Source organism: Dipodomys merriami, unplaced genomic scaffold (assembly GCF_024711535.1).
Source record: "Dipodomys merriami isolate MVZ:Mamm:240054 unplaced genomic scaffold, mDipMer1.0.p SCAF_7, whole genome shotgun sequence".
Taxonomy (NCBI): domain Eukaryota; kingdom Metazoa; phylum Chordata; class Mammalia; order Rodentia; family Heteromyidae; genus Dipodomys; species Dipodomys merriami.
Genome location: NW_027206290.1, coordinates 45,997,186 through 46,140,435, shown reverse-complemented (window position 1 = coordinate 46,140,435; position 143,250 = coordinate 45,997,186). Strand labels below are relative to the sequence as shown.

At 45.9% G+C, this 143,250-nt stretch overlaps 2 protein-coding genes across 3 annotated transcripts; both read right to left on the bottom strand.

Annotated features, from left to right (window-relative positions):
• Positions 1 to 1,517: 1,517 nt before the first annotated feature.
• On the bottom strand, positions 1,518 to 42,156 carry Cmtm7 (CKLF like MARVEL transmembrane domain containing 7). Of its 2 annotated transcripts, none has more exons than XM_070006490.1 (5): positions 41,956 to 42,156; positions 19,331 to 19,504; positions 13,348 to 13,446; positions 6,940 to 7,021; positions 1,518 to 2,063 (listed from the first exon to the last, which is right to left on the bottom strand). In XM_070006490.1, exons 1-5 carry the CDS (start codon positions 42,091 to 42,093, stop codon positions 2,050 to 2,052), a joined length of 507 nt encoding a protein of 168 aa, XP_069862591.1. In that variant the 5' UTR covers positions 42,094 to 42,156; the 3' UTR covers positions 1,518 to 2,049. The 2 variants fall into 2 exon arrangements, with proteins under 2 accessions (XP_069862591.1, XP_069862590.1); XM_070006489.1 differs by having other exon boundaries at positions 1,518 to 1,893.
• A 12,946-nt stretch (positions 42,157 to 55,102) lies between these two features.
• On the bottom strand, positions 55,103 to 128,619 carry Cmtm8 (CKLF like MARVEL transmembrane domain containing 8). The gene is made up of 4 exons (XM_070007540.1): positions 128,200 to 128,619; positions 58,006 to 58,179; positions 57,010 to 57,126; positions 55,103 to 55,638 (listed from the first exon to the last, which is right to left on the bottom strand). Exons 1-4 carry the CDS (start codon positions 128,344 to 128,346, stop codon positions 55,555 to 55,557), a joined length of 522 nt encoding a protein of 173 aa, XP_069863641.1. The 5' UTR covers positions 128,347 to 128,619; the 3' UTR covers positions 55,103 to 55,554.
• Positions 128,620 to 143,250: the final 14,631 nt, after the last annotated feature.

Here is a 143,250-nt window from a genome sequence, read left to right as displayed (position 1 = left end):
GACAGGGCCCTCTCTTAGCTTTTTTGCTCAAGTCTACCACTTGAGCCATGGTTCCGCTTGTGGCCTTTTGTTGGTTAATTGGAGATAAGAGTCTCTAGGGTTTGTCTGCTTGGGCCACTTTTGAACCTTGATCCTCAGATCTCTGCATCCTGAGTAGCTAAGATTATAGGCATGAGTCACCAGAGCCTGGCTTTGTGCTTTCTGTGTGTGTGTGTGTATGTGTGTGTGTGTGTGTGTGTGTGTGACCTGAATGGTCAAACCAGGCTCCTCATCCCTTGGTCAAACCTAGCCCCTTTGTGCATGGTTCCTAAGAGCCAACCAAGCTGGGGCTGCCCAACCAGCTCCTGTTCCAGAGCCACGGTGCCCTCGTGGGTGCCCTGTGGTCATCATAACACTGGACACAGCAGGGCGCTGCTTCCCCAGCTACCGCACATGTATCTCTGCCCCATGACCGGCACCAAAGAGAGCAGCCAGAGGCCAGGGCTGCATGAAGCAGCCCTGGGCACAGGAAAGGATGGCAGGGTGGGGGTGGGGGGTGGGAGCTAATCTCCCCCTCTGTAGAAGAGGGTGCTTCAGCCAGCCCAGAGGCACAGTCTCCATTGCTTTTACCTTCCTCATTCTAGCCAACAGAACAGCCCAAGTCTAAGGAAGGTGCAAATTTAGGACAAGATGAGATGCCACTGCGTGACCACAGCCCTGAGCTTCTCCTTTCAAGATGAGCAAGTCCATACTACAGAAGAATAAGGGTGTAAACACCGTCTACAGGCTCATGCCTATAATCCTAACCCCTCAGGAGGGCTGACACCTGAGGATGGAGGTTTGAAACCAGTCTGGAAAGAAAAGTCCATGAAACTCTTTAACTAACCAGCAAACATTAGAAGTGAAGTTGTGGTTCAAGCGATAGAGCACTAGCTTTGAGTGAAAAAGCGAAGAGACAGTGCCCAGTGCTCTAAATACAAGTCCCAGTGCTGGCACAAATATAAATTAAAAAACAAGCAAACCAACCACAAGCTGGATGCAGGTGGCTCACGCCTATAATCCTAGCTACTCAGAGGCTGAAATCTGAGGATCGTGGTTCAAAGCCAGCCCAGGCAAGAAAGTCCGTGAGACTCTTATCTCCCAGAAACCACTAGAAAACCAGAGGTGGCACTGTGGCTCAAGTGGTAGAGCACGTGCCTTGAGCTGAAGAGCTCAGGGACAGTGCCCAAGCTGAGTTCAAGCCTCACAATCGACAAAACAAAAACAAAAAACCCACAAAAACCTGTACATGGTTACCTTAAACACATCCTATTGCCATCTCCCCCCACCCCCAACACAAAAGAAAAAACAGAACAGAGAACAGAAGTCTCGCCGGTAAGGCACAGGCGCAGCATGGAGTTGAGGGCATATCTGGATACAAAGTTCTTCCAGTGGAATAAGAGAGCTCTCCAATGGAAGCAGAGCTGCGGCTCAAGTGGGAGAATCTTAGCCTTGAGCAAAAAAGCCCAGGGACAGGCACAACAAAAGAAAACAAGAGCTTTCTGCAATTGGACAATGTTTTATTAAAAACCACACACACACACACACACACACACACACACACACACACAGTGACAAAGGTGGACAGGGAAGGAGGGGACAACAGGCTGATCACATGGGGTTTCTGTATGTACCCTGGCCAGAAGACCAGATGACGAGTTGGGGGAATCAGCGAGGCTGCTTCTGGGAGCACTTGGGAGCACGGAGGAGCCGAGGTCCTGTCTGCAGAGCGCAGAAACGCCTTGGTTGTGCTTAGTACGGTCATCAGTACCTGAGGCGCCACTAAGAGCAGGAAGTGGGGAGGTCCCCAAAAGGGAAGTGTTCTTCAAGGAAGATGCAAAAACAATCTCTTGCAGACTCAGGAGCTCCGCAGACCTGCATGTTGGTAAAGTAGGTGGTTAGAGGTCTTCTTGGCACCCACCAGCCTGTGCAGGACTTGGCGTAGGACTTTTCCAGAAGTCATGCTTGGTGTGCTTCAGTGTGGCAGGTCCTGCACCCACAGGTTGTCTTCAGAGGCCTGGGGGCCACCCCTCAGGCAGATGCATCTTGGGAAGGAAATGGCCACATCAGGTCAGCTTACCAGGAACAGAGACCATCCAGAAGGCACAGGCTGGACCCCAAGTCCCAATCCATGCTCTCCTCAACCTGGCAATAACTTGTTAGAATATTTCATGCTTTTTTTTTTTTTTTTTTGGGTGCCAGTCCTGGAGCTTGAACTCAGGGCCTGGCCATGGGCCCTGACTTTCTTTTGCTCAAGGCTAGTGCTCTACCACTTGAGCCACAGTGCCATTTCTGGCTTTTTCTGTGTATATGATACTGAGGAATGGCCTAGGGCTTCAAGCATGCTAGGCAAGCACTCTACCACTAAGCCACCTTCCCAGCCCTATTTTATGCTTCTTAAATACATCTCTACAAAAGGTAAGTAGTGAAGAGGGGCTTCCTGTCCCTCCCCTGCCCTGCTGGAAACCATTCCCTGAGGTTGGTAACCCTCTAACTCCATTAGCTGCTATTCTCTCTTTTTTGTTCCCTTCCTCCCTTCCTCCCTCCCTTCCTCCCTCCCTCCCTCCCTCCCTCCCTCCCTCCCTCCCTTCCTTCCTTCCTTCCTTCCTTCCTTCCTTCCTTCTGGAGCCACTGGCCTAATTTTATTTTATAATTTTTGTGGTTTTTTTTTTTGCCAGTCCTGGGGCTTGAACTCAGGGCTTGGGCACGGTCCCTGAGCCTCTCTGTGCTCAAGACTAGTGCTCTACTACTTGGGCCACAGAGCCACTTCTGGCTTTTTCTGAGTAGTTTATTGGAGATTAAGAGTTGCACAGACTTTCCAGTCCAGGCTGGCTTCCAATCGTGATCCTCAGATCTCAGCCACCTGAATAGCTAGGATTTTGGGTGTGAACCGCCAGTGCCTGGCTTTTCTTTTTTTCCTTCTGTTATTGGCACTTGAACTCCAGGTGCTGTTCCTTGGCTTTTTTTTTTTTTTTCACTTAAGGCTGGTACTCTACCATTTGACTCTAACTTTTAGGAAGTTATTTAGAGATAAGTGTCTCACAAGATTTTTCTGTCTGGGCTGGTTTCTAATGCAATCCTCAGACCCCAGCCTCCTGAGCTACTGCACCTGGCTTCTCCATCTTTTTTTTTTTTTTTTTTTTTTGGTCGGTCATGGGCCTTGAATTCAGGGCCTGGGCACTGTCCCTCAGCTCTTCAGCTTAAGGCTAGTGCTCTACCATTTGAGCCACAGTGCCACTTCCGGCTTTTTTCTGCTTATGTGGTGCTGAGGAATTGAACCCAGGGCCTCATGCATGTGAGGCAAGCACTCAACCACTGAACCATCTTCCCAGTCCCATCATATATATTTTTTTTTGGTGGGTCGTGGGCTTGAACTCTGGGCTTGGGCACTGTCCCTGAGCTCTTCAGCTCAAGGCAAGTACTCTACCGCTTGAGCCACAGCGCCACTTCCAGTTTTCTAGTGGCTTATTGGAGATAAGAGTCTCCAGACTTTCCTGCCTGGGCTGGCTTTGAACCGCAATCCTCAGATCTCAGCCTACTGAGTAGCTAGGATTACAGGCGTGAGCCACTGGCACCCGGCTAGCCTCATGGTTTTTACATTGAGTCCTTGCATGACCATGTAACAGTTTATACAATTAGTCTCCTTTTATAAGGGCATGAAGGTTGAGGTTGTTTTCTTGTTCTTTATTTATTTTTGGCAAGTCCTGGGGCTTAAACTCAGAGCCTGGGCACTGTCCCTGAGCTTCTTTTGCTCAAGGGTAGCACTCTACCACTTGAGCCACAGTGCCACTTCCAGCTTTTTCTGTTTATGTGGTACTGAGGAATGGAACCCACAGCTTCATGCATGCTAGGTAAGCACTCTACCACTAAGCCACATTCCAGCCCATCTTTTTCTTTTTTAAATTACTATTATTATTAATGTGACTTTAGCTAAGTATCACCATTCCACAATACTGTGAAATTTATGTAATCACTCTCAATAAAGGAATAAAAATAAAAAAATAAGTTACTAAACAATGCTGTAATGAACACTCTTGAAAATAGACTTTTACATACATTTCTACGGGTTTCTATCTCTTTTTTTGCCAGTCCTGGTGCTTGAACTCAGGGCCTGGGCACTGTCTCTGAGCTTCTTTTTGCTCAAAGCTTGCACTCTACCACTTGAGCCACAGCACCACTTCTGGTCTTTTCTGTTTATGTGGTACTGAGGAATCGGACCCGGGGCTTCATGCATGTTAGGCAAGCGCTCTACCATGGAGCCACATTCTCAGCCCTGGTTTATATCTTTAAAATGAGTTCTTAGAAGTAGACTGTTAGGAGAGCTTGAGTCAACTGTTCTAATTTGTATCTTTCTTTGAGCCAGAACTTTTTTTCTTTGTTCTTTTTTAAAAACCACATTAGAAACACCAAAGTCTAGCTGGGGGGCTAGAAAGGTGGCTCAGCGGTAGAGTGCTTGCCTTGCCTTGCCCTGTGTTCCATTCCGCAGCACCACATAAGCAGAAAAAGCCGGAAGCTGTGCTGTGGCTCAAGTGGTAGAGCGCTAACCTTGAGCTGAAGAACTGAGGGACAGTGCCCAGGCCCAGAGTTCAAGCCCCACGACCGGCAAAAAGAAAAAAAAAAAAAAAGAAAAGAAAAGAAAAAAAGAAGAAAGTCAAAGTCTAGCTGGATGCCGGTGGCTCACACCTGTAATCCTAGCTACTCAGGAGGCTGAGCTCATCTGAGAATCATGGTTCAAGCCAGCCAGGGCAGGAAAGTCCATGAAATTCTTATCTCTAATTAACCATCAAAAAGATTGGGAGTGTAGCTGTGGCTCAAGTGGTAAAGTGCTAGCCTTGAGCAAAAGAACTCAGAAACAATGCCCAGGCCCTGAGTTCAAGCCTGGCACATATACATACACAGATCATCACCACCACCACCACCACCAGAAATATAAAAGCCCGTGTGTTGTGATGAGTTGCTACAGAAGGTAGCCCAGGACAACTGACTCCTCCCAGCCCTCACCTCAAAACTCCTTCTGGTGGAAGTGGCGCTGTAGCTCAAGCAGCAGAGCACTTGCCTTATGCTGAAGAGCTCAGGGACAGCACCCAAGCCCAGAGTTCAAGCCCCACTACGACAAAAAAAAAAAAAAATCTCCTTCTGGCTACAGGAAGCCCCAAGCCCACACAGTATGGACTGTACTCAAAAATATCCAGAGCAGGCGATTCCACAAGGCAGAGCACAGACCAGTGTTCGCCCAGAATTGCAGCAGGTTGGTTTTGGATGAGTATTAATGGATACAGGGTTTCTTTCTGAGGTGATGAAAATGTTTTAAAATTGTAGTGATGTTTGCAAAATTCTGTAAATATCCTGAAAACCACTAACTTGTACACTTTAGGTGAGTGAACCGTGTGTGATATGTGATTTATTTCCCAGTAAAGCTAGTTTAGAGAAAAGAAACATGAATGAAGCAGGACACTGGTAGCTCATGCCTGGAATCCTAACTAATCAGGAGGCTGAGAGCTGGGTATGGCGGTTCAAAGCTAGCTCTGGCAGAAAAGTCTATGAGAATCTTTTCTATAGCTAACTGGCAAAAAGCCAGAAGTGGAAGTATGGCTCAAGTGGTAGAATGCTAGCCTTAAGCAAAAAAATTAAGGGACAGCACCCAGGCCTTGAGTTCAAGCCTGCTATTGACACAATTATAGGGGGCGGGGGGGATGCTGGGAAGGTGGTTCAATGGTAGAGCACTTGCCTTGCATGCGCGAGGCCCTGGGCTCGATTCTTCAGCACCACATAGGCAGAAAAAGCCAGAAGTGGTGCTGTGGCTCAAGTGGTAGAACGCTAGCCTTAAATAAAATGAAACTCAGAGAGAGAGAGTGCCCAAGCACTGAGTTCAAGCCCCAGGACCAGCACCAGAAAGAAAAGAAAGAAAGAAGCTGGGTGCTGGTGGCTCACACCTGCAATCCTAGCTACCCAGGAGGCTGAGATCTGAGGATCACGGTTCAAATCCAGCCCAGGCAAGAATGTCTGTGAAACTCTTATCTCCAATCAACCCCCAGAAAAAAACTGCAAGTGGTGCTGTGGCTCAAGTGGTGGAGTGCTAGCCTTGAGCTGAAGAGCTGAGGGACAGCGCCCAGGCCCAGAGTTTAAGCCCCATGACCGACCAAAAAAAAAAAAAAAGGGGGGGGGAGGGAGGGAGGGAGAAGGGAGAAAGGAAGGATAAAAGGAAAGAAGGGAAAAGAAAAATGGGATGAAAATGTACAATGTATGTCTCTGTGCCAGTTGCTCATACCTGTGATCCTAGCTATTCAGGAGGCTGAGATCTAGAGGATCACAGTTGGAAGCTAGCCTGGACAAAGAAGTTCCAGCTCCAAAATAACTAGCAAAAACCATCTGGAAGTGTAGCTCATGTGGTAGAGGGCCTAGTAAACACAAGGCCAAGAGTTCAAACCCCAGTACCACCAAAACAACAAAAAAAGAGCATGTAGAAGGGTTCATTAATATATAATGTCTAAAAATCGTAAGTCTGTGTTTGTATAAATGCATTGGTTAAAGTTGTGGAGGAGTTACCAAAAGAAGCAGCTAGGGGCTGGGAAGGTGGCTCAGTGGTAGAGGGCTTGCCTTGCATGCCTGAGGCCCTGGGTTTGATTCCTCAGCACCACATAAGCAAAAAGAAAAAAGCCAGAAGTGGCGCTGTGGTTCAAGTGGTAGAGCGCTAGCCTTGAGCTGAAGAGCTGAGGGACAGCGCCCAGGCCCAGAGTTCAGAATTCAGGCCCCATGACCGGACCCAAAAAAAAAGCAAAACAAAACCAAAAGAAGCAGCTATCCTTTCTTGCTCTACCTTGCTCTGAGCTGTCCGTGGGCCTGCTTCCTGGGGCAAAGGCCTACTTTTGAGTTGCTCCTGCTCCTTGCAGGAGGTGCTGGAGTACAGATGACAGAACTCACCTGCTGACTGCATTCCGCATGAGATCTTATAGGACAGCCACAAGCTTGCCAGGCACAGAAAAGTGGCCAGGAACCCAAAGATCTGCAAAGACAGACAGGAGAGGAAGGTCACGGGCCTCGAGTGTATCACCACATCCTATCTGATGCTCATCTGTGTTGTGCTTCCCGTTCTTTCTGTGGCTGGAAGAAGACTTGGGAGTCATCTGACACAACCACCTCCTCCCAGCTCAGCTGAAGCCCACAGAGGCCCGATTACCAGCTTCGTGTCCTCCCGTGCCCTGGTCAGGCCTGGAAGCTATGTCTCTGTTTCCACTCTAGGCAACCACTGGGTCTGGGCTCACATTTAGATTTATAACTGAATTGGACTTTATTCTGGACCAAGAACTAAGGAAAAAGTAGAACTGGATATTTTAATGTAGAATTAAAGTTTGTAGTGCTCCACTGGGGTTTCGTGATGTGGTGGCAGTGTTAACATTTCTCTGGCTCTGCAGCCACGCACAAGGCAAAGGTGGAGGCCTGGGCATCTACTTTCATATTTGTACTTTACTGTGACACATTCAAAACTTTATTCCTAAGCTGCTTTTAGAACAAAGTTACATATCATTAGTCTTTTAATTATAGCGTATAAGCACACCATGAGTTATAAAGAAGACATGTTTGAGACAGGGCGCTTGTGGCTCATGCCTGCAATCCTAGTGACTCAGGAGGCTGAGATCGAGGATCATGGTTCAAAGCCAGCCTGGGCAAGAAAAGTCCGTGAGACTCTTATCTCCAATAAACCACTCAGAAAACTGGAAGTGGTGCTGTGGCTCAAGTGGTAGAGCACTAACCTTGAGCTGAAGAGCTCAGGGACAGCACCCAGACCCCCCCCCCCAAATACATATTTATAAAATAAAAAGCCAGCTGCATTCTGGTAGCTCATGCCTGTAATCCTAGCTACTCAAGGAGGTGGAGATTTGAAGATCATAGTTCAAAGCCAGCCCAGGCAGGAAAAGTTTGTGAGATTCTTATCTCCAATTAACCTCCAGAAAACCGGAAGTGGCACTGTGGCTCAAAGTGGTAGAGCGCTAGCCTTGAGCAAAAGAGCTTAGGGATGAGGGTGAAGGGGTGTGTGTGTGGGGTGAGATGGGAAGGAATGGTAAAGGGAAACAAAGGAGGCCACAATGCTTGATAAGAAATGCACTCATTACCTTGCCCGTGTAATTGTAACCCCTCTCTATGGTATTTTCACAATTTAAAAAAAAAAAAAAAAGAGCTTAGAGACAGTGCCCAGGCCCTCAGTTTAAGCCCCATGACTGACGAGAGAGAGAGAGAGAGAGAGAGAGAGAGAGAGAGAGAGAGAGAGAGAGAGAGAGAGAGAGAGAGAGAGAGAGAGAGAGAGAGAGAGAGAAAGAGAAAGAGAAAGAACGAACAATGAGGACAGTTTAATAAGGTATCAAACCCAGTGTTAATTCTTGGGATGGAACACTGCTCCACATTCTATATCTTGTTCCTACCCTGATTTTAGAATAGCAGTTATATGCTCCTCCCCCCCCCCCCCCTTCTTCTTCTCCTTTTCATGCTGATACTAAGAATTGAATTCAGGGCCTGAACACTGTCCCTTCGCTTTTTTGCTTATGTCTGGCACTCTGCCACTTGAGGTACACCTCCACTTACAACTTTTTGTTGGTTAACTGGAGATGAGTCTTGAGTATTTGTCTGCCTGGGCTGGCTTTGAACTGGAATCCTCAGTTCTCAGCCTCCTCAGTAGCTAGGAATCACAGGCGTGAGCCCCCCAGCGCCCAGCTGCATGCTCTTTAATTGCAGCATGGAAGCTTGTGTCACAGTGCAGCAAGATGGCGCTGTCTTCTCTTCTCCAGGCCCACCCAGGGCCTGAGCATGAGGAGGCCAGGCTGGGGCTCTTCATTCAGGGTGGGCCTGGGGCCTGGGAGAGGGCTCAGTGGATGGCCAAGGGCAGGTGGGGTGGGGGGTGGGGGTGGGTGGAGGACTGGAACCACATTTCTTACATGGGACCACCACTGGCAGTAGGGCAGACATTAAGCACCTGCCAGGATCTAAGCCTTCAGGTGAATGGACTCCTTGGCCCTCACAGCTCTGTGTGTGGGAAGCTAGTGTTACTCTTAGCCCCTTTTTATGTCCAAGCTAAACAAATGGAGACACAGGAAGTCAACTATTTAGCCTAAAGCCACAGAGCCAGCCAGGGCTGGGTGCAGGGTTCCCAGACCCACACAGAGACCTCAGGGTCTCCATGCCACCACAGCGCAGAGCAAGTCTCCAGACTTATGGAAACAGTTCAGGGAGCTGCCAGAAAGGCTGCCTTTTCAACAAGAGTTGCTTTCCTTTTTCAGGCTGACTGCTGGTTAACATTGCTCTCCCTGTCGCACCCCACCCTAGCCTGCACCCCCCTCCTCCCCAGAGCCTTTTCCCCTCAGCTCCCAATTGTACCAATTGTCTAGAGCACATAATTAGCCCATTAGAGCCTGGCCTGGCTGGGCTGACATTGTCTCTTTTGCACAATTAGCACATTACATACCATCCCGGGCTCCAACTGTCTGCACTACATAATTAAACAGTTTATTATATCGGTAGAGAATGCTATTCTAGAAGACAAAGCCTTTTGTGCTAATTGTCATTCATGTGTGCCCTGTCCTCATGTCCTAAGTCAAATGAACATTTCTTTTTGTTTATTTGCTTGCTTTATTTCTTCTGACTGTCGTGCCCAGGTTTGGCCTTAGGTCCAAAGCTGGTAGATGACAAATGTTAGCTGTTCGTTGAGCCAGGCATCAGTGGCACTAAAAAAAACAAGTTAATGGGCACTTGGGGGCCTCACTGTAAACCTAGCTGCTCAGGAGTCTGAGATCTGATGATCATGGTTCAACATCGACTCAGGCAGACAACTCGAAGAGATTCTTATCTCCAAGTAACCAGCAAAAAATCAGAAGTAGGGGTATGGTGCAAGTGGTAAAGTGCCACCATGAGCAAAAAAAGCCAAGTGAGACTGCACCTTGAGTTCAAGCCCCAGTAGTGGCATGCACCTGCGCACACGTTAGCTGTTAAGGACTCTAGGACTGACCATTATGTGAAACCTGATTCCCACTGGGAATCTCTTCGTGTCTGCATGCAGCACACTGGGCAGGAGTCCAGCTGTGCCCTTTCACCTTGCACAGTTCCTCACCTGCAGCTGCCCCTCACCCTGCTCAGAGACTGCAGAGTAGGCGTCAGCTATGGGATTATGGGATGATCATTTAGGGGGTGTTAGGATTGAGGCGAGGTTGGCCATCTCTCAGAGTGATATTCATTTCCTATGTGACCTTCAAAGAAACACTCTATCTCTTAGCGAAATTTCAGGAGCACACCCATCCCCAGGCCTGGAGAATTTTGAAGTATAACAATAAAACCATCACAGATTTGAGCTTTTCTTTCTTTCTTTCTTTTTTGTAGGTCATGGGGCTTGAACTCTGGGCCTGGGTGCTGTCCCTGCACTCTTCAGCTCAAGGCAAGCACTCTACTGCTTGAGCCACAGCACTACTTCTGGTTTTCTAGTGGTTAATTGAAGATAAGAGTCTCCTGGGCTTTTCTGCACAGGCTGGCTTTGAACTATGATCCTCAGATCTCAGCCTCCTCTGTAGCTAGGATTACAGGCGTGAGCCATGGGCACCAGGCTTGAGCTTTTCTTTTCTTTTTTTTTTTTTTTGTTGGTCGTGGGGCTTGAACTCTGGGCCTGGGCGTTGTCCCTCAGCTCTTCAGCTCAAGGCGAGCGCTCTACCACTTGAGCCACAGCGCCACTTCCAGTTTTCTGGTGGTTTATTGGAGACAGGAGTCTCACGGTCTCTCCTGCCCGGGCTGGCTTTGAACCGCGATTCTCAGATCTCAGCCTCCTGAGTAGCTAGGATTACAGGCGTGAGCCACCAGCGCCCGGCAGGCTTGAGGTTTTCTTTTCTCTTCTGTCTGGTATTGGGGCTTGAACTCAGGGCCTGGCCCACTGTCCTTTAGCTTTTTTTTTTTTTTTTGGTTTGTTTGTTGGTTGGTTGTGGGGCTTGAACTCTGGGCCTGGGCGCTGTCCCTCAGCTCCTCAGCTCAAGGCTAGTGCTCTACCAGTTGAGCCACAGTGACACTTCCGGTTTTCTGGTGGTTTATTGGAGATAAGAGTCTCATGGAATTTCCTGCTCGGGCTGGCTTTGAACCATGCTGATCTCAGCTTCCTGAGTAGCTAGGACTACAGGTGTGAGCCACTAAAGCCTGCCCTCCTTTAGCTTTTTTTGCTCAAGGTTAATGCTGTACCACTTAAGTCACAGCTCCATTTCTGGCTTTTTGGTAGTTAATTGGAAATAAGAGTTATCACTGGGCTTTCCTGCCAGGGCTGACTTTGAACCATGATCCTCAGATCTCAGTAGCTGGGATCATAAGGATGAGCTACTAGTGCTTAGCAGAGCTTTTCTTTTCTTTTTTTTTTTTTGGGCAGGAGGCCTTCTTATTCTATATGAATATATGTGGCGGGGGTGGGGGGGGTTGGCAGTACTGGGTTTGAACTGAGGACTTTGTGCTTGTGCGGCAGTCTCAGTACTGCTGAGCCGCGCTGTAAGCTTCCTCCCTGGTTATTTTTAGAACCAGATGCCCTCCAGGGCACAGGCCTGAAGATCATCTGTCTACTTTTTCGAGGTGCTATGGTTTGAACTCAGGGCCTCGTAGCAAGCACTCTGCCACAGCCCTTTTCACTTTAGATTATTTTTTAGATTCAGTCTTGCTTTTTTTTTTTCCTGCTACTGGGGCTTGAACTTACTCTCGTAGCTAATGCTCCACCACTTGAGCCACGCCTCCACCGCTGGTTACTTAGAAATAAGAGTCTCATGGATTTTTTTATTTTTGGTGGGAGGGGTTGGTCCTGGGACTTGAACTCTGGGCCTGGGCACTGTCCCTGAGCTCTTCAGCTCAAGGTGAGCCACAGTGCCACTTCCTTGTGGATTTTTTTTTTAATCCAGAGCTAGCTTTGAACCACAATGCTCAGATCTCAGCCTCTGGCATAGCTAGGATTACAAACTCCAGCCACTGGTGCCTAGTATTTCTTGTCACACTTGTGTGTCAGTGAACATAAAATAACAGCTGGTGGTGTAGACTTTTCCTTTGTGCTGTTATTATTACAAAAGACAATCATCATACACAAAGGCCCCAAAGCAAATAAAACTAGGCTTAAGGATGCTTTTATTTGTGTGTGTGTGTGTGTGTGTGTGTGTGTGTGTGTGTGTGTGTGTGTTCACACATCTGTCCAGGGCTTGAATTCAGGGCCTGTTTTTGCTGAGGGCTAGCAGCAGAGCTTTTCTTAAAACTTTACAATTCTCAGTTGGGTGCAGGTGGCTCATACCTGTAATCCTAGTGATTCAGGAGACTGAGATCTGAGGATCGGATTCAAAACTAGCCTGGGCAATAAAGTCCTGTGAGACTCCAATAAACTACTCAAAAAGAAAATTGCGGAAGTGGCGCTGTAGCTCAAGTGGTAGAGTGCTCGCTTTGAGCTGAAGAGATGAGGGACAGCGCCCAGGCCCAGAGTTCAAGCCCCACCACCGACAAAAAAAAAAAAAAAAAAAAAAAAAAAAAAAAAAAAAAAAAAAAAAAAGATGCCTTGATTATTGGGCTGGGAAGGTGGCTCAGTGGTAGAGCGCTTGCCTTGCATGCTCGAGGCCCTGGGTTCGATTCCTCAGCACCACATAAGCAAAAAGAAAAAAGCCGGAAGTGGTGCTGTGGCTCAAGTGGTAGAGCGTTAGCCTTGAGCTGAAGAGCTGAGGGACAGCGCCCAGGCCCAGAGTTCAGGCCCCACGACCGGACCCAAAAAAAAAAAAAAAAAAAAAAATTGCTGGAAGGGCTTGGGACAACATCCAGATCCTGAGTTCAAGCCCAAGACCATCCAAAAAAAAAAAGAAGGAAGGAAGGAAAGAAGGAAGGAAGGAAGGAAGGAAGGAAGGAAGGAAGGAAGGAAGGGAAAAGAAAAGAAAAGAAAAGAAAGGCTTAGGCTTGGCGGCAGGGGCTCATGCCGGTAATTCTAGCTACTCAGGAGGCTGAGATCTAAGGATCAGGACTTGAAGCAAGCCCAGGCAGAAAAGTCCATAAGACTCTTTATCTTCAGTTAACCACCAAAAAGGCTGTAAAAGGAGCTGAGACTCAAGTGGTAGAATTCTAGCACTGAGCACAAAAGCTTAAGGACAGTGCCCAGGCCCTGAGTTCAAGTCCTAGTACTGGCGTGCACACGCTCGTGTGCGCGCGCGCACACACACACACACACACACACACACACGTGTAAAAAAGGTCCCCAAACTACCACTGTGTTCCAGATGTCACCCCCTTTTCTTCCCCCTCCAGGAGGAAAGTGAGCACAAAGTCAAGAACTTGTTCCTAAGGGCTCAAGGACATCCTCACCGCTCCAGCTATCAGTCCGCTCTGGTTGTAACTCTTGGAGGCTGCCACGATGGAGGCGATGAGGAGAAGCAGGGTACCGATCACATAGTGCAGAAATTCCTGAGGGAAAACAAAGCCAAGAAATGGGTTGTGTGGTTACTCCTGGTTCTAGGGAACAACTGGGCATCAGAAAAGATAGTAAGTTGGGTGCCAGTGGTCCCACACCTGTAATCCTAGCTACTCAGGAAGCTGAGATCTGAGGATCGCTGTTCAAAGCCAACTTGAGCAGAAAAGCCCATGAGATTCTTTTTTTTTCTGGGTCCGGTCGTGGGGCCTGAACTCTGGGCCTAGGCACTGTCCCTCAGCTCTTCAGCTCAAGGCTAGCGCTCTACCACTTGAGTTACAGCACCACTTCCGGCTTTTTTCTTATGTGGTGCTGAGGAATTGAACCCAGGGCCTCATGCATGCAAGGCAAATGCTCTACCACTGAGCCACCTTCCCAGCCCCGCCCATGAGATTCTTATCTCCAGTTAACCACCAGAAAGCTAGAAGTGATGCTCAAGTGGCAGAGCAGGAGCCTTGAGTGAAAAAGCTAAGATATAGTGCCCAGGCTCTGAGTTCAAGCTCCAGGACTGGAATAATAATAATAATAATAATAATAATAATAATAATAATAATAATAATAATAATAATAATGGCATCCAGGTCCTGGTGGCTCATGTTGTAATCCTAGCTACTCAGGTACTCAGGAGGATGAAATCTGAGGATCATGGTTCAAATCCAGCCTGGATAGAAAATTCATGAGACTCTTTTTTTTTTTTTTTTGTCGGTCATGGGGCTTGAACTCTGGGCCTGGGCGCTGTCCCTCAGCTCTTCAGCTCAAGGCTAGTGCTCTACCACTTGAACCACTTCCGGTTTTCTGGTGGTTTATTGGAGATAGGAGTCTCACAGTCTTTCCTGTCTGGGCTGGCTTTGAACTGCGATCCTCAGATCTCAGCCTCCTGAGCAGCTAGGATTACAGGCATGAGTCACCAGCGCCCGGCTTCATAAGACTCTTATTTCCAATAAACTACTCAGAAAAAGCTGGAAATGACACTGTGGCTCAAGTAATAGAATGCTAGCCTTGAGCACAAAGATATCACCCAGGCCCCATGTTCAACCCCAGCACTAGGAAAAAAAATGGCTAAAAGGGAATAGATGTAGTCTCCTCTTCTCCCTGCAGTTTAGCTGTGGGAGCTGCACAGCCGGCAGGTAACCAGTACAGAAAGTAGACTATGAAGAAGCTATGAACTATAAAGAATGATGCCAGGGGCTGGGAAGGTGGCTCAGTGGTAGAGCGCTTGCATTGCATGCCTGAGGCCCTGGGTTCAATTCCTCAGCACCACATAAGCAAAAAGAAAAAAGCCAGAAGTGGCGCTGTGGCTCAAGTGGTAGAGTGCTAGCCTTGAGCTGAAAAGCTGAGTGACAGTGCCCAGGCCCAGAGTTCAGGCCCCATGACCGGACCCAAAAAGAAAAAAAAAAAAAAAAAAAGAATGATGCCAAAGCCAGACACTGGTCACAGCTATAATCCTAGCTACCCAGGAATCTGGTATCTGAGGATTAAGATTGTTAGTCTGTGACACTCATCTCCAATTTAATCACCAAAAAGTGGGAAGTAGAATTGTGGCTCAAATAGTAGAATTCTAGCCTTTAACACAAAAGCTCAGGGATAGCATCCAGACCCTGAGTTCAAGCCCTAGGATCAGCACTTAAAAAACAAAAAACAAAACAACAACAACAACAAAAAACAGAGGCTGGGAAGGTGGCTCAGTGGTAGAGTGTTTGCCTTGCATTCATGAGGCCCTGGGTTCCATTCCTCAACACCATATACGCAGAAAAATCCAGAAGTGGCACTGTGGCTCAAGTAGTAGAGTGCTAGCCTTGAGCTGAAGAGCTGAGGGACAGCGCCCAGGCCCAGAGTTCAGGCCCCATGACCGGACCAAAAAAAAGAAGAAGGCAGGCTTGCAGGTAGATTCACCAGCTGAGTGGTATACCAACAGATCTCAGCAATAGAGCAGTTTTTAATGGGTCTCTTTTTTCCTCAGGGTCCCCGTCACCTTCTGCCTGCTCAACAACATTAAGTTCAAAGCCTGGGCTGGCTTTGAACTATGATCCTCAGGTCTCAGCCTCCTGAGTATCCAGGAGTGCCAATGCCCTCTAGCTACTTTTTGTTTATGTATGCTGGTTCTGGGGCTTCACCTCAGGGCCTGGGCCTTGTCCCTGAGCTTTGGTACTCCAGGCTAGAGCTCTACCACTTGAGCCATATCTCCACTTCCAGCTTTTTGGTGGTTAACTGGAGATAAGAATCTCATGGGAGCCGGGCGCTGGTGGCTCACGCCTGTAATCCTAGCTACTCAGGAGGCTGAGATCTGAGGATCTCGGTTCAAAGCCAGCCCGGGCAGGAGAGACCATGAGACTCCTATCTCCAATAAACCACCAGAAAACCGGAAGTGGCGCTGTAGCTCAAGTGGTAGAGCGCTCGCCTTGAGCTGAAGAGCTGAGGGACAGCGCCCAGGCCCAGAGTTCAAGCCCCATGACCGACAAAAAAAAAACAAAAAAAAGAATCTCATGGGTTTTTCTGTCTGGGTTTTTTTTTTTTTTTTTAATTGATCTTGGGGCTTGAACTCTGGGCCTGGGCGGTGTCCCTCAGCTCTTCAGCTCAAGGCAGGCACTCCACTACTTAAGCCACAGTGCCACTTCTGATTTTCTGGTAGTTTATCAGAGATAAGAGATTCATGGATTTTCCTGCCTGGGCTGGCTTTGAACCACAATCCTCAGATCTCAGCCTGCTAAGTAGCTAGGATTACAGGCATGAGCCATCAGTGTGTAGGCTGGGTTGGCTTCTAAAAGTGATCCTCAGATCTCAACCTCCTGAGTAACTAGGATTATAGGTGTGAGCCACTTGGGCCTGGCTTTCTTTTTGTCTTTCAGTGTTGGGGACTGAGCCCAGGGCTTTGAAATACTAGGAGCTGCCACTGAGCTATATCCCTTGCTGTGAAGGGCCTTAGAATACACTGACAAAACAAACACAATCACTAATCCCAGTCTTTAATGGCTGACATCTGTAATCCTAAACTACTTTGGGGGATGAGATGTGAGGATCATGAAGCCAGCCCAGGCAGGAAAATCCATGAGACTGTTATTTCCAGTTAATCAGCAAAAAGTTGAAAGAAGGTGTGGCTCAAGTGGGAGAGCACCAGCCTTAAGTGAAAAAGCTAAGGGACAATGCTGCCCAGGCTCTAAATTCAAACCCTAGTACTGGCGCGCGCGCGCGCGCGCGCGCGCGCGCGCGCGCGCACACACACACACACACACACACACACACACACACACACACGAAGCAGCAGCAGCAGTAGCCTTAGCAAGCAGATGAGACATTGCAACTCTTAGAAAACAGCTAAGAAGACAGGACTACTTTGGCATGCAACCTGGCAGTTCCTCAAACAATTAAACATACAGTTTAATTCCACTCTTAGATATATCCCCAAGAAAAATGAAGCCAGGAGCTGGTGGCTCACGCCTGTAATCTCAGCTACTTAGGAGGCTGAGATCTGAAGATCATGGTTCAAAGCCAGTCCCGACAGGAAAGTCTCTGAGACTTTTATCTTTAATTAGCCACCTGAAAACTGAAGTGACTCTGTGGCTTAAAGTGGCAGAGTACTAGTGAGCAGAAAAATTCCGGGACAGTTCAAGCCCATGACTGGAAAAAAAAAAATGAGAATACAACTCAACATAGTGGTGCATACCTGAAATACCAGCACTCGGGAGGCTAAAGCAAGGAGGATCCTAAAGTTAAGGTCTAACAAGACTGTTTCAAAACACAAAACTTGCTACGTGCTGGTGGCTCATGCCTGTAATCCTAGCTACTCAGGAGGCTGAGAAATAAGGATCATGGTTCAAAGCCAGCTTGGATCGGTAAGTCCTTGAGACTCTTCAAGTAACCACCAAAAAGCCAGAAGTGAAGCTGTGACTCAAGTGGTAGAGTGCTAGCCTTGAACAAAAAAGCTTAGGGACAGTGCTCAGGCCCTGAGTTCAAGCCCCAGGACTGACATTAAAAAACTTTTAAAAAACATGCCCGCAAACTAAAAATAAAAATAATAAATAAATAATAAAACCTCAAAACTCAAAAAAGGAAAAGAAAATGAAAACAAGTCCACACATAAACCTTGTACATGAATGTTTTCTGTCACATTATTCGTTGTAGCCAAATGGTGAAAACAACCCAACGATACTCATGATAAAAATACAAGAGCCGTGCTTGGGGGCCCAAGCCTGAATCACAGCTACTTAGGAGACAGAGATAAGGGGATCAAAGTTTAAGGCCAGCCAAGGCAAGAAGTCTAGGAGACCTTATCTAAAACACAAGCTGGGCAGAGTGACTGCTAATTTGTCTGTGATCAGCTAGGCTGGAGGGATAGGTAGGAAGATCAAGGTGGACTACCCCAGCAAAATCTGGAAAGCCCTTCTGAAAAAGAACTAAAACAAAGGGTTAGGGGTATGACTGAAGGAGATGGAGTGCCTGCCTAAATTCAAACCCCAGTACCAGTGAAAACAAGAAAAACAAAAGAGGAGCCGGGTGCTGGTGGCTCAGGAGGCTGAGATCTGAGGCTCATGGTTCAAAACCAGCCCACGAAGGAAAGTCTGTGAGACTCTTATCTCCAATTAACCACCAGAAAACCAGAAGTGGAGCTGTGGCTCAAAGTCGTAGAGCACTAGCCTTGAGCAAAAAGATCTCAGGGACAAAGTGAGAAAAGCCAGAGAACAAGATTACACACATATGATTTCATTTACACAAAATGTCCAGAATGGGAAACTTGTTAAGACAGGAAGTAGATTGGAGGCTGCTTAGGGCTGGGGATGAAAGGTAGGGAGATAACAGCCAAAGGGGATAGAAGTTCTTTCTTTCTCCTTTCTTTTTCTTTTTCTTGTTCTTTTCCTTCCTTCCTTCCTTCCTTCCTTCCTTCCTTCCTTCCTTCCTTCCTTCCTTCTTTCCTTCCTTTTTCTTTCCTTTTTGTTGTTGTTGATTGTGGAGTTTGAACTCAGAGCCTGGGCGCTGTCCCTGAGCTTTTTCACTCAAGGCTAGCACTCAACCACTTTGAGCCACAGCTCCACTTCTGGTTTTCTGGTGGTTAATTGGAGATAAGAGTCTCACAGACTTTCCTTCGTGGGCTGGTTTTGAACCATGAGCCTCAGATCTCAGCCTCCTGAGCCACCAGCACCCGGCTCCTCTTTTGTTTTTCTTGTTTTCACTGGTACTGGGGTTTGAATTTAGGCAGGCACTCCATCTCCTTCAGTTATACCCCTAACCCTTTGTTTTAGTTCTTTTTCAGAAGGGCTTTCCAGATTTTGCTGGGGTAGTCCACCTTGATCTTCCTACCTATCCCTCCAGCCTAGCTGAGATCAAAGACAAATTAGCAGTCACTCTACCCAGCTTATGTTTTAGATAAGGTCTCCTAGACTTCTTGCCTTGGCTGGCCTTAAACTTTGATCTCATGGACTTTCATGCTTTGACCCTTGATCTTAGATCCCAGCCTCCTGAGTAGCTAGGATTACAGTCATGAGCCACCAGTGCCTGGCTAAAATTTCTTTTTGAGATGATTAAATATTTTAACATTGACTCTAGTGATGATTGCACAACCCTGGACTTCTAAGCCACCCTTTGAATTATGTACTTTAAATGAGTGGTTGGGCCAGGTGCTGGTTCTCATTCTTGTTAATCATGGATACTTCTGTGTTCCTCCTCTAACTTACATTGCTACTCTCTGTCACCTGAGAAAAATTGATATTGAAGTGAGAGCCATGAACTTCTTGCCACTAAAATATGTTTTAGAAATTGGTAAGACATCAGGTAGAATCCCAAACTCAGAGCTGAAGTAGAAAAGGATGTTCTGAAAGAAGGAATGAGTGGACAGGAAGAATTTGAGCCAATGTGGAGACACACTGAGAACACGGCCGGTTCTCTTACCGACAGGGGCCAGCTGATGCAAGTGAGCACGCGGTAGAAACGGAAGAGGTGCACCAGGTAGAAGGCGAGGATCATGATCAAGTCACATATGGTAACAACTTCAAAGTAGCTGTAGGCACTGTAGTCAGTCCATGGAGAGCTCCGCACGCAGATGAAGGCAATCAGCAGAGTGACCTGAGACAAATAGACAGAGGCATTAGCTGGGGCCAGGGACTCAAGCCTGTAATCCTACGCATTCAGGCTATCTGAGGATCACAGTTCAAAACCAGCCCAGCAGAAAATGCCATTAGACTTCAATTAGCCAGCAAGAGATTAACCAGCAAAAAGACAGTAGAGATGTGTTTCAAATGGTAGAGCACCAGCCTTGAGCAGAAAAAACTAAGGGAAAGCACAAGGACCTGAGTTCAAGTCCCAGTATCAGCACAAACAAACAAACAAACAAATAAATAAATACAGTGACATCAGAGAAAAGCCTAAGACAAGCACCAGGGAACAAACAATAGAGAAACAACCAAGTGTCTCCTGCAGGTTGGAACTGATACATTGTCTCAGGTCAGGTTATTTCCAAATAAGATGGATCAGAAGGGTGACAGAATTTCATTTCATATAGGACAAGTTTTTCAACCACATACTAGTGAACACTGACTGCCACAACCACAAACTTCGCTTCTAAAGTTTATTACATTGTACCAGCAGGATGGCTTCTCAGAAGGGAGCAAGGATGCCAGAAATTACAACGGTCATTTATTTGCAAGACTTCCACAGAGCAAAGAACAGAGGACAAGCCAGGCGGGCACTGATGGCTCTTGCCTGGCATCCAAGCTACTCTTAGGAGGCTGAAATTTAGAGGATCGAGGTTGGAAGTCTACTTAACAGAAAAGTCCTCAAGATTCTAGCTCCAAAATAACCAGCAAAGGCTGGAAGGTGGCTCAGTGGTGGAGTGCTTGCCTTGCATGCATGAGGCTCTGGATTCAATAACAGCACCAAATACACAGAAAAGGCCATTAGTGGCGCTGTGGCTCAAGTGGTAGAGCACTAGCCTTGAGCTGAAGAGCTGAGGGACAGCGCCCAGGCCCATATTCAAGACCCATGACCGGAAAAAAAAAATAGCCAGCAAAAAGGTAGGCCTGAGGTGTGGCTCAAGTAATAGAACACCAGACAGAAGCAAGAAATCATAGCAAAGCTGGTTGCTGGTGATTCTTGCCTGTCATCCTAGCTACTCCAAGGCTGAGATCTGAGGATCACAGGTCAAAAACCAGCATGGCAATTAAATCCATGGGACTCTAATCTCTTATTAATCATGAAAAAGCTAGAAGTAGAGCTGTGGCTCTACTGGTAGAGCAAAAAAGCTCAGGGATAGCATCCAGGTCCTGAGGTCAAGACCAGTATCATCTGGAGGAGGGAGAGAGACAGATAAGACAGACAGAGAGACAGAGATAGAGACACAGAGAAAGGGAAAGGAGGGAGAGAGGGAAGAAAGGAAGGAAGGAAGGAAGGAAGGAAGGAAGGAAGGAAGGAAGGAAGGAATTTGAGTGAGAGAGTGAGACCCTAAGTTAAAGCAACCGTATCATGAAAAATACTGGACAGTGAATATCCAAGTGTGTGTGTGTGTGTGTGTGTGTGTGTGTGTGTGTGTGTGTGTGTGTGTGTGTGTGTGTGTGTGTGTGTGTGTGTGTGTGTGTGTGTGTTGGCTCTTCAGCTCAAGGCTAATTAAAGCAACCGTATCATGAAAAATACTGGACAGTGAATATCCAAGTGTGTGTGTGTGTGTGTGTATGTGTGTGTGTGTGTGTGTGTGTGTGTCGGCTCTTCAGCTCAAGGCTAGTGTATACAAAGCAATTTCACATGAGATGCACTATACAAATGAATATATTTAAGAGCAAATAAAAGCCCACCCCATACTGACAGCGAGGGACATATCTTCTGAAGTCAAGTCAGTCTGTAAGGCCTCCCTAATCTAACAGAGTCTACTCAATTCTTCAGAACTAAAGCATTTCTTTTTTGTAATTGCCAGTTTAAAATGTGTTTTATCTTTAGGTAATATTTAAGGACACAGAAAATCAACTAAGCAATGACAAATTCACACTTTTCCACAACAACAAGCAGGAAAAACAACTTTAAAAAGGAAAAATATGAAGCACAAGTTATTCTCTAACTTTGACTAATAAACCCAAACAAATGAACGTTAGCCAGAGGCTCAGTACCCTCACTTGCCAGCTCATTCGAGCTGTGACCCATGTGTGCAGAACCTAGTCACAATGTAAAATACATTTCATAGTATTTATTTGTTGTCATCTAGAATCCTTCTTCGATTAAAAAAAAATAAACTTACAAGGACACTTACAAGTGTTCATTTGGGTGAATTACGCTCCATTAGTTGGGTAAGTTTTAGGGGTTGAAAATCTGTATGATGGCCTATAAAACAGCTAGGATTGTTCCCATACATTTGTTTGTTTGTTTTGCCAGTTGAGGGACTTGAACTCTGGGCCTGGGCGCTGTCCCTCAGCTCTTCAGCTCAAGGCCACTCCCACTTTTCTGAGTGGTTTATTGGAGATAAAAGTCTCAGGGACTTTCCTGCCCGGGCTGGTTTTGAACCGAGCTCTTCAGATCTCAGACTCCTGAGTAGCTAGGATTATAGGCGTGAGCCACTGGAACCAGGCTCCACATTATTAAAGGTGAAAAATATATATGAATTGAAGAGAAACCAGATTTGTTTTGTTTTGTTGGTGGTACTAAGGGCAGGCAAGTGCTCAACCACTTGAGCCTCTCTCCAGCCCTTCTTCACCTTCCATATTTTAATGCTGAGGTGGGGATGTAACTGACAACAGATGGGCTCTTCCTCCAATACCTGGATTATATAGTCAGTGTACCAGCACTTGTGTATGGGCACGCGCACACGCACGCACACACACACACACACACACGCACACACACACACACACACACACATACAGTTGGCAGGAAACTGAGAGGAAATACAGCATACAAGTAGGGCAAACACAGACAATCTATTAAACGTGCTCTTTTTCTCTCAAGTCATGATTCTAAAACCTAGAAAACTGAAGGAACTCAGATAAGTCCTTTATTTGCAAGTAGGGTGTTACTGGGATCAGGAGCTAATTAATGGTCTAAAGGTTCCCTAATGAGGTGATTAAATCATGACTGTGATTCCAGCAGAGGTTCCAGCTAAAAGGGAGGCAGAGAGGAAGGATCACAGTATGAGGCCATTCTAGGGGAAAACTCCAGACCTTCACTAATGCAAAAAATAAGGCTAGAGGTGTTACTCAAATAGTAGAGCACCTGCTTAGCAAGTACAAGATTCTGAATTCAATGCTCAGTACTGCACCCCCAAAACAGCATCGACAACTCCTAAAACAGCAATGGACATAATAGCTCAAGCCTGTAATCTTAACTACTTAGGGGGCTAAGATCTGGAGGACTGTGGCTCAAGACCAGCCTGGGCAAAACGTTTTTGAGACTCAGCCAATTAGTTGCGTGTGGTGGTATGTGCTGTGATGCAGGGAAACAGAAATAGGAGGATTGCAGTCCAGACTGGCCTGGGCATACTGCAAAATGCTATCTGGAAAAATAACCAAAGCAAAAAGATCTGGAGGCATAGCTCAAGTGGTAAAGCCTTTGCCTAGCAAGGGCAAGGCCCTGAGTTCAAACTCCAGTACTAAGAAAACAAACAAAAGACAAAAACAAAAAATGTGATGGTTCCCCAATGAATGACCCACAGTACATGCTGTGATATGAGCTTTTTTACTAGCTGCTTGAAATTATACTGACAACCATCAGTAATTATTTCCAGGAATGGTTAATATTTGGTAGGCCCTTTCCATGTGCCAGGTGTAAGGTTGTTGAATGATTCTACCTCTGCAGCACTATTCTGCCCTTCATTCTATAGATGGTGAGACTGAGGCAGCGAGGGATGGTCCAAGGCCCCAGGGCTACACACCACACACCGGCCCGGTCTGCTTCTTACCCCCGTACCTTGTGCACTGCTTCCTGTCTCATTTGTAGTCAAGGCATGGGATATGGGCAGATCAGCTAGAATTAGAAAACTTCTGGGAGCTCAAACCAACTTCCTGCAGCCATAAATGCAGGTTCCCTGGGCCTCAGTAAGAAGCCCCCACCCCTGCTGATGGCACTGTGGTACACTTTCCAAAATCTCTCTCTCTTGTTGGTAATAGGGATTGAAGTAAGGCCTCATGTTCTTGCTTAGCTTTTTCCTCTCAATGCTGAGGCTCCTGAGCCACAGCTCTACTCCCGGCTTCTTGCTGGTTAATGGAGATAAAAGCCTTATGGAGTTTCCTGCCTGGGATGGCTTTGAACTGCTACCCTCAGATCTCAGCCTCCTGAGCTGCTAGTATTAGAGGCCTGCGCCACTGGCACCTGGACATTCATAGTTTTCTAGGCTCTTGCAGAACTGTGTGATTCCCCATGGGGAAGCAGAATTGATTTCATCTCTCTTTGAACCTGAACAGACTGTGGTTGGAATATGCTAAAGTGACAAGGGGTGACTTGCAAAGCTGGGTCAAAGGTGGAGATACAAGTTCCTTCTGGTCCTCTCTCAGGTCACTTCCCCTGGGACCCATGCCAGAATGTGGAGAGAAGGGTTTGCCACCGGTAGAGGCTGACCAAGGGTTCCAGCACAGCTCTGGCTACAGCCTAGTCAACATCACTAACATAGGTAATGGTGAAAGGCAGAGGATGCTGGTCTCTGCTGTCACAGCTGTGACCGCTAGGTTTTATGATATCTGTTATGCAGCAAAAGCTAACTGCTACATCTGTTTTCAGAATTTTCTTGGCTTCCTGGCCAAGGAAAACCAACCTTCCTTCCTTCCTTCCTTCCTTCCTTCCTTCCTTCCTTCCTTCCTTCCTTCCTTCCTTTCTTTCCTTCTTTCTTTTCTTCCTTCCTTCCCTTCTTTAATCCCTCCCTTCCTCCTTCCTTCTCTTCTCTCTCTCTTTCTTTTCTTTTTTTCTTTCATTCTTTCTTCAGCAGTACTGGGACCGAATTCAGGGTTTCAAGTAATCTACTTCCTGAGATGCCCTCCTAGCTCTATTGCCTTTAGTTAGCTTTTTTCTTTTCTTTTTTTTTTTTAATGACAGACTCCTGAACTTCTGCCTGACTGGCCTTGGACTACAATCCTCCTACCTCTGTCTCCTAAGTAACTGACATTATAGGCATGAACCACATGCCAGACCACAACTCTAATTTTGAAAAAGGAAACAAGAATACAGTTATTTATCTGATAATTATTTATCAAGTGCCAGCCGCACATGCTAGCCTTTTGCCTGTTACCAGGGTTACCAATGAGACACGGAGCACACTTTCCCTGCCCAGTCCCTTTGGCTGCTATCCTGGGACAATAATGACAGTACTTGGAGGCCAGTCGGTTGCTGCAAGAGGCCTGGCATCCAGCCCTGGGCACAGGCCAGAAGCAAGTGATGGCTGAGTTCTACAATGTGGCTGCAGGATGTTTTGATTAAAAACTAAAACAGCTAGTGCCAAACAAGAACTAGCCGGGAGAAGAGATGAAAAAGACAAAAACAACAACTCCAGTGCACAAAAACCATGTGTGAGGGGGAAGGGTGGCAGCAAGTGTCATCATGGAAAGTCACTACTATTCAGGAAGTGCGTTCACCAGAGGGGACCCTGAGAAGGACTGGGTGAGGAGCCTGAGTACCACCAAAGGCCATCAGAACATGTAGAGCCAAGGGGAGCCACGAAGCTGCCACGTCCAACATCCAAAAGTCCTTTAACAAACATAATTACCTAAGGGATCTCAATTTCATAATTACCGAGGGCCTCAGTTTCCCCACTTTTGCATAGGGTCAATAATAAAACCACATGTGCTAGGCACCAGTGATTCAGGCCTATAATTCTAGCTACTCAGGAGGCTAAGGATCTGAGGATCACAGTTTGAAACCAGTCCAGGCAGGAAAGTTCAAGAGACATTTATTTCTAATGAACCAGCAAAAAGAGCTGAAAAATGGAGCTGTGGCTCATGTGGTAGAACACTTGCCTTAAGCAAAAAACTTCAAGGATAGCACTCAGACCCTGAGGTCAAGTCCCAGGACCAGCACACACACACACAAAAAGGAACAAATAAATAAAACCGTGTGTTAAGGTAAGGGAGCTGATGCAGGTAGGCCTGGTACTGCTGTAGGAAACTGATAAATGCCACTCATCAGAGCTCCACCAGGGCGCATGTAGATGATGCTTCCTCTATGTGCAGCGCATTATCTCATCTGTCTGAATGTTCCCAATGGCCTCATTCCTGCAGGCCCTTAGCATGCTGTCCCCTCTCTCCTACAGTCTAGCTTTTTTTTTTTTTTTTTTTCAGTTATGGGGCTTAAACTCTGGGCCTGGGTGCTGTCCCCCAGTTCTTCGGCTCAAGGCAAGGCTCTACTATTTGAGCCACAACACCACCTCTGATTTTCTTGTGGTTAATTGGAGATGAGTCTCATGGGGCTGGGTGCTGTGCCCAGGCTCAGAGTTCAAGCCACAAGACCGACAGGGGCAGGGGAAGGGGCTGCGGGAGGGAGTTGGAGGGGAGAATCTCACGGAATTTTTCTGCCCAGGCTGGCTTTGAACCGCGATCCTCAGATCTCAGCCTCCGGAATAGTTAGGATTATAGGTGTGAGCCATCAGCTAGCCCTGCTAGTCTCCCCCTCCCCCCCCACAATCAGTCCTAGGGCCTGGGCGCTGTCTCTGAGCTCTTTTGCTTGAGGCTAGCACTCTACCACTTTGAGCCACAGAGCCACTTCCAGTTTTCTGGTGAGTAACAGGAAATAAGAGTCTCACAGCCTTCCCAGCTTCCAGCATCCAGCTCTTGTAGTCTAGCTATGGAGAGGTAGCTCCCAAGGGCCCTTACTGGGGAGCAGGAAGCCTGCATTTGACCTCTTCAGGTAGGGGAGAGGAGGGCTGGGCCTGGACATTTTATCCGTCTTCTTTCTTTTCCAGACCACAGGCTGTGTTGTCACCTGTGGCTCTGGTGACCAGAAGCATCTGGGAAGGCAGGCATTATGTGTGTGTTTGGGGAGGAGGGTTCCTCCCTCCCTCTGTTACGGTGAGTCATCTAGAAACAAAAGCCTTCCTTCAGAAAGTTCCCCATTCCCTTGGCCTCACCTATTAAAAATAACCTGAGACGGCAGAACCAGATCTGACAACTCCCCCACATGCCCCCCCCCTCCACCACACCCCAGCCTTGCAGGGTCACTCTGGGGCCTCCTTGCCATAGTCAAACTAGCAGGGAGACAAAGAAGGTCATTTAGTCCCCTTGGGCTGGCCTGGCCCTGGCCTGGCCTGGGTGGCAGTGAAGGAAGCAGGGAGGCCACAAAAGAGCCTAAACAAATGTCTGTTCAATAGTGCCTCCACTCATTTACCTGCCACAGAAGACCTGGGCCACTCAGATGAGCCAAACAAACAGCCCTCTGAGGGCCACAGGGTAGCTGGGCAGTCCCTTGGCCCCCAGTGATACCAGGAATAGGAGATTGTCTTGGGTCTGGCTACTGGATGTAAATGTGTCTTCCTAAATCCTGATTCAAAGCTGAGTACTTGTGGCTCAAGCCTGTAATCCTTGCTACTCAGGAGGCTGAGAGCGGAAGATCACAGTTTGCAGCCAGACCTGGCAGGAAAGTCTATGAGACTCTTATGTCCAATTGACCACCAAAAAGCTGGAAGTGGAGGTGTGGCTCGTGTGGCAGGTGCCAGCCTTGAGTGAAAAAGCTAAGGGACAGTGCCCAGGCCCTGAGTTTGAGCCTCAGTACCAGCACACACACAGACACACACAGACACACAGACACACACACACACACACACACACACACACACACGCAAAATCTCTCTCATCTCTCTCTGTCTCTTTATCTCAGTCTCTTTCTTTCTTTTCTTTTTGATCGGTTGGGGGCTTGAACTCTGGGCCTGGGCGCTGTCCCTGTACTCTTCAGAAGGCAAGCGTTCTACCGCTTGAGCCACAGCACCACTTCTGGTTTTCTAGTGGCTTATTGGAGATAAGAGTCTCACGGACTTTCCTACCTGGGCTGGTTTTGAACCAAGATCCTCAGATCTCAGCCTCCTGAGTAGCTAAGATTACAGGCGTGAGCCACCAGCGCCCAGCTGTATCTCAGTCTCTTTCTCTGTCTCTCTAATAAAGGGACTTGGGCTAGATGCTGGTGATTAATGCTGAGAACCCTAGCTATTCAGGAGGCAGATATTTGAGGATTATGGTTCAAAGCCAGCCTAGACAGATAAATCCACACTTCAATTAGCCAGCAAAGAGCTAGAGGTGGAAATGTGGCTGTAGCAATAGAGCATCAGCCACGAGAAAAAAAACAAACCATAATGGAATAAAGATGTTAGTGAGTTTAAGACTGTTAGATAAGATACTGTAAGCACTAGTATCATTAATTCCTTATCTGGGTAACCATATACAGTCACATGGGAGAGCCCCCAGAGTTGGACACCTATAATCCTAGCTACTCAAGAGGGTGAGATTAGAGGATTGCAGTTTGAAGCCAGCCCAGGCAGGACAGGCCATGAGACTCTTATTTCCAATTAATCATCAAAAAAAGCTGGAAGTGGCACTCTTTCAAGTGGTAGAGTGCTAGTTCTTTTTTTTTTTTCTTCTTCTTCTTCTTCTTCTTCTTGCCAATCCTGGGGCTTGAACTCAGGGCCTGGGCACTGTCCCTGAGCCTCTCTGTGCTCAAGGCTAGCACTCTATCACTTGAGCCACAGCACCACTTCTGGCTTTTTCTGTGTGGTACTGAGAAATTGAATCCGGGGCTTTATGCATGTTAAGCAAGCACTCTACCACTAAACCACATTCCTAGCCCAAGAGTGCTAGTCTTAAGCAAAAAGCCCAGGCCCTGTGTTCAGCTTCTAGTGGATGCCCTGGCACATCTGAGCACATGACCACAATACTCCCCTTCATATCAACATCACACCCTCCTCTTCTGAATCTGTCTCATTCGGACATTTGTCACTGGATTTGGGGCTTACTGAATTAATGCAAGATGATCCCTACATTTCCAGATTCATAACTCAGGAGTGGCAGTGAATGCCTGTAGTCCCACCTATGTAGAAAACAGAAGGATCTCAGTTTGAGGCCAGTCTAGACAAAAATGCTAGGCAGACCCTATCTCAAAAACCAAGCCAAGCCAGGTGCTGCGGTTGGCTTGTGCCTGTAATCTTAGCTAATCAGGAGACCTGAGACCTGAGGATCACATTTCAAAGCTAGCCCTGGCAGGAAAGGCCGTGAGACTCTTATCTCCAACTAACCACCAGAAAACCAGAAGTGGTGCTGTGGCTTTAGTGGTAGAATGCTAGCCTTGAGCTGAAATGCTGCAGGACAGCACCCAAGCCCAGAGTTCAAGTCCCATGACTGACAAACAAACTAACTGACAAAAAACAAGCCAAGCTGGGTGCTGGTGGCTCATACCTGTAATCCTAGCTACTTAGAGGCTGAGATCTGAGGATCACGATTTGAAAGCCACTTTCCTGGGCAGGAATGTCCATGAGCTCCTATCTCCAATTAACCACTAGAAAACTGGAAGTGGCGCTGTGGCTCAAAATGGTTGAGCAACTAACCTTGACTCAAAAAGCTCAGGGGGCTGGGAAGGTGGCTCAGTGGTAGAGCGCTTACCTTGCATGCCTGAGGCCCTGGGTTCGATTCCTCAGCACCACATAAGCAAAAAAAAAAGCTCAGGGACAGTGCCCAGGCCCCAGGTTCAAGTCCCAGGACTGACAAAACAACAGCAATAACAAGACAAGTGTGGTGGTGCACTTCTTTAACTAGTATTTGCGCGGCAGAAGAACTCAATCGGAAGCCAGTGGTGGAATAACTTAAGACTCCATCTGAGAAATTAAAGCAGAAAGGTCTAGAGCATGGTTCCAGTGGTGGATGTTTGTTCGGCAAGCATAAGGCCCTGAGTTTAAAAAATCCAAGTGTTTAAAAACAAAACAAAAAAACCCTTCACTTAATTACATGAGAAGACCTTGTTTCCCAATGAGGTAGCATTACAGGGTCTGATTGGGACATGGATATATATTTTTGGGGGGAAGCCACCGTGCAATCCACCATATTTGGAAAGTAACTTTCATTGTTTAGCACAGTAAGACAATGTTATGCTAAACAGCAATCATTGCTGGGTGCTGGTGGCTCACACCTGTAATCCTAGCTACTCAGAAGGCTGAGATCTGAGGATCGCGGTTCAAAGCTAGCCCAGGCAGGAAACTCCTTGAGACTCTTATCTCCAATAAATCACTAGAAAACCAGAAGTGGCACTGTCGCTCAAGTGGTAGAGTGCTTGCCTTGAGCTTAAGAGCTGAGGAACAGCCCAGGCCCAGAGTTCAAGCCCCATAACTGACACACACACACACACACACACACACACACACACACACACACACACAAAAGAGGCTGCAGTAATCATTTTGCTGCCTATTGCTTTTTTTTGTTTGTTTGTTTTTGTTTTGCCAGTCCTAGGGCTTGCACTCTGGGTCTGGGCACTGTCCCTGAGCTTCTTTTGCTCACTGCAAGCACTCTACAACTTAAGTCACAGCATCATTTCTAGCTTTTTCTGTTTATGTAGTACTGAGGAATCGAACCTAGGGCTTCATGAATGCTAGGCAAGCACTCTACCACCGAGCCACATTCCCAGTCCCTGCCTATTGATTTTTACTTTTCACTCAGTAAACATTGATTTTTTTTTCCTTTCCTTCAGCTCATTTCAAATTAGAGTTAAAAAACAAAACAAAACAAAACACAGCACAACTCTTTAAGGGGACAGCAGGAGGTAACAAGGATAATCCTGTGAAGAGGATTGCCAATGCCTTGGCTGCAGAGGCACACCCAGCAGGAAGATGGAGGAAAACTGGGACTGAGGTGGGAGGAACAGGATACATAATTACCTTTGTCCACAAAAAGCATCAGCTTAGAGCCTCAGCAGAGATCAGAAACGGAGGGCAAACATGGCAGGCTAGGTGCAGTGGCACATGCTGCTTATAATCCCAGACAAGTGTAAGGCTTGGAAAAACTAAAAACCAAAGGACTAGGAGTGTGGATCAAGTGGTAGAGCTACTCAGGTCCCCTGAGTGCTCCCTCTCCCTCTTTCTCTCTTTTTTTAGGGTCAAGGCAACCCTACCCAGCTCCTAGGGTGCTGTTGCTAACTCCTCTAACTTCTGCTAGTAACTTCCTTTGGACCACCGGAGGAAATGGCTCAGACGTCTTTGGGAGTCCATTACCCAATTCTGATTTGTACCCAGACAGGAGCCAGTGGAAGCCCACTTCCTTGCTTCAAAGGACAATAGTTGTGGTGCTGCTTGTCTAGAACTCCTTCTAGAGTCAGGTTGATGACAGGCTTGACCCTCACCTTTGTCTAGCTAGGCCTACCTTGATACAGATTGGATAAGCTGATAAGCCAAAACCTACAAGACTTCAAAAAAGGGGCAAGGGCTACAAAAGGGAAGGACGGAGATAGATACACTGGAGGAGCTAGGCCGGCAGAACGGAAAAGTGATAAGAATGTGGTCAGGGAATTTATGGCCTAGGGCATGTTGAGCAAACTTTTCCAGCAACAACAAAGTAGGTACAGAGTGAAAATAAAAGCTTGTAGTCGAAACCTACCTGGTACCAAATGGGGGCAGGGATTATAGAAGAAAGACTGAGCACTGAACTTTACAGGAAACAGAAAGGAGACCCAGCTATCTGAAAGCCCACCTAATTCTCAAGCTGTATAGCTAATTCTAAGGCTTCAATTTGGGGCCTGACCCTGTCCCTTAGATTTTTTGCTCAAGGCTGGCACTTGAACCACAGCTGCACCTCTGGCTTTTTGCTGGTAAGAGATAAGAGACTTATGGACTTTCCTATCTGGGCTAGCTTTGAACTGTGATCCTCAGATCTCAGCTTCCTGAGTGTCTAGGATTACAGGTATGAGCCACCAGCACCTGGCAGTATGTCTTTTTCTAACTTGGACTCATTGACTGGTTGGTCACATTTTGATCAACTGAGTAAAGCAGCTTCCTAGGAATCCCACTGGGCTGGCTACAAGACAAGCTAGCTTCAGCTCACGGGTGAAGTTCTAAGGCAAATGAAAGCCCCTCAAGTCTCCTTGCTTCCTGAATCACTTATCTGGGTCCTAATAACTCAAAGCAAGTGGCATCCTGGGCAGTGGACCTTTGTCAGTGATGGTGCATGGAAATTCCCTGGACCCTCTGGGGCAGATCACAAGGGGATGGGCTGGATCAGGAAGCAGAGAACATGTGGCCCCAAAACTAAAGGTCAGAGAATGTCCATCAGACATTCACAAGCTGTGAGCCAAGAAAGCAGCAACTTGATTCCTTCTAGAAGCAGGGCAAGAATCACTGGTAGGCCTTGTTTCTAAGCAGCCATGTCCTCATCCCTGCAGGGGTCATGGACTCTGTGGCTCTGTGGGGACAGGGAGGAGGGAGGGGCCTCTGGCACTGGGGGGGGGAGGGGAGGGCACGGGAGGGCTCTGGTCTCTTCTCTGGCATCCTAGGATTGCAGCTGCTGTAATGCCTTGGAAGGTGGATGCCCTGGAGCTGAGCTTTGCACTGGGGGGGGGGGAGCCCCTGGAGGAAGGTGGGGTGGTGAGGAGCAGGAAAGTCTGAGAAGCCCTTGCTTGAGCTAACAAGCCTGCTTTGGGAGAAAATCCTGAAAGGAAACAGTCCTGGAAACACAAGCCTGTAACTTCCTCCACCCTAGGGAGGCTGAAGCAGGAGGGTCAGAAGTCCAGGCTCAGCTTGGGCTGCAGAAGCAAGAGACCTGGCAGGCCTAGGGAATTTTCCAGAAGAGCAGCTGTGACAACCAGCCCTCCCACTTTGTGGGACTGTCCACCTGGCCATGATGCCCACCCGAGCCCATCTCTAAGACACCAACTGTAAGGGAGGAAGCTGCAGGCTGTGGGGACCTTGGCTGAGTGGCTTCTGAGCCTGTGTGCCAACACAGAGCCACGGTGGACAGTGCAGGGTCCAGGGAGAGAGCTGGGACACGTGCGAGGTGGCCACAGAGTGCCTTTACATAATAGATGAAAACAGTGCAAACCCAGGAACCTAGCAACAAGCTGTGAACCCGCGGAGCCGGAGGGCACTTGATTATTTGAGACTGGACCTTGAGGGGCGGGGGGAGGGGGGGGGCAAAATGGAGAGGAGAGGAAGGGAAGAGGAGAAGGGGAGGGGGGAGAGGGGAAGGAAAAAGGGGAGAAGGTGATTGGGAGTTTAGAGGAAGGGAAGAGAGAAGAGGAAGGGAGTAGAGTGGAGAGGGAAGGGATGGGAGGGTAGGAGGAGGGAAAAGAGGGAAGGAGCAGAAAGGCCAGGGGGTAGGGAAAGGAGGGGGAGGGGAAGGGGAAGGAAAGGAAGGCGCAAGGAGACCGTAGAGGAGGGGAGGGGGAGGGGGGTGTGGTGCAGGGGAGGGCAGAAGGGGGGAAGGGGAGCCCCTGCTCAGAACTCACCCCTGCCTGGCTGAACACCGCGATCTCCAGCCCTGGTCTCCCCAGGTTCTGCCCTGGAGCTGGGGAGGGGCGCAGGCTAGGGGCCCAGCCGGCACGGGGCGGGGCGGGGCGGAGGGGCGCTGCCACCGATCGGCGAGGCCCGGGCTGCGGCCCGCACTGCCCCGGGCCGGAAACAGATGAGCGCTGGCGAGGAAGCCGGGAGGGAGGCGAGGAGGGCAACCGCCACCGCTCCTCGCTGAATGTGCAGAAACCCACCGTCCCCCGTAAGGTCTCTGGGCGCCATAGAATCTGTGCAGCCTCTCCAGAGACCTCCCCTGCCCTGCCCTCAAGAATCGATCCCCTCACCCCGGGGGGGGGGGGTACTTAGCTGGGCCAGGCCTCCCCAGTGCACACACCGGCCCACATCTAATGACCAGAGCAGCTAAAGGCCATCCGTCACTGACTTTTCTCAAAATACTGTTACCCTTAGTGCCTGGAACTCCTGCGTGAGTAAAGGACACCCCTTAATGTCCATACATTAGACTTCTAGAAAGTTGCTCCATGCCAACCACACCTTAAAAGAGCTGAAAATCTCCTCTGCAAAAAGTTCAGGCCATTTTTAAAAATTTTATTTTACTTTTATTCAATTTAAATTTGTTCCAGCACTACGGCTTGAGCCACACTTAGGGCTTTTTGGTGGTTAATTGAAGAGTTTTGGGGGGACTTCTTTCTTGTCATTATCCCTTCCCTAAACAATACAGTAAAACAACTACTTATGTAACATTTACATTGTACCAGGTATAATAATAAACCCAGAAAGTTGGGGCACCGGTGGCTTATGCCTGTAATCCTAGCTACTCAGGAGGCTGAGACCTGAGGATCAGATTCCAAGCCAGCCCACACAGGAAAGTCCACGAGATTCCTATCTCCAGAAAACCAGAAGTAGAGCTGTGGCTCAAAGTGGTAGAGCACTAGCCTTGAGCAAAAGACGTGTAGGGACTGGGCTCAGATCCTGAGTTCAAGCGCCACAAGAAACAAAACAAAGAACCTGGAGATAACTTTAGGTATACCGGAGGAAGTGGGTAAGTGTGGTGCAAACACTAGGGTTTTTAACATCCAAGATATCAAATATTTACTGACCCCAGTGTGTGTTGACACCACTGGGGTCTTGGTCCTTTCTCTACTGGAACAGAAGGAAAGGACTGGTGAGTCCTGTTCAGCCCTCTTTCTACAGGGCTCTAGCACCCAGAAGGTATGCAACAAACATTTGTCAAATCAATGAACTTCCTGAGATGCACTTAGGTGTTCATCTTTGCTACTTTTGAACTACATTCTGAATCTTCTTTGTATCTCAGCTTTGCAAAGGCCACCCAGAAAGGGTGGCCCATTGATTCTACCTTGCACCAGCCTATAACACACCTAGGAGCATATGATGAAATGCACTGGATCATACCTGATATAATGTAAATACCGCACACACGAAGATGCTCAATCAGTGAGGTGAAGCCAATTTCTAAATGTCTGAGGTGAGACTATAAATTGTGTTCTACAAAGAAATGACAAACATCCAAGATGATAGAACATTGCTTCTGATCATTATGCATTTTTTTTGGGGGGGGGTCTGGTTGTGGGCCCGAACTCTGGGCCTGGGTGCTGTCCCTCAGCTCTTCAGCTCAAGGCTAGTGCTCTACCACTTGAGACACAGCGCCATTTCTGGCTTTTTTCTTTTTGCTTATATGGTGCTGAGGAATGGAACCCAGGGCCTCAGGCATGCAAGGCAAGCGCTCTACCACTGAGCCACCTTCCCAGCCTATTATGCATTGTTTGCATGTACTGAATTATCACTTTTTTTGGGGTCAGTTGTGGGACTTGAATTCAGGGCCTGGACGTTGTCCCTGAGCCTTTTTTTTTTTTTTAACTCAAGACTAGCACCTCACCCCTTTGAGCCACAGTACCACTTCTGTTTTCTGTGGTAAATTGGAGATAAGACTCTCACAGACTTTTCTGCCTGGGCTGGCTTTGAACCTTGATGCTCAGATCTCAGCCTCCTGAGAAGCTGAGACTATAGGCATGTGCCACTGGCACCTGGCCAATTATCAGATTTTTTTTTTTTTTAATGGAAGTAGCTCAAGTAGTAGAGGACCAGCCTTGAGTGAAAAAGCCAAAGGAGAACACAAGGCCCTGAGTTCATTCTTTAAATGCACAAAAATATCCAGGTAGCTTATGTCTATAATCCTAGCTACTCAGAAAGCTGAGATCTGAGGATCAAGATTTGAAGACAGCCTGAGCTGGCTTAGAGCTGTGGCTTAAGTGGTAGAGGGCTTGTCTTAAGGAAAAAAAGCTCAGAGACAGTGAACAGGCCAGGCCCTGAGTGCAAACTCCAGATAGAAAAAAAAAAAACAAAAAACAACCTTTTTTTACCCCAATCTCGGCAACAATGACTCACAACTATAATCCTAGTTACTCAGGAGGCTGAGACCTGAGGATTGCAGTTGGAAGCCAGCCTAGCAGAAGAGTCCTTGAGACTCTTATCTCCAGTTAGTCAGCAAAAAGCCAGAATTGGTGGTATGGCTGACGTGGTAGAGTTCCAGCCAGTGTGAAAAATCCAGGCCATGAGTCCAAGCCCCAATACCTGAACAAAAAGAACAACATTTCCCTAATACTGCCTTGTCTCTTGCTTCATTTTCTTCCTTCCCATCATCTCTAAATACATCCAAATTAAACATACAGAACAAAGGCAGTGAAAAGATGACCAGGGGAACTCAACCTGATAAAGTCATGCCAAAACTTACCTCTCCTACTCTCCTCTAGCATGGCCAACTCTCAGGTCTTGATCTTCCTGCTCAAGGAAAGTGTGGTTGTGGTCAACCGTTTCTGCAGAAGCTGAGATGATTCACAAGTGTCTGCTCAATAAGCAAGTGGGTGAAGAGCATGTGGAGACCACAAGCCACATCCTGTTACTCCTTGCCACCGGGCACTTGGGCCTTTGGGCACCCAGGTGATGCCAGATGGGTCCTATGGTCCACACTCTGAGGCCTTCAGGGGTATGGAAGGCACACTAAAGTGTAGCTGTGCTCCCCCATAGCCTGTGCTACATGCATAGCACCTTGCCCTGCAAACTCTTCTCTAAAACTATTTTTAGAGCTACTACCTCTTTTTTTTTTTGGTCAGTCTGGGCTGAACTCAGGGCCTGCGCACTGTTGCTGAACTCTTTCGCTCAAGGCTAGTGCTCCATCATTTTGAGCCACAGCTCCACTCTCGGTTTTCTAGTGGTAATTGGAGATGAGTCTCATGGACTTCCCTGCTTGGGCTGGCTTTTTTTTTTTTGACTGGCTGTTTTCACTGAGCACAATATATTTTTTAATGTATTTTTATTGTGAAAATACTGTACAGAGGGGTTACATGGGTAAGATAATGAGCACATTTCTTATCAAGCATTGTAGCCTCCTGCTTTGTTTCCCCTTCCCAACCCTTTGTATCCTCTCCCCCCCACCCCTGTCTCCCCCCACCAAAGTTGTAAAGTTCATTTTTCGACATAACAACTTGTACATCTCATAGTTGCAATGGGTCCTCCTGTATCCCTGTTTTAACAATTTGTTTTTTCCCTTCCCCTCCACATATACCAACATCATATATAGTGAAAGCAGGGGTTATACCATGGGGGAGGGACATACAAGGCAACAAAGACATAATCTTATAAATATGTTAGAAACAATTGCATGAAAGATCTCTCTCTCTCTTTTTTTGTCAGTCGTGAGCACAACATTTTTAAAGTTCATCCATAAAATGCATATATCTGACCATTCCCTACCTTTCTTTGGCTATGTAATAATATTCCACTGAACATACCACCTTCTGTAGTCATGTATTCATGATCATTTGGCAGATATTGGTGCTGTTCTCACTTTCTGATTATACTATGCATATGTATGAACATACAAGGTTTTCTGTGGACATGTCTCACTTCTGCAGAGGATAGTTCAGGGTAGAAGTGCAGGGTAATGTAACTGTTGAATTACCACCAAATACATACCCAAAGTGACTGCACCAGTCTACAGTTCCAGCATCAGTGTCCTAGACTTGCGATTTCTTCACATCTTCCATATCCTTATCACCGGAACTATTGTCTTTGTGGTTTGGAGTTATCTCATTAGGGTTTCAATTCCCTGTTTCTGTTAACAAGGCCCTTAGTTCAAGTCCAAGTACCATCTTTCTTACCCCCCCCGCCCGTCTCTCTCTCTCTCACACACACACACACACACACACACACACACACACATTAAACACAAAGACAGTGGGATGACACATACATAACATATACAATTCCTTGAGCATTACTGAAAGTAACTGTAGAGCTCAAACAATAGAGTTTTTTGTTGTTTTAAGGTGGTGTTCCAGTGGCTTGAACTCAGGACCCGGGCACTGTCCCTGAGGTTTTTTTGCTCAAGGCTAACATTCTATCACTTCTGGTTTTTAGGTAGTTAATTAGATAAACGTATCACATTTTTTTTTGTTTGTTTGTTTGTTGCTGGTCCTGGGGCCTGGACTCTGGGTCTGGGGGCTTTCCCTAAGCTCTTCAGCTAAAGGCTAGCGCTCTACCACCTGAGCCACAGCGCCATTTCCACCCTTTTCTGCTTATGTGGTGCTGAGGAATCGAACCCAAGGCCTTATGCATGCAAGGCAAGCGCTCTACCACTGAGCCACCTTCCCAGCCCACATTTTTGTCATGCTTCCTGTCTCCTGACTCTCCTCAGGTCACCATAGTGTCCCTCTTTAGCTCTCCATTAGAGTTGATCTGGTTTGTTGAGGTGGTTTTTCTGCTCTTTCTTTACTACCTTCATGGCTCAATTTATCAGTATTAAGCATATTCGAGGCTATTCATTTTGGGGGACATGTGTCCACTTGCAGTTACCAGCTTTCTAATAAAGACTACAGATTCAACCTCTCAAAAAAAAAAAAAGCAAAAAAAAAAAGCCAGGTGCCAGTGGTTCACGCCTGTAATCCTAGCCACTCAGGAGGCTGAGATCTGAGAATCGAGGTCCAAAGCCAGCCCGGGCAGGAAAAGTCTGTGGGACTCTTATCTCCAATAAACCGCTAGAAAACTGGAAGTGACGCTATGGCTTTAAGCGGTAGAGCACTCTCCTTGAGCAGAAAAGCACAGGGACAGCGGCCAGGCTCAGAGTTCAAGCTCCATGACTGACCAAAAAGAAAAAAAAAAAAAGTCTCACAGACTTTTTTTGCCTGGGGTTGGCTTTGAATGGAGATCCTCAAATTTCAGCCTCCCGAGTAGCTAGGATTACCGGTGTGAGCCACTGTGCCTGGCTAGAGCAACTTTTTTTCCTCTGGTTGGTCAAGGGCACGAACTCAGGGCCTGGACGCTGTTCCTGAGCTTTTGCTCAAGGCTAGCACTCTACCAGTTTGAGTCACAGCTCCACTTCCTGTTTTTGAGTGGTTAATTGGAGATAAGAGTCTTCTAGACTTTCCTCCAGGGACTGGCTTTGAACTATGATCCTCAGATCTCAGCCTTCTGAGTAGCTAGAATTACAGGCATGAACCACTGACACTTGGCTTAGAGCTCCTTTATCTAAAATTTAAAAAAAAAATTGAGTGATGGAAAGGGTGACATTTTCCAAAAAGAAATGTACTCTTTACCTGACATGTAAATGTTACCCTTCTGTACATCACCTTTTTAATAACAATAAATTTTTAATTTTTTTTTCAAGGTCTCTAGTCTCCAGTCTGTGTAGTCTAATAAAGATGAAGGAAACCAAGGCCTTGCAGCCACAGGATTATAAGAATTCCAGGTGGAGAAATGACATGCCGAGTTCCAGAACTCAGTCTTCCTATTTTCTCCCCTTTTCATTTTTGGGATACCCAGAGAAGGCCCAAGGTAAAGAACCTATACCCCCAATAAAAAGCATCTTCAATAATAGTAACAACAATAATAATAGGGTTTTTGGCTAGGGGTGGTACTGAGTTGTGACCCTTGTGTTCTACTACTTGAGTCACACCTATTCCAGTCCTTTTTGCTCTGGTTATTTTTTAAAATTGTTATTATAAAGATGATCTACAGATGGGTTACAGTTACATATGTCAGGTAAAGAGTACATATCTTGGGCTGGGAAGGTGGCTCAGTGGTAGAGCGCTTGCCTTGCATGCATGAGGCCCTGGGTTCGATCCCTCAGCACCACATAAGCAAAAAGAAAAAAGCCTGAAGTGGCGCTGTGGCTCAACTGGTAGAGCACTAGCCTTGAGCTGAAGAGCTGAGGGACCCCCCCCCCCAAAAAAGAGTACATATCTTTTTGGACAATGTTACCACTTCCCTCTAGCTCTCTCTCCCCCTGAGCTGGTTATTTTTGAGACAGGGTCTTGCTTTCTGTCCAGAGCTGGCCTGGATTTGATCCTCCTATTTCAGTTTGCCCACCATAACTGAGATAACAGGTATGTATCACCATGCTCCATTTCTTCGGTTAAGATATGGATTCATAAACCCTTTTTCCCTGGGCTGGTTGGGAATTGTAATCCTCCTGATTTCAGTTCTCCAAGTAGCTGAACTATGGAAGAGAATCCCCAAGAAGCAGCTGTTATTTCTTAAGGTCTGATGATCCGATCATGGTGAAAACACATGATAGGAAGTCCTGGACAGAAGGGCCTAAATGCAGCGGTGACACCCACAGTCAAAATGAGAGAGCAGCAGAGCCACCTTCCAAAGGGTGGAATCACTTCCTTCCCCGAAGCTAAAACTAGGCTAAACAAGTGTTTTCTAGCAGCAAAGAGCAGACGCTGGAGAACAGGGAGGAGGCAGACCAGAGTTGCCGAAAGGCAGCTGTAAATGGTGGCTCTGTTAGGTTAAGAACTCTAGGCCCCGGGAACTTCAGTCCCTGAGGGGCTGGTCACACTAGCTGGCAGCTGCTAGGTGTCCTGCAGAGAACACAGAAAAAAAAATCCCTGTGTGGTTTTCTTTTTCTTTATTTTTCTTATTGGCTGATGCTCTATCACTGAAGCCACGCCCCCAACCTGCTCCCTAAAGTGGTTTTAAGAGGAGCACACTGGGGTGATAAGAGTAACTGTTCAAGTTTTCCTTCTCTTCTTTTTAATGTCACACCTCTTCCCTGGCACCTGCAGCTGGCACAGGGACCACAGTCAAGAAACCATATGAGAAGGTTAAAGTAAGAGGAGGTGGAAGAGGATGGTGGAGTGGGTTGGGAAGGTGGGGTTGGTGGCTCATGCCTGTAATCCTAGCTACTCAGAAGGCTGAGATCTGAGGGTCCAGGTTCAAAGCCAGCCTAAGGAGGGAACTCTTTGTTTTTTGTGTTTTTTGGGGGGTCTGGTCGTGGGGCCTGAACTCTGGGCCTGGGCACTATCCCTCAGCTCTTCAGCTCAAGGCTAGCGCTCTACCACCTGAGCCACAGCGCCACTTCCGGCCTTTTTTCTTTTTGCTTATGTGGTGCTGAGGAATCGAACCCAGGGCCTCAGGCATGCAAGGCAAGCGCTCTACCACTGAGCCACCTTCCCAGCCCAAGGAGGGAACTCTTTGAGCCTTCTCTCCAATGAACCACCAAAAAGCTGGAACTGGCACAAGTGGTAGAGCACCAACTTTGAGTGGAAAAAGCCAAGCAGGAGTGTGAGGCCTTGAGTTCAATCCCCAGGGCCAGCACAAAACAAAAACACAGAAACAAAGTGAGAGGTGGAGGGTTTTCACCCCCAAATATCTTTGTTCCTCATACGCTTAAACCAGCACACCATGACCTTTGACTTCCAAACCACAGACCAAAGACACTTTTCTTTCCCTAGCATTTGTCCACCAAAAGACTGGATCAAGATGGTGGCATCTTATGCCAATCTCTGTTTAGCAGTTTCCGGGCTTCCATTGCTGGGGGGAGTCTCTTTCACCCCAGCGTGTGTGTGTGTGTGTGTGTGTGTGTGTGTGTGTGTGTGTGTGTGTGTGTGTGTGTGTGTGTACCTATCCACTCTTCCATTCATCAACTCAGGCTGAGTCTCTTTCACCCCAGCCCGTGTGTGTGTGTGTGTGTGTGTGTGTGTGTGTGTGTGTGTGTGTGTGTGTAACTATCCACTCTTCCATTCAACTCAGGCTGAGTCCCAAACCCGCCCAGCTCAACCCTCTGTGTGTGTGTGTGTGTGTGAGTGTGTGTGTGTCTGTGTAACTACCCACTCTATTCCATTCATCAACTCAGGCTGAGTCCCAAACCCGCCCAGCTCAAACCCTCTGCGGCCGCGCACCAGACTCCTTTGTTCCTGCCTAAAATGCTTCTTCTGCAACACTTCCTCAACTCCCGGCGCCCTCCTTCCCGAGAAGGACCCTGCGTGCCCCGCTCCAGGGGCACCAGGAACGGCAGCGTGCGTGCTGGGCGCTGGCCGGGGCCCGTCCCCCCCCCCCGCCCCCGGCGCCCACCTGACCCTCGGCTCCCGGGCGCGCGGCGCTGCCCCTCCCGCCCCACCCGCGGCGGCCACCGACGAGCCACGGAGCGGAGCGGCACAAAGAGCCCAAGTTTCAAAACAGCGGCGGAAAGCCGGCTCGGAGCCCAGCACTGTCAGAGAAGTCACACAAACAGAGCTCCGCGCGGAGGGGCCGAGGCGCGTGGAGAGGCGCGCACAGGCCGGGCCCGGGAGCTGCGGCCGTGGGGACCCCGCGCGGGGCGTGTGTGTGTGTGTGTGTGTGTGTGTGTGTGTGCGTGTGTGTGTGTGTGTGTGTGTGTGTGTGTGCGCGCGCCTGCGGGCTGCCCCCCCCCAGCCCAGCCTCGCCTTCCGGGGAGATGTCCCGGGGAGTCCCCGCCTCCCCCCTCGGGGAGCCTCCCGGCGGCCCGGGGAGCACCGCAAGCCGCGCACGGAGCCGGGAGCCCCGCAGGGGGACCTCGGGGCTCTGATCTCTCCGGCCCGAGCGCCCCGAGCCGAGCGGCTGTCCCGGCCCCAGCTCGGGGTCGGAGGAAGAGGAAGGAAGAGGGAGAGGGAGCTGGTGCCTCCGCTCTCCGTCAGGACGCGGGCCAGGCCCCGCAAGGGCGGCGTCTGGGAAGACGCGGGACCCTGGGGTACCCCCTCCACCCCTCCCCGCCCCGCCCCCCGAATCCCGCGGCTCTCGGGACGGCGCTGGCTCGCCCGGCCCCGGCCGGTGGCTGCTTCCCCTCCCTCCTCGCAGGGCCCCGCGCCCTTACCATCTGCGCCACCTTCAGCGTGGCCCCCTGCGTGCGGGGGTACGCGGGGTCCAGCAGCCCCTCCGAGCTCTGCGGCCCGGGCGCGCCGCCGCCGCCGCTGCTGCACGTGGTGCGGACGAGCCCCGCTCCGTGCGACATCCTGCGGCCCAGCCCGCCGGCCGCCTCGGCCCTGGGACCAAGGGGCCAGAGGAGCCGGGGGGAAGGGGGCTGGGCCGACGGGGCGGGGCGGGGCGGGGCCCAGACAGCTGCGGGCGCACGGGGCCGAGAGGCGGCCGCTGCGCCTGCCCTCGAGACCAGATGCGCGGAAGTAGGGCTGGCAGGAGAAGGGAACCGGCCGCCTGGGGCCCTGGTCTCTCCTAAGTGGGCACGGCCGAGCCAGCTGGGCCAGGCCTCCTGGGACTGAGTGGGGTGCGGCTAGGAAGGCGTCCCAGAGCCCTCAAATGCAACCGAGGGACGCGTCCACGCGGCACCCCGCCACCCCTGCGCACTCGCACCTGCACCTGCGCTGCCACCGCCCAGCAACCCGCTGTGGTGCCACCAGCGTGTCGGGAGCCCCTGGCGCCGTCCCCCCTGTCCCCCCAACCTCTGGGAGCCTTGGGGAGACGGTGCTGAGTGTTTCTGCGTGGCGTGGCCCGCTGGCCAGCCCACTCCGATGGGGAAGCCTCTCGGGAGCCGGTTATTGCGTGCATGCATCACTTCATCATCACGTGCATCAGCAAGACGCTGGCTGTGCAAGGACACGTGCTAGCCTGGTGTACCGGAAAAGGCTGCAGGGATCAGACCTTACCGGGCCACGCATGTGCTGCCTGCTGGGTGAATGGATGGCTGCCCCTGTCGGGGAGCAAGGATTGAGGTGAAGAACCTCACAGCTCTTTAATGATTTCACACCTAGCCTGGGGTCGGTGGTGCACGCCTGTAATCCTAGCTATTCCGGAGGCTGAGATCTGAGGATTGCGGTTCAAAGCCAGCCTGGGCAAGAAAGTCTGTGGAGACTCTTAGCTCCAAGAACTACCAAAGAAGTCAGAAATGGAACTGTGGGCTGAAGTGGTAGAGCACTAGCATTGAGCACCAAAGTTCAGGGACAATGCCCAGGCTCTTAAGTTCAAACCCCAGGACCCGCACAAAATAAGTAAATAAATAAAACTTTTCGCACCTGTCATTCCAGCTACTCAGGAGGCGAAGGGAGAAAAATCACTGTCTGAGACCAGCCTGGGTAAAAATCATATCTAACAGCATAAACAAAGCAAAAGGGCTGGCTCAGGTGGTAGAATGCTTGAGGCAAGTGTAAGGCCCTGAGTTCAAACCCTACTACCACCAAAGTAACAACAAAAATTTCACTTTACAAGGGAGTCAGGACGAGAATTCACGAATTTGCTGGATCCTCTCATTCCCTCTTCTCTGAGAAATGCAGGTGTTTACTCAACAGTTTCAAAGTTTCAGTTGGTATGTCATTGGCCAAAGCCTTTTTTTTTTTTTTTTTGCCTGTCCTGGGGCTTGAACTCAGGGCCTGGGTACTGTTCCTGAGCTTCTTTTGCTCAAGGTTACCACTTGAGCCACAGCACCACTTCCCACCTTTTCTGTGTATGTGGTACTGAGGAATCAAACCCAGGGCTTCGTGCAGCTAGGCAAGCACCCTGCCACTAAGCCACATTCCCAGCCAGTTGTTTTTTTTTTTTTGTTTTTTTTGTTTTTGTTTTTGTTTTTTGTTTTTTTTTTGGTGCTTGACTTTCGGGCTGGGCTCTGTCTTTGACCTTTTGTGCTTAAGGCTAGCCCTCTATCACTGGAGCAACAGCTTTACTTCCGGTTTTCTGGTGGTTAATTAGAGATAAGAGTCTCACAGACTTTCTTGCCACGGCTGGCTTTGAATCAAGATTCTCAGATCTCAGCCTCCTGAGTAGCTAGGATTACAGGCAGCAGCCACTGGCACCCAGCCTAGGCCATAATTCTTTTTTTTTGGGGGGGGTCTGGTCTTGGGGCCTGAACTCTGGGCCTGGGCACTGTCCCCCAGCTCTTCAGCTCAAGGCTAGTGCTCTACCACTTGAGCCACAGCACCACTTCTGGCTTTTTTCTTTTTGTTTATGTGGTGCTGAGGAATCGAACCCAGGGCCTCATGCAAGCTCTACCACTGAGCCACCTTCCCAGCCTGGCCATAATTCTTTTACACCAATGTAAGGATATGTCTGATTAGATAATAAGGAAAATAATGAAAGGACTAATGGTTACTCTGCATTCATCACAGTGCTTTTGTTGCAGTGACAGAAACTGAAGTTGAGCCAGAAGGAGACTCCATTAGCACGGGTAGCTGTGACAGGCAGAGGCGAGACTGTGTTTCAGGCACGGCTGCATTTGGATGCTCTCAAATCAGGCGTGGGTTGGCCTGTCTCTTGGCAGTTCTCTCCTCTGTGTTGGCATTGCTGTCCCACAGGCTCTGTCAGGACCACTGGAAGCTCAGGCTTACATAATAAGCCTGCCTCTCGGTAACTTCACCTCTTCAGTTCTGGTCCTGTATTCATCAACTGTATGGTGCTATGAGCTGTAGTAACACCACTGACTAGGTGGCCCAAGCAAACAGGAATTTTAGTGCTGGAAGTTTATGATCAAGGGGTTCCTTGGGCTGGTGTCTGGTAAGGCTTACCTTTCTGGCTTACACATAGCATTCTTTCCTGTTGTGTCATCTCTTTCTGTATGTGCAAAGAAAATGAGAGAGAGAGAGAGAGAGAGAGAGAGAGAGAGAGAGAGAGAGAGAGAGAGAGAGAGAGAGAGAGAGAGAGAGGTATTTGGCATCACTTGTTTTTCTAAGGATACCAGGCTTGGGGCTGTGCAGGTAGTTCAGTGGTAGAGTGCTTGCCTCACATGTATGAGGCCCTGGGTTCGATTCCTCAGTACCACATAAACAGAAAAAGCTGGAAGTGGGCACTGTGGCTCAAATGGTAGAGCGCTAGCCTTGAGCTAAAGAGCTGAGAGACAGCACCTAGGCCCAGAGTTCAAGCTCCACAACCAAAAAAAAAAGATACAAGGCCTCCTCAAAAATAAATAAATAAACATAGATTTTCCCCACAACCCAACCCAGCCATACCACTCCTATGCTTCTATCCAGAGCATCATGAGCCTGGATACCTTAAAGACACTTGTACGTCCATGTTCATTGCTGCACTACTCACAATACCCAAGTAGTGGAAAAGACCCAGATGCCCTACAATGGATAAGTGGATCCAAAAACTGTGGAACCTATACACAATGGAATTGTGTATAGGAAATGGCTGGACATAGAACAAATCATGTTTAGTGAGGTAAGCCAAACTCAGAGACACAAAAGGTACTTGTTTCTCTCATATGCAGAAGCTAGATCTAAAATACCAGGACATGATAAGTATATAGGACTCCAGGCATGCATACATAGTGAGACCAAAGGAAGATACTCTTAGGAGAGAAATACAAGGCACAATGCCTATATGCATCTGATCATACAAAATAATATTTATTGGAATGAACTCTAGGAAATGAAAACAAGGTTTTTTGTCTTTGTTGCTGTTTTGGTTTTCTTTCCTTTTTGTTCTGTTTGTTCATTTATATGTCTTTGGGGGGTAAGGGGAGGCATAGAAATGGTGAACAAATGCAGTAATATTATTCACTGGATACATGTTGAAAATGAATTATACAGCTTGTGGGTGGGGATAGGAGGGAAAAACTAGGAGAGCAGTAGGAAAGGGGTGACATTGTCCAAAAAGAAATGTACTGTTGGGGCTGGGAAGGTGGCTCAGTGGTAGAGTGCTTGCCTTGCCATGCCTGAGGCCCTGGGTTCGATTCCTCAGCACCACATAAGAAAAAAGCTGGAAGTGGCGCTGTGGCTCAAGTGGTAGAGCACTAGCCTTGAGCTGAACAGCTGAGGGACAGCTCCCAGGCCCAGAGTTCAGGCCCCATGACCGGACCCAAAAAAAAAAAAAAAAAAAAGAAATGTACTGTTTACCTGACTTATGTTACTGTAACCTCTCTGTAAATCACCTTTATAATAACAATTTTAGAAATTAAAGAATAGGCTGGGCACTGGTGGCTCATGCCTGTAATACTAGCTAGTCAGGAGGCTGAGATCTGAGGATCTCGGGTTCAAAGCCAGCCTAGGCAGGAAATTCCATGAGACTTTTTTTTTGGTGGGGGGGATCTGGTCGTGGGGCCTGAACTCTGGGCCCTCAGCTCTTCAGCTCAAGGCTAGCGCGCTACCACTTGAGCCACAGCACCACTTCCGGCTTTTTTCTTTTTGCTTATGTGCTGCTGGGGAATCGAATCCAGGGCCTCATTCATGCCAGGCAAGCTCTCTACCACTGAGCCACCTTCCCAGCCCCATCTGTGAGACTTTTATCTCCAATAAACCTCTAGAAAACTGGAAGTGGTGCTGTGGCTCAAGTGGTAGAGTGCTCGTCTTGAGTTGAAGAGCGCAGGGACAGCGCCCAAGCCAAGTTCAAGCTCCACAACAGACAAAAAATAACAACAAAAAACCTGGCCTAAAAGAGTAGAACCAATGTTATGACCTCATCCAACCTTAATTATCTACCTAAAGGGCTTATCTTGAAATACAGTCACATTGATTTGTACATTAGAATGACCTTTGAAACCTATGAAAAATACACCTGTTTCACTTTAGCCTTGGAGATTCTGATTCGGGGTGTGCAGATGGTACCTGGACATCTATGTTGGGAAGTTCACCAGTGATTTTAATGCATTAGGGATCCCTGCCAACAACTGCTGATCTGGCAAGTTCTCTTCAATCCAATAAAGTCTTGCTGATGTATCACAGCCTCGGTGAGGCCTTCAACCCCATCCTCCCTCACCTGCCCCCCTTTCCTGCCCCTCCCCCCCCCTGCCCCAGCCATGTCATTGGTTTTGGCATAGGTATGAAGTGTCCCCAAATACTCATCAGTGTTCAGAGGTGACTAAATCATGAGCTGATGAATTCCCATCAATGAATCCATCCATCGGTGGATTCACAATTAGACAGCACTGTTGGAGGTGGTGGAATCTGGGAGGTGTGGTCTAGTTGGAATTAGGTTCTAGCAGTGCATGTCTTCTTTACCTGGAGCCTTTCTCTCTCCCTCTCCTCTCTGCCCTACTGTCTCTTTCCTGGCCTCCCAGAAGTGAGTCTGTTTGCTTCCCCATGCTCTCTGCTGATGTTCTGTCTTATTCAGGCCTAGAAATCAACGGAGCCAAGTGTGAATGGACTGAAACTTTTGAAGCCACAAGCCAAGAGTCTTTCTCCTTTTATTTTTCCTTGGGTATTTTTTTTCTTTTTGTGTCTGTTCTGCATTTGAACTCAGGACCCCTCATGGTCTTACTTAGCTTTTTCCACTCAAGGCTGGCACTCTACTACTTTAGCCACGCCACTGCTTTCAGCTTTTGGGAGATTTAGGAGTGTCTCAGCTTTGATTGCCTGGACTGGCTTTGTGTTTCAGTCCTCAGATCTCAGCCTCCTGAGATTGCAGGCATGAGTGCCCAGGTTAAATTCATTATCTTCTATTGAATGTCAAGACACCACAAAGGCTAGTTAGTGGTTTAGATATTTGTTGTCATCTCTCACGGCTCTGGAATTTGAGTGGGCTCTGCTGGATGGTTCTATTTGGAGTCCTTCAGGCTGTTGAGGTCAGAGGGCAGCAGAGCTGGTCATCTGAAACTCAGCCAGGCTGAACACCCACACTGGCTCTCTCACGAGGCAACTGGCTGGAGCTCAGCAGTGCTTCAACTGCAGTGCTGGCATGTGGCCTGCTCTCATGGCTTGGGCTACTCAGAGCATAGAGGCTGGGCTCTGACAAGGGAGCACTGCAGCTGGTATTCTAGGAAGCAGGAAGAGGAAGCTGCCAGACAGCAAAGTGCTCAGCTGGAAACATCATGATTCCTCTGTGTTCTGCCACGTGAAGCATTCAGACGGTCTCCCACATTCAAGTGTATGCATCTATGTCTGTGTAACCAACTCCACTGCCTTAATTAGGAAGGCGTATGGTGGTAGCATTGGATCATCTTTGGAAAACAAAATCTGCCATATCTCCTGTGCAGATTGAATAAATGAAGGCCCTGGAAGCTCTCAGCACAGTACCTGGCACATCTTTAAAAAAAAATTTGTTTTCTGGGGACCGGGAAGGTGGCTTAGTGGTAGCATGTTTGTCTAGCATGCATGAAGCCCTGGATTCGGTTTCTCAGTACCACACCAGAAGTGGTGCTGTGGCTGAAGTGGTAGAGTGCTAGCCTTGGGCAAAAGCACCTCAGGGACAGTGCCCAGGCCCTGAGTTCAAGCCGCAGGACTGGCAAAAAAAAAAAAAAAAAAAGTTTTCTAGCTCATTGTGGCCTTCATCCTGCCATCCTTAGTATAAGCTGCAGTGTCTGGAATGTAGGTGTGTGTGTGTGTGTGTGTGTGTGTGTGTGTGTGTGTGTGTGTGTGTGTGTGTGCTTGCACACATGTGCCAGTACTGGGGGTTGCACTCAAAGCCTGTGTTTTTGCCTGGCATTTTTTGTTCAAGGTTGGCGCGCTACTACGTGATCCAGTTTTTGTGTGTGTGTGTGCCAGTCCTGGGGGTTGAACTCAGGTCCTGAGCACTATCATTGAGCATTAGTGTTTTTTGTTTTTTGGGTTTTTTTTTTCCCTCAAGGCTAGCACACTACTACTTGAGCTACATTTCCCCTTCTGGCTTTTTTGATAGACCTTCCTTTCTGGGCTGGCTTAGAACCTTGATCCTCAGACGCCAGAGCAGGTAGGATTACAGGTGTGAAGCACTGGTGTAGGGCTTCATATTGCTAAGTAGGTCATTGCCAATGTTGCTCCATCCTGTCCTCAACCCCTGCAGATGTGTTTAGCAGACACAGCTGGAGGAATCAGGGTCAGGAGTGAGAAAACTCAGCAGCCCAAGCTATTCTAGTTGCTTGTTGTGTAACCTTGAGAGCAAGTCATGGGCCACTCAGTGGGGACTTGGATGTCTGTCAGACAGAGTTGTGCATACTTGCCTAACTGGAAACTATTATTGTTTTATTATTTACTATGTGATTGATTCAGTTAGTGGTGCTGGGGACTGAACCCAGTTTCTCATGCCAGGGAGCACTCTCTAGCTGAGTTACTTTCCCAGCCTAAGGGGAGCAACTCACACTTGATACAAAAGTGACTTGTCAGGCAGAAGGTTGTAGGTTGAATCATACAAAATTGCCATTCTTGTAGGTCAAAGAGTTTAATAGTGGTAATTTCACATGGTTCAGCCTAATAATCTATCATTAATGAGTGAAAATTATTAGCCCCTATAGCTCATAAACGAAGAGCCATTCATATATTCTAGAAGCTGTCAGTAGTTGTATTTGCTTGGATGTTCCGCTCATTTACCACTTGGTAGCTGTCATTGTTAAGCACTTTTCTGCCAGTTTATTTCCTAGCACCATACATGCTTCCGCAGACATGGCTCTGCTTCCAGGGTCCCTGATGAAGCTGCCTGGTGCCGGCTCCCCAGGGACCCATGGGGACCTTGTGACCTAGATTTTTTTCACCTTCTGAATCCCTCAGCAGGCTCCCAGTCTTGTGTCTCAGGCTTCGCAGGCCCTCTCTGGGAGTTCCTAGTTTCGGACTTGCTGGTACTGTGTGGGCTCCCAGGATTCTTCATGTACTTCCTGGGGCCTTCAGCATCAGCAGACACTTGTGGACACAAACCGCGTTCCAGGCGCTGTGCTGACCTGGTGGAGGTATGGGATGTAGGGGGGGGGAGTGTGCGGGGGGGGGGGGGAGGAGATGTAGCAGGTGGGGGATAGGGATGAAAACCCACCATCTCCAAAAGATCCTAAACCAGGTAGGCAGCCGATGCCTGTACATGATTTGATGGTATGGCAGATGGCCTACCTTTATATACTCTCCAGCTTATAATAATACATGTTATCATCTTCTTTGATAACTTACTGTTTCAGTGTTCTTTTTACAATGCACCATTGGCAGGTTGAGGGCTATTATTATTATTATTATTTTGGTGCTGGTACTGGGGCTTGAACTCAGGGTTTGGTGTTCTTGCTTGCTTGCTTACTTGGCTTTTGGCTCAAGGCTAGTGATGTTCTGTGTGAGCCAAGCTCTCCTTCTGGCTTTTTGCTGGTTAATTGGAGATAAGAGTCTCAGGGACTTTCCTGACCAGGTTGGCTTTGAATGATAATCCTCAGATTTCAGCCTCCTGCCAGCAAGGACATTTATTTAAGGCTAAGCTATATGCTTAAGCCAGCTCCCTCCAGGGGCATGTGTGTGTAAGCATATGTGCACACATACATGCTTACATTGTAGGAGTATACGATCTTTGACAATCCATCTTTTCCATTAAATTTCAATAACCCCATGTCTTCTATGAAAATCCATCTTGTTAATTAAAACAATAATTGTCTAGGGAACAAAAACACTGATTTTAAGTTGATTTTTCTACCTAGAGGTGCATTCAGTTAGCATTTCCAAGTCTCTATGCTCTACCCAAATCGTTTAGTTGTAAAATCTTTTATATGTTAACACCCTGAAGGGATTTTCCCATGAAGGGAGCAATTTACAAATCTGAAAATAAATGATTGATATTGAATGTTCAGGTCTCTACATTTTCTTATAGTTTTCAAACATTGGCTATGCATTTATCTTTTGGGGGTATGAGCTTAAAATAGCAATGGAAAGTGATTAGTTACCTAAAATATTTTATTGATTTCTCAGGAGTGGGTAAATAAAAATATATCAAACTAATACCACCTCCCCCCCCCCCATCTACATCTAAAAGGCCATGAGAGGCTTAGAGGTGAACACAGATGTTCAGATGTTGATATATTGTAAGTATTCCCGTACTAAAACTTTTCAATCCCCCAGAAACCTTTTCTTAATGTTGGCTGTATTTTGTGAGGTTTTTGTTTTCTTCTTTTTTCCTTCCTTGCTCTTTTTCTTTTTTTCTTTCTTTCTTCTCCCTCCCCCCTCCCTCCCTCCCTTCCTTCTTTTTTTTTTTTTTGGTCCATTATAGGGCTTGAATTCAGGGCCTGGGCGCTATCCCTGAGGTTTTTTTCACTCAGGGATAGTGATCTATCATTTTGAGCTCAGTTTCACTTCTAGTTTCCTGGTGACTAATTGGAGATGAGTCTCAGGAAGGGCTGGGAGTGCATGCCTGGCATGAAATGAAGCCCTGGGTTCGATCAGTACCACATAAACAGAAAAGGCTGGAAGTGGTGCTGTGGCTCAAGTGGTAGAGTGCTACCTACCCTTGAGCAAAAGAAGCTCAGGAACAGTGCCCAGGCCCTGAGTTCAAGCCCCAAGACTAGAAAAAAAGAGTCTTAGGAACTTTCCTACCTGGGGCTGGATTTGAACTGTGATCCTCAGATCTCAGCCTCCTAAGTAGCTAGGATTACAGGTATGAGCTGGTGGTGCCTGGCCTGCCTTACCTTCCTTCTTTCCTTCTCTTTTTTCTTCTTCCTTCCTTCCCTTCCTTCCTTCCTTTCTCTCTCTTCTTTCTTCCTTCCTTCTTTCAACTCAGGGCTTCCCATTTGTTAGACAGGTGCATTACTACCTGAGCCAAAACCCCAGCTCTTCTGCTTATTTTTCAGTTAGGGTCTCATGTTTTTCCCTGGGGGCAGCCTTGGACCAGGATCCTCCTACCTATGCCTCCTAGTAGCTGGAATGACAGGTGTATGCCACCAAACCTAACTTGTTGTTTGAGATGGGGTCTTTCTGCCTGGGCTGGTCTCAGATCTCAATCCTCTCAGTACATGTTTTCCGAGTGGTTGGGATTACAAGTGTGATCCACTGTGTTGGGAATCCATTTTCTTGAGGGAAAAAAAAAATCAATAAAATCAGTTCAAAACATACAGCTTCATCTCTAACAACAGAGAAACACTTTGTTGTCTTCCCAAACATAGAAACTCAAAACCAAAAGAGGAACTAACAATTGTTTTCTGGTCAAAAATAGATGCTTATTGTTGTTTTGGTGAAATCTCAGGGTAGCTTGAAGAGTCATGCTCCTGAAAAACTGCAAATAAACACAACAAAGCAAGTGCCTCTGGTTGAATGTACTTTATCCTGGGCTTTAGAAATCAGTCTCTTCAGTGCTATGTGTTCAAGAAAGGTATAAAATTATAGTGAACTTAGAGGTCACACACGCATGTGCCTGCCCTGGGATTGAACTCAGGGCCTGGGCGCTGTCCCTCAGCATTTCAGCTCAAGGCTAGTGCTCTACCATTTGAGCCATGGCGCCACTTCCAGTTTTCTGGTGGTTACTTGGAGATTAGTCTCATGGACTTTTCTGCCTGGGCTGCCTTTGAACTTTGATCTCAGATCTCAGCCTCCTGAGGAGCTAGAATGACAGGCGTGAGCCAGCAGTGCCCAGCTTTTCTCTGGTGTTGAATCCAGCCACAGCTCCCCACTGCCCTGTCTCCAGTGTGGACACCTGCTCTGGAGGCTTCTGCTCAGGCTGTGGCTGAGACCACAGGAATGACAGCCCCACCCATCCTTCAGGCACTTGATCTTCTAGAAAATTCTGAGCTGGGCAGAGCAGCACACACCTGCAGTTCCAGAACTCAGGAGTCAGAAGATCTCAAGTCCCAGGCCGACCTGGGTTAATATGAGACTGTGGCTCGAACAAACAAACAAAAATTTATCAAAGTCTGCTATGGAAAAACTTTCAAACATGCACACAAGCAGCCGAGGTATTGAGAAATTCACCCAGCCTAGCTCCCACCCACTTGAGAAAAAATAGCACTCTATCTCTTGAGCCATAGCTCCATATCTGGCTTTCTGGTGATAAGAGTCTCCAGGACTTTTCCTGTCCAGGTTGGCTTTGAATCTTGACCCTCAGATCTCAGCTTCCTGAGTAACTAGGATTATAGGTGTGAGCCCCGGCACCCCACATTGGGGGACACTTTCTACTCCCTGTTACCTTGTATACATCTGGCCATGATTACAGAGGTGACATTCTCCCACGGCACATAGAAAAGGGCATTCTTTTAACCATTTCAAAAATCGTCCATGGGTTACTGTGCTGCCCCTGTGCTCCTTTTGCTCAAGGCTAATGCTCTATGACTTTCTAGCCACAGTGTCACTTCTGGTTTTCTGATGGTTAATTGGAGCTGTCTCATGGACTTTCCAGCCAGGGCTGGTTTCAAACTGCAATCTTCAGATCTCAGCCTCCTGAGTAGCTAGGATTATAAGTGTGGGCCACAGAGCCCGGCTTCATGTTGGCTTTTGTGCAAAGTCAGCAGGCGCTGCTGCTCCCGGGATAACAGAGTCAGCTCCGCAGACTGCGCATGGAGCTGCAGGTTGCCATGAGAAACTCTGACCTTGCTAACTGCTGGCTCAGCTTTTCCCTGTGTGACACTTCCCTCACCCCATACTCTACATCCTCTTCTCATTTTTGGAGTGCTCTCCCCACAACCTAAAAGCATCCTTCACTGGCACTTTGAAGGTCTTGGGGTGCTCTTCCAATTATCTTACAAAGGGGTAACCAGAGCTTGGAGAAGAAGCTAGAACCAGATAAATAGGAGGATCCATCCAAACAGCCCCCAACAGGAAGAACTGGCACTACTCTGCGCATGTGTGCGCATGTGTGCACGCATGCATGCACGCACACGCACACACATGCATATGTGCATTCTGGTACTGGGGTGTAAACTCAAGGCTTAACTTTTTTTGCTCAAAGCTAGTGTTCTACCACTTGAGCCACATTTCTACTTCTGGATTTTTTTTTTTGGTCCAGTCGTGGGGCCTGAACTCTGGGCCTGGGCGCTGTCCCTCAGCTCTTCAGCTCAAGGCTAGCGCTCTACCACTTGAGCCACAGCACCACTTCCAGCTTTTTTCTTTTTGCTTATGTGGTGCTGAGGAATCGAACCCAGGGCCTCAGGCATACAAGGCAAGCGCTCTACCACTGAGCCACCTTCCCAGCCCTACTTCTGGATTTTTGATAGTCAACTGGAATTGAGTAACAACTGGGCTGGCTTTGAACTGTGATCCTCAGATGTCAACTTCTCGAGTAGCTAGGATTACAGATGTGAGTCACCAACATCCAGGTAAAATAGCACTACTAAAAGTGAGAGCCCAAGAGAAATCTGAGAGAGCACAGGGCATGGTTTCAACTCTCTTTATTCTATCAATGGAAACTTTTTTTTTTGGTCAGTTGTGGGGCTTGAACTCTGGGACTTTCCTGCTCGGGCTGGTTTTGAACCGTGATCCTCAGATCTTAGCCTCTTGAGTAGTTAGGATTACAGGTATGAGCCACCGGCATCTGGCTTCTGTTTTGTTTTTTTAAAGTTTATGTTGAAGTCAGGTGCTGGTGGCTCATACCTGTAATCCTAGCTGTGTAGGAGGCTAAGCTCTGAGGACCGTGGTTCAAAGCCAGTCAGGCAGGAAAGTCCATGAGATGCTTATCTCCAATTAACCATAAATACTGGAACTGGAGCTGTGACTCAAGTGATGGAGTGCCAGCCTTAAGCAAAAGTACCCAGGCCCTGAGTTCAAGCCCTAGGACCAGCACACACACCCTCCTCCCCACACACAAAAGGTTCATGTTGAAAATCACCCAAGATACCTGCTATGCCAGCAAGAACCTTCGGCCTAAAACCACCTCCTATAAGTTCACACCTGCCTGCCTGTTTTGCCTTCTCCCCACTATTCAGTAACAACCTTACAATATATTTATGCTAAAGATTTGAGATGTTGGAACTTTTTGGTCCAGAAGTTTCCATAAAATATAGTACATATGTATCATCTCTAGGGTCAGCAAGATAATTTCAAGGCAGATGAACATATTTAACCTTTTTATGGCTGTATACTCATTTTAACTTGTATTAGAACCCCATTAAGCAGAAGCTCATTAGCTGAAGGCAAAGTCTCATTGCATGCTTTCTGGATCACTTGCAGGGATGGTGAGTCATGGGCACTGAGATCTCCAGAGCTGAGGAGATCAGTCTCTCCTGCCACCCTGCCCTGGTGACTGTGGACAAGTGTCCCTGGACAATAGCGCCCCTGGGCATGCTGTGAGGGTTGGAGTTTTCCCATGGCACCTGGCCTCAGCTCCTGTTTCTGTCTCCTTTTTCAAGTAGACACAACCTTAGTTGAGGTTTTCCCTCATTTAATCACAAAAGAATCTGTAATTTTAAAAGTCAGGTTTATAAATTTGACACCTTTTTTGGGGGTGTGTGGGTGGATATACCGGCAGAGGGGCTTGAACTCCAGACTTCATGCCCTCATTTAATTGGTGGCTCTACTACTTGAGCCACAGCTCTCACAAACTTGTCTGTCTGGGCTGGCTTTGAACCTTGATCCTCAGATCTCAGTCTCCTGAGTTAGGAGGATTATAGCCATGAGATATCAGCACTTAGTCCCTGACACACTCTTAGTATTAGCAATTTTATTTTTGTATTATTTATGAAGACATCAACAAAATACTTAAGAGTTCATTATAAGCTACAGCACTTTGCAAATAAGTATCCAGTTTAATTGTAACAAACCACTGCCAGCAGATTTAACTAAGTATATAAAAACATTAGTTAAATACAATTTTGTGGAAATATACATTATACCTACAGCTGTTTTTACAGTGAAATTCTTCTGGGCTTTCCCCCCCTTTTAATTATCAAAATGGTAAATCACTGAACAGTTCTGGATCTCCATGCTATAAAACTGAAATAGGTGTTTCCGGCGTAGCAGATGGTAACCAGGAAGGCAAAGAACTAGAGAAAACAAAGCATAATAGAAACGGAATCAGAGCACATTCTTATTTGAATGAGTTTCATTTGACCTCCACTAAATCACCCATTTACAACATGCCAGATTTCTCAGATAAAATTACTTTATTATCTTCCTTTTCAGATGATTTCTGACTTTCTCAAATTTTATTTATTTTTTAAATGAATCTGAAATGGAATTTTACTCAAATAACCTTGGAGAAGTGAATGTGAATCCAGGTGGGGTGGTTCACACCGGTAATCCTAGCTACTCAAGAGGCTGAGATCTGTGGATCAAGGTTTGAAACCAGCTCAAGCAGGAAAGTCCATGAGATTTAATCTCCAATTAACCAGCAAAAGACCAAAAGTAAAGGTATGGCTCAAGTGGTAGAATACCAGCCTTGAGCATAAAAACTAAGGGACAGTGCCCAGACCGAGTTCAAACCTCAGGACTGTTGTATGTGCGCATGCATGCATACACACACACACACACACACACACACACACACACACACACACACACACACACACACACACACACACAGGGACTGTGGTGGCTGTGCATCTGAGAAAAGAAAGAATATCACTTCTAATTTAGTTCAGACAGTTGCAGACTAGGGTCCAAATTCAGAGAGTTACAGTCAGCTTTAGAAATGAGCAGACCAGCCAGGTGCTCGTGTTCACACCTGCAATCCTAGCCACTCAGGTGGCTGAGATCTGAGGATATCGGTTTGAAGCCAGCCCGAGCAGAAAAAAATCCAAGAGATTCTTTTTTTTTGTCAGTCTTGGGGCTTGAACTTTGGGATTGGGCGCTGTTCCTGAGCTCTTCAGCTCAAGGCTAGCACTCTACTGCTTAAGCCACAGCGCCACTTCCGGTTTTCTAGTGGTTTATTGGAGATAAGAGTCTCATTGACTTTCCTACCCAGGCTGGCTGCCATCTTCATGTCTCAGCCTCCTGATTAGCCAAGACATGAGCCCCTGGTACCCTGCTAAAACTAGTTCTTTAAATTGGTGAAATTATACATAGTTATGGTTTAAAAAACAGTATACCACCAGGTGCTGATGGCTCACGGCTATAATTACACTCACTTCTTGTGAGCTCCCACACTTTGTAACTCCCAACAGCTCTTCCCCTTCCATTCCTTGATCTGGCATTTGGCTCTCACTTGCCAGCTTGGCTTTCAGCCTTGTGATCCTGGCAGACCACCAAGAGGTCCCAACAATTTTTTATCTTTTCCAATTAATCAGCTAATTGCCCATTGGCACTACTGCAAGTGGCACTCTGTCCTACAGGTAACTTGACCCTCTCCCTGATGCCCAGAAGGCCATGGGGAAGGAGATGGAGGACTGAGGGGGATGGGTAGAGAGTTCACTCACAGAGGAGGCTGCCCAGCTGTTGAAGTTGTGACTGTCCTTCTCTGGGGAGACAGAAGATGCGTCCACCACAGCAGCTGAGAGGTACAGGACAAAGGCACTGCCATTAAAGCACAGGCCCTAGGGAAGGCGGAGAGATAGTATGAGGGAAGGGCCACTTCACAAGTGGCCAAAACTGCCCCCAGGTATGGTAAAGGTTGGGCCAAGTACACAGTTGGGAAAAGGCAGGGACCAGAGCCTCACACATGGTAAACAAGTGTTCTTCTCTGCCTCACTCCAGCACCTGGCCTATTAGTTTAAGTAGTATTGTTATTTTCCAGCCTCTGTATTCACAGATAGTATTCCTCAATACCCAAGAGCTTGGCATACAATCGGTTAAAACGAGATTTGAAGCCAGGCCTCAGTGGCTCCTGCCTATAATCTTCGCTACTCAGGAGGCTGATATATAAAGATCTTGGTTCAAAGCCAGCCCACACAGGAAAGTCTTGGAGGCTCTTATCTCCAATTAACTACCAAAAAAGCCAAAAGTGGAGGTGTGGCTCAAGTGGCAGAGTACCAGCCTTCAGTGGAAAAATGTAATGACCAGCATCCAGATCTTAATTTGAGCCCCAAGACTTGTTACTCCCCCTGCCCCCCAAAAAAAGTTTGAAGGAAAGAAGGATCCTGTGTGGGATGGTGTCAGGTACACTTGTTTCTAGGTGGTACAATTTATAGAAAATTAATTTTTAAAATGTCTATATAATAGAGAACCCAGATGATCTTGAATCTTGAGAACTGGTTTGCTATTGGGCCTAAAAGGAATTCTAGCTCTTCCAATGTGCCTGTTTTCACACTCACATAACACACTGCAGAGACCACCGAATAACATGGAGATTACTTGCTGACCAGTGTCTTCAGATTTGGTCCCTGTGTGGGCTGAGTGGTGATCTTGAATTGACAATTGGATGTGTGGCCCAGCTCCTGGGCACAGGGCAGGGCTGTAGTCCTGGGCTTCCTTACCACCATTGTCCAGGGCACTTGGGGAATCCGGGTGTAGGTCATGGTGATGTAGATGATGAGGAAGAAGACAGTGAGGACCCAGTAAAAGACAGCCACAAACATGACCCAGCCAAACGCAGGGACCCGGAAGTACTCCGTTCCAGCAATCATTGTCCATACCAGTAGACCCAGGACCTGTGGAATGGCAGAGGCAGTAGAAAACAAAGGAGGACATGAAGAGAAAGAAGCAGAAACAGAGAAAAACGTAAATCATTCAGGGTGACAATGAAAACTTTCTTGAACACGTATACAACTTACAAATAGGGGCTATAGCTCACTTCTGTAATTATAGCTGCTTGGGAGAGTGAGGCCAGCTGGGCAAAAAAAAAAAAAAAAGTGCCCCGGATCCCTTCTCAACCCATAACTGGGATGGGGACATGTGCCTCTCAGTCTAGACATGTGGGAGGCTGAGATTGCAAGGATCACACTTTGAGGCCAGCCTGGGAAATCTGTAACACTATCTCTATGGAAAACACTGGAATGGTGGTGGCATGCTGGTCGTCCCAGCTATGATGGGATGCCTGAAATAGGTGAATCAGAGTCCGGACATATGCTTAGGCGGGAAGCATGGCCTAAGCACAAAACAACTAGTGCCTAAAAAAGCTGGAGGCACAGCTCAGCCATAGTGCTTGCCTAGGAAGGGCAAGGCCCTGAGTTTAAACCAGAGTTTAAACCTGAGTTTAATACAAATAAATAGGGGCTGTAAACTCATGTGCCCACAAAGGCCAGGAGGGTGAGATGAATGTGTTTGGGGACTCTATGTAGCTCTGGCCAATTTCTGTGGACTAGTGCCAAGTTTTCCTCCCTCCTTCTACCCCCCCCCACCTGCCCCTCCCCACCCAGATACATAGGGGCTGGGCTGTAGTGGCTCATGACTATAATTCTAGCCATTCAGGAGGCTGAGATCTGAGGATGGCAGTCAAAGCCAGCCTGCGTAGTAAAGTCTATGAGACTCTTATCTCCAATAAACCACCAGAAAACTGGAAGTGGTACTGTGGCTCCAGGGGTAGAGCACTAGCCTTGAGCTGAAGAGCTGAAGGACAGTGTCCAGGCCCAGAGTTCAAACCTCACAGCCCCCACCCCCCCCCCAAAAAAAAAAGAAAAAAAGAAAAAAGAAGTAAATCAGGTACCTGTGGCTCACACCTGTAATCCTAGCCACACAGGAGGCTGAGCTTTGAGGATCGAGATTCAAAGCCAACCTGGGCAAGAAAGTCTGTGAAACTCTTATCTCCTGTGGCTCAAGTGGTAGTGTGCTACCCTTGAACAACCTTGACTAGCAATAATAACAGAAAAAGAAGTGGAGTGCTAGCCTTGAGGAAAAACAAAAAGCCAAAGGACAGCACACACATGCGCACATACACATACACCCCCAGAACAACAACAACAACAATAACAACAACAACCAACACTCCAGTTTGTCCAAGCTACCTGTGTTTCAAATATTCTCACAATTAAGTCTTAAAACACTATGTGGGCTGGCTGCTGCTGGCTCATACCTGTAATCCTAGCTACTCAGGAGGCTGAGATCTGAGGATCACGGTTCAAAGCCAGGTTGGGTAGGAAAGTCTGTGAGACTCTTATCTCCAAATAACTTATCAGAAAACTGGAAGTAAGTTCAGAGTGGCAGAGCGCTAACCTTGAGCAAAAAAGCCTAGGCATACACCCAGGCCCTGAGTTCAAGCCCCATGACCACTACCACCACCACCACCATCAGAGAAAATGAAGATACACAAAGTGAATGTGCCTGCACAGGCAGCGAGCCTCACATCAATGGGGTTTTTGAATGTGAGCTGATGCTAACATACAGGTGATCCATACACATTCCCACGCATCAGTAGGACTGACTAGTAATGGAGGTGATCGAGCAGAGTGGTGTCTGAAATAATCCTGGGACTTCTAAATTCAAACGGAAAGGGTCAGAGCCCTTTGTTTATGAACACAGTAAAGGTGTTTTTGGGGTGTCTTCCAGAGAGAGAGGGTATAGTTGCTTGAACAAGATTGAGTCTAGCTTAAACAGGTTCACGGAATAGCTCTCAGCTATGAACGTAATAAGCCGGCAGAGCCTACTGCTGGTGGCTCACACCTGTAATCCTAGCTATTCAAGAGGCTGAGTTCTGAGAATCACGATTCAAAGCCAGCCTGGGCAGGAAAGTTTGTGAGACTTTTATTACCAATTGACCACTAAAAAACCAGAAGTGGAGTTGTGGCTCAAAGTGGTAGTGTGCTACCCTTGAGCAATAAGAGCTCAGCAGCACCTAGGCTGCAAGTTCAAGACCCACAACTGACAAAACAAAAACAGAAACAACCAAAAACAAAAAACAAAACAACAACAACAAAACCCCCCCAAAACTGACAAAAAAAAAGAGGGGCTAGGAATGTGGCTTACTGGTAGAGTGCTTGCCATGAAGCCCTGGGTATAATTCCTCAGTACCACATAAACAGAAAAACAGAAAAAGCCCAAAGCGGGGCTGTGGCTCAAGTAGTAGAGTGCTAGCCTTGAGCAAAAGAGGCTCAGAGACAGCACCCAGACCCTGAGTTCAAGCCCCAAGTCTGGCAAAAAAAAAGGAAGAAAAAAAAAAGAGCAGGAATACTTGGCCCATGACCTGACAGGCAAGAGCAGTATAAATACCCTGTAGAAAAGGGAATTGAAGACAAACCTTTTATCTCCCAATATAACTAATACCATGAAAATTGCTCTGAAAATGTTACCTGTCTCCTGCTTTTTTTGAGGGGGGGCGTCAGTTGTGGGGCTTGAACTCTGGGCATGGGCACTGTCTCTGAGCTCTTCAGCTCAAGTCAAGTGCTCTACAACTTGAGCCACAGCGCTTTCAGTTTTCTGGTGGTTAATTGGAGATCAGAATCTCATGGACTTTTCTGCCCAGGATGGCTTTGACAGCAACCCTCAGATCTCTGAGTAGCTAGGATTACAGGTGTGAGCCACTGGCGCCCGCCCCCCACCCCCTCTAGTTTTAAGGCATGTGTCTGTAACTGTGTGGCTGATCATCTAGATTAAAATGACATTTTTGTTGTTATTGGTGGTCGTCGTATGGCTTGAACTCTGGTCCCTCTGCTCTTCAACTCAGGGTGAGCACTCTACCACTTGAGCCACAGCACCCCTTCCAGTTTTCTGGTGATTAATTGGAGATAACAGTCTCACAGACTTTCCTGCCTGTGCTGGCTTTGAACCATGATCCTCAAATCTCAGCCTCCCGAGTAGCTAGGATTATAGGTGTGAGCCACTGGCGCCCAGCACATTTAAAATTTTGTCTTTCTCCTAGCAATGTTTATTTTGTAACTTGCCTATTTGTGGTCATGTGATTCAGTCATTTGATCTAGTAAGTGTGGCACTACTCTGGAAGCCCCACTTCTTCATTTGTTTAGCCTAGGCTGCATTACCCATGCCATTCGTTTTTCATCCCTATGGACATAAGTGGACACCCAGTATGGACTGTACATTCAGCCATGTAAAGATATTTAGAATCTTCTTAGCATCAGTTAAGATTTCATTCAGTCACACAGACATATTAGCCTATGTAACATACATGGAATTTTACTACTCACAATTTTCAACTTTTCCACACTGAAATAAGCATTTTAGGGGCTGGGAAGGTGGCTCAGTGGTAGAGCACTTGCCTTGCATGCCTGAGGCCCTGGGTTCGATTCCTCAGCACCACATAAGAAAAAAGCCGGAAGTGGTGCTGTGGCTCAAGTGGTAGAGCGCTAGCCTTGAGCTGAAGAGCTAAGGGACAGTGCCCAGGCCCAGAGTGCAGGCCCCACGATCAGATCCCCCCCCCCAAAAAAAAGAAAGAAGCATTTTATTTGGAAAGAATCAGATTGGTTCGTTCTTTGTTAAAAAGAATAGTGTGTGTGCACACGCACGATTCGTCTTCGTTGAAGACGCCCTAACTAAGCCCTAATGTCCACCATTTCTGAATCATTCCTCAGCTTCTCCCAAACATATGTGACAGAGATAGGCTAATTCCAAAACAAACAAACAAAAAAAGAAATTAAAAAATTAATAAAAAAAGAGTAAGCAAAACCAAAGAAAAAGTAGAGAGGAGTGAGGTGTCCGTGGCTCCTAGCTGGAGGCCCAGCTACTCCGGAGGCTGAGCAGGCGGCTGACAGCCCAGGCAGGGAAATCTGTGGCACCCTCATTTCCAATAACCACCCCCAAACCATTAGTAGAGTTGTGGCTCAAGTGGTAGAGCCAGCCTTGAGTGAAAAAGCTAAGGGACACTGCATAGGGACAAAGGGACACTGAGTTCAAGCTCCAGTATCAGATCAAAAGAGAAGTACAGGACAGTGAAGGGCTTGGTGTTTTTTTTTTAAATCATGAACAAACCTGTGTCATGAGCATCTCCATGGAGATAGGACAAGGCCATCACTTGGTGGACTTCCACCCCTTCGTCTAAGGGTGACGGATGTCCTGACTTCTCCCCCCGGGCTCATGTGGCATACGGTGTGGTGGATGTGAAGCCAGCAATGGGAAAGGTAAGAAGTCCGAGGGGGAGTTCCTCTGGCTTTTGGCAGTTCAGAAGCTTTCCCGTAAGGAGACTGCCATGTGGTTCAGGCAGAAAAGACACTCTCTTTGCTTTAATTTGCCAAATCTCGCGATACTGTGGGGTCAAAAGTGCTGTACTCAGGTCTGTAGAACACAGCTCTGGCATCCCCCAGGCTGTGAAGCCACAGCGCTCAGGTGTGACTGCCGCTGGGATCCCCAAAGGGATTCTTCATGTGGGTCTCTGGGCCACTCCTAGAGCGGCGATGACATCTGGGGTAGAGTCTGAGCATCTGTGTTTCTAGGGGTGCTGCTGCTGGCGCCAAGACTGCCCATGAGATCTATCGGTAGCCAGATGCTGGTGGCTCATGCTTGTAATCCTAGCTTTTCAGGAGGCTGAGAACTGACGATCATGGTTGAAAGCCAGCCTAGGCAGGAAAGTCTGTGAGACTCTTACCTCCACTAAACTACCAACAAATCTAGAAGTGAAGCTGTGGCTTAAGTGGTAGAGTGTTAGCCTTGAGCAAAAGAAGCTCAGGGACAGTGCCCAGGCTTTGAGTTCAAGCTCTAAAACTCTCTCTCTCTCTCTCTCTCTCTCTCTCTCTCTCTCTCTCTCTCTCTCTCTCTCTCACACACACACACACACACACACACACTAGTGTGGTATAGTATGTTCTGGTTTCTGTCTCTGACTCTGTCTCCCCTTCCCAGGTTTGAACTCAGGGTCTCAAACCCTTTCAAGTACAGTAAATATTTATCATTTGAGCCATATCTCCAGCTTGACTTTTCGCTGGTTATCTTGGAGATGGACTCTCTTAAACTTTTCTGCCTGGCCTGACTTCAAACCAAGATCCTCTCAGTCTCAGTCTCTTCAGTAGCTAGGACCCTCTTACTCTGTTTAGGAAGGTCTCAGCACATTATACAAATATCCTCAATTCCTCTTGTAGCTTTGTGTGCATATTTCTATCTCAAAGGCAGCTAGAGGTAAGTGAGAAAAGGTCCATTTTATTTATTTTTTCTCAGCAAACTGACCCGATATCACCTATTGGTATTTTCTCACAGGCTGGGCACAGGGGTGGCTCTAGAACCTTTTATCTACTCTACTGGTCCATGTGCATGCTAGTGCACACCACTGCAACTCACCCGTGATGTTGTGTATTTTAGCCTTCTAGGTTAAGAAGTCAGACTGGACACATGGATGTAATTTTGCTTCCTCCCCAAATGCTTCCAAAATGATAAAGAGGATTAACAGGAAAAGAGACAAATGACCTATTTTTGGAAGTAACACATATGGACAAGGGATGATGATGGACTTGGCTGCCCTAGAAACCTGGATTCTAAGCTGCTTTATCAGTTAAGAAAGAATCAAACCAAAATCACTGCAAACTCTGAAACACCTAGTCTCCCTGGGGCAGGAGTAAAGGCCTGAGATTGGTAGAGAGACATTCAAAGGCAAAACTCACCTCAATGAAGAAGGTAAAACAAGAGTCTCTGGACTGAAAGACAAAATTGAAGGTCTGAGCATCATTCTGAAAACCAGAGGCTTAAATTCAATGGGAAGACTTCCTTTTCTTCCTTCTTTCCTTCCTTCCTTCCTGAGATACTTTTTTTTTGGGGGGGGGGGTCAGTCATGGAGCTTGAACTCTAGGCCTGGGCATTTGTCCCTCAGCTCTTCAGCTCAAGGCGAGCATGCCATCACTTGAGCCACAGAACCTCATCTGGTTTTCTGGAGATAAGAGTTTCACTGACTTTCCTGCCTGGGCTGGCTTTGAAGCACAATCCTCAGATCTTAGCCTCCTGAGTAGCTAGGATTACAGGAGTGAGCCACCAGTGCAGAGCTTTCTGAGATACTTTAATGGATTTAAATCGCATTACCTCATCAGTTCCTTACAATGGAGTAGCATTGGAAATCAGCTGTTAATGACTTTGCTTTTTTGTGCTTTGCTATGAGATCCAACCAGCCTTGCTATCTGACATGTGTCTGATATGGCACACCTATAGTACCCTTTGTTCACTTGAAGATGGCACTGAGTTCTCATAGGCAGCTCAAGGATGAGAAAAAAGAGATCTGACCACCATCCCCAGACAAGCTACAACAACCAGTATTAAATTATAAACCTTGATGAGTCCTATGAAAACAAACAATGTAAAGTTCAAGGACCCAACAAAGTTTGGATGGTTGGAGGAGTGTGAGATTTACATAGAAATAGCCCGGTGGTATTCCAAACTCCTCACCCCAGCTTACCAGAAGTGTGCATCTCCTTTAAGTCCTGACCTAATGCAAGAGGCTCTATGGAAGTCCAATTTCAAAGGCTGCCCTATGTCTGGCATCTGACTCTGGCCTCTGAGGATAGCATCTTTTCCTGAAGATTTAGTCCATAAATGGTTTGAAGGCCAAAGAATGTCGGCACTGAAAATGAGTAAGTCTCATTTATCGTGTGTGTGTGTGTGTGTGTGTGTGTGTGTGTGTGTGTGTGTGTGTGTGTGTGTGTCTGTCTGTCTGTCTGTCTGTCTGTCATGGGGCTTGAACTCAGGGCTTGGGCACTGTCCCTAAGTTCTTTTGCTAGTGCTCTATCACTTTGAGCCGCAGCGCCACTTCTGGTTTTCTGGGGGGCTAAATGGAGATAAGAACCTCACAAACTTTCCTGTTTGGGCTGGCTTTGAACCCCTATCCTCAGATCTTGGCCTAGGATTGAGTAGCTAGGATTACGGGTGTGAGTCACCGGTGCCTGGCTCATTTATCTTTGTGTGCTGGTATTGGAGCACAGTAACTCAAGACCTGGTGCTACTGCTTAACTTTTTCCACTTGAGACTGATGCTCTACCACTTGAGTCACAGCATCTTTCTAACTTTTTGCAGTTTAATTGGGATAGGAGTCTCAGACTTTTCTGCCTGGGTTGACTTTGAACTTCCTTAGATCTCAGCCTCCTAAGATTCCTGGAGGCCACAAATCTCAACTATTTCTAGTTGCTGATATATAGGTTAAACACAGGACTCCCTTACAACTCTCCTTACATCTGCATAGTTCTTTGTTCAGAGTGAACAGGAGAGTCATCCCCACGGCCTAATAGAATAGTAGCTCTCTGCTCAACAAGCATGGTGCATGTCTCCACTTATCCATTAGAGGGCACCCTAACACTGCTGATGAAGAACCACGCAGGCCCTGCTCAACAGAGGTCTGAGCTGGCAGGGATCTGGATGTATTCTACAAGGAAGGGGCATGGCACAGAGGTGCAGGATCTGGAACAATAAATGTATTTTCACCCACTAGAACCAGACATTGCCTAGCATCACACAAACTAAGTCCTCACCTTCATATAAGCCTCTTCCTTGTGCCTGGAGCTTTTGGGTTTTTTTGGTTGTCATAGGGCTTGAACTCAGGACCTGGACTCTGTCCCTGAGCTTTTTTACTCCAGGCTAGCATTAAGTCTCAGGTACTTTCCTGCCCAGGCTGGCTTCAAACCATGATCCTTAGATCTTAGCCTTCTGAGTAGCTAGGATTACAGGTGTGAGCCACTGGTGCTCAGCTTGGGGCCTTTCTTTGGTCTCTGCTTTTCCAATCTGGGAAATGAGAGGGGAGCCAGCACCTAGGAGAGCAAACCTACATTACCCGGGGGGATTTCAAACCATCGTTCAAATTTCAAACATGCATGTTGGGTGTCTCTACTTGGCCATCCCAGGTCCTTTCTCAGTTGCCACTGTGAAGTCTGTTAGGTTTTTAAAAAGGAGGTAGCCGAGTAAGAACTGCACCACGCACGTGGTATTCAGGTAAGGGGTTTATTCAGTAGACCTGCTGGGACCAGGCAAGGTTGGCACTCCACGCGGCTGGCAAAGGAAAAAAAAAGAGGGCGGTCTGGCGGCGGTTTAGGCCTTATATAGGGTAGGGGGCGGGAAAGGGTGTGTCCAGGTAAAGGGAAGTGGGATCAGGTGGGAGAAAGGTGTGGCCACATCAGGTTAGGATGTGACCTCAGCAGATGCGGACGTGACCTCTTCCAGGTATCCCAGTTGCCTAGGTAACGCAGGTACTGGGCGAGGTCTGTTCGTAGTCCAGGAATGGACCTTACAAAGTCCCTCAGGTGCTCCAGAGCAGGAAGAATTTGTGACTTTACTTTGCTCTTCCTAGGACTTCAGCCTAACATTCTGATCAACTAAGGGCCCACACTGAGCCTATACTGTAGGACCTGGTCATTGCAATGAACAAGTCAACAGGAATTTGCACAGCAGGTAGGTTTGAACTATCAATTCTTCTTTTTCTTTCTCTCTTTTGTGGTGGTCTGGGATTGAACTCAAACTCTCACACATGCTACGCAAGAACTCTACTTAAACCTACTCCCAAGTGTTTTGTTTTTGAGATAGAGGTTGACTCCTTTTGTAGTTTTCCCCCCTGGTACTGGAGCTTCAACTCAGGGCTTTTTGTGTTCTGGTTAGGCGTTTTCATCCATGTCTGCTGGCATTCTACCACTTGAACCATACTTCCACTTCTCCTTTCCTATGGAGCTAGTTCTGGGTCTTGAACTCAGGGCCTGAGCACTGTCCTGGAGCTATTTTTGCTCAAGGCTATACCATTTGAGCCAAGTTCCATTTCTGGCTTTTTGATGGTTAATTGGAGCTGAGTCTCACACACTTTCCTGCTTGGGCTGGCTTTGAAACTCAATCCTCAGATCTCAGCCTTCTGAGTAGCTAGGATTACAGGTGCGAGCCACCAGCACCTGGCTGCTTATTTCTTTTCTTTACTATATTTTTCTTCTTTTACCTCTGTTCCTTCTTGGCTGCCTTCCTTCCTTTCCTCCCTCCCTCCCCTCTTTCCTTCCTTCCTTCCCTCAGACCTTAGCCTATTGTAACTAGGATTATAGGCCTCAGCCTAGCTAGATGATTATTTCTTGCAGGAAGCATGGTTAAATGCTTAGGAGAGTTAGATCTTGGTAGTAACCATCTTAGAAGACTGGACATAAGAGGAAGTGAGGCCTGGCTCCTGTGGCTATCATTAGAACCAATGAGCTGGGGAGAGTGTGGGGTGAGGAACTTCCATAGCAGATGCTGACAAAGATTTTTGGTAAAAGGCCAAGTAGTAAAATCTCTGGCATTGTGGGCCATATGGTCCCTGTCCCAGCTATTTGTTCTGCCATTAGGGTCTGGCAGCAGCCATAGACAATAATGGAGAGCTTGGGACTACCCTGCCCGGGTGCCTCTAAAGCCTTGTTTACAAACAGGCAGCAGGCTGCAATTAGCTTTGCTTCTCCATGTACGTGGTCCAAGCCCAGGGAAGGAATCAGCTTCACCCACAGCCTGTTAGAAAACACAGGCCTAGCGGGTGCTGGTGGCTTATGCTTGTAATCTGAGCTATCAAGAGGCTGAGATCTGAGGATCACAGCTCCAAGTTCATGAGATTCATACTGCCAATTAGCCACCAGAGGTGGTGCTGTGGCTCAAAGTGGTAGGGCACTAGTCTTGAGCAAAAAGCCCAGGGATGGCACCCAGGCCTCGAGTTCAAGTCCATGACTAACCAAAAATAAATACAAATAAAAATAAACACATAAAACTTCAAAAGGAGATTGTTTAACTGTATTTTTTTTGTCTTTTCTTTTTTAGTACTAGGGATCGAACCCAGGACGTTGCACTTGCTAGGCAAGCGCTTTGCCACTGAGCTACATCCCAGCCCTCAAAAGGAGATTATTAGCATGGACAGCCACTCCAACCTACCCTCATTCTTGAGAGAATGAGTTCACTCAGATTGGAGCTATTTTACTAGAAAGCTCTATAAGCTTAGGTTTTATAGAAAAGAGACTTGTTAATTTAGACACCCACTGTGACATTTCCCTTCTAATACATCTCTTAAAAAAGAGACAGAGAAGTCCTCTGCTGGCTGTGGGTGGCTTAGGTCTCAGCCAACTACTCAAGAGTTTGAGATATGAGGATACCACGGTTCAAAGCCAGCCAAGGCAGGAATTAACTATCAAAAAAGCCAGGAATGGAGCTGTGGCCCAAGTGGTAGGGCACTAGCCTTGATCAAAAGAAGTTCAAGGACAGTGTCCAGGCCCTGAGTTTAAACTTCAGGACTGACCAACACACAGACACAGACACAGGACACAGACACAGACACAGACACACACAGACACAGACACAGACACACAGACACACACAGACAGACAACAGACAGACACACACACACACACACAGAATCCCTTCTCCTAGTCTAGGAGCAAGAAATGGCTATGCATGGCCTTTGATCAAAGAATAGATGCATTATAGAGGGTTTGCAGCTGCCAGTGCCACTGTCCAAGCCTGCACCAACCCACTGGGGCGCATGGTCCAGGGTCTAAAACACAAGGAAGGGACTACTGCAAAGGAGCAAAACTGTGAACAGCTCACTGAAGGGGGGCAGGCTAGGCTATCCCCAAATACTCTATTTTAGCATAAAGACGAATCTGAATGAAAGGCATCTGAAAAAACACCCAGTGTGAGGAAAGTTTCCTTCTTTTCTTCCTGAAGACAGAAAAACCCACTTATGGGAAATGCTTTTCCTGTATCAGAAGATACACTGTGTGTACAAGGAGGCGCTCTAGGTGTATTTTTCTGCATCAGGAGATATACTGTATCACAAGATTCCCTCCCCCGCCACATCAGGAAAGCAGAAACACAGCTATCACCCAACAAAACTTGCTGTGGCAGCTCTTCCTCCTCTCCTAACATATTTTAGATACCTTTGCACAGCTGTCTCCTTGTGCAGTCCAGTTTATAAACATGTAGACTTCATTTTCTTGTATGGGTTCTACTATCTATCTATCTATCTATTATCGATTCACCTATATCTTGGTGTGCTTTTTTCCTGTCTCATCCAGCTTAAACCAGTCTCAAAGAGAGGAGTGTTGCCTTGCAATATTACCAAGCTTCTTCCCAATAAATGATGCAGCTGGTGAGGACGATGAGTGGTGAAATGTTCCCAAATGTGGAAGACAGCGCTGTTTACTTCCTTTCCACCCTCCAGAGCTGATCAGTGTTATATGGAGCAGCAGGCACCCCCCCCCCCCAACTTGGTGAGCCTGTGTGGATTACTACACTTCACCAGTATCCAGCCCCTGCCACCAGACTTCCTGCTCTCTCTCTCTCTCTCTCTCTCTCTCTCTCTCTCTCTCTCTCTCTCTTCTCTCTCTCTCTCTCTCTCTCACACACACACACACACACACACACACACACACACAATTTGGTGCTGGGACTGGGGCTTGAATTTAGGTGCTCAATAGTGCTTAAGGCTGGTTGCTTTACCACCTGAGCCAAGCCTCCATTTCTGGCTTTTTGTGCACATGTGTGTGATTAATTAAAAATAAAAGTCTCATGAACTTTCCTGCTTTGGCTGACTTTGAATCAGAAATCCTCAGATCTCAGCCTCTTGAGGTGGCTAGGATTACAGGCATGAACCAGTGACACCTGACTTTGCCTGTTCACTGTACAGGGAAGAAGAGGAGAAACAGTCAGCGTTTCTTGAGTCCTGGGCTGGCTAAGCACCACCAACTTCTGCCACTACTTCATGCACCTTTGCAAAGTGGAACAGTAGAGGCAAAGCCAGGCATTCAGGGACTACAGGGCCCATCAGAACTACCACAGTACTAAAACCAGCAATATTTTCTGAGACAGGGCCAGACACTGGCCTGAAAATGGCCACCATCAAAACCAGGGGGCACAACTGTATTGGAATGAAGATTACCAAGAAGTAGCAGAAGGCTGGGTGGTGGCTCACACCTGGAATCTTAGCTCCTCAGGAGGCTGAGATCTGAGGATTGAGGCTGGAAGCCAGCGGATATAGGAAAATCCACAAAACTCTTAACTCCATTAAACTACCCCCAAAAGCTGGAAGTCAGGGACAGAGCTCAGGCCCTGAGTTCAAGCCCCAGGACTGGGGGGGGGGGGGGGGAAGAGGAGGGGGAAGCCTGGGTGCCCCCAGGGAATGGAAATGTGTCCTTCATCAAAGTATAGCACTGCAGAGTCCAGGACCTCTCCCATCTCTTGCATACACAAAGCTTCATGAGTTCATTCCCACCAGTATGATCACACATACACACACACACACATTGCTGGTTGCATGTTGTGCCCCTCTCCCTACCACAGTTTCTCAATTCAGCAGCTTTCATATAAAGGAGTCTGTGGTGTGTGACCTGAGCCTCCTCCAGATCCCCAGGGAGAGGGGACAGTGCCCTGTTTACATAGTGCCCTGTTTCCCTGGGAATGGGGCTTGTCCAGCTGTTTCACCAGTAGGAAAACACACCATGGACTTGGATGTTATTTTTAAACTCTGTCTGTTTGTTGTCATACAAATAAAAGGGTCTGTTGTTAGCTGATACTAACAGGTTTTTTTTTTGAAGACCAAAGCAATCAGGATTACAGGAGAAGTCCAGAAAAGGAAGCTATTGACTGCCATCCAAGAATCACAAAAATGCTTTCCAATGCATGTGAGGGGACAGACAGGAGGAGGTAAAGAAGGAAGGAAGGAAGAAAGAAGCTTTTACCTGCTAGGGACAACTGTCAGACTCCTAAAAAAGAATGGAAGCAGAATAAGATTAATTTACAGGTGAATTTGTGGAGAGAGAAACCACAGGCAGGGCCACTGGTAGCTGATGCTTGTAATCCTAGCTACTCAGGAGGCTGAGATATCTGAGGATTGTGGTTCGAAGCCAGCCTGGGCAGGAAAGTCCATGAGATTCTCATTTCCAATAAACCACCAAGGGCTGGGAAGGTGGCTCAGTGGTAGAGCGCTTGCCTTGCATGCTCGAAGCCATGGGTTCGATTCCTCAGCACCACATAAGCAAAAAGAAAAAAGCCGGAAGTGGCACTGTGGCTCAAGTGGTAGAGCGCTAGCCTTGAGCTGAAGAGCTGAGGGACAGCGCCCAGGCCCAGAGTTCAGGCTCCACAACCGGACCCAAAAAACAAACAAACAAACCAATTAACCACCAAAAAGGTGGTTAGCTCCAGAAGTAGAGCTGTGGCTCAAGTGGTAGAGTGCTAGCTTTGAGTGGAAGAGCTCAGAGACAGAGCCTAGGCCCGGAGTCCTGGACACACACACACACACACACACACACAGACACAGACACACACACACACACACACACACACACACACACACACACACACAGCCCGAAGTCCTGGACACACACACACACACACACACAGCTTAAAAGGGAGTCATCTCACATGGTCTCCCTGATATGCAGATCTAAAGGAGATATAACAAATGCAAGTAGATATAACAAAGTAAACAGGACTCAAGAAACAAAGGACTGCCACTCATTGCTAAATGACTCCATGTTATTGACCATATATATGGTATATATATGGACACAACGGAGGGAAGCTAGGAGGAGGACACAGAACCAGTGGGAAATGGGAAAACATACAACAAAGGGACCTATCAGCTGCAATGGACATTGATGAAAATGAACTAAGCAACCCAAAGCCAGCGATGGGAAGGGAGGAATGAGAGGGAAAGAGGGATCAGCCTACACTATGCAAAAGGAAAGAAATGTAAATATCACCTGATGTGGAAGAAATAATTGTATTGTCAAAGCTCATAGGATTCACAAACTTTTTTTTTTTTTTTTTTTTTTTTTTTTTTTTTTTTTTTGTCGGTCATGGGGCTTGAACTCTGGGCCTGGGCGCTGTCCCTTAGCTCTTCAGCTCAAGGCAAGCGCTCTACCACTTGAGCTACAGCGCCACTTCCGGTTTTCTAGTGGTTTATTGGAGATAGGAGTCTCACGGTCTTTCCTGCCCGGGCTGGCTTTGAACCGCAATCCTCAGATCTCAGCCTCCTGAGTAGCTAGGATTACAGGCGTGAGCCACCAGCGCCCGGCAGGATTCACAAACTTTATAGACCATGATAATGACACTTTGCCTTGTGAAAGTTAAAATGTGTTTGTGACGTTAAGTATCACTATCCCACAATACTGTGATATATGTGCAATTTATGTAATCACCTAATCTCAATTAAAAAACAAAGAAGAAAAGGAAAGGGAGAGGAGGGGTGGGTTAGGAGGATAGGTGACCATGTTATCAGACACTTTGTACTCATATACTGTTTTGGAGAATGGGAACTGGAGAGGAGGGGTGGGTTAGGAGGACAGGTGACCATGTTATCAGACACTTTGTACTCATATACTGTTTTGGAGAATGGGAACTTCTTTGTACAACCACTTAAAGATAATAACTTTTTGGGAGGGAGTCCAGTCGTGGGGCCTGAACTCTGGGCCTGGGTGTTGTCCCTCAGCTCTTCAGCTCAGAGCTAGCACTCTACCACTTGAGCCACAGTGCCACTTCTGGCTTTTTTCTTTTTGCTTATGTGGTGCTGAGGAATCGAATCCAGGGCCTCATGCATGCAAGGCAAGCGCTCTAACACTGAGCCACCTTCCCAGCCCCTAATTTTTTTTTTTTAAAAGAGAGCCATCTCCTCTCCTCCCTCACATTACTGAGCACCTGTTCCCAAGTTGTACTGCACCAGAACTCCAAAATAAACATAAATGCCAATGAAGACACACTGGCCTATCTGGAGGCACCATACATAAACCAATTCTGGTTTAATTTTGTTTGATTTTTAAAGACATAGTCTTGCTGCTTTGTCTATACTGGCCTTGAACTCCTGAACTCAAGCTTTCCTCTTGTATCATGTTCCCAAATAGCTGGGACTATAAGCATGCACAATACACCCAGATCAAATCCTGTTTTTCATATGGAAATATAAAAGCCATGTCACAGATTCAATCATTTACAGGTAGAGTTTAGTGTATCTTAGTATATCCACAGTGTTGTGCAACAATTATCGTCTCATTTTTATTCTGTGATTTTTTTGGGGTGTGTCAGTAATGGAGGCTTGAACTCAGGACCTGGCAGCAGTGTTCTTTAGCCTTTTCACTCAAGGCTGGTGCTCTACCATTTGAGTCACAGCTCCATTTCCAGCATTTCGGTAGTTAACTGGAGGTAAGAGACACATGGACTTCCCTGCCTGACCCCACATCGCATTTGGATGCTCAGATCTCAGCCTCCGGAGTAGCCAGGATTACAGGTATGGTCACTGGTGCTCTGTTTTCATTTCCTCTTAATGCACTGGAGCTTTCAGACTAAGGGACAGGCTTTGTAGCTGTGCTCCATTAACACCTCAATCCTAGGTGAGGACTGAGCACAGGCAGGAGCGACTAACAGTGGATGTCAGGCGCTGGTGCCGCAGAGCCCTCCTGAGGGCTGGACAACTTATCCTGAGGAGATGTGAAACCTTCTTCCAATACTCCTCTTCTCTTCTCTTTCCTTTCTTTTTTCTTTTTCCTTCCTTCCTTCCTCCCCCCCACCCCCCGTCTGTCTGTCTGTCTGTCTGTCTGTCTGTCTGTCTCTCTCTCTCTCTCTTTCTCTTGTCACGGGGCTTGAACTCTGGGCCTGGATGCTGTCCCTGAGCTCTTCAGCTCAAGGCTCTACCACTTGAACCACTTCTGGTTTTCGGTGGTTTATTGGGGATAAAAGTCTCATGGACTTTCCTGCCCAGGTTGGCTTTGAACCACTATCCTCAGATCCTAGCCTCCTGAGTAACTAGTATTACAGACGTGAGCCACCAGTGAACCAGTGCCTGGCTCCTTTTTTTTTTTTTTTTTTTTTTTGTCAGTCATGGGGCTTGAACTCTGGGCTTGGGCGCTGTCCCTCAGCTCTTCAGCTCAAGGCCAGTGCTCTACCACTTGAGCCACAGTGCCACTTCCAGTTTTCTGGTGGTTAATTGGAGATAAGGGTCTCATGGACTTTCCTGCTCAGGCTGGCTTTGAACCACGATCCTCAGATCTCAGCCTCCTGAACTACTACGATTACAGGCAAGAGCACCCAACTCCTTTTTCTTTAGGCTCAAGACCAGAACTTGAACTTGGTACCTGCTGCTGTTGCTCAGCGGCTAGGGCTCTATCGACCGAGCTATGCCTCCAACCCCACTATTCAGTTCTTTTACAGTAATCTGTAAATCTGGCGCTCTATGTCCACACATTAGCTTATCCTGAATTTTTATTCATCATCAACATTAACACTAACATCTTTCCATTACAAGAGAATATCGACCATACTGACAAAATGGTTTTCCCATCCAGACTCACTAACAAAGATTTGATCTAAATGTTGAGCCTTGACATGTTTATAATATGTATAATATTACAGTACAATACTATATTACAATATTGTAATATTTTCAATATTACTTGTCACACCAAAAAAAGCCCAATAGTTCATAAATTTTATGCCTGGGGTGGAGAGGACTTAAGCTAATTAATAAGGGTTTTCTAGCCATGGAAAAACTGATCTCTAAAAACGTGACTGAGCCGGGTGCCAGTGGCTCACACCTGTAATCCTAGCTACTCAGGAGGCTGAGATCTGAGGATCACAGTTTGAAGCCAGCCAGTCTGTGAAACTCTTATCTCCATAAACAAATGAACAAAAAACTAGAAGTAAAGCCATGGCTCAAGTAGTAGAGTGCTAGCCTCATGCAAAAAAGCATCTCAGAGACAGAGTCCAGGCTCTGAATTCAAGCCCCAGAACCAGACACAGACACACACACACAGACACACAGATACACACACACACAGACACACACACAGACACACACACAGACACACACACAGACACACACACACACACACACACACACACACACACACACACACACACTAGAAAATTTGGCTTCTTAAGTTATTTACTTTGCCTTCCCATTTCATGCCAAATATAGAAAATCATTTCTTTGGAAGAAATCTTGAGTCTCAATTGATATCACTGCTCTCTTGGAAAAAAGTAGTTCCCCAACAAGCTCGTGTTACCTTCAATGCTATCTTGTGTTCAGGAATAGATTCAACAGCTCCATAAGGCTCTGCCTGTGGAGCCACAAACCTTGCAACAAGAAAGCTAACCTTCCCATCATGCCTCAGCCAGCCTTCTAAGCCACTCTGAAAAAGCTGCCATTTGTCTGGAGACCTAATCTAGAAAAGTCTGAGGTAATCTCATTATTTTCATTATAAGACAATAGCCAGGCCAAAACTTCATCTAACTTGTTGGACCAATGGATAGACCCAACCCAGGAATATGTAGAATCATTGAAAAGTTTCAGTAACCTTTTATTCCTTTCAGTCATTCTCTTCCATAACCTCCTAGAGGATGCCTGGTTACTTCAAGGAAGGGTACAAGTTTCTCATAATAGCTATCATTTATGAAAAGGGAAAGGGGCTCCATTGGTGTTCATTAGCATGTGCGAGACCCTGGGTAACCCCAGCACTGGGGCAGGGGAGAGAGAGAGGCATTTGGATAGTATGTAGGTATATATGTACGTCTGCATGTATGTATATACTGCTACAGGCACTTGAACACAGTCTGGAGCCACATCTCCTTTTTGCTGGTTAATTGGAAATAAGAGTCGCATGTACTGGCTTCAAATCATGACCTTCATATCTCAGCCTCTTGAGTAGCTAGGATTAAGACTTGCACTATCAGTGCCTGGCACATTTGGATTTCTTTTTTTTTTTGTTGTTGTTGTTGGTTGTGGGGCTTGAACTCTGGGCTTGGGTGCTGTCCCTCAGCTCTTCAGTTCAAGGTAGGCACTCTATCATTTGAGCCCCAGCGCCACTTCTGGTTTTTTGAGTGGTTTATTGGAGATGAAAGTCTCACGGACTTTCCTGCCCAGGCTGGCTTTGATCCTCAGATCTCAGCCTCCTGAGTAGCTAGGATTACAGGCGTGAGCCACCGGCTATCACATTTGGCTTTCTTAAAATGTATAAAGTAGCCAGGTGCTGGTGGCTTGGGTCTGTAATCCTAGCTACTCAAGAAAGCTGAGATCTGAGGACTGAGGTTGGAAGCTAGCAGGGGCAGGAAAGTCTGTGAGACTCATCTCCAATTAATCAGCAAAAGCTGGAAGTAGAGCTGTGGTTCAAAGTGGCAGAGTGCTAGCCTTGAGTGGAAAAGCACAAGAACAGTGCCCAGACTTCAAGTTCAAGCCTCATGACTGACCCCCTCCCTTCTAACCCCCCAAAAAGATATAAAGTGTCAACTCCAGTTCAATTGAGAATTCATATGTAATATCACAAGCCAACCACAAACACACCACTAATTCCCTGTCACCTTTTTCTTTTTTCTTTTTTCTGGTCAGTCTTGGGGCTTGAACTCTGGGTCTAAGCACTGTCCCTCAGCTCTTCAGATCAGGGCTACACTCTACTACTTGAGCCACAGAGCCTCTTCTGGTTTTCTGGTGGTTTATTGGAGTTAAGAGTCTCATGGACTTTCCTGCCCTGACTGGCTTTGAACCACAATCCTCAGATCTCAGCCTCCTGAGTAGCTAGGATTACAGGCATGAGCTACTGATGTCTGGCTTTTTTTTTCTTTTCTTTTCTTCTGCTTATGTGGTACTGAGGAATTGAACCCAGGGCGTCAGGCATGCAAGGCAAGCACTCTACCACTGAGCCACCTTCCCAGCCCACATATCACCTTTTTCAAAGCACAATCTCAGAAAAATCCTGTAAAAGGCTTGCTGTGGTCCAATTAATTTGGGAATCTAACCATATTTTGGAAAAATGGCATAGTACAGCTTCTGAAGACCATGAAGTAATAAAAATAACCTAGTGCAGCACAGCCTTTTCTAAACGCACTTGGTCATAGCACCCCTCTGTCTTTTATATAGCATGCTGGGGGTCCACTGGAGACCTCTGCTAGCACCTGGCCTATAGTGCCTGACATTCAGCAACTGGCTCACTCTAGCCCTGATTCTTAGCTCCAAATCCACATTGCTTCTTTCCTGGGTACAAAGCCTTTGAAGATAGAGACTGTGGCTTAGTTACATCTGTTTCCCCACAAGACTCACTCCACTTGGAAGCCATACCAGGAAGTAGAGCAGAAGTAGGCAGGGGTGATAGAAATTACCTATCAGTGATTGCTGAAGCATTCACCTATGTTCATTGGGAGATACAATTCAAGCCCAGCAAAGCCACCTGGGCACTGGCAGCTCACATGGGTAATCCTAGCTACAGGGGGCTGAGATTTGAGGTCATGGTTCATAGCCATCTCAGGCAGGAAAATCCATGAGATGCTTACCTCCGATGAACCACCAGAAAACTGAAAGTGGATTTGTGGCCCAAAGTGGTAGAGTACTAGCCTTGAGCAAAAAACTCAGGCTCTGAGTTCAAGCCCCACGAGCAGGAGAAAAAAAAAAATCAGCAAAGCCTCGAGTGGGCCTCCCTTGACTTACTCTATAAAATACTCCCTTATCAGGAAAAGTAAGAAAAGAGGTTTAAAAAAAAGTGGCAAGAAAAGGGTTAAATTGACACATTTCTGCCTTGCCTGCAGATACTCCTCTCTTTCTGTCTCTGTGTGTCTCTCTCTTTCTCTTCCTCCCTCCCTCTTTCTCTGTGGCATTTGTCCTCATACTCACAGCTCCTCAAGGGCTGACTCCTCCAGAGTAGATTCTAAAGAGAGAACTCAAAATTCAGAAAACCTAGATAACCATGAAAGGAAGGAGGTCAGACTTGATTCCCCCTCCCCCCCCCCCCACAACTTGAATGAAATGTCATGTGTCCATAATAAATTACATTCATACAAAATAGACTTTCATGAGTGTTGACATATCCATGGAACCACCATAACCACAAATACAAAAATTTTCATCACCCCTCAAACTTGTACCAAGTTCCCTTGAGCTGTCTTGCATTAACTCTGCCATGCCTGCCCCTTGGCAACTAGCCATCTGTTTCCTGTCACTGTGGAAGGATTTGCATGCCGTGTCATATGGATAGAGTCATACAGCACAGAGGCCAGCAGACAGTAAATATTTAGGCTTTATAGGCCCCATTGTCTCTGTCACAGCTTCCCAGCTGTGGCTCTGGGAGCATAAAGGCTGTGGGAGACAGCTCATAAATGAATGGCCCTGTGTCAACAGAACACTATTTGGTAACACTTCTGATGGAATTTCATGTAAGTTTTACATTCTGCAAAACAGAGTTAATTCAAATTCTTCCCAACCCTGAATATAACATAAAGTCATCTAATCTTATGGGCCTTCCAGAAACACATCCAAGCCCGATATAGCTTTCTAGCTAAGGTTCATTGCCTGGACATAGTATGTACTCTTGTATTTGGTTCTGCTTACGCAACAGGGTGTCTGTAATTCACCTCCCAGTTATGTACATCAGTAATTTACATTGCTGAGGCCTTCCATTGTATGCATGCTTGTTCATCCACTTGGTATTTACAATTTGTTATGAATGTTAAATATTAAATACACATTCTATACAGGTCTAAAATGAAAAGCAACAGGTAGTTTTACATTTTTCCAACTTTCTTTTGTTCTTTTTTTGGGGGGGAAGGGGCTGGTCCTGGGAGCTATCCCTGAGCCTCTTTGTGCTCAAGGCTAGAGCTCTACCCCTTGACTGGATGCTGCCATTTAACTTTTTCACTCAAAGCAGGAGTTCTACCACTAGAATTACAATGCCATTTCCAGCTTTTGGTGGTTCACTGGAGCTAAGGGTGTCATGGATTTTCCTGCCTGGGCTGGCTTTGAACTTCAATTCTCAGATCTCAGCCTCCTGAATTGCTGAGATTACAGGAGTAAGTCAGCTGCACCTGACTTCTGCCAAGGACGAGGCCACCTTACCCATTGTTACTGTAGTTTGAACTCTGGCTGCCACCACATCAACTCTAGCACTCATTTTAGATTGCTTGTTGTTGGTTTGTTTTTTTTTTTTTTTTAAAAGAGATTACATTGTCATTGCCAGCACATATTCTAATTGTTAGGAAAATGGAGGAGAAAGGAAAAAGGAGTAGGAAGAGGCCAGACTTGATTCTCAACAGGCTAGGACTGTTTTTTTTGAGGCAACGAACCTTCCCATGGGAATGGAGGTTATGCAAGGAGGTGGAGTTGGAGTTGGGCTTTTATGAAGTCTGAGCCAGGAGACAGAGGTTATCAGAAAGGCTATTAGGGCTGGAGGAGGTGGGGACTTTCAGTTAGGGCCACAATGGAATGCTGATGGCCAGGCTTAGGTGGACTGCCCTGCCTGCACGCCAAGCACATCTGTGCATACCTGGCATCTGCATGCACCTGGGATAATAGGGCGGGGGTCAATCCTTCATACTCCATCTTCAGAGATAAGATTGGGCCAAGAGGGGAGAGGTAAGTCCTTCACTTACAACTTCTTGGTTTCCATTTTGAATGGCCTTTCCAAGAGGAAAAAGACACTCTCCACATTCAGTTTTGTGGGGGTAATGACATCCAAGGCAGGCGCATGGGTTAGATGAGATGGCATGCAGAACACTATATGCTATGTGTAGCCCCATGTGTGGATTTACAATCCCCCCACTTCTTCTCAACCCTATTCTCTTGTCTGCCAGAAGCCTAAACTTTTCCTAGTATCTTGCTGACTTGTTTTCCTAGGTCCACTTCTTGAACATACGTCTACAGGATATTCTCCATTTGTACTGATTCCCAGACTGTTTTTCAAAGTGTGATCCCAGGAGCAACAGTGTAACTGGGAGTTTGCCAGAAATGCAAACTCACTGGGTGAAAATGGCTCATGCCTATAATCCTAGCTACTCAGGTGGCTGAGATCTAAGGATCATAGTTTAAAGCCAGCCCAGCCAGGCAAATTGAAGAGACTGTTATCTCCAATTAATTAACAAAAAGTCAAAAGTAGAAATGTGGCTCAAGTGACAGTACCAGCCTTACGTGAAAAATCTAAGGAACATAGTTCAGGCCCAGAGTTCAAGCCCGAGTACCAGAAAAAAAAAAAAAAAAGGTAGGTAGGGGTGTGTGTGTGTGTGTGTGTGTGTGTGTGTGTGTGTGTGTGTGTGTGTGTGTGTGTGTGTGTGTGTGTGTGTGTGTGTGTGTGTGTGTGTGTGTGTGTGTGTGTGTGTGTGTGTGTGTGTGTGTGTGTGTGTGTGTGTGTGTGTGTGTGTCTATAGGGCTGGGCAGAGTGGTCACACTTGCAATCTCAGTACTCTGGAGGTAGAGGTTAGCCCAGTCACAAAGTTAAATGAGATCTCAACTCAACTAATAAAAGCTGGATGTGGTGCTACATGCCTCCCCTCCAAGCTTCTCATGAGGCAGAGATAGGAGGGTATTGATCAGAAGCCAGCCATGGGCAAAAACCATGAGCCCCTATCCAAAAAATAAGAAAAAAAGGGGGGGCTAGGGGTGTGGCTTAAGTGGTGGAGTACCTGCACCTGCAAACTCAGGGCCCTGTGTTCAATCCCTACGTCCAACCCTCCCCCCCCCACACGCACACAAGTGAGTGGCTATCGTTTTTTTTTTTTGTCGGTCGTGGGGCTTGAACTCTGGGCCTGAGCGCTGTCCCTCAGCTCTTCAGCTCAAGGCGAGCACTCTACTACTTGAGCTACAGCGCCACTTCCGGTTTTCTGGTGGTTTATTGGAGATAGGAGTCTCACGGTCTCTCCTGCCCGGGCTGGCTTTGAACCGCGATCCTCAGATCTCAGCCTCCTGAGTAGCTAGGATTACAGGCGTGAGCCACCAGCGCCCGGCTCGTGGCTATTGTTTTAAGTCACTAAGGTTTGGAATGCTCTAGCAAAAGCATACTAACCAATCTGTAACCTAAGGAATACCAGGAAGCAAACAGAAGCAATAGACGGTAAGTCCAAGGCAATATGATTTGATTTGCACAACACAGGAAGAGAAATGGAATGAGATAATAGATGGGAACAGTATTTTATTGAAACATCTATACAACTAATCATACAGGTTATGTGTGTGTGTGTGTGTGTGTGTGTGTGTGTGTGTGTGTGTGTGTGTGTGTGTGTGTGTGTGTACACACATGTCTGCTGTTCTTGGTGCTTAAACTCAGAGCCTAGGCACTGTCCCTTAGATTTCTTCTCAAGACTAGACTAGTGATCTACCCCTTCAGTCACAGCTCCAGTTCTGGCTTTTTTTTTTTTTTTGGTCGGTCATGGGGCTTGAACGCTGGGCCTGGGTGCTGTCCCTCAGCTCTTCAGCTCAATTTAAGTGCTCTACCACTTGAGCCACAGTGCCACTTATGGTTTTCTGAGTGGTTTATTGGAGATAAGAATCTCATGGACCTTCCTGCCTCAGCTGGCTTTGAGTGGTGATCCTCAGATCTCAGGCACCTGAGTAGCTAGGATTACAGGCGTCAGCCTCCGGCACTCAGTCATTTCTGGCTTTTTTTGAGTAGTTTATTGGAGATTAGAGTTTCACAGACTTTCCTGCCCAGGCTGGCTTTGAACTGCAGTCCTCAGATCTCAGCCTCCTGGGTAGCTAGGTTTATAGGTTTGAGTCACTGGCAACCAGCTAAGCAGGTTATTTAAAACAAACAAACAAACCTAACATTGAACGTCCAACATTTACACTTAACACCTGACTCTGGTTACCATGGTGTAATAGAATGAGTGGGGAGGCCTCCATAGCTCAAGGCCAATGCTCTGTGAACAGAAGGGCCATTTCTCAGTCACGTCTGCTTACGCTACAAGCTACAACCCAAAGGAAACTTTTGTTTATGGCCCCATATTCTCTGAGTTAAGAAGGCTTTTAATAGAGGGTTTGTACCATAGTTAGTGATTACCTACTTATTGTCCTCACAAGACTCAGTTTTCTTGGAACACATAACACTTTATACACTACTATTATTTGTCAATAAAAGAATCACTCCATAAAGCAGAGTTTTATGAACTTTAGCACTAGTGGCATTTTATTCGTGATATTTCATTGCTGAGCAGGGAGGACAGCAGAAGGAAATTTTAGGAGAGCATTGTAGGAAATTTTTGCAGCATATCCAGCCTCTGTTATCAAACAGCAATCCCAGCCTCACACTTATGACAATAAAAAGATCTTTAGCCAGGTACTTGTGGCTCATGCTTGTAATCATACTGAGGAGACTGAAATCTGAGGGCTGCAGTTCAAAGCCAGCCCAGCTAGGAAAGTCTGAGAGATTCTAATCTCCAATTCAGTATCAAAAAGTTGGGAGTGGAGGTGTAGCTCAAATGACAGAGCACTAGCCTTATGCAAAAAAGCTCAGGGACAGTACCCAGGCCCTGAGTTCAAGCCCCAAGACTGGCATAAAACAAATGAACATCTTCATCTGGGCATCAGTGGCTCATGTCTAAAATCCTAGCTACTCAGAAGACTGGAATATGAGAATTGGGGTTTAAGCCAGCACCAGTAGACAAATCCAAGGGAATCTTTTTTTTGGGGGGGGGGTGTCTGGTCATGGGGCCTGAACTCTGGGCCTGGGCACTGTCCCTCAGCTCTTCAGCTCAAGGCTAGCGCTCTACCACTTGAGCCACAGCGCCACTTCTGGCTTTTTTCTTTTTGCTTATGTGGTGCTGAGGAATCGAACCCAGGGCCTTGGGCATGCAAGGCACTGAGCCACCTTCCCAGTCCTCCAAGAGAATCTTATATTCAATTAATCAGCAAAAAACTGGAAGCTCACGTGGTAGAGCTCCAGCCTTGAGTGAAAAAGTTAACCAAGAGCACAAGGTCCTGAGTTCAAGTTCCAATACAAGCACAAACAACAAGAACAAAAAACCCCACACCTTCAGATATTGCCAAATGTTTCCTGGGGGGACAACACTGCACTCTCCCTGAGAACGCTTGCTGTAAGTGATGAGGCTCCACAAAGCTACAATTCTAAGATGGCTGTGTAAGAAACCTTTACTGTGTCTGACATAAATCATGCTTGAGATTGTTAAATGACATCATCCTCTATCTAGTTGTGCTCAGAGTGGATTTAGATTGCCAACATTTTTCCTTCTTAGATACTTCTCACCCATCAGCCCAAAGCTAATGTGTTAGTTCGCAATCCTATGGGGAAAGATTAACTGCAAAATGCACTGGAGCTTTTGTGTCTGTGAAGTATTTTTTCTTATAAGCTTCAATGAAACTTTTCATTTACGAAGTTTAAATCTGTCTCCTTAAGTCAATAGTTTGTATCTGCTGCTGGTTTGTCTCTATTACTCTGTGGAGGCTGTTTATCTAGTGGAGTTGCTGAAGCCATTCCTGTTCTGTACTATTAACTAAAACATGAAAAGACAACATGCAACTGGGCTACAGGAATCCGGCCTCATTTATCTTGTGAATAGCACCAGGGCAAACACCAGGATTTTAATAACCTCTTCCTGACCTTCAGCAATCACTGGAAGCTCCTGACAAGTATTTGTCATATAGGTTTCTCTATGGAGAGACAAGAAGTAAGCTAAGCTTCTTTGGTTCATATAGATTAACAATTTCGAAAAGCTGGACACCAATGCTCATGCCTGTAATCCTAGCTATTCAGGAGGCTGATATCTGAGGATCACAGTTCAAAGCCAGCCCGGGCAGGAAAGTCTGAAACTCTTAGCTTCAATTAGCCACAAGAAAATAGATCTCAGCCTCCTGAGTAGCTAGGATTACAGGCGTGAGCCACGGGTACCCGGTTGGGGTTCCTTTATATAACGTAAAAAGTAGTCTGTTCCAACAGTCCCCAAGTTCCAGGCAACACTTGGGGAATCTCAGCTCTCCTCATCTCTAGATGAGGACCAATATCTTGTACTATCTACTGTAATCTCTATTTTGGGCTTGAACCACCCACGTTCCCAAAGAATTTCAAGCACCACAAGTATACTTCTAAACTCTAATTCCACCTGTCTCCCCACAAATGTGGCCTGGCTGAATGCCAAGTGCCTTTCAGGAACTTGGTTTCTCTCATGCTTGCTTAGCCAAAGAAAACTTTGCTCTCAAGCTTAAAACTAACACAGAACAGGGAAGAGGCCTAAGGGATTGGACATAAAAAGATCCTGTTAAAGGCACTGCGTGCTATAAGTTAAACAGTAAGTAAAGGAAAGTAATTCTGCATTTTATTATATATGTGTGTGTGTATATATTTGTTTGTACATATTTGCCATAGCTATTGTTCCATACAGAAAATCAATGCAAAAGTGGTTACTTAATTTTTTGTATATTATTTCATTACATATGATCTGTGTGTGTGTGTGTATGTGTGTGTGTGTGTGTGTGACTACTGTGGCATGAATTTAGGGACTTACACTCATTTGACTTCTACCTCAAAGCTGGCACTCTACCACTTGAGTCATACTTCCACTTTCAACTTTTTGCTGGTTAATTAGAGATGAGAGTCTTTCAGATTTTTCTGCCCATGCTGGCTTTGAATTTCAAATCTCAGATCTCAGCCTTCTATGTAGTTAGGATTGCATCACTGGCACCCAGCACTTTACCTTTTATATAGGAAGTCAAAACTGGAGCTCTACAGGAGGGGACCTTTAGATTCTCAATACAGACAATGATATAAATATATTTTTTTGGAGGGTGGGCGGGTGAGGGGTGCCAGTCCTAGGGCATGAACTCAGGGCCTGTGCCCTGTCCCTGAGGTTTTGTTTTTGTTTTTTGGGTCTGGTCATGGGGCCTGAACTCTGGGCCTGGGCGCTGTCCCTCAGCCCTTCAGCTCAAGGCTAGTGCTTTACCACTTGAGCCACAGTGCCACTTCTGGCTTTTTCTGCTTATGTGGTACTAAGGAATTGAACCCAGGGCCTGATGCATGCAAGGCAAGCGCCCTACCACTGAGCCACCTTCCCAGCCCATGTCCCTGAGGATTTTTGGCTAGTGCTCTACCACTTGAGCCATAGCTCCACTTCTGGCTTTCTGGTAGCTAACTGAAGATGAGAGTCTCATGGACTTTCTTGCTTAGGCTGGCTTCAAACTACAGTCCTCAACCAATATACAAGGACACGTGCACCTCCATGTTTATTGCAGCACTGTTCACAATAGCTAGGATATGGAAACAACCCAGATGCCCCACCACAGATGAATGGATCAAAAAATTGTGGTATCTGTACATAATGGAATATTATGCAGCCATTAGAAATGACAAAATAATGGCATTTGCAGGGAAATGGATGGAGCTAGAAGAAATCATGTTGAGCGAGGTAAGCCAAGAGCAAAGAGACAAATGGTACATGGTCTCCCTGATAAGTGGATGCTAAATCCAAAATGTTAGGTGATATGACAAAATTAACAGGACTTAAGAAACAAAGAACTCCCACTCATCTGGTCGAACCACTACTAAATATCCCCATGCTGCTGATCACATGTATGGTGTATATGTGTACACCGTTACATGTTATAGACCGTGATAGACAATTTGCTCCAGGAAAGTTAGAATGAGCTTGTGACTTTAAATGAGCATCATTATTCCACAATACTGTGAAATTTGGGAAACTATGTAATCACTTAATCACAATTAAAAAAAAAAAAAGAACCTCGGGGAAGGTAGGGAGGGAAGGGATGGTAGGGGGAAAACAATGGAGGGGGTAACAATGCTCAATAGGAAGTGTACTCATTACCTTGCTCATGTAACTGTAACCCTCCGTATAGTATCTTTACAATAAAAATTAAAAAAAAAACTACAGTCCTCAAACCTCAGCCTTGTGAACAGCTAGGATTACAAGTGTGAGCTACTGGTACCTGGCAAAATGCTATTCTTACTTTAAAAAAAAAATCCTAACTACTCTTAGTTCTACCAAAAAGCATTTGAGTCAACTTCTGCTACCAAAATTTCAGCACTAGAAGAAATACTAGCAGCTATAATATTTAAGCATTTCTTACTTTATATTTGCAAAACCAAATATTTCCCAAACTAGGAAGCTCTTGATGATCACCCAGGGTTCTCTGGAGATCACCCAGCTTCTCCACATGAATTCCTCTTGAGAAACAAAACACAAAACCAACAAACTATAATTTTCTTCTCTTCTTGGCTAAAATACTATCAATGATAAGAACTACTAGACAGGGGCTGGGAAGGTGGCTCAGTGGTAGAGCGCTTGCCTTGCATGCCTGAGGCCCTGTGTTCGATTCCTCAGCACCACATAAGCAAAAAGAAAAAAGCCGGAAGTGGCGCTGTGGCTCAAGTGGCAGGGCGCTAGCCTTGAGCTGAAGAGCTGAGGGACAGTGCCCAGGCCCAGAGTTCAGGCCCCATGACCGGACCCAAAAAAAAAAAAAAAAGAACTACTAGACAGAAAAGAAAATTACTTGGGGAAAAAAAAGACAATGAACAAACAAAAAAAAACCTGTTAGCTTTAAGAATCCCCCTCTCCCAACGAAAAAAGCACCAGTGGCTCATGCTTGCAATCCTAGTTACTCAGGAGACTGAGATCTGAGAATGGTGATTCAAAGCCAGCCAGGGCAAGAAAGTCCATAAGACACTTATCTCCAATTAATCCAGCATCTTGTTAATTAAAGAAACAGCAGTGAGGCACCAGTGGCTCACACCTGTAATCCTAGCTACTCAGAAGACTGAGATCTGAGAATGGTGATTCAAAACCAACCCAGGCAACAAAGCCCATGAGACTCTTATGTCTAATTAACAACCTAAAGAGCAGAAAGTGAAGCAAGTAGTAGAGCATTAGCCTTGAGCAAGAATGCTCAGGAACAGAGCCTAGGCCCTGAGTTGAAGCATAAGCCGAAGGACTGGTGTGCACACCCACATGTGCACACACACAAATCCCCATTACAATATCATTTCCTGATGCTGGGAATAGCCATATTGGAATCACTAGGGCCAACTGAGTCCAGGTAGGCATGGGAAGACCCTGTTCATTAACCCACAATCTCTCTTGACTATTTTCTATTAAATCCCCTGCATTGCTTTAGATAAAGCAATCTATCTATCTATCTATCTATCTGTCTATCTATCTATCTATCTATCTATCTATCTATCTATCTATCTATCTATCTATCTATGACTGTCAAACTATAATTTTTGAAAGTTACATGCTCAACCCACATAAATACAGAGTGCTCACATGCCAACAGTTTCTGTAATCATTCATGAGGAAACGAGCAGAATGACAGGGCTGCTTCATGGGAGGGTACAAAACCTAAGTAGAGAGAAATCTATGAGGAAATGAATGCTGCAACAGAAATAGAAACAAGCCCAGAGTTGGCCTGGCACCAGCGGCTCATACCTGTAATCCTAGCTATTCAGGAGGCTGAATCAGAGGACTAAGTTCAAAAACCAGCTCAGGCAGAAAAGCCTGCGAGACTCTTATCTCCAATTAACTAGCAAAATACTGGGAGTAGAAGTATGGCTCAAGTGGTAGAGTCTAGCTTTGAGCAAAAAAGCTAAAGGGCTCTAGAACAAAGAAGGAAGGAAGGAAGGAAGGAAGGAAGGAAGGAAGGAAGGAAGGAAGGAAGGAAGAAAGGAAGGAAGGAAGGAAGGAAGGAAGGAAGGGGAGGAGAGAGAGAGAGAGAGAGAGAGAGAGAGAGAGAGAGAGAGAGAGAGAGAGAGAGAGAGATTCAAACACAGAATTGATGCTAGTGTCCTGAATATTAGAACAGGAAGTACCTTAGGCAGATCTTTGCTATCTGAAAAAATGATATGCATCCTGACTGGACAAAATCATTTGCAAGTTTCTAGTATCAGCCTTCTGTTTTGTAGGGCACACAAATATATAAATATAAAAGTAAAAATAATATTTCATACATATCAAATGATGTGAGATCTAGGTTTTGTGTTCATAAGTTTTGCTAGAACCTGCATTCTAGTAAAAACCTGCATTCATTTTTCTGCATCTCTGCTGTTTTCACACTATGATGGCAGAGTGAAACAGCTACAGAGGGGAAAAATATTGACCTGCAAAATCTAAAACATTTTCTATCTGGAACTCTATGAAAAAAAAGAAAATAATGCTGGCTTCTATAACACCAGGGAATCAGTGGTGTGTTTGTTAGACAATGTTTTAGCAGGGAATGAAGGGCATTGTGTCATCCTTTTCTTTTCTTTGTTCTTTTCTTCCTTCCTTTCCTTTTAAATTTAAATTTAAGTTGTTTTGTTTTGGTTTTTGGTGCTGGTACTGGGGCTTGAGCTCAGGGCCTCAAGCTCTTGCTTAACTTTTCTGCTCAAGGTTGGCACTCTACCACTTGAGCCACATCTCCATTTCTAGCATTTTGTAGTTAATTGGAGATGGGTCTTTCGGATTTGTCTGCCTGGGCTGTCTTCAAACTATGATCTTCAAATCTCAGCTTCCTTAGTAGCTAGGACTAAAGGCATGAGTCACTGGCATCGGGCTTTTTTCTTTTGGTAGTCAGAGAGCTTGAATTCAGAGCCTGGACACTCTCCCTAAGCTTTTGTTCTCAAGACTAGTGCTTTATTACTTTGAGCCACAACTCCACTTCCAATTTTCTGGTGGTTAATTGGAGATAAGTCTCACAGATGTACCTGCCTAGGCTGGCTTTGATCATCAGCTCCCAGCCTTCTGAGTAGTTAGGATTACAGGTGTGAGTCACTGGCACCTGGCTCTTTTTTGTTTTTGTTTTTGCTTTCTTTCCAAGTTTTGCATGCATTAAAAAAAATGAATTCCTCTCAGTTTAGCATGCTTTCCCATGCACCAATGACTCCCAGAAAAGAGAAGCCACATTCTGGCACAGAGAATGCTGAGCTAGACAGAATCATGCATTCCTATGCATTCACAAAACACAGGGTAAACTAACCCATCACTATCATTCATTCAAACTAAAGCTCCCTTTTAATATTCCTCTCCAAAAAGGAGGGGTGAAAGGAAGAAACAATTGCACTTTGAAATATTGCCTTCACAGATGACATTGTCCAAAAAGAAAATTGTACTCATTACCTGACTTATGAAATAGTAACCTTTCTATACAAAACCTTAATAATAAGAATAAAATTATAAAATAATAAGAATAAAATTTAACAAAATACTACCTTCACAATGTCTCATCTCACACCGTATCTATGTAGGATCCAGGTCCATAGACTAATTCTCCATGGAAATACAGCAGGGCTTTTCAAGGTATGACTCCAAGAGGGACTTCAAGTAGCATTTGGGGGAGGGGGTGGATGTAAGGTAAGAAAAGCACATAAGGGCTGGGAAGTTGGCTCAGTGGTAGAGCGCTTGCCTTGCATGCCTGAGGCCCTGGGTTCGATTCCTCAGCATCACATAAGCAAAATGAAAAAGGCCGGAAGTGGCGCTGTAGCTCAAGTGGTAGAGTGCTAGCCTTGAGCTGAAGAGCTGAGGGACAGCGCCCAGGCCCAGAGTTCAGGCCCCACGACCGGACCCAAAAAACAAAACAAAACAAACAACAACAACAAAAAAGAAAAGCACATAAAATATGAAGTACAGGAGTATGAGAGATTTTCGTTTTGTTTTGTTTGAGACATTGAACCTAATTATGTAGTCTAGGCTGGCTTTGAACCAGGATCCTTTTTGCCTAGGCCTCATGAGTGCTGGCATTCAGCTAAAATTGTTTAAATTTAATCAGCAGAGCTAAATGGAAGGAAAAACCTAGTTGGGAATTACCTAAAAAGAAAACAAGCCTCATTCTAAATCCTCCCCCAACCCCTCACTTTGGTTGTAAGGCTTGAACTCTTGGCCTTGGCACTGTCCTGAGCTCTTCAGCTTAAGGCAAGCAACTCTACCACTTGAGCCACAGTGCCACTTCCGTTTCTCTGGTGGTCAATTGGAGATAAGAGTCTCTCGGCCTTTTCTGCCCATTCTGGCTTTGAACCGTGATCCTCAGATCTCAGCCTCCTGAGTAGCTAGGATTATAGGCGTGAGCCACCGGTGTCTAGCCTCATTCTTTTTTTTTTTTTAAGAGGAGAAAGATTTCAAAAAGCCAAAAATTTTTATGTGTTTATAGTATTTCTTTTTTTTCTTTTGTTAGTCAAGAAGCTTGAACTCTGGGCTCAAGGCTAGTGCCACAATGCCACTTCCGGCTTTTTCTGTTTATGTGGTGCTAAGGAATCAAACCCAGGGCCTTGTGCATGCAAGGCAAGCACTCTACCACTGAACTACCTTCCTAGCCCTGTCTATAATAGTATCTCTATGTTTCAGATACTCAAGTATTTTTATTTTTATTTATTTATTTATTTATTTTTGGGTCCGGTCATGGGGCCTGAACTCTGGGCCTGAGCGCTGTCCCTCAGCAATTCAGCTCAAGGCTAGCGCTCTACCATTTGAGCCACAGCGCCACTTCCGGCTTTTTTCTTTTTGCTTATGTGGTGCTGAGGAATTGAACCCAGGGCCTCAAGCATGCAAGGCAAGCACTCTACCACTGAGCCACCTTCCCAGCCCTCAAGTATTTTTAAAATGGTTTTAAACCAGGAGCTTGTGACTCAGGCCTATAATCTTGCAACTGAGGAGCTAAGATCTGAAGATTATGGTTAGAAGACAGCCCCAGCAGGAAAGTAGTCCATGAGACTCTATAATCTCCAATTAACCAGCAAAAAGCTGAAAGTGAAGCTGTGGCACAAGTGGTAGAGCGTTAGCCTTGAGCAAAAAAGCTCAAGGACAATGTCCAGGTCCGGAGTTCAAGCCCCAGTACCTGCATTTAAATAAATAAATACATAAACAAATAAACAAATAAAGATTGTAGAGCTTTTATTAGAATTCAACGAGCAATGAATGCTACTGCTAAAATGCTGAAAAATATAAACCAAATCCTTTAACTTTTGCCCTTGATGGTTCAACTGTATTCTTACCCTGGGCTCCTTCATAAACACTTCAAGTCCTTAAATAAGCACCCAAACATTTCCCAAACCTTTCCTACGCACACACCCTTCTTTCCCTCGAGCAAGCTTTTATCTTAAACTGCCAATCCCTGAGTTTAAGAACTTTATTTTTCCCTAGATACCACAGCTGATAATTAACTGTTCCTCTAGACAGCACTGGTGAACAATAGAAGAAACTGTTCTCTTCCCGCCTCCCCCCATCCCCACTCATGTCTGATGGCTCTCCAGGGATCCAGAAGACAGACTAGCCCAGAGTGCCCACCCCAGCAGCAAACGGGGTGGGTGCCAGCTGCCCAGAAGGAAGGGCCTTGTCAGGCATGCAGGAATGAATTGTATACACCCAAGGGGAGAAAAATGGTGTGATTTTCCTTCAATCTAGAGGGTAATTTTCCCCAAATTATCTCTTTTCTTTTCATATACTAATACAGCCTAAGGAGATTTATTCTTCCAATTTATTGGTTAGACTACAAGTCTTCCAGGAAAACTTTCTCTCTCTCTCTCTCTCTCTCCCTCTCTCTCTCTCCTCTATGTGTCTCTCTTTGTCTGTCTCTGTCTCTCTCTCTTCCTTTCTTTCGTCAGTTGTGGGGCTTAAATTCAGGGCCTGGGTGCTGTCCCTGAGCTCTTTCGCTCAAGGCTAGCACTCTACCACTTTGAGCCACAGCACCACTTCTGGTTTTCTGGTGGTTAATTGGAGATAAAGTCTCATCGACTTTCCTGTCTGGGCGGGCTTTGAACTGTGATCCTCAGATCTCAGCCTCCTGAGTCGCTAGGATTACAAGTGTGAGCCACCAGCACTTGCCCACTTTTTTTTTTTTAGAGGCAACTCATGGGAGGAAAGAAGAAGCACGTGAGTGGTAGATGGCTTATTAAAATAATTACAATGTGGACTCAATGGGGGGTAGCTCTGCTGCCCTCTGCTGTTTAGGCAAAACATGGTCTTCCTCAACTGCACACCCCACTTTATCTATGGAGTTGAAGTAGGCACTCTGCAGAGCCCCAACCTATCATACGGCACAGGCACACCACACAACCACAGGGGATGCCATTTTCACAGAATGCATCAACAAGGTGGCCCCACAGTTTAGCAATCCTTCAGCCTTAGAGGGTCATTTAATAAATTCCCCAGAGGGCCAGGTGATCATTCCAGGGTCATCAGACCCGTGTTGGATTAGCCTGTGATCTGTCTCAAGGGAGTGGATAAAGGAAACTAGATTCCTAAATGTCAAACAGTAAGTAAAGTTGTCAGATGTGTTAGCTTTCCATTACTGTGACAACTATCCAAGATAATCAACTTAACAGAGTTTTATATGGCTTACAGTTTTAGAGGGTTCAACCCATGTTTGGGGGAACTGTGATGAGGCAAGGACATCATGGCAGATGTGTGGGTTGGAACAAAACTGCTCACATCACGGCAGAGAGCAAAAAAGGGGAAGGAAGGGATCAGGGCTCCATATCTCCCTTCAAGGCTATACCACTAATGACTCAAAGACATCCCACTGGTGCCAGTTTGTAAAGGCCCCACCTTCCAACAGCACCAGACTGAGGTGTCTTTACCTTTGGGCATCACTTCAGATGTAAGAAGTCAGGTGCTAGTGACTCTCACCTGTAATCCTAGCTACTCAGAAGGCTGAGATCTGAGGATTTCGGCTGGAAGCTAGCCTGGACAGGAAAGCCCTCAAGACTCTTATCTCCGAGTATCACCTAGCCCCTTCCCAAGAAAAGAGCCAGAAGTGTAGCTGTGGCTCAAGAGGTAGAGTGCTAGCTCTGAGCTTAACGACAGTACACAGGCCCTGAGTTTAAGCCCTAGGACTGGCCCACACAAAAATAGATCCATGTAAGAGAACATGTATACATAGCTTGTCCTATACCTTGACTCTCCATCTGTCCATCCATCCCTCACTGGGTCAGCATTCATTCCAGGTACACTACTAGATGAGAGAGATGTGCATACTGATAGGGGGCTTAGCCATCAAGGAAATGCAGACAAGTAAAACCAGCAATTACCATACCTTGTTATAGAAGTCTCACAAGAAGGAAGCACTTGGGGTTCAAGGGTCCTTTTCTGAAAAGCAGTGACATACAAGACCGATTGAAAGGATGCACAGACAGATATTGGCCAGATGATGCAAGCTCACACACTATCCCAGGCAAACAATAGCAGATACAAAGAAGCAGAGATGAGAGAGAGCAAATAGAATGCAGAGGCAGAAGAGATGAAGTGTAGGGTGCAGGGCTGGGTAGGCAGTAGGCAACAGAAGAAAATGGAGAGAAAACAGGTCCAAGACAATAATGGGCCTTACAGGCACAGGAGTCTGGACCACACATCCTGAACATCATACTCTAAAGGTCACAAGGAGTAGCTCAGAGGTTCAAGCAGAGAAGAGACATCAATAGATTTAGGTTTGGGTTTCTTCCCTCGTACCAGGCCAAGGCTGTTCTACAAAGAACAATCATCAAGCTGCCTCGTGCCTGTCATTTAGCTACTCAGGAGGCTGAGCTCTGAGGATTCACAGTTTGAAGCTAACCTGGGCAGGAAAGTCCTTGAGATTCTTATCTCCAATAAACTATTCAGAAAAAGCTGCAAGTGGCACTGTGGCTTAAGTGGTACAGCGCTGGCCTTGAGTACAAAGAGGCTCATAGACAATGGCTTTTAGTTCAAGCCCGAGAACTGGCAAAAAAAAAAAAAAAAATCATCATCACCCTCTCCTCCCTCCATCTCAGGGACTGGGCACTATTTCCGAGAGTTGTTTTGCACAAGGGTACCACTTGAGCCACAGCTCCACTTCTGGCTTTTTGGTGGTTAATTGGTGATAAGAGTCTCATGGACCTTCCTGCCTGGGCTGGCTTTGAAACACAATCTTCAGATCCCTACCTCCTGAGTTTCTAGGATCAGGTGTGAATCACCAGCGCCTGGCTAGTCATCACTCTTGATCCCAAGGAGCTTGCAGTATAAAAAGTCAGAAATATTTAATTTCTAAAATGATTAACTAGATGATGGTTGTTATGGTTTCAATCTTACATGTCTCCCACAGGCTTCCAGATGGAAGGCTTTGTGCCTATGGATGGTCCTGCTGGGAGGTGGTGGAACAAGTCAGTTAAATCATTGGGGTGTGCACTTAAAGGGGACATTGGGACCCTGAGCCCCTCCCCCATATGCTCCTGCCACCATGATGGACATGAACATAAAGTGGTTCTTAACTAGAGGTGAATTTGCCCCCAAGAGAGCCTCCATAGCAATGGCTCAAGATATTTTTGTCATGACTCAAGCTGGGGGGGCTGCAGAGATAGGAATGTTACTAAACACCCACACAATGCAAAAGACAGTCCCCTAGGAATATACGCACAGCAGAGGTTATCCAGCCCCAATATGTGGGAAGGATCAACAAGAAACTTCAAGTTGTCATGTGAAAGAGACAGGGTTAATGGAGGTGGGAAGGGGGACAGCAAGATTTCTGTATAGAATTTTGCACATTTGAATCATGTGGACATAATGACCTAGTCTGCATCATTTGACACTTGAGTGGATTGGGAAACATGGGCTATGGGGAAGGTTCTGGGAAACTCAGGAGCCTGAACTATAGATCAAACTATCTCAGGAAGGCATTGTGTGTCCCTGTTCTCCAGGCTCCCTTTCATCTTGAGAAATCTATGTGAGAGTTGCTCAAGATCTCTGAAATGTCTAGTTTCTTTTCTTTTTTTTTCTTTGATCCGGTCGTGGGGCCTGAACTCTGGGCCTGGGCGCTGTCCCTCAGATCTTCAGCTCAAGGCTAGCACTCTACCACTTGAGCCACAGTGCCACTTCCGGCTTTTTTTTTCTGCTTATGTGGTGCTGAGGAATCGAACCCAGGGCCTCACGCATGCAAGGCAAGTGCTCTACCACTGAGCCACCTTCCCAGCCCTGAAATGTCTAGTTTCTAAATCTCTAGCTTCAAGCTGCCTGTATAACAAAGGGATCAGCATCCAAGGTGCTGGCATTTGGTGGGGAGACAGGTATTCTTCCTACACACATATTCTAAACTCACAAATGCTCACATTCCCCTGCATGTTCTTTCTAATATGTGACTCAAAAGACAGGAAACATTTTCTGTTTACAGATCAGGTTAAAACTCAAACCACAAAATAAACCTTGATAGACACGATAAAAACTGTAGATCCTTTAGAGGAGTTTAAGTACATACCATCAACTGACTGATGTGTGTGTATGTGTGTATGGCATGTGCACACGTGTGCCAGGTACTTAACTAGAGTCTGGCACTCCTGCTTAGCTTTTCTGCTCAAGGCTGAAGCTTTATCACTTGAGCCACACTTCTACTTCTGGCTTTTTGTAGTTCTAAAAACTACAAAAGTCATGTAAGGACAATGTGAATTTAAAAACAAAAACAAAAACAATCAAAAGCCCGGTACCAGTAGCTCACGCCTATAATCCTAGCTACTCAGGAGGCTGAGATCTGAGGATTGTGGTTCAAAGCCAGCCTGGGCAGGAAAATCTGTGAGACTCTTATCTCCAATAAACCCACTCAGAAAACCGAAGTGGCACTGTGGCTCAATGGTAGAGCTTGCCTTGAGCCGAAGAACTGAGGGACAGTGCCCAGGCCCAGAGTTCAAGCCCCATGACCAACAACAACAACAAAAAAATCAAATGTATTTTTTTCTTATGGTTCTTTTACATTGAGAAAAATAAATTAAACCTGCAAATTAAATACAACAGAAAACCACAAGCCCAGTGAAATTCAGACCAACAACCTCATTGGTTTTTATTAATGACACCGTAATTTACAACTTGAACAGAATACTGAGGTCAGCCAGGCATGTTCTTTTGGGTTTGCCATGCTCATGTCATTTAACATGTCCTCTAGAACAATGACATGTCCTATGTAATTCTCTGACCTTTGTCAATGCTGCTGCAACCCCTTTCTGGTCCAGGTAATGACTTGTCCTACACTTGGTCTAACCAGATACTTACATAATCAGTCTGCTTTGTCCTTTGTCATCAACCCGTGGCAAATTACTACAATTCAGTACCAAGGTGACTGTAAACACAAACACAGGTGTCTGTCCTAAAATAACCTGGCAGGAATTAGGCAAATCTAAGATTGCAGAATTTGCTTCTGTCATTAATATCAAAAACATTAAATACAAACATGGACCACAGTCTGAGAAACACCAAGATATTGGATCAGATCTAAATTCTGGTGCTAGTAATTAGCAAGGTCCACCACATTTGGCTTTACAAATACATGTACAACACATTTTAGAAACAGCCTACCCAGTAATGGAGGGACAAAGAGTGAACAAATGCAGCTGTGGACGCTGTTAATTCTCTTGGTTTTTTTTTTTTATTTTTTATTTTGCTTATGTGGTGCTGAGGAATCGAACCCAGTGCCTCACGCGTGCAAGGCAAGCACTCTGCCACTGAGCCACCTTCCCAGCCCCTAGTGGACGCTGTTAAAAATGAACCACACAATTTGTGGGTGGGGCCGGGAGGGAAAAGTTGGGAAAGAGCAAAGGGAGGGGTGACATTGGCCAAAATGAAATGTACTCATGACTTGACTTATGTAACTTTAATGACAATAAAAACATTTTTAAAGAGAAGCAACTTAACATACAGATATCAATACAAAATTGTTGTGATTATATTGGGCGTATCTGAAAATAACTAACCCTTTACAATACTGATGTTTCTAATTCATGAACATAGTATATAGCTTTCCATTTATTTACCTTTTAGATCTTCATCTTTCAATGAAGCTTCATGGTTTTGCTCCATAAGGGGGAGTGTATGTGTGTGTGTACATATATACATACATTTTTTTGAGATTATACTTTCAAACTGTTTAGGCTTATGTACAGAGACTGATTGTTTATATTATGATCTTGCTAAACACTACAATTCTAATATTTGTAGACCATATGGACTATGAATAATGAAAGTTTTGTTTTTTTTTTTCTTTCCAATTCTTATATTTCCTATTACTATACTGGTGAGGGTTACTGGTACTAGGATGAATATAAAGGGTGGTAGTAAGCATCTTTATTGTCCTGATTCTTAATGTTCCTCTCCTTTAGACGGGAAAGCTTCTCAAGTTATATTACTAAATATATAGTTTGTTGGAGGAATGGTAGCTGGTCTCACATTTCTTTCTTTCCTTTTTTCTTTCTTTCTTTTTCTTTTTTTTTTTTTTTTGGTCAGTCACGGGGCTTGAATTCTGGGCCTGGGCATTCTCCCTGAGCTCTTCAGCTCAAGGCAAGCACTCTATCACTTGAGCCACAGCACCACTTCTGGTTTTCTGGTGGTTAATTGGAGACAAGAGTCTCCCAGATTTTCATGCCTAGCTCACTTAGAACTGTGATCCTCAGACTCAGCCTCCTGAGTAGCTAGGATTACAGGTGTGAGCCAGTGCCGCCCGGCTTGGTCTCACATTTCTTATGGATTGGTGTCACTGCTGGTATTAAGATGTCAGATAATATTTTGAGTGTGTCTCCCCACTTGCCCCCCCTAAAACTTTTTTTTTCTGGTCCTGGGGCTTAAACTCAGGGCTTGGGCACAGTCCCTGAGGTTCTTTGGCTCAAGGTAGCACTCTACCATTTGAGCCACAGCACCACTTCTGGCCTTTTCTGTTTATGTGGTAGTGAGGAATGGAATCCAGGGCTTCATGTATGCTAGGCAAGCACTCTACCATACCACTAAGCTACCTTCCCATCCCATCCCCCCACTTTTTTGTGTGCTGGTACTGGGGCTAGAACTTGAGAGCTTTGGTGCTATCCCTTAGCTTTTTGGCTTGAGGCTGGCATTCTGTCACCTGAGCCATACCTCCACATCAAAACTTTTCAGGTGGTTAATTGGAGATAAGAATCTCACAGATTTTCTTGACTAGGTTGGCTTTGAACTACAGATCTCAGTTCTTTGTAGCTACTGCTTATACATTCTCTCTAATATCGCTTCTCCCAGCCGGGAAAGTCTCCCTTCTCTTTTCTATTTATCATCTCTCTTAAGATATTCTGATCTTCACCTGGAAATCTCCTCTGACACAATGGCTTTATGAAACTCCCTGGCTTCCTACTCATTTGAAGGAAATGCCACCAGCGTTTGTCTTAGTGGCTACTGAGCTCATTGCCAAAACAGGCTCAAAGCCAATAGGCACTGGTGGCTCAAGCCTGTAAATCCTAGCTACTCAGGAGGCAGAGATGTGAAGACATTGGTTCAAAGCCCGACACAGCAGACAAATCCCAGAGATTCTTATCTCAATTAGCCACCTAAGAGTGGTGGCTCAAACAGTAGAGTACTAGCCTGGAGCAAAAAAGCCATGAGTGAGAGTCCCTGAGTTCAAGCCCTAGTACAGATAAGACAGACAGATACACACACACACACACACACACACACACACACACACACACACACACACACACACACACACACACACACACACACACACACACACACACACACACACACACACACACACACACACACAAGACCTAAGAAAGAAAAGATTAAGAAGTTTTTAAATTAAAATTGAGATTTAATACTTCTCTGGACAATCAGATCTGCTACCATTGAGTCCTTCTCCATGGTGACATTCAGCATGTGGTAGCCAAGGATCAGGGCCTTCTTCAGACAGAAATGGCAATCTCAGGTTCATTAAGAACCCTGACTGCCTTGTAACTGGCAGCTGTGCTCATTTATGCTGACTGCCTGGCCACATAGCTGATTTTGTGAAAGCTGGTATAAAAGAAACTTTACAAGACAAGATTGAGACTGGTTTTTAGCACTTGCTGGTATAACCTTAGGAATGTTCTTGGAGTCTTATTGAACTGATGGCTAATTCATAAATGAAGCAACTTCAAGTGAAACAACCTAAGTAATTTTGGAGTGCTTAAGAGATGAAAGCTGTATGTTCATCTGGTTACTCTCATGTATAAAAGTCAATTCCCATGTTATAAACGTTAGGACAAACATGATCATCCCAAACCTTGGGTGTACAGAGTCCTGGACACAAAGAACAAAATAATTCTCATAGTTCCATCATGAACAATCCAAGTTGAAATCAACATCTCTCATCATTTTTGGGGGGGGGGGAGGCTAGGTTTAAGCTCAGAGTCTTACAATGCCCAGCTTGCTTGCTCCTAGATGGTGCTTTGATGCTCAAACCATGTCTCCAGCCCAGCTTTTTGCTGATTACTTGGAGATAATGTCCCCTGGACTTTTCTGTTCAAGCTGTGGTATGCTAATTCTGATAGACAAAAAAATAAGTTGATGCTGATGGCTCAAGCCTGATATTCAAGCTACTCAGGAGGCTGAGATCTGAGGATTATGGTTTGATGTTAGCCCAGGCAGCAAAGCCAATAGACTTTTATCTTCAATTAACCAGCAAACAGTTGGAAGTGGGGCTGTGGCTCAAAAGGTAGAGCAAAAGAATTAAGGGACAGTGCCTAGGATCTGAGTTCAAGTGCCAGTACTGACATAAAAATCAATCAGTTGCTGGGAGCTGGTGACTCACACCTGTAAGCCTAGCTACACAAGAGGCTGACATGAGAGAATTGTGGTTCAAAATCAGCCCAGGCAAGAAAGTCCATGAGACTCATCTCCAATCAAACACCAGAAAACTAGAAGTGGTGCTGTTGCTCAAAGTAGTAGAGCTCTAGCCTTGAACAAAAGAGCTCAGGGACAGTGCCCAGGTCCTGAGTTCAAGCCTCATGACAAAAAAGAAAATAAAAGAAAAATCAGTCAGCCAATCAACTGGTCAGTCTTGGAATCTAGAGAACTGAGAGGCTGTGTGCATGTTTGAAAAATGGACAATAGCACCTCCTCTAGACTTAAGCATTACAGCCCAGGTGGAAGGTTCTAGGTCCCTTTATATATTACTTCATTTAGTTCTCAAAGCCACTTCCCAATGTGTTGGATGAGGTGGAAAGGACACCAAGCTTGCCAAAAGGAAGCTGGATCCAGGCTCTGGTGGCTCAGGCCTGTAATCCTAGCTACTCAAGAAGCAGGGGTCTGAGGAACACAGTTCAAAGCCAGCCCAGGCTCACAAGTCTGTGAAACTCTTATCTCCAATTAACCACCAAAAAACTGGAGCTGTGGCACAAGTGGTAGAGCACTAGGCTAGAGAAAAACAAGAGCTCAGGGACAGCTCCAAGGCCTTAAATTCAAGCCCCAAGACTAGCACAAAAAGCAACAACAAAACAAAGCTAGGGGGGAGGAGGGCGGCGCAGACAGCTGGGACCGCCCATGCATACCTCCGAGTGGCTGACACCCAGTTTCTGAGACCTAAGAGGCCTGGCCTGGAGGAGTGGGAGGCTAAGAGGGAGGCTCTGTGCCCCAATCAACCTGACCTCTCCACCACACAGAACCCTCCACAGCAACTAGAACTGAGGGAACCTCTGTGTAATTACACTGCCATGGGAAACAGGGCTTTCCAAGGAAAATCCAGGTGGGTTTCCTTAGGCCTCAGGGTGGCCTTCCTCCCAGCCCAGAGAAACCCAGGATGCAGCCCCACTTTGTGGGAGAGCTGGCATCTCCACCAAAGTCCAGTGTTTTTCATCCATGAGAGACACACTCCAGCCCCCTGAGGATGCCGGAAACTGTGCGCAATACCAACCTTACCTAGCTAGGGCTTTGTCTATCCATACTAACTTAAAAGTTAGTCTCTGTAAGAGATGAACAACCATCAGTATTAAGGTAGAACAATCACCCCAGGATACGCTAATGGAAGTTAAATAAACATCTACTTACTGTGCTACCCATGCTCACCTCAGATAATTGAAAACAGGACAGGAAAACAATAGACGGGTGAAGCCCTCTGTGCCTACAGTGACCCCCACATTCAAATATTGGGGTTCAACAACATGGGTGCCAGGCACTTATACTAGTTGCTGGAAATTCAAAATTAGAACCAAACAGACCCAGGCCTCTGCTTTGTAGGGATTTCTTTTCCCATGGGGGAGTGAGGCCAAGTGCAAATATAATCATGTGCAGCATAATGATGTCTTAGTCAACAAAGGATAGCATATGCGAGACAGTGGTGCCATCGGGTCATTCTATAGCTGAGATTCCTATTGCCTGGTGACAGGGTTGTCATAAGTCTAAGTGAGTGCATATTTTATGTGTTCATGGTGTCGCTGATACAAACCAACCAACTGCACTATAGTCATATAAAAGTGGAGTGGAGCGAGGGGCTGGTGACTCACGCCTATAATCCTGGCTATTCAGGAGGCTGAGATCTGCAAATTGTGGTTGGAAGCTAGCCTAGGCAGGACAGTCTGTTAGACTCTGATCTCCAATTAATCACCCAAAAGCTAGAAGTGGAGATATGACTCAAGTGGTAGACCACTAGCCTTAAGCACAAAAGCACAGGGGAGCACCCAAGCCCTGAGTTCAAGTACAAGGAACAGCAAACATACACAAAGTACAGTGCAGAGTTACACATGCCATACAATATTTAATTGCAGATATATATATATTTACTCTACAATGGTTTTCATCATTATTTTACAACATACTTCTTACATTTAAAAACAAAGTATGGGCTGGGATGTGGCTTAGTGGTAGAGTGCTTGCCTAGTATGCATGAAGCATAAACAGAAAAAGCCAGAAGTGGTGCTGTGGCTCAAGTGGTAGAGTGCTAGCCTTGAGCCAAAGAAACTCAGGGACAGTGCCCAGCCTTGAGTTCAAGCCTCAGGATTGGCAAAAAAAAAAAAAAAAAAAAAAGTCCAGGGTGTAAATAGCAAAAACTTACAATCCCAGCACTTAGGAAGTTGAGGAAGAAGTTGCTCACTCATATTTGAGAACAGCATGGATTACATAATGAGTTCAATACCAGCCTGGGCAGGAAAGTCCATAAGCCCTCTACATCCAACTAAGCAGAGAAAAAGCCAGAAATGGAGCTGTAGCTCAAGGGGTAGAGCAAAAAAGCTACCGACAGTGCCTAGGCCTTGCGCTCAAGCTCCAGTGCCAACATAAAAACATTTAAAAAGTAATTAGTTTACCATAAAGCTGCTTATCATGTCACTTATTATTTTTTTGTGCCTCACTTAATCTCGTTTTTGTTATCATGGTTCTAACAGCCCTTACATATGTTCACATGCATGCATGTATGCACATGCACACACACATGCACACACACACATCTCTGTCTGTCTATGCACCCTGCATTGCCACGATGTGTAGGCTGTACTACCTAGGTTTGTGCAGTACAATCCATGATATTCCTAAAATGATGAAACTGCCTAGGGATGCTTTTCAACAAATGGCCTCTGGGGTTGGCCTGCCCTCCCCGCTTCACAAGGAATAGGAGCAACAGTCCTGCCACTGAATTTCTCTCAAGTTTCCTTGAGAATAAGACACAGGACACATTCAAGATTCTTGATCTAATGGCTGATACCAGAAACATCCCAAAATAGAGCCAGGAAAAACAAAAACAAAAACCTTTCCCTCAAACAATTGTCTGTCTTCTTCCTTTCCAGCCAGAACAGAGATATCATGAATGAATTCAGTGACTTGCTCTTACTTCCAGGTGCCTCACGACAACAAACCTACACAGTTCAGGTCCCCTGGGGGCTGTGATCACAGGCCAGAGGTGGAGACAGACAAGAATCACTTAGAATCACTACTCCAATCTACCTTAACACTGATGCTATAGAATTATATGGATTTTAAAAACCACAACTTGTGGTTTGAGAAAAAAGTATGGATGGTAACAGAAAAATCAGCAAGGCTGGAGGCCTAAATAAGGCAGCCAGGCAGAGCCCCGCCCATTCCTCCCAGGTCTACATTTGGTTCTCTATCACAGCCCAGTCTATCCTCAGGGCTTTCCTACCTGCTTCCCCCAGTGTTCTTTACCCCTCTATTTAATTGAATTGAATCTTATTTTGTTTAATTTAATAGGGGGTGGAGAATATGTATACAAATAAAGTTATTTCCAAGCCAGGTACCAGTGGCTCACAGCTGTAATCCTAGCTACTCAGGAGGCTGAAATTTGAGGATCGTGGTTCAAAGCCAGCCTATGCAGGAAAGTCAGTGAGACTCTTATCTCCAATAAACCACTAGAAAACTGGAAGTGGTGCTGTGCCTCAAAGTAGGGTGCCAGCCTTGAGCAGAAGAGCTCAGGGTCAGTGCCCAGGCTCTGAGTCCAAGCCCCAGGACCAACCAAGAAAAAGAAAGAAAGAGAGAAAGAGAGAAAAAGAGAAAAAAAGAAAGAAAGAAAGAAAGAAAGAAGGAAAGAAAGGAGGGAGAGGGGAGGGAAGGAAGGAAGGACGGAAAGAAGGAAGGAAGAAAGGAAGAAAGAAAGGAAGAAAGAAAGGAGGAAGGAAGAAAAGAGCAAGTTAATTCCATTCCTTTCTGAAAAGTGAGCTATAAATATTTACTAACTGGAGGTTTCCAGAAAAGATACCATAGTCACCTTCTTTTAAGCACATTTATGACCACATTCCAATAGACCTTTCTCAAAAAAGCTGATACAATTTAACATTGAAAAAAAAATCAGTGTTAATGTTGAGTTAATATAAGTAATCTGACCAACTTGTTGTTTGGTACTTCGAAATAAAATTACTGAAGTGCAAAACAATAAAAATAAATGAATAAACCAATAATGTAGAGGTGCACACACCTATAATTCCAACAGTCAGGAGGCTGAGATGGGAGGATTCCCGAATCAAGGCCCACCTGTACTCTATAGTAAAACCATCTCAAAATGAAACAAAAAACCAAAAACAAAAACAAAAAAAAAAACTACAGAGCATTTGAGTCCTCACCTCTCTTTCTCCCTCCCTCCCTCCCTCCCTCCCTCCCTCTCCCTTTCTCATTGAATACCAGTTACGGGGGGCTTGCTTAAATGCAAAGCCTGGGTACTGTCCCTTAGCTTTTGTGTTAAAGGCTAGATCTCTACCACTTTTGCCACAGCTCCACTTCTGGTTTTTGGTAGTTAATTAGAGATAAGAATCTCTCAGAATTTCCTGCCTGGACAGACCTCGAAACTGGATCCTCATATCTCAGTCTCCTTGAGTTAGAATTACAGAAGTGAGTCACTAGTACCTAGCAACAGTTTTTTTTTGTTTGTTTGTTTTGTTTTTGGTGGTTGTTGTTATTCCTGTTCAGAGCTTCCCTGACACCTTACTTCTCAAACCGAGTGCGAGAAAGGTAGAAATCCTAAGAGCTGGAGAGGGCATACATCCAGCCATGGCGGACAGTCCCACCCACAGGCGACTGCCCACTCTGAAGTGTCAAGGCATGATGCCTTTCCTGTTCTGCTCTGCAGGCTCTGGCTCAGGTGTGGGAAGATGCTAACTGGCCTGAGATGTGCCTACAGCGGGTGACAGCCCCGCCTCCATCAGAGGACAGTATGCCATGTCTGCTGCAACTCGCCACAGGACCAGACTAGCAGAACCTAAGCTTCAAAGCACAAGCTCAAGACACAGGCCCACTGCCTGCAATGAAGAACTCCGTAAGGTATTTCCCTCAATTAGAGCCAATTCTGAAGTCTTGTTATCCTCCACGTTGATACTACAGATAGAGCAGACTGCCCATAGGAAAAATGGAAAGAAAAATGCAAATAAGGCAGATGCAAAAGGATCCCTTCACTTGGGTGGGATCATTAACTTTTTTATTTTAATGAATGAATGAATGAATTTTTGTCAGTTGTAGGGAATGAACTCTGAGCCTAGGTGCTGTCCCCAAGCTCTTCAGCTCAAGGGTAGTGCTCTTCCACTTGAGCTACAGCGCTCCTTCTGATTTTCTGGTGGTTTATTGGAGATAGGAGTCTCAGGGGCTTTTCCGGCTTGAGCTGGCTATCAACCATGACCCTCTGATCTCAGCCTCCTGAGTAGCTAGATTATAGGAGTGAGCCACTGGTGCCTGGCTAATTTTTATTTTTTTAAATTGTTATTGTAAAAGTGATGTACAGAGGGGTTACATTTATCTAAGTCAGGTAATGAGTACATTTCATTTTGTACAATGTTACCCCTTCCCTCAATCTTTCCCAGTTTTTCCCTTCCAGCCCCACCCACAAGTTCATTTTCAACACAGTATCAAGTGAGTACCACTGTGGCATTTGTTCACCCTTTATCCCTTTATCTGTGCCCCCTTTACTCTCCTGAAGACAGATAAACCAACAAGACAAAAAGAGACGAAAACAGGGCTGGGAAGGTGGCTCAGTGGTAGAGCACTTGCCTTGCATGCTTGAGGCCCTGGGTTCGATTCCTCAGCACCACATAAGCAGAAAAAAAAAGCCGGAAGTGGTGCTGTGGCTCAAGTGGTAGAGTGCTAGCCTTGAGCTGAAGAGCTGAGGGACAGCACCCAGGCCCAGAGTTCAGGCCCAAGACAGGACCTAAAAATAAATAAATAAAAAGAGAAAAAAACAAAAACAATGAAGAAAAAACTTCTTGTTTCCATTTCTTGAACATTTCTATTTTACATTATCACCCATGATGTCTTTTTTTCTTTTTAACACTGGTGGCTCATATCTGTGATCCTAGCTTTTCAAGTGGCTGAGACCTTAAGATTGAGGTTTGAAGCCAGCCTGGTCAGAAAGTCCATGAGACTCTTTAATTAACCAGCAAAAAGCCAAAAGTGGCTGGACGCAGGAGGCTTATTTATACCTGTTATCCTATCTACTCAAGAAGCTGAGATCTTGCCGGACACTGGTGGCTCATGCCTGTAATCCTAGCTACTCAGAAGGCTGAGATCTGAGGATCTCAGTTCAAAGCCAGCCCGGGCAGGAAAGTCCGTGAGACTCTTATCTCCAATAAACCACTAGAAAACCGAAGTGGCGCTATGGCTCAAGCAGTAGAGCACTGGCCTTGAGCAGAAGAGCACAGGGACAGCACCCAAGCCCAGAGTTCAAGCCCCCATGACTGACTTAAAAAAAAAAAAAAAAAAGAAGAAGCTGAGATCTGCGGATTTGGGTTTGAAGCTAGCCCGGGAAGAAAAGTCCATAAGATTCTTAGCTCCAATTAACCACCAAAGAGGTGGAAATGGAACTGTGGGTTAAGTGGCAGAGTGCCAGTCTGGAGCAGAAAAAGCCAAGAGAGAGTTGAGGCTCTAGGTTCAAGCCCTGGTACCAAGGATAGACAGATAGACAGATGGATGGAAGAAAAGGAAGGAAGAGAAGGAAGAAAGGAAGGAAGGAAGGAAGGAAGGAAGGAAGGAAGGAAGAAAGGAAGGAAGGAAGGAAAGGAAAGAAAAAGAAAAAGAAAGAGAAAAAAAGAAAGAAAAGAGAAAGAAAGGAAGGAAGGAAGGGAGGGAAAGAGAAGAAAGAAAGACAGAAAGAGAGAGAGAGAAAGCAGGAAAGCCAGGCACCGATGGCTCATGCCTGTAATTCTAGCTACTCAGGAGGCTGAGATCTGAGGATCATGGTTCAAAGCCAGCCGGGGCAGGGAATTCTGTGAGACTCTTATCTCCAATAAACCACTAGAAAAGTGGAAGTAGCACTGTGACTCAAGTGGTAGGGCTCTCACCTTGAGCTGAAGAGGTGAGGGACAGTGCCCAGGCCCAGAGTTCAAGCCCTATGACCACCACCAACAACAACAAAAATAGAAAGAAAGAAGGAAGGAAAGGAAGAAAAGAAGGAGGGAAGGAAAAGAGAAAGAAATAAAGAAAGAAGGAAAGGAAGGAGGGAAGGAAGAAGAAAGGAAGGGAGAAACAGGGAGGGGAAAGAGAGAGAAAGAGAGGGAAGGAAGGAAGCAAGCAAGAATGGAAGGAAAGGAGGGAAGGAGGAAAAGAGGGAAAGAAAGAAGAAACCTTTCTAAATATCTGTTGCCCAAAGTGTTCTGGGGGACCAGAAGGAAATGGACAGGAGGTCACAGAAGCTCCAGGAGTTTGGCAGCTTGAACAGACTTTGGTATTTTATGACATGTTTCTCCAGGATCACTTGGTTGTTGTGGCTTGGGAAGGGAGCTGGGCAGGGCTAGTGGTGTAGCTTAAGAGGTAGAGGACTAACTTTAAATCTCAGTACCACCAAAAGAGTGTGTGGGGGTGGGGGGGGGTCCTGAAATTTTTTCCCTCTAATATAATCACATCACCACTATCAATGGTGAAAATAAAGCTGGGCGCCAGTAGCTCAGGCCTGTAATCCTAGCTATTCAGGAGGCTGAGATCTGAGGATCGCAGTTCAAAGCCAGCCTGGGCAGGAAAGTCCATAAGAGTCTTATCTCCAATAAACTACTCAGAAAACCAGAAGTGGTGCTGTGGCTCAAGTGGTAGAGTGCTCACCTTGAGCTAAAGAGCTCAGGGACAACGTCCAGGTCCAGAGTTCAAGCCCCATGACTGACAAAAAAAAAAAGTGAAAACAAAGTAATTATTTAATATAAAATATCAATCCAATAAAATATTCCTGATCATCTCATAATTATTTTATGTGCTTGCTGGAATCAAAACCCAAATAGAATCTATACACTGAGATATTTATCTCTTTATTACTCCCCTCCCCTATTTTCCCTTCTTTTTGTGTGTTCTGGGATCTTTTTAAAAAAAATATGTTTGCTGTAGACACAGTCTGATTTTGCTAATAGTATCTTTACAAGTTCTTCTCACATTTCTTTCTGCTCTTTTGTCCAAAATTGGTCCGTAGTGTCAAGCTGCCCCTGAGATGATCCAGACAGTGAGGCTGGAGCTCAGGAGACAGGAATTGGAAGTCACAGGCATGCACAATTTAATACTATGAGGAAATGTAGTTTTATACATGATTTTAACAGTGATCCTGGAAGAACCCACCAAGGGACTTTAAGTAGACAAGCCTGAGCCCTGGTACTTCTGTATTTAGGGCAGATAAGATACTAGGAGCAGGCCTTGGTGGCTCATGCCTGTAATTCTAGCTACTCAGGAGGTGGAGATCTGAGAATCACAGTTCGAAGTCCAGGCAGGAAAGTCCATGAAACTTTACCTCTAATAAATTACCCCCCAAGCCAGAAAGGGAGCTGTGGGTTCAAGGGTTAGGGCCCTATCTTTGAGTAAAACAAACTCAGGGGGCGGGAGTGTGGCTTAGTGGTAGAGTGGTTGCCTAGCATGCATGAAGCCCTGGGTTCAATTCCTCAGTACCACATACACAGAAAAAGCCAGAAGTGGTGCTGTGGTTCAACTTGGTAGAACTCTAGCCTTGAGCCAAAGAAGCTCAAGGACAGTACCCAGGCCCTGAGTTCAAGCCCAAGGACTGTTAAAAAAAAAAAAAAAAAGATACTAGGAAAGCACATATACAGAGAGAAGAGACAGAACCAGTGTGGGACAGTGACCTTGACCTTGAAGCCAGGAGGGAGTAGGAAGCACATGGACGTGTGCTCTTAGTAAGGTGAGGACTGAAACAGTTTACCTGGGTTTGGAGACAATGCTGAGAGCAGCTGGATGGAGCAGTGACTGGCTGACTGCAGGGAGTTCCAGAGTGGGAGGGATGTCAGGAATTAGAAAGCAGAGAAGAGAGCTGACAGCCAGCTAATGGTTCTGTGTTCCTGGCTCACACCTGTAATCCTAGCTACTCAGGAGGCTGAGATGTGGGGACTATGGTTCAAAGCCAGCCCAGGCAGGAAAGTCCGTGAGATTCATCTCCAATGAGCCAGCAGAAAACTGGAAATGGCGCTGTGGCTCAAAGTGGTAGAGCACTAGCTTGAGCAGAAGAGCTCAGGACAGTGCCCAGGCCCTGAGTTCAAGCCCCACAACTGACCCCCCCCCCCAAAAAAAAAGAAAGATCTGTTACTTCCTGGTTGTCACCTAAGCCCACCACAAGTTCTTTTCAGCCTTACTTGTCTTATCTGGACATTTTCAAATATAGTTAGACAAGTCTGCCTGTTCCTAAGGAAAGATCTCCTTGTCCTTCCAGGTAAGCTGAGTAGAGTTTACTGCACCTTCTGGCAGCAGAGGAGCTAGGAGTGGCCAGAACACTCTGACCTGGGTCAATGGGGACTAAGAACAGCCATGTGACCAAGTTGCTTCCCTCACAGAACTCCTCCCATACTTGGTTTCTACCTTGCAGAAACAAACTCCAGTTCCTTTTCTCTGGTATCAGTAACTGTAAGGATAATGCAGACCATCATTATACACAGGACGCTTCATGGGTATGAAGTCCACACAGAAGAAAGTACTGCTGAGAGATGGTGAGACTGAGTCCTCAAGCATTTGGCTTTCAGATCCAGCCATGCTGAACCTAGATCCATGACAGTATGGAGCCTAGATCTAGGCCTATACAAAACCTAGACTTATGACTGCACTTAACCTATGCCTCTACTGAACCTAGATCCATACCTTACAGAACTAGAACCATGCCTTTTCTGAACCAAGACCCATTCCTGTACTGAACCTAGATCTATGCCCCAACTTGTCAGCTACATCAGTCTCCTTTTCACTATTTAAACCAGTTTGGTCAAATTTTTATCATCCACATCATTTCACTGTTAAGTATTAAAAATAATACTGGTCTTCTAGGCATTAGTGGCTTACTTCTATAATCCTAGCTACTCAGGAGACGAGAGATCTGATAATCATGGCTTGAAGCCAGCCCAGGCAGGAAAGTCCATGAGATTCTTTATTTCCAATTAAGCATCACAAAATCTGTGGCTCAAGTGGTAGAGTGCTAGCCCTAAGCAAAAAAAACTCAAAGACAGTGCCCAGGCCCAGAGTTCAGGCCCCAGAACTGGCACACACAAAATAGTAACAATAATAACACTGGTCAAAGTCATAGGAAGTGTCTTTTTCTGAAGAAGCACTCAGCAAACAGTACTGACCACTGTTCTATTATGTACAAATGTTGTGCCAAACATAGAGTATATAAAGGGAAGAAAACCTAAAGTAAAATAAGCCTGGGTGCTGGTGGCTTATGCCTATAATCCTAGCTACTCAGGAGTGGTAGCCTTGAGCAAAAGAGTTCAGGGACAGCACCCAAGCCCTGAGTTCAAAACCCATGTCTGAAAAAAAATAAAATAAAATAAGATGTGTCCGTTAGGATAGGATAAAGGAAGGCAACTCTAAACAGAACTAACTACATCTATAAAGCACAGAAATGCCTCAAGAGAGATTATTGGGATATATATATATATATATAAGAACACATGTTTATCAAGACCAAGCAGGCAACATACACAGTAAAACACATGAGGTAATGAAAGGCAATGATCCTTGGCCTCAGTCATGAGAGGTCTGGAGTAAGAGTCAAAGATAGCAGAAGAAAGAGAAGTACACAGCATATACTTGTCCACACTCTCTACTCTCACCTTCTCACTTTAGTAAGAAGTAGCTTTCAGCTATTCCCATGGTCACTTAGGTGAACTCATGTCCCAGATTCGTCTGCAGCCAAATGTGGCCGTGCCAGTATGTTCTGACCAATAGGATAGGAAAGGAAATTATCCATGCTACTCCCAGCTAGAGTCTCAAAGAGGTGTACCTTCTACTTCCCCTTCCTTTTGTGGGCTGGAAAGAGGGACCCCAGGAGATGAAGCATCAGGGCCCAAAAAGAAGGACCTACTATAGAAAACAAGACACAGGCAGCTTGTGCTTCTACTTGAATGAAGTCATCTAATCTGTAACAAGTGCTTTGACTATCAAATGAGAGAAAAGCAGGTGTCTGGCACCAGCCACTTACTTGGTCTTAGTTTTAGCAACTTGTTCACATGCAGAAGGCAGCCACTTCTTGTCTCCATAAGGAGGAACTGTGAGATCAGGATGTACATTCGTTCCAGTTGCCTAAAGAACTAGACTGGCTTTTTGTTGTTTGGTTTTTTGCTGCTACTGGGGCTTTAACTCAAAGCCTTGAGTTCTCCTTTGAGCTTCTGGCTTGAGGTTGGTGCTCTACCACTACAGCCACACCTCTACTGCTAGGTTTTTCGGTTTTTGTTTTGTTTACTTGTATAAGTATACTTGTATCAAGGGGCTGGGAAGGTGGCTCAGTGGTAGAGCGCTTGCCTTGCATGCCTGAGGCCCTGAGTTCGATTCCTCAGCACCACATAAGCAAAAAGAAAAAAGCCGGAAGTGGCACTGTGGCTCAAGTGGTAGAGCGCTAGCCTTGAGCTGAAGAGCTGAGGGACAGCGCCCAGGCCCAGAATTCAGGCCCCACAAAGGGACCCAAAAAAAAAAAGTATACTTTGTATCTGATCTGTTCTTAAGCCCAACATTTGAATTAGTTTAGTTCTTCATCAACAGAATGGATTAAAAATAAACTAGGATGTCTGGGAATGTGGCTTAGTGGTAGAGTGCTTGCCTAGCATGCATGAAGCCCTGGGTTTGATTCCTCAGTATCACATAAACAGAATAAGCCAGAAGTGGCATTGTGGCTCAAGTAGTAGAGTGCTAGCCTTGAGCACAGGGACTCAGGGACTGTGCCTAGGCCCTGAGTTCAAGCCCCACAACTGACAAAAGAAGAAAGGAAGATAGACTAGCTGCAATTTTTCTAAAGATGATTCTGAGGATTTTTCAAAGCAGATGAAATACTTAAGCCACGTAGTCACTTAATGCAATGAACTGCAATCAGGATAAATACAAAGGGAAACAAGAGATACATTCAGTTTAACTGTTGGAAACCAAGGCAGAAATCCAAATAAATTTAGTGAAACAACAATAAGATTGAGAGCTGACTTCTTTTTTTATTTTTTTAAATTTTTTTGGGGGGGTCCAGTCATGGGGCCTGAACTCTGGGCCTGGGTGCTGTCCCTCAGCTCTTCAGCTCAAGGCTAGCAGTCTACCACTTGAGCCACAGCGCCACTTCTGGCTTTTTTTTTTCTGCTTATGTGGTGCTGAGGAATCGAACCCAGGGCCTCATGCATGCAAGGCAAGTGCTCTACCACTGAGCCACCTTCCCAGCCCCATAGAGAGCCAACTTCTTAACAGGACTGATGGAAGCCAGAAGCCAATGGAATAATATTATGAACGTGATATACATAGATAGAGCTAGCCAGGCTCTGGGATAAACCTTTTACAATTTAGCTTTTTTTTTTTTTTTTTTTTTTTCTGGTTAACTGGAGATAGAGTCTCACATATTTTTCTGGCTGGGCTATCTTGGAACCTCAATCCTCAAATCTCAGTCTCCTGAATAGTCAGGATTACCGTCATGAGGCACCAGCGCCTGGTTTAGACATTCTTATAGATGAAGTTCTTTTATATAGTGGCAACTAATTCTGATTTTTTTCAACACTACAGGTCTGAGGGACAGCTCCACTTCGGCTCTATTAGAGTAAACAATATAGAAGAATAACACTGACAAGATAAAGTCCTGCCAGGGGGCTGGGAAGGTGGCTCAGTGGTAAAGCGCTTGCCTTGCATGCATGAGGCCCTGGGTTCAATTCCTCAGCACCACATAAGCAAAAAGAAAAAAGCCGGAAGTAGCGCTGTGGCTCAAGTGGTAGAGCGCTAGCCTTGAGCTGAAGAGCTGAGGGACAGCGCCCAGGCCCAGAGTTCAGGCCCCACAACCGGACCCAAAAAAAAAAAAAAAAAAAGATAAAGTCCTGACAGTCTGGGCAACATAGACCAGTTCCTGCAAGCTCTCATCACCCTAGAAAGTAGAACAGTCTCACTAGGTCCTTGAAGTCAGCAGCAGCAAGAACTGTGCAATAAATATTCCTGCCTGCAGTGTTCAGTCCTCTTGCAGGGGCTCCCTCAACACCTGTGGGCTTTGCCAGGGTGAACCATATTCCTTTCACTTACTCCTATCCTACCACCTTTCCAGAATAAAAAGTTCCCCCAGATGCGTACCGAGCCAGCTTAGGAAGGAAAGTCCATGAGACTCTTATCTCCACTCAACCAGCAAAAAAGCAAGAAGTAGAGGTGTAGCTCAAGTGGTAGAATACTAGCATTGAGCAGAAAAAGCTAAGGAACAGCACCAGGCTCTGAGTTCAAACCCCAGTAAAGAGAGAGAGAGAGAGAGAGACACACACACACACACACACACACACACACACACACACACACACACACACACACACACACACACACACACACACACACACACACACACACACACACACACACACACACACACACACACACACACAGTTCCTCCAGAAACCAAGCTAGAAAATAATATGAACATATTAACCACTTACGCAAAAACAGCGCGCAGAAAAGGCAGCCCTGCTTCGCCTGGAAGTCTGGGAGCCTCACCAAACGAGTTCACCCAGACAAACAGCTCCTTGGAGAAGGAGTGGGAGGCGGGCAGAGGAACACATGTGCTCATGAAGTAGGAACGGGTGGCAAGATGGGCTACCAGGGGACAGCCAAAGTGCCATGGCAAGATGCAAATGCTCTAAAGAACAAAGATCTGGGTGACCCCGCCTCAGCTGAGCCCTTTTCTCCAGGATTCGGATCCAACAGCTTAGCGAAGGTTCCTGGGTGGCCACAGACAAGTGCTGTAATTGGCAGTTGGGCAGGGACTCCATGAAGGAGTTGCCCAGGTGGGTCCAAACCACGCACTAAACCCCGCAAGCCAATGGGAAGAAAAGAGAAAGGCCACAGCCTTGCAGCTGCACAATTAGCACAATGAGCCAATTTGGTGCTACACAAAACGAGAGTCTGTTTAGAACAGCATCTGCCCCACAGAGAGCTGGGAGCTGGGTCAGTGAGAGCCTTTGCACTGGGACTCCCTCCCTGGGTTAAATGTAAGTTTGCAGGGAAAGCTTGTGGCTACAGTAGAAAGAGAGGAAGATGAGTAATACAGAAGGGAGGATGACAAAAACAAGATGAGCAAGAGCAAAACAGAGTGGAGAGAGGTGAGCACTCTCCAAGGGCCTCTTTCTCCAATCCTGATAGATACTGAAATCAGCCCACCCACTCAGCGTGTGTGGACCCCTGCGAACCCTAGAGATGGCCAACAGCAAGGAAGAAGGCAGAATGCTAACACTGGTTCTCTGGAATTAACTAAAGGATGTGGAAGCCAGGTGCCAGTGGCTCACACCTGAAATCCTAACTTCTCAGGAGGCTGAGATCTGAGGATTATGCAGTTCAACTCCAGCCTGGGCAGGTAAATCCCTGAGGTTCTTATCTCCAATGAACCACCAAAAAGCTAAAAGAGGCCGGGTACTGGTGGCTCATGCCTGTAATTCTGTCTACTCAGGGGTTCAAAGCCAGCCCAGGCAGAAAACTCTGTGAGACTCTTGTCTCTAATTCACCACCAGAAAACCAGATGTGGCACTGGGACTCAAAGTGGTAAAGCACCAGCCTTGACCAAAAGAGCTCACTCAGAGACTTTGGCTCAAGCCCCATGACTGACCAAAAAGAAAGAAAGAAAAAGCTGGAAGAAGAGGTGTGGCTCAAGTGGTAGAGGGCTAGCTTTGAGTGAAGAAACTGGGTCTAAAAAGAAAAGGGGAGGGGGATGTGGGAGGACTTAGGGCTCCCAATACAGAGATACTGAGACCCTCATCCATCACACCAATACCCTTGGCATTACTCATGCCATTAGGTAATAGTGTCTCTTCCCATACAAGAGTTATGTGTCATGTACTGTGCTAAACAATTCGCAGGCATTCATACTGAATTCTTTCAAGCCACCATGCCAGCTTGACTTTTTTTAAAATTAAGAAATGAAAGGAAATCTATTTCTAGGGTTACGACAGACTTCTCCCAAATTAAAAAAGTATCGATAAAAATTTTAAAAGATGTTGTTCAGGCTAGTATGGCAACTGTCAAGAGGCAAAAGAATGAAATAAATCAGGAGCCCTAGGGAGGAGCTGCATGCCAAAGCCAGGTTCTACAGGACAGTTTGTTGGATCTTGGAGATCCTTCTCATTGTCCTTTTCCTAAACAGCTTGTTTCTCTGTGTGTGTGGTGGTTGGGGGAGGTATGCACGCATGTGCGCATGCAAGACAGAGAGCTAATAACAGGACTTAAACTTAGGGGTCTCTAGCTCTTCTTGGCTTTTTCAATCAAAGCAGATGCTCTACCACTTGAGTAACATTTGGGTTGGGTCTGTGTCTGTGGATATTATGGAAAACATAGTAGATCTGAAAAAGTTAAGGAATTTTGAGAAATTAAAAATTCAATTGATGGATTCAATAACTATTTCAAAGAAAAAGTTATTAAAATAGAAGATATACTGAGATCTGAGGGTCACAGTTTGATGCCAGCCTCGGCAGGGAAATCTGTGAGACTCTCATCTCCAATTAACCAGCAAAAAGCAGGAAGTGGAGCTGTGGCTCAAACTGTTAAGAGTACCAGCTTGGAGTGGAAAAAGCTAAGAGAGCGAGCACCCAGGCCCTGAGTTCAAGTCCCAATACTGGTGAAAAAGAAAAAAAGATATAGCAACAATAATAATTTAGCCCAGAAAGCCAGACCTGGCCATTTCACAAACATGGCAGATAGAGCCTGATTATCTAACACATCTCAAAAGGAGTTGAAGTAAAACAGGAAAGGCAGTACTTAAAACATGTCAGAAAGGTAATGGCTATAACTTTTCTGGTTAGAAGGATCAATAATTCCAATCAAACCCAAAGAAAACCAAATAGAAATACTTAGCTATACCGGGTGCTGGTAGTTCATGCCTGCAATCCTAACTATTCAGGAGGCTAAGATCTGAGGATCATGGTTCAAAGACAGGCCACGCAGAAAAGTCTGTGAGACTCTAATCTCTAGACGACCACCAGAAAACCAGAAGTGGCACTATGGCTCTGTGGTAGAGTTCTAGGCTTTGAGCTGAAGAGCTGAGGGACAGTGCCCAGGCCCAGAGTTCAAGCTCCATGACCGAGGAAAGATGGAAAGAAAGACAGAAAGAAAGAAAGAAAGACAGAAAGAAAGAAAGAAAGAAAGAAAGAAAGAAAGAAAGAAAGAAAGAGAGAGAGAGAGAAAGAGAGAAAGAAAGGCAAGCAGGCAGGCAAGCAGGCAAGCAGGCAAGCAGGCTCAGCTAGGTATAATGAGAGTACTAGATAAACAGATGAAGGAAAATTTTAAAACAAAATTAAATTAGAAAGAAATGGCAATGTACAATTTGCTGATTTTGCTACCACGGAAACCAATGAGACAGAAGAATGATACCTGCAATGCACTGACACAAAAATAACTATCAACTTGGTATTCTGGAGCCTGTGTGATTATCTTTCAAGAATGAGGAAGAAAACAAAAAACAAGAACAGATGGGAGGTCTGAGATACAAGAAGCAGCAATGAGCAAAAAGCAAGCATGTGGGTTGTAGGGACAGCTAAACTGTTGACTGCATAGAACAACTGCAGTGCCTAACCTGATAGAATTAAACAACAGAAAATACTATAAATTGTGAGGGGTGTCATGCAAATTTGACTTTTGAGGTCTTCATTTAGTTTAGGAGCAGGGTAAAATACTGATTCATTTAACCTGAAAACTGACTTAGCTGTGCATGAGCGAATCCATCAAAAAGAATACATAGAATGACTTCCAAATGTATAGAAAAGAAATTAATCAGAAAAATGGCAACCCAGGTGTTGGCAATACAGAAGGAACAAATTACGATAAATGCATAAAATAGAATATTACATAACATTAAAGTTAGTGAAGAACTACATATATTAACATGGAAAATACCCAGTGAAAAATGCACCGAACACATCATAGAAGAAAATACCCATTTGATTACATTCTGTAACATTCAGAATTTGTCAAGGCTTAGCAACACTGTAGACCTTTGGTGTCCCAGGTATGTGGTTCCAAGGAGACCCCTACTGAAGAAAACCCTCTACTATGCATAGTAAGCACTGTAGGGCAAATGCTCCATTCATTTTAGCCATAACACTACTCAACTTCTGCTGAAGATAAGCCATCTTTCAACAAATCTCCTACCTCCACTTCATCAAGCAGGCATTGATGGTTCACCCTGTGATCCTAGCTACTCAGGAAGCTGAGTTCTGAGGATCACAGTCTAACACCAGCCTGGGTAGAAAAGTCCAGGAGATACTTATCTCCACCTAACCAGCAAAAAGCTAGAAGTAGAGCATTGACTCAAGTGGTAGAGTATCCTGAGCAAAAAAGCCAAACAAGGGCTCCAGAAATCGAGTTCAAGCTCCAAATTCTACTGGTTTATGCATGCACACACACAAACAAACAAACACACACACACACACACACACACACACACACACAGATTCATGTTATCACTTCAAGTAAGCACATTCAACTTTACCTTGTTTTTGAGCACATTTGATTTTTCAGAGGCAGATTTTTACAAAATTAAGGGAAGGACTCAGCAGAGTGCACAACAGTTTAATCACAGCTGATAATAACATAGGATTGACTGAGAGTTTCTCTGAATCCACTAAGCTATATAATTCATTCGCAGCAACTTACAGTTTTTGTCTTGGGAATTTCTTTTAATTATAGAACACAGGGTACATATGCTTCTGTGTTCTATAATTAAAAGAAATTCCCAAGACAAAACGTCGTGTGTGTGAGTGTGTGTGTGTGTGTGTGTGTGTGTGTGTGTGTGTGAGAGAGAGAGAGAGAGAGAGAGAGAGAGAGAGAGAGAGAGAGAGAGAGAGAGAGAGAGAGAGAGAGAGAGAGAGTGTCCTGGGGCTTGAACTCAGAGGACCTGTGTGCACTGTCCCTGAGCTATTTTTGCTCAAGGCTAGTGTTCTACCACTTGAACCACTGACCCACTTCTGGCTTTTGGTGGTTAATTAGAGATAAGAATCTTGTGGATTATCCTGCCTGGGCTGGCTTTGAATCTAGATCCTTAGATCTCAGTCTCCTGAGTAGCTAGGATTACAGGCATGAGCCACTGGTACAGGACCCATGTTCTATTTCTTTTTTTTTTTTTTTTTTTTTTTTTTTTTTTTTTTTGTCGGTCATGGGGCTTGAACTCTGGGCCTGGAAGCTGTCCCTCAGCTCTTCAGCTCAAGGCGAGCGCTCTACCACTTGAGCTACAGCGCCACTTCCGGTTTTCTGGTGGTTTATTGGAGATAGGAGTCTCATGGTCTTTCTTGCCCGGGCTGGCTTTGAACCGCGATCCTCAGATCTCAGCCTCCTGAGTAGCTAGGATTACAGGCGTGAGCCACCAGCGCCCGGCTCCCATGTTCTATTTCTTAAACTTAGTGGTTGATGCTAATGTTTGAATATACCTGAAAGTTCACACTAGGAAATTTCATCCCCAAGGTGGTTGTCTAGGCTCTACACTCACCTATAGATTCATGTTGTGATAAGATTTAACAAAGGGAGTTTGGTCCTTTTCGATCTTCTACTTTCTGCCCTCAGGGCACTAAAATCTCTATAGTACTATAACCAGCAGCAAGCAGGGACCAGACCCTCAGCAGACTGCTAACTTGGGGTCATTTTGACCTTGAACTTACTGGCCTCCAGAATTTGCGAGGAATAAATTCCTGTTAAGTCTCCAATATTTTGTAACCACAGCACAGACTAAGTTGGCATATTGTTGTCTTATTATTCTTTAAGTTATATGTGACTTTTAGTATTTTACAACATTGAAAAGAAAGGAACCTGTGGGACTCCGTGACACACATCTGCAATCCTAGCTAGTTAAGAGGCTGAGATCTGTGAATTATGGTTCAAAGCCAGCTAGGGCAAAAAATCCCTGAGAGTCTTATTTCCAATTAATCAGTAAAAAATCAGGACTAGAGGTATGGCTCAAGTAGTGGAGCCCCAGCCTTGAATAAGAAAGCTAAGCAAGGGCTGGGAATGTGGCTTAGTGGTAGAGTGCTTGCCTAGCATGCATGAAGCCCTGGGCTTGATTCCTCAACATCACATAAACAGAAAAAGCCGGAAGTGCCACTGTGGCTCAAGTGGTAGAGTGTTAGCCTTGAACAAAAGAAGCTCAGGGACAGTGCCCAGCACTGAGTTCAAACCCCAGGATTGGCAAAAAAAAAAAAAAAAAAAAAGCTAAGCAAGTATGCAATGCCATAAGTTTAAGCCTTAGTACCAGCAGACACACACACACACGCACACACACACACACACACACATACACACACACACAAACACAAACCACTCATGAGTAATGTCACAGGCAGGCACTATTCTCACTCTTGTATTCCTAGCTACTCAGAGATCTGAGGATTGCAATTTGAGGCAGAAAATTCCATTAGACTCCAATTAACCAGCCAAAAGCTAGAAGTAGCTCAAAATAGAGTGGCTCAAATAGAATGCCAGCCCTGAGCAGAAAATGCTAAATGAAAGTGCAAGCTCTGAGTTCAAGCCCCAGTACCAACAGTGACACACACACACACACACACACACACAAACACACGTACACGTGCACTTGTGCACATGTCATATGTCTGGTTCATGCTATAGCTAAAGAAACTTTAGGCAAATTTCCAGTGTATACGTTAATAGAATATTCAATACAAACCAATGTCAGGCATTTCCATCTGGAAACACAAGGCCAAAACCTCTAAGCACCCAGACAACCCCCCACCCCCACCCCTAAAGTAAACCTGGGCTGAGGGAGATTAGCTGACCAGTCCAGAACATTTTCTCCTCTGGACTTCTGTGCAGGTTGACAGGCAATACAACATTTTTCTGTCTCTGAAATATCTTATTCCATACTCTCCTTCAAACCCTGCTGGAGGATTAGTGCTTCCAACCAAGCCTTTATGTTTCTCAAGTAATCCAACGGTTTTCAAGCCCTGACTGACACAGATTTTTCACTGCAGCCTTTAAAGTCTCAATTTAAAGATCTCTGTCCTACCTCAAGACCATTTTGAAAACAAGGCAGATTTTAAATAAACACTAAAGTTGTCCTACTCTGACTTCTTTTCTACCCCTCTCTCACATAAGGAGAACCTCTTTTAATTAGAGTTTGGAGACATGAAGGAAAAGTCAAGGTGAGATAAGGAACAAGGTTTTAGCTGTGCAAGTTTTCCAACACAAGTCATTAAACTTAGCTGGAAAATAAACTCAACCCCCTCCCCCTCCACACACACACCACTGGCTTTTAAGCTTCCAATCAAACCTATGGGAATAAAAGTTAATACAATCTATCTGCTGTACCTACAAAGCTGTGCAAGTCAGAATTGTGGCTAGATTGTTCTGTAAATCTTTTACAAAGCCTAAATGTACTCATCATACTAAAAAGCTAATAAGAAAAAAAAAACCCAAAAAACAAGTTTTAACTAGGCTCCTCATACCATTAAACAGTCTTTTTAGATACATCAAAAGCATAGACAACAAAAGAAAAAAAATACAATGCAGTTGTTGGTGGCTCACATCTATAATCCTAGCTACTAAGGAGATCTGAGGATTGCAGTTCAAAGCCAGCCCAGATAGGAAAGCCCAATTAACCATCAAAAAAAGCTGCAAATGGAGCTGCAGCTCAAGTGGTAGAGTGCTAGCTTTGAGCAAAAACTCAGGGACAGTACCTTGGCCCCAGTTCAAGCCCCAGGACTGGCACAAAAAGGGAAAGAAAAGAAAAACAACACATACATTGGACTACATCAAAATTAAGAACCTTTGTACTTCAAAAGGCACTATTAAAAAAATGAATGGGGGAGGGGGACTGGGAAGGAAAAAACTGGGAAAAAATGAGGGAAGAAGTGACACTGTTAAAAAAAGAAATGTACTTGTTTCCTGATCCACATAACTATAACTCCTCTGTACATCATTTTTACAAGTAAAATAATTTAAAATTTTTAATGTATTAATTTTGTTTATGTGATACTGAGGAATTAAACCCAAAGCCTCATGCATGCTAGGTTAGTATGCTACCACTAAGCCACATTCCCAGCCCCTAAAAATGCATTTTTTAAAAAAAGAGTAAAAAAGACAACCCACAGAATGGAAGCAAAATATTTTCAAATCATATATCTGATAAATTTGTACCAGAATAAAAAACTCTTGCAAGTCTACAATAAAAAGCAAAACAAAGCCAGGTGCCGGTGGCTCACACCTGTAATTCTAGCTACTCAAGAGGCTGAGATCTGAGGATCATGGTTCAAAGCCAGCCCAGGCAGGAAAGTCCTTGAGACTCTTATCTCCACACTAAAAAACTGAAATTGGTGCTGTGGCTCAAGCGGTAGAGTGCAAGGACAGAGCCCAAGCCCAGAGTTCAAGCCCCATGACCAACAAAAAAAAGAAAGAAAAAAAAAAAAAGAAAGCAAAACAAGCAGGACACCTGCCTGTAGTCCTAGCTACTCAGGAGGCTGAGATCTGAGGCTCTCAATTTGAGTTCAGCCCTGGCAGGAAAGTCCATTAGCTTCTTATCTCTAATTAACCAACAAAATGCCAGAAGCAGAGCTATGGTTCAAGCGGTAGAGCGCTAGTCTTGAGCACAAAAGCTCAGGGGCAGGACCAGGCCCTGAGATCAAGCCCCAGGATTCATTCACACACACACACACACACACACACACACACACACACACACACACACACACACACACACACACATACACACACACACACACACACACACACACACCTACACACACACACACACACACACACACACACACTAGAGCAAAATAATCTAATTATTGACAGAGGACTCAAATAGACATTTCTGGAAAGAAAATATAGAGGGACCAACAAAACATGAAGATGCTCCACATCATTAGTAATGATGGAAATAAACCAAAGCCATGGGAGAAAGTCACTTCATGCCACCAGGATCGCTAACATCAGAGATGGAAGTAAATCTTGGTGGAGGTGTGGAGAAATGAGAACCCTTGAATTGCTGGTGGGATTGTAAAGTGGTAGAGGCTTTGGAAAGAGTCCAACAGTGCCTTGAAATATTAAACAGGGTTACCATGTGACTCAGTAATTCCATTCCTAACTAAATGCCCAAGAGATGTGAAAATATGTCCACACAAAAGCGTACATAGAAAGGTTCATTGCAGTATTTATAGTTGCTCATAATAGCTAAAATATGGAAGCAACACAAATATCTACCAAGTGATGAGTGGATAAACAATGTGTTAAATTGATCATGGATAAACAATACATAAAATAATGTGTCCATCAGTACAATGGAATACTACTTGACAAGACTCAAAGATCATACTACATGGACACTGAGTGACAGATGCCAGACAATAAGGGTCACATGGTGCAGAGCTCCACTACTAAAAATTGTGTAAAATAGGCAAGTCCATTGATGGAAAGTGAATTAATGACTATGGAGGACTGAGAGAAGGGAGCAATGGAGAGCAATTTCTAAGTACCATGGGGGTCTTTCTACACTGAAGTTCTAAACTTAGATTGTGGCTGCAGTGCTCTGCGATTATCCCAAAATCTCCTGAATTACAAACCTTAAGAAAGGTCCATTTATTTTAATTTTTTAATTTTTTTTTTTTGGTCCGGTCATGGGGCCTGAACTCTGGGCCTGGAAGCTGTCCCTCAGCTCTTCAGCTCAAGGCTAGCGCTCTACCACTTGAGCCACAGCACCACTTCCATTTTTTTTCTTTTTTGCTTATGTGGTGCTGAGGAATCGAACCCAGGGCCTCAGGCATGCAAGGCAAGTGCTCTACCACTGAGCCACCTTCCCAGACCTTTTTAATATTTTTTTAGTGCTGGTACTGGAGTTAAAACATAAGAGCTTCACAGTATTCCTTAGTTTTTTGCTTGAGGCTGGAGCTCTACCACTTGAGCAACAATTCTACTTCCAGCTTTCTTCTGGCTAACTGCAGATAAGAGTCTCTCAATTTTGTCTGCCCAACTGGCTTTGCACTGGAATCCTAAGATCTCAGCCTCCTGAGTGGCTAAGATTACAGGTGTGAACTACCAGAGTCTAGCAAGAAATGTCAATTTCATATATGAATTATATCTCAATAAAACTTGGTGGCTCATGTCTATAATGCTAGCTACTCAGGAAGCTGAGATCTGAGGATCAAGTTCAAAGCCATCCTGGGCACTAAAGATCATAAGACTCTATCTCCATTAAACCACAAAATGGGAAGTGGATTTGTGGCTCAAAGTGGTAGAGCACTAGCCTTCAACGAAAAAGCTCAAGGACAGCTCACAGACCCTAAGTTCAAGCCCTATGACCAACAAGCAACAAAAAATTATGTAAATGTACCACACACACACACACACACACACACACACACACATATACACACAGCCAAACTCATAGAACTTTACACTAAAAATAGGATTTACTCTATATCTAATCAATTTAGCTTTTATTAAGATTCATTACCCTTTTCTAAAAAATCAGTTCACTTTAGAAAACGTTAAAGAATATCCAGACAAAATTGACTTAAAGAATGTTAGTTAGTTACTATTCCATATATATATATATATATATATATATATATATATATATATATGTTTCTCTATATATATGTTTCCATATATATATATATTTCCATATATATATGGAAAAGCCCAGAAATTTCTGGAACACTATGTGGACATTAAGAATGGGGGAAGAAATTAATCACTTGAGGAAAGATAGGGTGTTATTTTCAGCAGGAAACCAGGCAAGTTCAGATAATCTGAGTGGAACTGAATTAAGGCATTATTTGTAAAGCCAGGTGCAAGAAAACCACAGTGATAGTGCAATGATCAGAGCCAGAGAAAACAGTATGGAGAGGGGCTGCAGACAGCCTCCCTCCTGCCTTCCCAGGAGGGACAAGGCACACTTCTGAGGTGCAGGCGGGAGACATCCATAGAAAGGATCCCCAGAACCTGCCCTGCTCTTAGCTACAATCACCTGCTGGTGTCCCAGAGAGTGGAAGAGCCCATGGGAGTCCAGCAGGTGAGCCCAGGTGAGAGCAGGAAAAGAGGAGATCTGAGGAACAAAGAAAACATTCCAGCACTGACAGTCACAGCAAGAAATTTTAAAAAAGGTGTGTATGTTCGTAAAAATTAAGTGTAAATAAAATATAACCACTTATATTCTGGGAACAAGCTGGGTTCACACTTGTAATCCTAATTATTCAGTAGACTGAGATCTGAGGATGATGGTTTAAAGCTAGCCCCAGCAGGAAAGTATGAGATTCCTATCTCCAATTAGTCAACAAAAAGCCAGAAGTGGAGGTGAGCAAAATAAGGGACAGTGCCTAGAGTTCAAGACCCAGTATACAGAGAGAGAGAGAGAGAGAGAGAGAAGTGTTTACAAGGGATTACATTTTTCCCCAGAAAATTACAAGTAATATATAACTACTTAAGAAATTCTGGGAATGGTTCCATTCAAGAGTTCCTCAAAACAATTAACAGTGAACCAACAGCTATTGGCAACTGGTGAACAATTCTTTGTTGTAGGAGACTACACCACGCATTTCAGGACGGTTAACATTCCTGGCTCTCAGGGCACTAATCCCCAAGAGAAACCCCCAACCCAGACAGCTTCCAAACTCTCTTCTGGACCTGGGATGGTAGGAGGAGCTGCTGTGGGGAAGAGTTCATTTTTAGCATTTCTTTTTTCTTACCTGCATTTTCTGATTTTTCTACAGACTAGGAGGTATTTCTTCTTTTCTTTTTTAAACAATTAGCACACATTAGTTGTGGGGGTCCTCTGTGACATTTCTACACATGTATACAATATATCCTGGTGAAACTCACCTCCTCAATCATCCCATCTCATTCCCTTCAGAAAACTTCAGCCAGGGTCATTGTTCTATTTTCATACATGCAAATAAACTACTTCTACATAGTCATCCTTATTCATCTTCATTCACCTCTGTTAAGCCCCTCCCTCCCACTGGTTCTCCCCCTCCCCCCATCCAAGCCTGTATTGCTTTTATGCATTCTTTTTCAAAGAAACTCACAAGATAGTAATGTAGATTCTGGCTCTCAGTAAACCCTATTTGTCCTTCCCCAACTAAATTTGCTCATCTCAGTAAGTAAATACAAGGTGACCTAACATTATTACACTGACGCTATAAATTCATTTTAAAGTCACCAGTCAGTAACAGAAAGGGCACAAATAGCTTCTTATAAGTCACTTTTATTCTTCAAGTGAATAATAATTATGAGGACACAGCATCCTACAATTCATACAAGTACTGGTACTAGGGCTTGAACTCAGGGCTTCATGCTCTTGGTTAGTTTTTTCACTCAAGGCTGGCACTCTACTACTTGAGCCACACCTCTACTTCCAGCTTTTTAATTGGAGATAATGAGTCTCTAGGATTTGTCTGCCCAGGTTGGCTTTACCTATGATCCTCAGATCTTAGCCTGTGACTAGCTAGGAGCCACTGCCAGCCTGCAGAAATCAGGATCCTAGAGTAGTTTGGCTGGGTGTTGTGGGGTTTTTGTTCGTTTGTTTTCTGAACTGACACTTTCTAGAAGCAGGTATATTTTAATTTCAGGGATGCAACAGAGAGCATTTGAAACATACCTACACCCTTCCATCTGCAGATAAAGAACCAGGGGTATTGTATCTCTTGACGTCCAAGGAAACATTCTCGGTAAGTCATCCTGAACTAGATGTTAAACCATAAACAAATAAATAGGCCAGTGACTCCTGCCTGTAATCCTAGCTACTCAGGAGGCTGAGATCTGTTTGAATACAGAGTTTGAATCCAGAGTGGACAAAGTCTGTGAGACTCTCACCTTCAATTTATCACTAAAAAAAGCTGGAATTGGAGCTGTGGTAGAACACTAGCCTTGAACAAAAAAAAGCTCAGGGACAGCACCCAGACCCTGAGTCCAAGCCCAGGACTATGCATACAGGCACGCAGGCAGGCACACGCGCGCGCATACGTGTACACACACACACACAAAACCTTAGGATTATCATAACACAGCATGTCATTTTAGGTGATCTTTAAATTTTGACTTTAAAGAGTTCCCCTAAGAAAAGCACATTGAGATCCATACTAGTGATGATAATTTAAATCAGCAGAATTTTAAGGAAAGATTTTCTAAATTACAGACTCTCTTAATAAGCATACTTTTTGGCCCAACAACTCTACTTTAAGGAACCTTTCCTCAAGAAAATCATTGGACATGTGTGGAAAGATGGAAAAGGATAACTGCTAGAGAACTGCTAATAAAAACTACAAATATATTAGTCTTAAAACTGAAGAGTGAGCCAGGCACTGATGGCTCACGCATGTAATCCTAGCTACTCAGGAGGCTGAAATCAGAGGATTGTGGTTCAAAGCCAACCCAGGCAAGTCCATGAGACTCTTTATCTATGATTAACCACCAGAAAACCAGAAGTGGCACTGTGGGTCAAGCGGTAGAGCACTAGCCTTGAGCTGAAGAGCTCAGGGAAAGTACCCAGGCCCACAGTTTTAAGCCCCATGACTGACCAAAAAAAAAAAAAAAAAAAAGGAGGGCTGGGAAGGTGGCTCAGTGGTAGAGCGCTTGCCTTGCATGCCTGAGGCCCTGGGTTCGATTCCTCAGCACCACATAAGCAAAAAGAAAAAAACCGGAAGTGGCGCTGTGGCTCAAGTGTAGAGTGCTAGCCTTGAGCTGAAGAGCTGAGGGACAGCACCCAGGCCTAGAGTTCAGGTCCCACGACCGGACCCAAAAAAAAAAAAAAGGAAGAGTGAGTTCAAGTGCAATTTTCCATTTTTCCTTATAAAGGAAAAAGTGTGGTCATATGAGATATCAGATCCCCTGACAAACATCGATGGGTCACAAAACATTGAGGAAAACTGTGAGAAAATATTGCATGGGGCCAAGTACTAGTGGCTCACACCACTTGCCTACCTAGTAGCTAGTAATCCTAACTACTTAGGATGCTGAGATCTGAGGATTGTGCTTCATTCGAAGCCAGCCAGGGCAGACAAATCTGAGAGACTTTCATCTCCAATTAACCAGCAAAAAGCCAGAAGTGGAAGTGTGGTTCAAGTAGCAGTGCACTAGCCTCTCATTGAGAGCAAAGCCAAGTGGGTGTGTGAGGTCCTGAGTTCAAGCCCCTGTATCATCACAAACAAAACAAAACAAAATTAAAAACCCTTAATAAAATCTAGAAATACAATGCCAACAGAGTTATTCATGTACATATCTTCTGCTTTTATATTTCTTGAAGAAAAACAAAAGAACAATAGAGAACATATTGATCTAAAATCAGAAAATAAGACCTCATGCCTGGTCCAAACCCACCCCCTCTGTCATCTTAGCTTGTTTGCTCTGCTGCAGCAAGTGAGCCTGCCAACTTCTTCACTCACATAGCAAATATTTGTTGAGTTCTTTAAAGCCAGGGCCTGCACGGTGATTCCAATACTTTTGACTATGTATTGGGTCTCCCGATGTCCCCAGTATGGTTCAGGGAACCAGCTGGGAGAAGGGCTAAAACAATACTTTTCAAACTTCCCAGTGGCTCCGGGGTGATCTAAAATTTCTCAGAAGGGCTGTGCAAGTCATGAGCCATTCATTCTCTAGCTCTCACCAATTCCACAAACATTCACACCCAAGTCTCAGAGATACAACAGACATTGGTTAGACAGGAGAAAGACATATCTCTCAACTGTAAACAGCAGAAAAAAAATGTGGGTATAGTTTTGAATCCAAACTCCTCCATCTTCTCCAGGCCTAACTGAAGCTACCTTCACATGAAGAGAGCTGTGTGTGGATGAGATGATAGACACCAGGAATCCCAAGGTCCTGGTCACAGGGCTCTCAACTTTTGTCACCCCGAGAGACTGGAGCAGACTTCTAGAGATATCTAGTGACATCCCAAGAGTGTCAGCCTTGAGGTTCCCAAAGGGCACTGCACATGCCAGTCTCCTTCCTGGAAAGGACCTCTGGCTCTCAAAGACATTGAGACTCTCAGACTTCATTCACTTAAGTTGACTGACTTCATTCTCACTGAGAGATAATTTAAAAGGAAAGGGTCATCTCCCAACTGATTGTGTGTGTGTGTGTGTGTGTGTGTGTGTGTGTGTGTGTGTGTATGCGCGCGCATGGGCCACTTCTAGCTTTTTTTTTCCTGCTGGGGCTGACTTTGAACCAAGATCCTCCTATCTCAGCCTCCGAAGCAGCTGATATTTTAGGCATGAGCCACCAGCACTCAGGCCCCAACTGATCTAAGCACAAGTTTGCTTCAAGAAGTCACGCACGTGCAGATCGGGTGCGGCAGTCATTAGGTGTGTCTAAATCAACACCAACTCCGCGTCGGCCGAGCCTCCGGCTGCCAGCGTAGTCCGCCGCCACCGAGCACCCTCCCCCCAGCCAGCTGCGTGACGGCCCCGACACAAGCCCGCGGGGCTCGACTCTGTCTCCCCGAGGAAGCCCCGCTGGGTTGTGCACTCGGTGAACAAGTGGAGACCGAGCAAAAGGGCTTTGCCCGACGCCCGGCCGCGGAGGAGCGCGCGCCGCGAGCGGGGCGCGGAGGACCCTCTGCCTCCCCACCCCCGGGGCGCGGGACTCACGATCTCCGCCACGATGAGGAGCCCAGGCACCGTGCGGAGGAATTCGCGGTCGTAGGCGAAGCTGCTGCTGGTGGTGGAGAAGTTTTCGGCGAAGGAGCTGGCGGTGGTGGTGACGGTGTGCGAGCGGGCGCGCTGCGGCTCCTCCATCGTCTCCGGGGACCCCGGCGCGTCCTCCGCCGGACGCGCGGCCCTGGGGCCGGGGTCGCCGGCGAGCAAGCGCGGAGCGCGCCGGAGTGGCCTCCGGTGCCAGGCCGGATGGCACGCGTGTCCCGGGAGGGTCCGGCGAGTGCGCGGCGCCCCCGATCGTGGGCGCGCGGGCTGCGGGGCTGCGCTGGGGCCCGGGGGAGGGGGGGAGAGGAGGAGGAGGAGGGCGCGAGGGGAGGCCGTGGGGCGGCCGGGAAGGCGGTGGAGGCCCGGGGGAGGGGAGGCGCGGGGGAGGGGCGTGGAGAGGGACCGCCCCGACGAGGCGCTGAGCCTGCGGCCCCGTCACCTGTTGCGGCAGTGGGAGGGCGGCGGCTGCCCGGAGGAGACCGCACCACCTCGCTTAGGCCCCGCCTCCGCCGGGCCCGCACCGCCTCCGGCCAGCTCCGTCCACCTGCCGGCGCGGGACCGCGGGGGCCGCGGGCACCCGGCCTCTCGGGAGCTCCGGGCCTTGGAGGGGCAGCCCTGACTCGGCCCTGGGGAGGTTGGGCGACGTCGGACTGGAGTGGTGGCTGGACCTTCGCCCCCAGATCGATATGGGGCTATCTGGACTGCGGGAGGCGCCTGTCCGCCTCCGGCCGCGGCCGCCACGGTGGCCCCGGGTTATTTCCTGCCCCTCCTGTTGGGAACAATTTGAGGAACAACTGAATCGCGGGGCTGCGAAGGCGAGACGCTTCCAGGCGTGGACTCCTGGTGCCTGGGCGACCCAGTCTGGGCCGGAGAGGAGGATGGGGAGAGGGAGGGGGGAAGAGAAGAGGGAGGCGGAGGAGGAGGGGGAGAGAAGGGGGGAGGAGGAGGGGGAGGCGGAGGAGGAGGGGGAGGGTGGGGGAGGGGGAGGAAGAGGGGTGGGGGGGAGGGGGAAAGGAAGGAGGAAAGGGAGGGGAGGAGGGAAGGAGAAGGGGGAGGCGGAGGAGGAGGGGGAGGGGTGGGGGAGGAGGAGGGGGGAGGCCGAGGAGGAGGGGGGAGGCCGAGGAGGAGGGGGGAGGCGTGGGGGAGGAGGAAGGGGGAGGGGGAGGGGTAGAGGGGAGGGGGAGGAGAAGGAGACGAAGACGAGATTTTGGAGATCCCCAGTCAAAGTGAATCAGAGTGACCCATGGGGAGAAAATGTTTCATAGGGTGCCTGGGCCGTACTTTCCTGGGTTCGAGGTTGGGGACATAAGGGTACCTTGTAAGTGGCAGGTAGTGGTCATCTCAGACCTGGGTTCAAGCTTGGGTACTTGCCCAAGTGTTAACTTTGTATCTTAAGCAAGTAGTTCTATTTTTTTTCTGGGCCTCTGAGGTGCTATCTCTTAAAATACCATGTACTGATGGATGGACATACAGCCAAAAAAAAAAAACCACCTTGTGCCCCTCCTGCTTTGTGAAAGGTAACAACAGATGTTTTATCCAGGAGTATCCAGGGGAAAAGGATGCCATTAAAGGAGATTCACAGTGAAGGCATTCCTGACCATCTGTTCCAGAGCAGGTTTTAAAAAGAGGGGGAGCCAAGCACCAATTACAGGCTCACACCTGACGATCATGGTTCAAAGCTGGCTTGGGATAGCAGTACATGAGACTCTTATCTCCAATAAAGTACTCAGAAAAAGCCGGAAGTGGCACTGTGGCTCTAGTGGTAGAGTGCTAGCCTTGAGCAAGAGAAGCTCAGGGACAGAGCTCAGGCCCAGAGTTCAAACTCCAGGACAGGCAAAAAACAAAAAGGTGAGATACTCATTGGACACTATGTTGAAAATGAACTATACAACTTGTGTGTGGAGATGGGATCCACCTACTGGGAGAGAGCCAGGAAGGCGGTGACATCATCCAAAAAGAAATGTACTCATTACCTGACTTATGTAACTAACCCCTCTGTATGTTACCTTTATAATAACAATTTTTAAAAAAAATTTGGGAGGTCTTATCAACTGAGATAAGAAGAAAACACTGGCAGCCAGACAAACTAATAAAACAAACCATTGTTTCTTTTAAGTCTAAGGTCTACCCAGGAATGACCTAGGGGGATAAAGGGATTCCAAGGCACAGCAAAGATGAACCTTAGGGGTTCATCACCTTAGTTTGGTGCTAAAGACAATAGAAATTTCATTGTAGCGTTCTTTTATTGCAGCCACACTTCTCAGCGTGGTCCCTGGCCCAGCAGTGTCTGCATCTCCTGGGAACTGGCTGGAAATGCCCCACCTCAGTCCCCCTGAAGCTGAACTGCTGGGTGTGGCGCTCAGAACTTGTGAGGGAATAAATCCTTCAAAAGACAAGGTTTGAAGCTGAAGCCTGAGAAGGGCTGGTTTAGAGAAGCTGCTAAGCTGCTGAAAAATAAGACATACACAGGAAAAACAGTAGAGCAGTCAGAGCAACATGCATGGATGACATTTAGCAAATGTCTAAGACTGGTAGGAAGTCTAGACAATTCTATTTACACAATACAAAGGTCAGTCCCTTCTGAAAACCCTTAAAGCCAGATGGACTTTGACTCAGATTTTTCTTTAATTCAGAAAGGTAAACTGGATGCGGGTGGCTCACGCCTGTAATCTGAGGTACTGTGGAGGCTGAGATCTGAGGAATGCCGTTTGAAGCCAGCTTGAGAAAATACATCTGCGAGACTCACCTCTAATTAACCAACAAGAAGCCCAGGGTGGAGGTGTGGCTTTTCTTAAGCAGAAAAGCCAAAGGAGAGCATGAACTCCTGAATTCAAGCCCTAGTACTGGCACAAAGAAAGAGAGAGAGAGAGAGAGAGAGAGAGAGAGAGAGAGAGAGAGAGAGAGAGAGAGAACGCCAGGAGGAGAGTGGCTCACACCAGTAATAGTAACTATTCAGGAGTTTGAGATTTGAGGATTGTGGTAGCAAAGATCATGAAGCTCTTCTCTCCAATTAACTACTGAAGAGTCACAAATGATCTCAAAGTGGTAGAACATTAGTCTTGAGCACAAAAACTCAGGAAAAGTGTCCAGGCCCTGAGTTCAATCCCCAGGAAAACACAGAAAGAGAGAGAGAAAAGAGAAAAGAACTACAGCTTACATTTATCATATAAAACATCATCCCCTGAGTGAGGTCTAGGTGACATTCTAATTAAGTCTGGTATTTGTGAGGGAAGGGAGACTGAGTGCTGTCACTGAGCTTTTTTGCTTAAGCTTGGCTCTCTACCATTTGAGCCACAACTTCACTTGTAGTTTTGTGGTGGATAATTGGAGATGAGTCTCACAGATTTTCTTGTTTAGGCTGGCGTTGGACTATGATCTTCAGATCTAGGCCTCCTGAGTAGCTAGGATTATGGGCATGAACCACCTGTGCTTGTCTCCAATATGGTATTTACTGCATTGGAAGCATGAAAATAACTTAAGTCTGTATTTCAGCTATCTATTGTAATTTAACAAGTGTTCCCAAACAATGTCTTTACTTGCTTAGGAATCTGGGCCAGGAATTTGGGCAGGGCTTGGCTGGCAGGTTCTTCTGCTCCATTTTCTTGCAGGGCTGGGGATCAAACCAACCTTATACAAATCATATATGTGCTCTTGCCACTGAGCTCCATCCTCAGTGTAGTATTGATGGGAAGCAATCATCCAACTGCTTTCAGTTGGGGTCTAGGCAAAAATGTCCCAAAGGCTTTCCTCCCATTTGGGTTCTTCTGGGATCTAGCCTCCCTTTCCAAATCCCCATGAAGCTTGGCCTCCCACACAGCATGGTAGACTCAGAGTAGCTGGACTTCTATAGCAAGTGGCTACTACAGTAGACTTCTCAAAAGGGGCAAAGGAAACATTGCTAGTGCTGTTTTCTTAAAGCCCAGCACCTCAAACTACATAACATCGTTTCTCCTTCATTCTACTGCCCAGTCTGCGATAAAGGCAGCCAGATTCAAATAAATGATCAACAGATCATACCCATACCTGTGCCTGTGGGAGCAGGAAAGAGTTGTGACCTGCCAGGCACCAGTGGCTGACGCCTGTAATCTTAGCTACTCAGGAGGCTGAGATCTGAGGATTGTGGTTCAAAACCAGCTCTGGCAGGAAAGTCTGTAAGACTCTTATCTCCAATTAACCACCAGAAAAATGCAAGTGGAACTGTGGCTCAGCATGGTAGAGCACCAGCCTTGAGCAAAAAAACCTCAGGGACGATGCTTAAGCCCCGAGTTCAAGCCCTATGACTGACATATAAGAAAAAAAAAGAAGGGGCTGGGAAGGTAGCTCAGTGGTAGAGCACTTGCCTTGCATGCCTGAGGCCCTGGGTTCGATTCCTTAGCACCACATAAGCAAAAAGCCAGAAGTGGTGCTGTGGCTCAAGTGGTAGAGCACTAGCCTTGAGCTGAAGAGCTGGAGGACAATGCCCAGGCTCAGAGTTCAAGGCCCATGACTGGACCCCCCAAAAAAAAGAAAGAAAAGAAAAGAAAAATTGTGACCCTCTTCTAATTTGATGATAAATAGCGTCACATCCACTTCATTGACATTTTCTTTTCTTCTTCGGCAGTACTGGAGTTTTGAATTCAAGGCCTTATGCTTGCCAGGCAGGTGCTCTGCTACTTGAGCAATATTCTCAGCCTGTTTTTGCTTTACTCTTTGTTTTTTCCTTTGGATAGGATTTCCTGCTTTTTGCCTGGGCTGTCCTATTCATAAGTCCTGTGTAGTGGGATTACAAGTTGTATTACCATGTCCAGTTTGTTAGTTAAAATGGGGTCTTTATAAACTTTCTGCCAGGGTGTCCTTGGACTAAGATTTTCCTGATCTCTACTGGCTGAGCAGAGGAGATTTTAGGTGTGAGCCACCTTACCCAGCTTTGGATATTATTTCTGATAATTACATTTTTTGCAAATTTAAGAAAAAACTGTTGTTTTTCAGTCTTGAGGATTTCAGAATTGCAGAGATGTGATCATACCTGGTTGTTTGGAAGTTGGCTGCACCTTTCTAAAGCAATTCTGGTGCTCAGCCTAGCGCCAGTAATCAGTAATCAGTAATTGAGTAGCGCCTAGCTACTCAGGAGGCCTGAGATCTGAGGATCTCGGTTCAAAAGGTTTCCAGTCTGGGCAGGAAAATCCATGAGCTTCTTACCTTCAATAAACTACTCAGAAAGATGTAAATGGTACAATGGCTCAAGTGGAAGAATGCTAACCTTGAACACAAAGAGACTCAGGGACAGCACCAAGGCCCTGAATTCAAGCCCCAGGACTGAAAAAAAAAAAATGATGGTACTCATCTGGCCCCTTGTGTGTTGGAGTCTATTCCTCAGAACTCTCTCATCTAGTCCACTCTCTATCATCCTATAAGAATTACTATTCTCTGCCAGGCACTAGTAGCATATTCCTGAAATCCTATCTGCTCAAGAGGCTGAGATCTGAGGATCTTATCTTCAATTAACCACCAAACAGCCAGAAGTGTTGCTGTGGCTCAAGAGATAGAGTGTCAGCCTTGAGCAGAGAAGCTAAGGGACAGTAACCAGGATCTGGGTTCAAGTCCTAGTACTGGCACAAAAATGAGTACATAAGGTCTGGGAAGGTGGCTCAGTGGTAGAGCACTTGCCTTGCATGCCTGAGGCCCTGGGTTCAATTCCTCAGCACCACATAAACAGAAAAAGAAAAAGCCAGAAGTGGCGCTGTGGCTCAAGTGGTAGAAGCTAACCTTGAGCTGAAGAGCTGAGGGACAGCACCCAGGCCCAGAGTTCAGGCCCACGACCGGACCCAAAAAAACAAAACAAAAAATGAGTACACAAGAATAATTTTTAAAGGTATTATCCTGAAATCCTAGGCTAAGGTACCATTGTGCATGGGGTAGAAGCTCCTATGAGGTAGTTCAGCCTATCTTTTCCTGTCCCTTTCCCCAACTATTCTACCACAATTCTGTTCTAGTTCAAATGCATGTTTTCCTGTAGACATGATAACTATATGTCCACAAACAAGCTTTCCTCTGAGCCCGGAAAGCTCAGAAGTAATGACTTTTGCACACTGATTAAAATCAATGCTTAGCCAAGTATTGGTGGTGCACTCAGGAAACTGAGGCCTGAGGACAGCTAGTTTTGGAAAAGCCTGGGCTACACAGTGAGACCCTGTCTCAAGAGAGATTATTTTAAAGCCAGTGGTTCATCTTGTAATCCTAACTACTCAGGAAGCTAAGATCTGAGGATCATGGTTCAAAGCCAGCCCGGGCAGGAAAGTCCAGGAGACTTTTATCTCCAATTAACCACTAGAAAATTGGATTATTGAAAAAATAAATAAATAAAAGCATCATCTTTTACAGTTCATTGCAAATGCCATCTTTTTGTGTGTGTTTTCCTCTGAATTTCCATTTATTCTTCTTTGTTTTGTAATTCATTAATTTTATGTTCTCTTTATGCGTGTGTGTGTGTGTGTGTGTGTGTGTGTGTGTGTGTGTGTGTGTGTGTGTTAGTATTGAGGGCTAATCTGAGGGACACCACCCTTCCTTTTTTCTCTGAGGGCTGGTGTTCTACCCCTTGAGCCACACTTTCACTCTGGCTTTTAGTAGGTTAGTTGAAGATAAGAGTATCAAGGACTTTCCTCTGATGGCTGATTTTGAACCATAGTCCTCAGATCTCAGCCTCCTGAATAGCTAGGATTCAGATGTAAGCCATGGACACCCAGCTTTTCTTTTCCTGTACTTTCCCCTACCCCAGCCACAAGAGTTACTACATGTATACTGAGTCTCATACTTTATACATAAATGCAGAAAAGGGCTGGGAAGGTGGCTCAGTGGTAGAGCACTTGCCTTGCATGCGTGAGGCCCTGGGTTCGATTCCTCAGCACCACATAAGCAGAAGAAAAAAAGCCAGAAGTGGTGCTGTGGTTCAAGTGGTAGAGTGCTAGCCTTGAGGTGAAGAGCTGAGGGACAGCGCCCAGGCCCAGAGTTCAGGCCCACGACTGGACCCCCCCCCCCAAAAAAAAAAAGTGCAGAAAAATGTTAAAGGCTTCACCAAGAATAAATCTTAGAGCTGAAATTTGTGGGATATTTAACTATGAAAAAGGAAGCTGCAGATGGAGCGTCACCAGGCCCCAGGACAGGTACAAAAAAGAAAAACATAAAGTTGGCCTAGGCACTGTCCCTGAGCTTTAGTGCTCAAGGCTAGTGCTTTATCACTTGAGCCAGAGCTTCACTACCAGCTTTTTGGTGGTTAACTCATGGACTTCCTTGCCTGGGTTGGGTTGGAACCATAATCCTCAGATCTCCCACGCCACGAGCCTCCTGGCTTCTTCCTGTTTTGAAATGAATGACTGAAGTGGAGCAACCTCTGGACCTCATTGGATGTCCAGTACCTCCTGATATGAAGGACACCACACCACTTCCATAATGTTTTCCTTCCCAAGCAACACCTGTGACTAACCACGAGGAAAGAGTAGGTATACCAAAATTGTGGGACATTTTATTAGGTGTAAAGCTTATGAAAGACAGACACTGAGGAAGATGCTCTGTACCTAAGCAGATCTGACAGCACAATGCACTGTGAAGTCCTAGATAGATTTTGTGGCCCTGAAAAAAAAAGAACACTATGGCTATTTGGTGAACTCTGGATAATTTTCATAAATCAGAGAGCAGCACTGCATCTGTATTCACTGCATGATTTTGATTGCTGTACTCCGGTGAAGTGGGAGGTTTAACAATTAAGGGATTAGAGTGAAAGTTTACAGGATACCTTTATTTTTTTTTAGCTTTAATTTTTAAAAATTTAATTGTAAAGGTTATATACAAAGGTGTTATAGTTACATAAGTAAGGTCATGAGTACAATGGAATATATATATGTATATATATGTGTGTGTATATATATATGTATATATGTAAATATGTATATATATTATATATATATAATATATACATATATGGTCGTGGAGCTTGAACTCTGAACTTGAATGCTGTCCCTGTACTCTTCAACTCAAGGATAGTGCTCTACCACTTGAGCCACAGTGCTACTTCTGGTTTTCTAGTGGTTAATTGGAGATAAGAGTCTCACTGGAGTTTCCTGTCCAGGCTGGCTTTGAACTTTCGATCCTCAGATCTCAGCTTCCTGATTAGCTAGGATTACAGGCATGAGCCACCAGTGCCCCACTCAGTAGTATAGTCTGGCATTCATTAGCCCTAAAAACTGAAAGGCTTGATCTTAATGAGCAAGATGGACCCCTTACAGTTCTTAGCTGTATTCATTGGCTCATTACTGGTTTACCTACACTGTTCCTTCTGGAATTCACAGTTTAGTAAAACACTGTCCCTTAGTGAACTCCTCATTGAGAGGCTGGGATTCAGCAGCAGCTGGAAGGAGCCCATCCAGGCCAGTCCCACACAGGAAGAAGATGGGCAAGGTCAGCTTAGGGCTCAACCAGTTACCTCCAGCCGGTTCTCCAAGGCCATTCAAAGCTAGCTAAGCAAAGAGCAAGAGGAGAGAAGCGGAAATTCCAGAAGGAATATAGCTCTCCCAGCAGGAAGTTCTGGATGGAGGGTTCTTTTTCTGCAATGCAGCTGGAGGGAGTTTCAACCCTCACACCTTCCAAGTGGAAGACAATGGGCCCTCCCCCCTGCTGCTGCATTCCTCCCATGAACACTCATCCAGCTGTGCGTGGCAAAGAAGCAGGCTTAGAGCAATTCCATCTATAAGCATCTATAAGTGAAGGTCTGCCCACACTCCATGCTGTTTGAGATAGGAGAGGCACCGATTATGTTATCATCTTTAGAAGGGTCCTGTACTTAAATATCTCTTGGTCTGTAGACTTGTTATTTTAGCAATTACTTTAATAAGCAAGAAGGAAACAAGGATCAAGCAGAGTAAGAAGGATCCTGGTGATTTTCTCTTCCAGGGCAGGTTGCACAGCAGAAAATAAGAGAGATGAGGAGCACATCTGGCAGAGAACTATTTGTTGCATTTGCAGAGATAATAGAGCTGAGGAATTTAAAACAGCACAAAAAAACATCAATAAGTTAGGTACCAGTAGTTCATACCTGTAACCCTAACTACTCAGGAGGCTGAGCTCTGAGGATCACAATTTGAAGCCACGCAGGCAGGAAAATCCATGAGACTTTCATTTCCAATTAACCACTAGAAGTGGAGCAGTGGATGAGGTAGTAGAGAGGCAGCCTTGAATGAAAAAGCTAAGGGACAGTGCCCAGGCCCTGAGTTCAAGCCCCAGTACTGGCACAAAATAAACAGAAAAAAAGGTATCAGTAAACCAACAAATTTGTACAAAAAAATATATTTATGCATTCTTGAAGAATTGCTGTCAAATAAAAGGTAGGATTTATTATGGAATTGTTCTAGATATTCTATTGCTTGTTTATGCCAAGAATCACTTTGTGCTTTCTTTTGTATGTGATCTCCAGGGTGAGCCTCTTTTACTAGAGGGTAGCTCTTCTTTTGGTCCTAGCCTGGACTTGCTTGGGAGCTGGGGGAGAGGCTCTGGGTCTGGTTGCAAGGCCCCAGTTGCATGGGCTGAAGTAATAGTACCATCAGGCTAATTACTGGATGACAAACTGTTCCTCCCCTCCTTTGACCCGAAGCATCTGTAACCAGAGAAGCCTGTTAGATCTCCTGGTGTAGTCAGAGTGTGGGGGTTGATGTGAGGAGCAGGGGAATCCCCTTCATGAGAGTATAGGATCCTGGGGCCTTGCCTAGGAGAGACTTAAGAAATATCAGAAACTGCCACAGAGCAGAGTCCACTGAAGACACTTAGCCCTTGTTACAGTCATGGGCAGATTGTAAGCATTCAACAAGACCCCAGGAGATGAGGGAACAGAAATGATGCTTTGCTGGGCACAGTTGGCTCATGCCAATAATCCTAGCCACTCAGGAGGCTGAGATCTGAGGATCATGGTTCTAACCTAACCAGTCCAGACAGTAAAGTTCCTAATTCTTTATCATTGGCTCATTATTGGTTTACTACACTGTTCCATCTGGAATTCACAGTTTAGTAAAACACTGTCCCTTAGTGAACTCCTCATTGAGAGGCTGGGATTCAGCAGCAGCTGGAGGGAGCCCACCCAGCCAGCCCCACACAGGAGGAAGATAGGCAAAGTCAGCTTAGGGCTCAACCAGTTACCTCCAGCCCATTCTCCAAGGCCATTCAAAGCTAGCTAAGCAAAGAGCAAGAGGTGGTACAGTGGTAGCCTTGAGCACAAAGGCTTGGGGACAGCATCTCAGGCCCTTAGTTTAAGCCCCAAAACCAGCATACACACACACACACACACACACACACACACACACACACACACACACACACACACACACACACACATACACACACACACACACACACACACAGAAGAATTCTAAAGTTTTTTTAGTTTTTTTTTGTCGGTTGTGGAGGCTGAACTCTGGGCCTGGGCGCTGTCCCTCAGCTCTTCAGCTCAAGGCTAGTGCCCTACCACTTGAGCCACAGTGCCACTTTGGCTTTTTTTTCTGCTTATGTGGTGCTGAGGAATCGAACCCAGGGCCTGCAAATACTCTAGCGTGCAAGGCAAGTACTCTCCCACTGAGCCAACTTCCCAGACCAGAATTCTAAAGTTTTAGGTGTGTATAACATCATCTGGAAAAAGATATTTCCCAGACTCCTTTGGAGTTAGGTTTGATCATGTGGCTAAAGGAATAAAAATAATATAGCTACCCTCTCAGGGATGTACTAGGTAGCCATTCTAACCCATTTAATTTCTACCATAATTTCATGAAGTATTAGGAAACAGTGGAACAGAGACTTTAAGTGACTTGGTCAAGGCCACACAGCCAGAGATAGGGCTCAGATTCCAGACTGGAGGTTTTCCATATAGTTCTGCTTTAGCCCAGTGAGGTGAGCGCTCCCAGAGTAGATTCTCGGGTTGGGGGTGGGGGTGGGGGGAAAGGGCTCATTATCCCCACTCGTTCCTTCCTGTAAGCTGGAAATCTTGAAATCTCAACTACAGTTTTAAGCTATAAAACAGAAGCCTTGGCTTAAGGACAGCAGGACAAAAGGAAAGAAAGAGACTGGATGCCCAATGTAGCAAATATCTATTAGCTTTGTGATGCATGAGAAAGGTAGAAAGTTGTATCTGACTTTTATCATTGTTGTTTGGGGAGGAAGCAGTGTTTATTACTAAGATATAATAACAAAGAATATGGCCTAAGTAGTCCACCTTATATAAACTTCTGGGTCCGAAAGGGAAGGGAAACATAACTTTGAGCACCTATTTTAGCCCCTGAATCTCCATCTATTATCTCATTTAACTGTCAGTTCTGTAGCTGGGCACTAGTGGCTCACACCTGTAATCCTTAGCTATTCTGGAGGCTGAGATCTGAGGATCACAGTTCAAAGCCAGCCTGAAAGTCTGTGAGATTCTTAAATGCTTGCTTTTTTTTTTTTTTTTTTTTTTTTTTGGTGGAGGGGTCGGTCATGGGGCCTGAACTCTGGGCCTGGGCGCTGTCCCTCAGTTCTTCACCTCAAGGCTAGCGTTCTATCACTTGAGCCACTGCGCCACTTTCGGCTTTATCTGCTTATGTGGTGCTGAGGAATTGAACCCAGGGCCTCATGCATGCTAGGCAAGCACTCTACCACTGAGCCACCTTCCTAGCCCATGAAAACAGAAGTGAAGTGCTTTTTTTTTTTTGGTCATGGGTCTTGAACTCTGGGTTTGGATGCTGTCCCTGCACTCTTCAGCTTACGGCAAGCGCTCTACCACTTGAGCCTGTGAGATTCTTATCTCCAGTTAACCAGCAAAAAAGCCAGAATTGGAGGTATGGGTCAAAGGGTAGAGGCCCACAGTTCAAGCCCTAGGACCAGACATTCCCCACCCCCCCCAAAAAAAGGCAAAGCCAAGATAGAGTACAAGACCCTGAGTTCAAGCCCTAGTACTGGCATTTAAAAAACAAATCTAAGGATAGGAGGGGTGGGTAATAACTGGGGAGAACGATGGAACAAGTCACAAATCTAGATGCATGGTCCTCTCTGTACAACTACTTTGTAGAACTACTTAATATTTTTCTTTAAAGTTCTGCAATGCAGAAATTGTTAACCAGCATCTGCAGTGAACAGCAATCAAAGGCTCAGAGTAGTTAGTAATTTGCTTCAGAACACATAGCTGGCTCAGTGGAGAGACTGGGATTTCAACACATTTCCACAGGCCTCCTTTCATTCTACAGCAATGCCTCTTTCAGGTGAGTCATTCCTAAGAGGCATCTCTACAACACCTGTATCATGATTAGTCACCCTTTTATTTGTTACTTTTTGCAGCAGCCTGATCTGCTTGGTTCTCCTCGTTCCATTTTATAGGTGGGAAAACATGCCAGACAAGCAATTAAACACCCCAAGTCAGCAGAGGGCCTAGATGCAGAAATTCAAGGCTGGTAATTCCTCTTCAAGTAGAACCAGTCTGGATACCTTTCTCAAAGCTTGAAAAAGCCCTCTTCCCTTCTTCCCTCTCTCTCTTCTTTTTTGTAGTACCAGGGATTGAACTGAGAGCCTAGCTTGTGGCTAGACCACTTGAGCCATATTTCCAGCCTATACCTCTCATTTTCATACATTTCAAAGGAGGACAGATAGCCACTGCTGGTGGCATAGTATGTTGAGTTTGATTGAGTTAAAAAGAGCTTTCCTAGGCCTGGTGCTGGTGGTACATGCTTATAATACTAGCTCCTTAAGAGGCTGAGATCTGAGGATCCAAGTTTGAAGCCAGTCCCAGGAGATAAATTTGAGAGTCTTTTATCTCTTCTTAACTAGCAAAATGCCAGAAATGGAGGTATAGTTCAATTGGAAGAGCACCAGCCTTGAATAGAAAAAGCCAAGCCAGAGCACAGTCCCAGCCCCAGGACCTCTCCCTCTACCCAATAAAAAAGTTTTGTTTATCAGTTGTTGTGGTTGTCAGTTGTGGGGCTTGAACTCTGGGCCTGGAAGCTGCCCTTGAGCCTTTTGCTCAAGGATAGTGCTCTACCACTTTTGAACCATAGCACCACTTGCAGTTTTCTGGTAGATAATTGGAGATTAGAGTCTCAAGGACTTTCCTTCCTGATCTCAGCCTCCTAAGTAGCTGAATTACAGTCATGAGCTACCAGTACTCGACTTTTTTAATGAGTTTTAAATTTTTTTTTAAATGATTATAAAGGTGATATAGAGAGGGGGTTACAGTTACACAAGTCAGGTAAAGAGTACATTGCTTTTGGACAATGTCACCTCAGTCCTTGTTCTCTTAGCGAAAGTTTAAGGCTTTAAGGCATGTTGATCACACTGGGCCTTCCTGGTTGCAGATACGGTCACGTGAGGCCCTCAGCCGGGAAGCTGCCTCTCTGCTGGACTACAGCTTTGGCAACTGGAGTGCATGGCTCACTCTGCCATGCATAGATTCAAAATCCTAAGGACTTTCTCTGCTGCTTCATGGGTTTCCTGTAGGAAACTAGCTATCTCTGCTTCAGGACTACGAGGAGGAAGTGATGCTCAACAGTTTCAAGGACCCATTTCCTGGGTTAACAAGGTCAGCCTGACTGATCCCCATTCCCCAGAGAGGGGGCCCAGTGTTGTGTCCTAAACTCACTCACTGCCTGTCCCCTGTTCAAGCAACAGTGGTCAGTGTGCAGAGACCATGTTGGTGTAGAAGGAGGCTGTTCCCATGGAAACAGCAGATGCCAGCTGACTTACACCTGGGCTCTTCAACCTTGGCTAGACAGGAACATCCCCTGGGAAGGTTGAAAACCGCCCCAAGCCCAAACTCCACCCCAAGACAGTGACTGCTTGGTGTGTTACAAAAAGTGACTCAGGAGATGCTTTGTGCTTATGGGCCTTAGCAGCAAAGAGAAGCCTTTCCAGAACATTCTCATTAGGAGCTATGTGTTGCAAAGCCTTTTTTCCTCTCTCCTCTATGACTTATCAGTGGCCCCATTCACTTCTGTGGCTAAAGAAACATCTAAACACCTATTAACAAAGATCTATTATCTAAAGATCTATTAACTAAGCCAGCTCTGGGGTCTGGTGGCTCATGCCTATAATCTTAACTACTCAGGAGATTTTTTTTTTTTTTTTTTGGGTCCGGTTGTGGGGCCTGAACTCTGGGCCTGGGTGCTGTCCCTCAGCTCTTCAGCTCAAGGCTAGCGCTCTACCACTTGAGCCACAGCGCCACTTCCGGCTTTTTGCTTATGTGGTGCTGAGGAATCGAACCCAGGGCCTCATGCATGCAAGGCAAGCACTCTACCACTGGGCCACCTTCCCAGCCCTACTCAGGAGATTTGAAAGCTAAGGATGACTGTTCAAAGTCAGCCTGGGAAGGAAATTCCATGAGACTCTTACCTCCAATTAACCACCAGAAAAACTGGAAGTGGAGCTATGACTCAAAGTGGTAGAACACTAGCCTTGACCAAAAGAGCTCAAGGACAGTGTCCAGACTTTGAGTTCAAGCCCCATGACTGACCAAAAAAAAAAAATCTAGTCATTGAAGGAGTCCACAGACCAGCAACCTTGTTAGAAATACAACTCCTCCATTCCAGACCAACTGAACTAATCTCAACTGTGTGTGTGAGTGTGTGTGTGTGTGTGTGTGTGTGTGTGTGTGTGTGTGTGTGTGTGTGTGCGCGCGCGCGCGCACTCATGATATGCAGGTGTGCATGTACTGGGACTTGAACTCAGAGCCTTTGTGTTTCATTATTTTTTCTCTCTGCCACTGGAGCCATATCTCCATTCGAGTCTCAGGGATTTTCTTGCTCAGATGGCTTTGAAACTGGATCCTCAGATCTTAGCCTCTTGAGTAGCTGGGAATACAAGCTTCAGCCACCTGGGGTTAGTATCTGCATTTGAACAAGAGCCCTGTAAGCATGTCAGAATTTGAGAAGCAGTGCTTCAAGACCCTCATTCTCAACTTTCCTTGTGTATCACAGTTGCTTAGAGACGTTTTTAGCACACTGAGGCCATGTCTTTCCTCTAGGGCCTCTC

What these genes read in the sequence shown, in the direction of transcription:
- Cmtm7 (XM_070006489.1), bottom strand. Translation starts at nt 42,093, where the DNA reads ATGTCGCACGGAGCGGGGCTCGTCCGCACCACGTGCAGCAGCGGCGGC. An exon ending in GCATCAGCTGGCCCCTGTCG is followed by an intron (nt 13,447 to 19,330) that starts GTAAGAGAACCG and finishes GTTTTCCCTCAG; the next exon opens with GAATTTCTGCACTATGTGAT. An exon ending in GCGGACTGATAGCTGGAGCG is followed by an intron (nt 7,022 to 13,347) that starts GTGAGGATGTCC and finishes CTGTCTTTGCAG; the next exon opens with ATCTTTGGGTTCCTGGCCAC.
- Cmtm8 (XM_070007540.1), bottom strand. Translation starts at nt 128,346, where the DNA reads ATGGAGGAGCCGCAGCGCGCCCGCTCGCACACCGTCACCACCACCGCC. An exon ending in TCCTCATCGTGGCGGAGATC is followed by an intron (nt 58,180 to 128,199) that starts GTGAGTCCCGCG and finishes GCCATTCCACAG; the next exon opens with GTCCTGGGTCTACTGGTATG. An exon ending in ACAGCTGGGCAGCCTCCTCT is followed by an intron (nt 55,639 to 57,009) that starts GTGAGTGAACTC and finishes TGTTTTCTCTAG; the next exon opens with TTCTTTGCCTTCCTGGTTAC.